We start from the raw sequence: 144,179 nt of genomic DNA on the forward strand, positions 1-144,179 counted from the left end.
ACAAGAACACAAATGGAGGCCATCAGCTTATGGTCTGCCCCCTTCTCTTCTTAGCCCTGACTCCATCTTTGTGCATGTGCATGTGGACACTCCAACCTACAAGTTCAAGCCCCATCCATATTCTGTGAAAAAAGCCACCCCGTGGCTCCCTTTGGGTCTAGACGTACGTAACCTAGTATGGTTACCCTTGAGAGGAGGCCCAAGGGAAGAGGTCTGTGCAGACCTTGGACATGGGTTCAGAGCTGTTTGGTCGAGAAATTACAGGGTCCCAGAGCCTGAATGAAGGCATGGGGTCTCTGGATGATCATGTCCCTGAGCTCTGCCCACCTCCACTCTCTGAGGAGGGATATGGCTGGAAAAGGGCCAGAACAGAGCCTTCTAAAGCACAAGGCCCAGGGCAAGAGATCCTCTTGGCTGGGCCCAAGGATGGTACTGCATTCCAGAAACGAGATCCTGTGTGTCTAGTTTCTGCTGTTTTCCTAACTCATTCAATAACACCACAGTGAAATCTTTGTTCTTTTTTATGTCTGTATAACCTGCCACGATATATACGACAGTTACTTTTATGTGTAAATCTGACTGGGTCATAAGGACCTAGATATATGGTCAAACATTCTTCTGGGTTTGTCTGTGAGGGTGTTTCGGATGAGATTAGCATTTGAATCAGTACTCTCAGTAAAGCAAATGGCTGTCTCCGTGAGAGTAGGCCTCATCCAGTCTGTTGGAGGCCTGAATAGAGCAAAAGGAGTAGTAAGAGAGAATTTGCTCTATCTGCCTTTCTTCAAGCTGGGACATGGATGTTCTCTTGCCCTTGGACTGGGACTTACGCCCTCAGCTCTGCTGATCCTAGGCCTTTACATTTGGATTGGAACTTATCTTCTTGGTTCTCCTGGTTCTCAAGCCTTCAGACTCAGATTGGAACTGCACCACTGTCTTTCTTGGGTCTCCAGCTTGCAGAGAGCAGATCATGGGACTTCTTAACCCTCATAATTGCTTGAGTGAATTCCCTATAGTCTATCTATCTATCCATCCATTCATCCATCCATCTATCCATCCACCCATCTATCTATCTATCTGTAGTAGTCTGTTTTCACACTGCTATAAAGAACTGCCTGAGACTGGGTAATTTATAAACAAGAGGTTTAATTGTCTCACAGTTGCTCATGGATGGGGAGGGTCTCAGGAAACTTACAATCATGGTGGAAGGCAAAGGGGGAGCAGGCACCTTCTTCACAAGGAGGCAGGCGAGAGAGAGAGAAGGGAAACTGCCACTTTAAAACTATCAGATCGTTTGAGAACTCCCGCAATATCACAAGAACAGCATGGGAAAACTACCTTCATGATTCAATCACTTCCCACCAGGTCTCTAGCTTGACATATGGGGATTACAATTCAGGATGAGATTTGAGCGGGGTCACAGAGTGAAACAATATCTCTATCTATCTATCTATCTGTCTATCTTATTGGCTCTGCTTCTCTGGAGAACCCTGTCTAATACAGTATAGGTGTGTCATAATTTAGCCAGCCATTTATCTTAATGAATATTGATTTTGTGTCCAAGTTGTAGCTATGAACAATGCTACTATAAATATGTCTGCACATATCATGATGTTATTTCCATAGGAAGCATTTCCAGGAGTGCAACTGCTACATCAAAAATACGTAATTTAAACTCTAACGGATGCTGCCAAATGGTCAACAAACATATGAAAGGATACTAAATATACCAATCCTCAGGGAGATGCAAATTCAGCTAACAACAAGACATTACACCCTTCAGATGGAAAATTGTAAGGAAGAGCTATAACATCAATGTCACTCTGGGGAAAAGTATAGTCTCATGCATGGCTGATGGAAATATGAAGTGCACCAGTCTTCCTGGAAGGCAGCTTAGAGCTTATTTATAGGATCACAAAAATAAAAGAGAAGTTCCTCTTCTTTTCATGTTTTTTTCCATTTCTGTCAAACTAATCCATACATGATGACACTATGAACTCGCTCCTTCTTAGATTATTCCCTCCCCACACAGGGAGGGGAGCAGGAAGGCTGAAGAATTATGGGCCTTGTGTGTCTTCAGCAAATCTCTTGGCGACTCTTAGAACCTTGTTTCTTGGCTATGACTGAAGCCGCCTATCTTGGACACAGTGTGGTAAAGTGGAAGTGAGGGATTGTTTAGGAATGAATAGAGTCTCACCAGTAAGCTCTGTGGAAAGCCCCCTTTTACTTGGGTTAGCAAGTCTTCTGTTCAGGGACCCCCAGATTAGGCTATCTCTAAAGTCTCTATCTGGAAATGCAGAAACACATGATTCTTGTCCTGAGGACTTTCCCCAGCTAAGAAATTTCTAGCCATAATTTAGTGAAGACCTGTGTTTTCCTCTGGGTCAAACAGGCTGCTGGGAGCCTTGGCACCCGCTCCTGGAAACACTATTGATTTTCAGCATGGTTGATAAAACAGAGAGATAAAAGGCCCAATTTCTCCTTTTATGATGGATATGACCAATTAGCTATAAATGTCAAGTATCCACAACTTAATTAATTCCAGTTCGTTTAACTACTGTAATTAGATTTTTTCCACAAATAAAGCAACAGTATGTTTTCAAAGGTCATAGACTAATACTGTAGTGAACAAGGCTGAAAGACCTGCACTTTGGATGGAAAGTAATTGATGGCTGGCTAGTGCCTGTGGGGAACTAGACCACACAATATAAAAAATAATTGGCAGGCTGATTAATAGAGTTTGTTTGAAATATATACATTATACATCTTTGATTAATAGCACCAATAAGTACCTGAACTTAAACCTTTAAAAATTTTAGACATTTTTTAACTTAATGGAAAGACAAGAAAAAAATCAGACTGGAGTTTGAGTCAGATGGTCCAACGAGAAACCAGAATGCCAATTAGCGAGGAACATCTCTTTTCTTTGAGAAAAGCAACTTAAACAGTCATATTCTATTGTATAAGCCAAGTTCCCCAGGGCATCATATGGGTAGGAAGAGATTTAATCCAGGAAGAGTTAATTTGTTTGCCTTAAAAAATCAAAAGCTTCAGAAAGTTTGAAGAGTTTGGTAATGGACGCTGGGGTTGGGAGAGGTGATTGGTGGATATTTGAAGGAAGGTAAGAGAAAGGGAGACCCAAGCTATGTGGATGGTGGCAGCAAGAATCTGCAGAAGGTGAGAGGACTTCCCCAAGGAGTGAGTGTGGTCGAATAACTTACACGTAGATGTCTGTTACTCAATTTTGTTTTCTGTGCTTCCTTCTGCCACTATTTCCCCAAGAGTCCAGTTAAAGTCTTCCAAATGGAACTGGCTTGTGACAGCGGTGCTTGGAGGAAAGAAAGGAAGCAGGCTTGGACTGAAGTGTCCATCCTGGATTGAAGTCATGTGGCAGGAAGATGGTTGCTTTGGGAGCCAGGAGGAGTTGGGTGGAGTAGCAAGAGTGAAGAAGGAAAAGCACATGGAAGAGAAGAACATTCAGTAAAAAGAATGCCTCTCGAGCACCTTTCAGAGGCAACTGGTCAGGATCTGAATCTCTGTTACTGCATAGAATGGGGCTCAGGATTTTTTCACATCTTTTTAAAGGGACTGATTCACTTTAATTTACCAGTTTTCGAAATGATGCATTGGTGCACTTGCAGCCTCCATTGAAGTCTCAGGAATTATTAAGAACACATGTATTAGTTAATGCTTTTTCAATTATTACGAATGCATATATTCACATGCACTTGTTACATTTCTTTTTTTGTTTTGAGAATCTCGCTTTGTTGCCCAGGCTGGAGTGCAGTTGTGCAGTCTCAGCTCACTGCAACCTCCGCCTCCTGGATTCAAGCAATTCTCCTGCCTCAGCCTCCCAAGTAGTTGGAATTACAGGCATATGCCACCACGCCCAGCTAATTTTTGTACTTTTAGTAGAGATGGGGTTTCGCCATGTTGGCCAGGCTGGTCTTGAACTCCTGGCCTCAGGTGATCTGCCTGCCTCGGCCTCCCAAAGTGCTGACATTACAGGCGTGAGCCACCATGCCCAGCCCACTTGTTACATTTCAAACTTTTGCAGTTATTACTTTCTTTTTTGAGACAAAGTTTCTCCCTATCATGTAGGCTGGAGTGCAGGAGCATAATCAGGGCTCTCAGCAGCCTTAAACTCTCAGGCTCTAGGAATCCTCCTGCCTCAGCCTCCTGAGAAGCTGGGCTTGTAAGCGCATGCTACCATGCCTGGCTAACTATCTTTAGTAGTGCTCAAATTGTCCTGTCTATGGCTCCAAAGGGCCTCTTCAAGTTTCACAAGCCATCTTTTATTAATAACATATAGAAAAAGGGTAACTGTAAAAGCCCAGAAGTCTCAAGGCTTTGGGGCAGCAGACATTTTGGTTGCCTTATTTTTCTGTGAATCGAAATTCTGGCTATTTTTAACCATTATTTTTCTTCATCTCTCTTCTATCAAAACTACACTTGGCCTTCATTCAAACATCTTATCAATTCAAAGGAAATCCATGACTCAGTTTTCTTTATGTGTATTTATGAAGTGCCTACCATGCTCCCAGGCTGTGCTGGGCAATGCTCCCTTCTCTGTGAATTTCGACCTTCATTTTCTGATGTTGTGTTGTTTGTGCAGGCAGCCACAGCAGTGACATTCTCCACATGTAGATTGGAATATCCAGATGAGAGCTGATACATCAGATTAAATTGGGTGAGGCACCAACAGAAAAAGCCACAGTGAAAGGTAATCAGTCTTCAATAGTTTAGGTAAAGCTTTCTTCCTAAAGTGGCTTGCTGTGATTGATTTATAAGGGAACTTCATTCTTGCTGGGAGTTTCCAAGCATGGGTAATTGGGTTCATGGCCCATGACCAGAGTGGACAAATGGAGATGCTACTGTTGATGGCATTGCCGGCCATGGCAAAACAATGATTAAAGTGGTAACAACTGAGTAGAATTTCTTATCCTTAACTAGCCTAGCTTTTTATAAATGCGGCCACCTGAGCTGCATTCTGAGCTCTCAAGGTGAGTCATGTTTTGGATTTTCAGAAAGCTTTTCTCCAAACTCTTCTTGGATTTTCAGGAAGAGTATCTGTCTCCCATGGTACCCACTGTTTCATATGATCAAGGGCCATGCTGTCTTTCGGCAGCAGATTGGAAGAATCAATTCAAAGCAGTCGGAGCATCACGAGGTCTTTAGTGAAGGTAATGGCTTCCTACTCTAATTTTTTTTTTTAATTTCTGTGACTTGTTCACTGTCCACCACAATGTTCTCTTGTCTCCCTGAGTGGAGACAAGAGACTGTTTGAGGCATTCTCTCTCATCATTGATATAGAAAGTATAGAGTGAGAACAATTGAATAGTGGCTCCAGCATTTGCTAATTGTATGAACTGGGACATTATCTTATGTTGGGTTCTTACTGAAGTAGACTTGGAGAAAAAGTTTTGAAGGCAAGTCATTTACTTGGGATGTAATTCTAAGCAGCACTGGTATGGGGGTGTGGAAGTGAGACAGGAAAGGGAAGGAAGCCTATAGAGATGTGTTAATGAGCAGCTCACTCCTGTGGCAACTGGGGCTCACGCCTGCTGGAGAACTCTGGGAGGCCCTGCCTCAGTGTTATCCCACATAGCAGGAGAGAAAGCTGGGGTGTTCATTCACTGACACCCATCCATGGGGGTGCCGAGCACCCACCAAGGTGCTTTAACTTTCCAACTTCTCTGTTCTGCTCTGTGTGTGGTCTAGACTTGTTTTTGAAACCAGAAAAAGCCCCAGGCAGAGGGTAACTGGTGCTTGTCATAGAAAGCCCCTGGCTTGTAGGAAAATGGGAACATGTGAATGGTGAGTCCGTTACAAACATGTCTAAGCCTTGGTTTCCTCAAGTGAAAAATGGAGATAATATGAGCGACTTCTGGGGTTTTTAGGAAGGTTGAAAAGCTAATGTGAAGGGAAGATGCCTGGCATATAGCACTCCAAGTAGGTGCTTCACATGTATTTCTTTCTTTCTTTCATTTTTCCATGTGGATACTCCATAGTTAATCATGGCAGATAATCATACAAACAGGTTCTGTGTTTTACAGGATTGGGTGGCAGGAGGAAGTGAGGAGGGAGCAGTGGGTGGACACTGGGTGAAGCAATGTGGAAGAATAGTAGTAAAAGCATCGGGCACAGTATGCCCAACCATGAGGACCCCTTCATGTATTCACACACAAAGATAAGATTTCTGCAGTGTCTTCCCAAAGTTTTCCCAGTGGCACCCCTTTAGTATAATATTCTAAGTGTTTCAAAAGTGAAATTGCTACCTGGGGTTTTAAAATAGAATCTTTGCTTTGGGATTAGACAGCAGAACATGAGTAATTTGTACCAATATATCTCCTTTCATTCTTCAAAAATGAAGTACTTTCTGTCATTAACTCACCAAACCCCGTGCTTCCTTTCGGGAGGGGAAACCTTCCATCGGCGTGTGAGATGGCTCTCGCTCTCCTTGATTGCTCCATTTCACAGTTGGAGAGACAAATACCAGAGGTACGTTTTGGAGAGAAGTGTTTGAATCTCTTTCTGGAAAATCCAGGTTCCAGTTACAGCAACTCTAGTCCTGAAGAAATTGTACTATTCAGGGTCTCATAGAAGAAAATGAGAATGTTGTACTCTATTCTAAAATTGGGCGGTGATAAATGAATTACACATGGCTTTGAATCTCCTCTTGGCAAGGAAGTGAGGCAGAACAGCTTGAATGCATTTGTGGGAAGGTGGGGCTGTGCTGTATCTTTTTTGTTCTGTTCTATTTTTACTACATGTACATGTGGGTCTGTGGGTCTGTGTGTGTGTGTGTGTGTGTGTGTGTGTGTATGTGTGTGTGTGTCTGGTGAATGGCCACAGCTAGAGAATAAGTAGGATTAGAGACTTAGCTAATCATGTCTCTTTTTGTTCTTACCTCAAGATTTATGAGTCAGGATTGGCTAGCCTAGGCCAAAATAACAGATAGCCCCTAAATTTCTATGGCTTCCACCAACAAAAGTTAATTGTTGCTCCTTCTACGTGTCCATCAAGGGTCAGCTGGGAACTAAACTGTGCTTCTGTGTAGTTCTCCCTGGAGAACTCACGCTGATCAACAGCCTTTATCTGGGATGCTTCCAGTCATGACAGAAGAATAAAGACTTGGAGGGATTCCCAGCAATGATTAAGTGCTCAACATGCAGGTAACATACATCACTTGTGCTCAGAGCTCATTGTCCAGAATTGGCTGTGTGTTTCCAGCCAACCAGAAGAGCTTCAAGAAGTGCAGTGCTAACAGGTGCCCAGGAGAGAAAGAATTAGAATACGTGGTGAGCAGCAGTAACGACTACCACGATTTGAGTTAAGGTTAGACAGTTTAGAGTCCTAATGAGTTTTCTGCTTTTATATAGAAATACCCCCACTTCGAAGACATATTATCACCATATTCAAGATAAAAATTGTCAATCACTTATTTCTAGACCACACTGCCTACTGAAACTTTCTGTGGTAGTGGAAATATTCTTTGTATTGTCCACTACAGAAGCCACTAGCCACGTGTGGTTATCGAGCTCTTGAATGTGGTTAGGGTAAGGGAGAAATTAACTTTCAAAATTTTTATTCAACTTTAATTAATTTAGATTTAAATAGCCATTATTGGTCAACGCAGTTCCATATCACTGAAGTCACACTGTGGATTTATTTTTGTCCATCAGCAATAATGATGATGTCACCTACGCCCTTATATTTGTACTGCATTCTGTCATTTTCTTTTTTTTTTTTTTTTTTTGAGACAGAGTTTCACTCATGTTACCCAGGCTGGAGTGCAATGGCGCGATCTCGGCTCACCGCAACCTCCGCCTCCTGGGTTCAGGCAATTCTTCTGCCTCAGCCTCCTGAGTAGCTGGGATTACAGGCACACGCCACCATGCCCAGCTAATTTTTTGTATTTTTAGTAGAGACGGGGTTTCACCATGTTGACCAGGATGGTCTCGATCTCTTGACCTCGTGATCCGCCCGCCTCGGCCTCCCAAAGTGCTGGGATTACAGGCTTGAGCCACCGCGCCCAGCCTGCATTCTGTCATTTTCAAAATGCTTTTATATATACTTCTCATCTCATTTGATTCTCCCAATATCCCTAGAGAGTACACAAGGCAGGCAACATTGTAATGCCCATTTTATAGGTATGAAAACAAAGATGCAAAAGGATTAAGTGATTTGCTCATGATATTGGGACAATTAGTGGTAGGACTAGAAACTGAAGTCTAAGCAGAGTTAAGCCTTGTTTGACATTATTCACCCTGCTTAGCACCATGCCTGTCTCACAATAAATATGTGACCCAACACTTGAAAGCTTCCACAAACGTTAACACAAACTTATGTTTCTTTCCTTTGAAGCACTTTTTTCCATAAGCACTTGTATAGCACTTATTGTTAATATTACTCCATATTAAACATAGATGACACTTATGTTAATCATATTCTTTCTTGAATATAAACTGTCAGTATCTGACAGTTTAATATGGGAATTTCCTTTTCTCCAATTAAATTGTGAGCTCCATAAGTTTTGGAAATTTTCCTTCTTTGGTAACTTCTTCAGTGTCCAGTAGGGTCACCAGCTTTCCCAGTTTGCCTGTGACTGAGGAATTTCCTGGGATACAGATGTCCAATACCAATACCAGGACAGTTGCAGGCAAACTGGGACAGTTGGTGACCCGGGTGCCCAGCACAAAGCTGTATTCCTGGTTTGAACTGAACTGAATGTTGAAGTAGCAAAGATGTGTTTTAATCACAGCCCTTACCATAGTCACCTGAGGACTGCAGGTACTCCATAAATAATTTTGTGACAAAAATGAAGAGTAGTAAATTCTGGATATGCTTTCTTATGTCCAAATAGAAAACTAAGCAAGTGAATTTTTTTAAGGAACTGTGTGATGTCAGCACATCTCTTTTCTTATATTTTCTTATATTTGAAGAAGTTGAGAAAATCAACTTCTTCAAACAACTAGTTTGAATGATATTTCTGTTAAGAGTACAGAAAAATCATGTATTGCTGATCTTGGATAGAGCATGCCTTGTTAATAGCAGGTGTTTACCGATGCATGCCTGGGCAAGCACATACAAACACACTATCAAATGACGGACCATTCTCAAAAGCTTCCATTGACTTAAGATAGCTATTCTAAAGTTCAAATGCCTATTTTTAAATTTTCTGATGCTCTCTTTCATTCCTTGAAATAACCACAACCTTCTGTGTCTCGGGAACATGGCCAAGCTCTTGCTGTGTGGATTTTCCAAGCCTCCACTCTTATAAGCAGGGCCAGGGCTTTGATTTTGGTCTGTGGATTTGGGGCGGAGGACTCATTCTCTATTGTGCCTTGAGACTTTGAATGCTTCCGTCACTACAGCATATTGATTTTCTCAACTTCTTCAAGTGAGAAAGTGCCTTTTGAATAGCAATAAGGTAGCTCTTTACACACCTCCTGAATAACAATCTCCTTCTGTATCTGTGTGTAGAATAGTGATGCCTTGATTGTTTCTCATCACAACAGGCAGCTTTGTTGTAGTTCATGTCACTGTCACCTGGCAAACTTCATGATGCCCTCAGGTTGCCCACACTTTACCCAATAGACGTGCTTTTGAAAAGCTGGGGGTTAAACTAATTTATGCAAATCAAATGCTTATGGTCATATAACTGTGTGGATGTCGTAAAAGAGAACTTGTGCAAAGTGGAAAGGGATTCATCCAAGTGATTTCACCCCTTCTCCCCAAAGTCTGAGATCCTGTGACTATAGGTTCCTTTAATTCTATATTTTATTGATAATTTTAGATATTTTTCATTTTCACCCCTGAGTGACCTTCAATTCTCAATGGTTCCTAAAATTTTATTTTTAATTTAGATTTATTCCTAGGGCAGTGCCTAGAAAAGGGCCACAGTTCGAAATGGTATCAGTCACACACACAGATGGAAATAACTTGAATGTATTGCCTGCCATGAAGTTGGTAGAAGCAGAAGCATCTTTCCTGAATATTCTTGACCCATCCCCACTGTCCATAAACACCAGGGAATGGGAAGATAATCAGGGCACCTGTGGCCCAGGCCATGAACAAGGTACAATCAGAGTGGAATTTTCAAGGAAAATGGGTCCAAGGAGTTGAACTGAGGAATAAAATCAAGACCCATTAAAGAGGCCACAGGTTTTCAGTTGGCATTTAAACATTTGTAATCATGATGCCAACCTTCCTTTGAGGTCAGTGGATGCCCAGGGTATACCCCAAACTAAATAAGCCAGAATCACTAGGGTGGAACCCAGATTCACCCAGGTATGCAGGCAAATCTGAGAATCATTTCTGAGTAAAAGGTGGTAAAATACTCTGAGTTTCTGGAGAAAAGGCCGGCGTACTCTATGGTATGGTGGAAAGACTATGGGAAAGATTGTAGAGCTAGCTGCCAGTAATGGGATTTTCTTCTGGGCTTGGTGCTTTATTTCTAATTTTCACAACAATGGCATGAGAGAGAGATTCACATTAGGTCCAACTTATTCACCTTTTCACATCTCCTCAGTTTCAGATTTCTCCCCATGGAGACTCTTGCTGCCATCATCATTAAGTTATCTCTTGCTAATGCATGAATGTGTTCTTGCCAACTTATCAACCCTGGGAGTGTGAGGATAATGTGTTTCAGCCACGGACTTGGCATTGTGACCTCAACTCTTTGCCGCTGCTATGCATCCTCCGTCATTCAATGACTGGCTGTGTCCTTTGTGGTCTGCTCATTAACTTGCCCCTTTGTATTTGCTCTTCTTCTATGCTTCCCTCACTTTTCTTTCTTCCTCACTCTTACTGCCCTGGGATTGAACCCCAGAGTAAAATGTTAAAAGGAATATTTGCCAGATGTTTTTTATTTTTGTTTTTTTGAAAGGGTCCAAGCTAATACAGTAATGTTATCCCAACAAATGCTGATCTGTCAATCTCCAAAGTCCATGTCCTTTTTATTCTCTTCCTTCTTCGCTTCCTTCTAGGAAAGAGAACTGGATCCTGACTTCTGCTTTGCCACTAACTTGTCATATAATCTCATGCAAGTCATTGTCTTCCCTAAACCTCAGTGTTCTCATCTACAGGATGAGAGGGTTAGACTGTCAGATAGTCTTAAATTTTTTTATTCTATGGACCCATTGAACAGTTGAAAGAAAACTATGGATACTTTTTCACAATCATTTTTTAATATGCATTGAAATATACTTGTTAAGATATATATGTATGTGTCTACCATAAAACGTTTCCTATTTGAAGCTAGACAACACCTAGCATGAAGTATTTTTGATACAGTAATCTATGTGCTCCTTACTCATGTATTAAATAGCCACTTATTCAATAGCTATGATAATCGTTAAGTAATGATGAGAATAAATGATATTTCAAGATGATTATGAGAAAGCAGCCCTGAAAGCAGTTGGCTATCATGATCCAGTTGAAATAAACAAGACTCACAAAATATGAATGATGATTAGATAAGTTCACTGTGTGACCATAATTTACATAAGATCAAGACAAGGACACTTTCTAGAGCCACAAAACACCTTCCTCTTACAACTGACACAAGTGACTACAGCTTCTTGATCACTTACAGCCCTCCCCTTGCTTTAATAAAAATTACCTAAATACCCAATCACTGAATGACTCCTGTTTACAGTACCCAGTTCAAAACCTATCCCTGTCCCGTTCCTTAAGATCTCCTAGAAGCACTCACGAAAATCAAAGTCCCACAATAATCTCCCTCTAACTCCTTCTTGCCCTGACATCCCATGGCTCCCCTGGCTTGGTCTGTCCTTCAGTGCAGCAACCTAAATACACCTAAACATTTGGATCATGGTTGTGTTCCTGGTGGGCTTTGGTGGTGGGCTTTAATTTCTGCGACAATCATAATGTGATGTGAAAACACCCATGATTGATTTTTACCGGGGGCAATAAATTGTGGAGGTGAGATGAAAATCCAAGCACTCAGGCTTTAGAGATAGAACTCTTAACCTCTCTTCTCCCCAGCCTCTAGGCATAGCAAAACTTTAAAAATGCACAAAACATAAACAATCACAACTAGTGATGAACTGTTCCCTACATGACATCTGTAAAGGCGTGCTTGAGTTAGGAAGAGATCTGAAATGCTACCAAAATAACCGCCACAAGGACCAGTCATGGTAGGAAAGGAATTAATACAGCAGTATCAATAACAACAATAATGTCTTCCATTTGTATAGTTGTTTCTACGTTACTGAACCCTCTGTATGTGAGTCCCAGCATAGTGAGGCAGACCCTCCCTCCAGGTTTTCCTGGGCATAGCCTAGGTCATTCTTTTACCTGTAGGATCTAACATAATAATTCCCATGAATAGAGGCTGGCTTCGTCTCAGCTCATTGTTAAAGCTTCACTACTATGATTTATATTCAGCCAATATTTACTAAATGCTATTATGGACTAAATTGTGTCCCCCCCACATACACTTGGCAACAAATTTATATGTTGAAGCCCTAACCCCTGATGTGCATTTGGGGGAAGGGACACCAAGGATGCACACATAGAGAAAAGGCCATGTGAGGACACAGCAAGAAGGTGGCCATCTGCAAGCCAAGGAGAGAGGCCTCAGGTGAATCAACCTGCCAGCACCTTAATGCTGGACTTGATGTGGAACTATTAGGAATAAATTTCTGTTAAGTCATCCGGTCTGGTATTTTGTTATGGTAGCCGAAGCAAACTAATACAAATGATTAATGGAAGTGCTAATAATGGTTTTACGGGTTATTTCTTTAAACTATTGAAACTGACCCAATTTTCCCACAGTTTTTTATTTTTTTTTAATAAATAAACATAGAAATTGACCCGACTAGTCTTAAAGCTTGAACCTTACGTTTGTCTTATCTGAACTTCTTCCTCCAGAAGCCAACCCTCATGCCTCCCAGATGGTTTCGAGGAAACGACACTCCTTTTCCTTACCTCTCCCTAATTCCTGTTTGTCCATACATAGCTGCATTCCTTCCCTGGTATATGAATCCCCAGTTTTAGTTGGTTAGGGAGATGGATTTGAGAATTATCTCCCATCTCCTCAACTGCAGCACTGGAATAAAAAGCCTTCTTCTCTGATAATACTCATGATCTCAGTGATTAGCTTTCTGTGTGGCAAGCAACCAAACCTAGACTGAACCCTTGGCAATTATGTAACACCATCACAGCCAGAGTATGGTCAAGCCAGTTTCTACTGGCTTGTGAGTGCCAATTTTTAAATTTTTAGAAATTAAAGGCCGGGCGCGGTGGCTCAAGCCTGTAATCCCAGCACTTTGGGAGGCCGAGGCGGGTGGGTCACGAGGTCAAGAGATCGAGACCATCCTGGTCAACATGGTGAAACCCCGTCTCTACTAAAAATACAAAAAATTAGCTGGGCATGGTGGCATGTGCCTGTAATCCCCGCTACTCAGGAGGCTGAGGCAGGAGAATTGCCTGAACCCAGGAGGCGGAGGTTGCGGTGAGCCGAGATCACGCCATTGCGCTCCAGCCTGGGTAACAAGAGCGAAACTCCGTCTCAAAAAAAAAAAAAAAAAAAAGAAATTAAAAAAAAAATAGATATAGGGGCTCACTATATTGCCCAGGCAGGTCTTGAACTCCTGGGTTCAAGCAATCCTTTCTCCTCAGTTTCCCAAAATACTAGGATTATAGGTGTGGGCCACCATACCCAGCCTTTTTAGGAGACTTGTGAGCTGGTTTTTAAAGCAGCCATTAGGAAAAAACTACCTAACTTTACAATCAAGTATGTTATATTAAAAACAAAACTAATAAATACTCAAAACTCACCACTTCCCAATTATTTTACTACATTTTGTATTTTACATATTAGTATTTTTATATATGTTTATATTTTACCATATTTTACATTTTTTATTCTCTATGTGCTTCAAGTTATTTATGTCTATTGTGTCTGAAATACTATGTGGCGATGAGCTCCTGTGCATCTCTTTCCAGCTCTGTGTTCAATAATGTCAGGTGCATGGTTTGAAGCAGGCCGTGGTGGGAGTATTTACACCAAGGAAATGGACCAACAGTACAAATCAGGATTTGTTTTGTATCGTTTTTCCCCAGAGAGCCATTATTAAACACTGACAGCATGTTCTTGACCCTAACAGTTTCACAAGAGAGACAGTGCAATTCCAGATTTACAAATGAGGAAATTCCAGTACTAAAACTCAAAACTCAAGCACAAACTGGGGTCTCTTGGCTCTTGGACTAGGGCCTTTGCATGATGCCACACTGCCTCTCCATGCATGCACGAGGTAATGCTGCTGCTCTTTTTATAGCTCAGCCTGGCTGCCCAGAAGAATCAGATTAAAAGGGGCCTATGCATTTGATGATGGTCTTGCCCAGCACAGGCATTGTGTAATTCTAATACCCAATAGGATGAACACCATCTCATCTTTCAGCACTTAGGGCAGGCCTAGTGTGGTTTTGCCTCTTCCATTGAACTCTTGGCCTTCAGGTTGGTCTTGCAGCCTCTCTGGGTTAAGTGTTATCATCATATCCAGAAGTTATGTCCTGGTACTACCTGTAGGCAGACCATCATGCTAGGTGGTACCAGTGCAGATGGGTAAGAGGAGGCAGGAACAGGATTGATAACAGCAATAGTTTAGGGCTTTGTAAGTGCCAAGCACAATTCTAAGTGTTTTACTCATGATTTGGCAGGGAGCAAGGCTGACACGATGCTTGTTCCCATGGACCTATGTTGTTCTAGAGCTATGTGATGAAATTATAAACGAATATATCAACAGAAGAAATTCCGAAGAAAATTAAAACAGGGAGAAAACAAAACAGGAGGTTGTGACTGGGCTGGGGTGCAGGTACTTTAGCTAGCATGATCAGGGAAAGCCTCTGAGGAGGTGACATTTGAACTGAGACCCAAATGCCAAGAAAAGAACCATCATAATTCTTTCAAGCCTAAGAAAATAGGTTTGAAGCAGAAATATCAGCAAGTTCATAGGCCTTGAGATGATACTCAAGGCACAGAAAGGTTAGTCTCACTGGAACAGGCTAAACAGATGTCAGAAACAGACACTGATAAGGATGACATGTTTACCGCACCATTGTTTAAATGTTAAGTGGTGAGAAATGGGCAGTTGATTTTATCATTTCAACTTAGAATTCTTTGAAGACTATGACGTTTTCAAAAAGAAATGATTATGTTTGACAATGAAGGTCTTTAAATTTTCATTTGTGAGCAGAATAAAATGGAGAGTCATTTTTCAAGTAGACTTTCCCCCTTCATTCTTTTTTTTTGAGACAGAGTCTCGCAATTTCACCTAGGCTGGAGTCCAGTGGTGTAATCTTGGCTCACTACAACCTCTGCCTCCCAGGTTGAAGCGATTCTTCTGCCTCAGCTTCCCGAGTAGCTGGGACTATAAATGCACCTACCACGTCCGGCTAATTTTTGTGTTTTTAGTAGAGACAGCGTTTCAACATATTGGCTAGGCTGGTCTCAAACTCCTGACCTTGTGATCCACCCACCTTGGCCTCCCAAAGGGCTAGGATTACAGACATGAGCCACCGTTCCCAGCCTCCCCCTTCACTCTTTAGAGAAATTAATGCTCCTCAGTGATATTGCCATGGTCAAAAAATAAATAGTGAGGTCAGTGTGAGGTGATCTGCACTGAGATTGAGTTGCTTTCTATAAAGACTCTGCAAATAGTCAGGCACATTGTCAATACAGTGACCTCCCATATAAGCATGCATTCTCTCTTGAGGCCTGCTTTGTGTCTAATTTTGTATGATTTGGCTATTATACTTCTTGAATTCAAAAAACAGGATTAATATGGTTTGGCTCCGTGTCCCCACCCAAATCTCATCTGGAATTCCCATGTATTGTGGGAGGGACCTGGTGCGAGGTAATTGTATCAGGGGGCAGGTCTTTTTGTGCTGTTCTCATGATAGCGAATAAGTCTTACAAGATCTGATGGCTTTATAAGATGGAGTTTCCCTGCACAAGCTCATTCTCTCTTTGCTTGCTGCCATTCATTTAAGACGGGACTTACTCCTCCTTGCTTTCCGCCATGATTGTGAGGCTTCCCACAATCCAATTAAACCTCTTTCTTTTTAAATTGCCCAGCCTCAGGTACATCTTTATCAGGAGCATGAAAATGGACTAATACAGTAAGTTGGTACCAGTAGAGTGGGGTGTTGCTGAAAAGACACCTGAAAATGTGAGAGTGACTTCTGAACTGCGTAATAGGAGAGGATGGAACAGTCTGGAGAGCTCAGAAGAAGATAGAAAAATGTAGGAAAGTTTGGAACTTCCTAGAGACTTGTTGAATGACTGCCCAAAATGCTCATAGTGATATGGACAATATGGTCCAAGCTGAGGCGATCTCAGATATAGATGAGAAACTTGTTGAGAACTGGAGCAAAGGTGACTCTTGCTATGTTTTAGCAAGGCAACTGGCAAGATTTTATGCCTGCCCTAGAAATCTGTGGAACTTTGAACTTGAGAGAGATGATTTAGTGTATCTAGCGGAAGAAATTTGTAAGCTGCAAGCATTCAAGATGTAACTTGGCTGCTGTTAAAAGCTTTCAGTTTTAAAAGGGAAACAGAGCATAAAAGTTTGAAAAACTTGCAGCCTGACAATGCCGTAGAAAAGAAAATCCCATTTTTGAGGAGAAATTCAAGCTGGCTATAGAAATTTGCATAAGTAAGCCTGTGTCTCTCACCAGAAGCAGATGCTGGCACCATGCTTCTTGTAAGCTAAATAAACCTCTTTTCTTTATAAATTACCTGCCTCAGATCTTCCTTTATAGCAACACAAAATGGACTAACAGCTACCAAAAACACCTTTTCTTCTTTTCTAACTTAATTACATATTTGTTTCCAAATAAATATATCTCTTGCAATGTCTGAGGTTTTGGGAGAAAGAGAAGTTACAGAATATTCTCAGGAGTCTATCTCTTCAGAATAGAGTTGCAAAGTGTTTTCTTTTAAGCTTTCTTGCCCCAAAGTACAGGAAATAGTGTTGAATCTATTTATCACAAGGAGTTATCTTTATATTCTATTAAGGTTATACTTCAGCTCTTTGAAAGCTATTGCCTTATAGAGTTGCTCTTGTTAAAAGAGAAATCTTTGAAGGATGCCAAAGGTAATCTAGGCAGGAATCCACAGTAAACAGAGTTCTGGCTCTAAGAGATCACAGTATGCAGCCTCCTGGGTAGATGGCCCTGTAAGAGGAGGCAAAATTCTGCATCTGGTAGCATAGTGTGCATATGTGTGTGGGGCTTTTATTTGTAATTTTATGTTAATTAGTGAATAGTTATTGGCCAAGATTTTGAATTAAATTGGGAATAAGTATAATGAGAACCTGTATCCATCACATGAGGAAGATTCTCCTAGGTAGGAACAGATAAAATATAATTTCTGCCTTTATTCAAAAAAAAAAAAAAAAACCCAGCATTAAAGTTCTGCTCTATGATATACAAAGTTTAGGTGTCAAAGAAGCCACAAGGCATTTCCTGTGGCTAGCAATAGAGCACTCTCTTCTCTTGAACTCACTTGTTCTATGCTCATCATTCATTCTTATATTCATTGGATTAGCTAACTTTTGCTTTGCAATGAACTACTCCAACTATCAAAGACTTAAAAGAATGCCATTGATTTAGCCTGAGAGTGGCTGGGCAGTTTGCTGTCTGGGCTGGGGCTGGCTGATCTCAGCTGGGCCCATTCATGCATCTGCAGTCTGTTGGTGAGTTGGCCAAGGCTAATGGCTGAAGTGGCAGGGGCAGCTACTCCAACTGGCCCACCTGTCTCTCACTAGCCTAGACTCCAAGTGGGGGCTGGGCTCCAATGGCAGCAAGAAAGTAGTGTTGAATCTATTTATTATATATTAGTAGATATGACGTTTCTCCATGTTGGTCAGGCTGATCTTGAACTCCTGACCTCAAGTGATCCACCTAACTCAGCCTCCCAAAGTGCTGGGATTACAGGTATGAGCCATGACACCCAGCTGAACTATTGAGTTAAAGCTGAAATGAGCTAAGACTTTGTGGGACTGTTGGGAAGGCATGACTGGTTTTGAAATGTGACGACATGAGATTTGGGAGGGGCCAAATCTCCCAAATACGGCCCCTCCCAAATCTCATGTCCTCACATTTCAAAACCAATGTGGAAGCCTAAGCACCACGGAGGCCTTAGCTAGCTTCATCTTGTTAATGTCCCCTTGGTCAAAGCAAGTCAGAACGTGAAGAATATGTTCAAACAGTGAGGAAGGAAAAGAATTTGTGACCATTTTGCAATCTACCAAACCACATTTTAGTTAATTCTTTTTTTTTTTTTTTTAGAGATGGAGTCTCACTTTGTAACCCAGGCTGGAGTGCACTGGCACCATCTTGGCTCACTGCAACCTCTGCCTCCTGGGTTTAAGTGATCCTCCCACCTCAGGCTACCAAGAGCTAGGATTACAAGCGTGCATCACCATGCCCAGCTAATTGTTGTATTTTTAGTAGAGATGGGGTTTCACCACATAGGCCAGGCTAGTCTCCAACTCCTGACCTCAAGTGATCTGCCCACCTCAGCCTCCCAAAGTGCTGGGATACAGGTGTGAACCACGATGCCCCACCTAGTTAATTCTATTAACATGATTTATCTATCTAACTGAATAGATTTCTCCACAAAGTTAAAAGTATTAAAGAAAATGGATCATGGGAAAATTACATAAATTACATACTAATTTCTTATTACGAAGTAGCATGAGATTAGCTAGAAACTGAGTTCTAGCCACAGTCCATTTTGTAGCAATGTGACTTTGAGCATATAGTTTAGCTGGTGAGTTAGTGCTTTTCACCTTTAGAGTGAGGAAGTTGGGTTATCTCTGAGGTTTCTCTTAGAATACCAAGATGTTGGATTATCTCTGAGGCTCCTCTTATCATTCCATTATTAGTAGAAAGAAATTTGACATGAGATGAATAAAAGCAAGCTGCTTTATCCTGAAGAATTTTCCAACAAAATTTGTTTAAATCCAACAAAAAGACAGGAATTTCTAGCTCAAGAATGTGAGCTCTAAGTATTCCCAGATTTGGACTTTGGGTATTTAATCTCCAGGGAACTTTCATCTTCTCTAAAAACTTCTATTTGTCCACTCAGTCTTCGACCAGACATCCAGGTTTACTGCGAAGTGCTGATACCTGTGGACTGGAGCTTTACTTCCTTGCCTTGCCATGTTGTTCTCCTGACTGCCCCCATTAACTTTGACCTCACTGAGGCAGACCGTCTTCTTGTTCCTAGTAGTTAGGAGAGTGTCACATATCAGTAATCAATAAACATTAGTTGAATGAATGGAATACAATTGAGCCGATTTTCCATTAACAGCAGAGAACTATGTTTCTTTGAGGACTATCACAGTGTATTTTCAGGACGCTGGAAAACAGTGGAGGTGGTACCTAGAGCCAGAGTTAGCGGTTTTCTACCTTAAGCAGAGTGGTTTGATTTGCTTTGGCTGCGGAGAGGGGAGGCAGGTGCTCTGTATGCTTCACCTCCTCTAAAAGGCAAATCAGAGATCTTGTGCTGCTTGGAATAGAAGAAGGCAGCGAGGAAGTGCAAGTTCAGCCACCCTCAGGGCAACAGTGATCTGGAGGGCTCAAGGTGCTTCAATGGGGGGCGCTCTGATGTTAAACTTAGAAATGGTGCCAGCTTTCCCAGCAGCAGGGAGGCCACTCCATTAATGCAGCCTGTAGGTCTCCATATCCTTCTATAGCCCATCTCTCATGAACAGAGTGAGCTCCCGGAGGGAAACAGGGAGGAAAACACCTCCATCATGTGCACCCGAGAAAACCGTCACTTGGATAATCAGATCAGCTGCTGATGACTGACTGTTTTAATCACTGACTTTGCATTGAGGGCCTGACATTATATGGTCCTGGGTTTTGGCTGAGATTGCTTCTGAAGAAAAGAGATTAAAAGGAGCAAATCCATATTGGACCATGGAATTTCTTCCATTTACCGTAAATAAGCAACAATAACAACAACAAGAAAGCATATTAAATAGCAAAGAAAAAAGTCCTTTTCATTTTCATGGATTCACAATAGAACTACTAAATTTAGTACAAGATATGTTATTGATTAACTCAGTGATGTGATACTAGAAATCAGTCTTGCAGGGAAAAAAACTGATTTAGAAAAATTATGTTAGAGATTCATGTTCATTTTAAACCTCAAAGTGTGACTGGTAATGAAAAGTTGAGGCCCTATGCTTCTGATTAAAATTGATTTAGAGGTAGTCTTTCCCAAAACCAAGAAAATTCAGTAGAAATCTCTAGTATCTCTCTAATGTGGTTTTTCCCAATTAATTAATTAATTTACCCTTAATTATTCCACATAATGCTCCTGTGATGGAGGAAAGTGGTGAAGTTACTGCCGTCTTAATGAGAAGGAACATGAGGCAATGGGATGTGAAATGATCTCTTGAGTCACGGAGGGAGCCCACACTGAACTCAGGAGGGAACGCACAAAGTGGGGAATCTTCCTCTTCTGTGCAAAGATGGGTTTCTCACAAATAAGCAGATTGCTACTTTTCATTTTCCATCAAAGTCAGCCTCCTTAACTTAAAGCAGGAGGAAGTTACGCTCTGCACAGAGTTATCTGCAGGCTTTCAGGACACGCAGCTACCACGCAATATAGAACCTGCATTTCCAAATCTTGAATATTTACAAAGAGTTTCCGAAAAAGAGAAAAACGTGGTTATATATAAACATACAATAAACTTTATCTTATGACTGGCTGCATCTGAACTGTTTATTTTTCTGTCTTCCAAAAGGATCCAGAAATGTTTAAGTTGGGAACATATTTTCAAAGCATGGTACAGGCAATGCATTGTGATTGCTCACAAATATTCCTTTTTAAATGTTTAAAACTGTTTCTTCTGAACAGTCTTGAGGGATCGAACCAAATGAATGTTTTGGTGGCTATAACACACTTCTGGGTCCTAAAGCGCTTTATTTCAAGAATAAGAAGACAGAGAAAATATAATCAGAATAAATTCGGAAAATGAAGGAGTAGGTGCTCTTAATAAATTGGCAGATAGACTGTGAAATCCCATCCGAAGAGCAGCCACCACGGCATTCTGCAGCGTGGTCCTCATTCAAATTCATGGAAGAATGAATCATCAGTGTTTGAAGTGCCTCAGAGCAAGGATGAACGTGACAGAGAAGGGCTCGCTGGAGGCATGAATTCGGCTTTGTGTGGCAGGGTTGCTGACATCCAGTTTATTTACTTTGGAACTATTCAGAAGGAACCATTAAGAGGAAGAAAAAAGGAAGAAAAACAGAGTATAAGCAGATGTCTCCTTTTCAGTTTTTTTTAACACGCACTCTGGGTGACTGGACACAGTTGCTTCCGTTGGTCAGTAAAAGCCTTCATTGTACTGTAGCTGGTGGCTTGCTGGATGACAAACAGGAGCAGACTGCATCGGTGGAGCTCCTCCCCTGCACGCTGTGATAGTCAGGGTTTAGGCCTTGAGAGCTTCTCCTTTTCATGAACATTGCTTGGGAAAAAAAGCCTTTCAGCCCCAGCTTAGAGGGATGAGGTTCAAGTCCATGATATTGGTAGAGAAATCAAATTGTCTTCCCAGCTGTTAGGGACTGAATTGCATCCCTTTCAGATTCCTCTGTGGAAGTCCCCAGTACTTCCGAATGTGACTGTGTTTGGAGATGGGGGTCTTTAAATGTGTAATTAAGTTAAAACAAGTCCATTAGCCTGGGCCCTGATCCAACCAGGCTGCTGTCCATATAAGAACAGGAGATTAAGACACTCCTGGAGAGACCAGGGGTGCACTCGGAGGGAAGGCTCCATGAGGACGCAGTGAGATGGCAGCTGTCTGAAAGCCCAGGAGGAGGCTTCAGAAGGAAACCAAACCTGCCGACAGCTGGATCCTGGCCATCCAGTCTCCAAGGCTGTGAGAAAATAAATTTTTGTTGCGTAAGCCACCCAGTCTATGGTATTTTGTTAAGGCAGCCCTGGTGAACTAGCAGATCAGTTTTGGACCATGTGCCGTTCATCGCTCATTGGGAATTCATCAGACTTTCTATGTCCGGATATACAACGGCAGTTCAGTGATATGTGTTGAGTGAATGAATGGACGTTCTTCCTTTTTGCAGTTTCTTTATTTTCTGAAACAGGCCAGCTTGTTATTATGTCCATCATAGGGTTGGAGTTGGAAGTACCTGTGAAATGCTTAGCACATCCACTGGCACATGGTAAACACCAAACAGTATTTGTTCCAATGATTTTTACTATTAAGCTTTCTATTCATTTTTATCATTTGGTGGTGTTATAGAAAACAACTCTTAAGCTAGTCAGTGAGACACATTCATGAGCACCATGAATATTTTACTCCTGCAGTTTCAATAGAACATGGGCTATTTTTCTCTAATGGACTGACTTTGCTTTGTGGACCAGAAAATCATAGAAATTAGAAATGGATGAGATGGGCCCCATCACATCAGGTTTATCCTTTAATGGCTGGATTAGGTGGTTTTATCACTGTTTGGTGTATTATATAAGGGGTGGGGATGGAGGATGGGAGGAACAAACCGATGTTCTTCCCTTTTCTCAATTTCCCACTTCTGAAGTCCCAGCAAACACATCGGACTCAAAGCAGGCAGAACTTGGGCCTAACTGTGCATTAGGGTGGAGGGAGGGAAGAAGGCTACATTCCTCAAGTATAATCAGTGACAGAACTTTCACAATTTGTGTCTGAACAAGTCTTCCACTATGGATTAGATTTTACTTCTCTGCTCGACAACTTTCTTAGCTTTATTCAATTACCTTCAGCCAGTCCCCTTTTCTCAATCTTCCACGGTAAAAGCCCCCAAATAAAGTCCACAGAGCTAACTTTTGTGCTTTCTATATTTCATGATTATAGAGCCAGTCTGCTGCATGCTCCATTAATCTCTCAAACCAGCCTCAGACTTGGGCTGCTATGAAAAGTGTTTCCAATTTTAACCTGTCTGCATTCCATGAGGCTTTGTTTATGAAACTGACACTGTCCCAGAGGGCCCGACGGCCCTTCAGCTTCCCTTGTGTCATTTCCATTTCATCACTGGGTTATTATTAATCGGAGGCTTCTCATTGTTGATTACATATGCATTTGGATCTTGCAGCCCCTGTAGGCAGGGAGCTGTGGACAGCCCGCCTGCTGTCCTTTGTGCTTCCCGTAACCCCTACTCCCACATGAGTGGAACATGCCGCATAATGAGCTGATGGGATGGCAGCAGCTGGCCACACGTCCATTTTCACCTTCCATCAGTCCATTCATCCGTATCGCCTCTTTTTTATTTTCTCTCCTTGATTATGTTTTCTTCTGAGCAGTGTAGTGTAGCATTTCAAGATTGACGAGTATGCCATCAGGAAGGCAGGCAGAGAGGGAGAATGTCTTAAATTTTTAATTCTGAAATGCTCTACGCCACCAGAAACAGCAAACAGGGCAGGTTCAGCAAGTTGGGGGTGGGAAACACAGCACACAGAGGATGCGTGAGCTCACAGCAGTGACTGTGATAAGGAGGGTTAAGACAGATGCCAATGAGGGAAGAGAAATGCAGGCACTATTCCCAGCCAGCTTCAGCCCTGAAAGCAAATGGTGCCAGCCCGGAAGGCTGCTGACAAGGGAAGAGAGAGAGAAAAAGGGGTCATGGAAGAGAAGATGAGAAAGAAATCTAGAAAATGTGGTTGTAACACCAGCCTTCCAGTCTCTCATTCTTCTGTAAAGGATGCTCTGCCCTTTACAGAAGAATGGGGGATGGTCAGCTCCAGCACAGCGGGGGAGTTCGCCCCAGAATCTCCTCCCTGGCAATTGAAATTTCCTGCAGTGGCCTAAAGCGAAAGAATTTTTGTCTAGTGTTTTTTCAATGGGATTTTAATAGAAGCTTGGAACCACATTAGGGTGACAAGCATGTTGGGGATTTTACAGCGTGCAGTAGCATGGGGAGACCTGAGGATGGGGATTGCCTACTGCGTCCCACAGCTTGCCACTTTTTGTCTTTGTTTTCCAGTGAGCTTTTTATTAAGTATAATATACTCAAATAAAATGCACAAATCATAAATATATAGATCAGCGTCTTTTCCGCAGAGTGAACACATCATACCCCTGTAACCGGCAGCCAGATTAAGAACTCCATACTCCCAATGGCCCAGAAGCCCTCATTGAATACTGCTCCTTTTCCTCCCCAGCAAGTGTAACCACTGTCCTATTTCCAATAGGATAGATTAGTTTCACCAGTTTTTGAAATGTATACAAATGAAACAGTAAGGCCAATTTTGTGTTTGGCTTCTTTTATTCAACATTATCCTTGTGAGAGTCATCCAGGCTGTTTGTGGGTACAAATAGTCTGTTCATTTTTGTTGTTGTCTTATACTCTACTGTATGAACAGTCTACATTTAATGTTTACCCATTGTACTGTTCATGGACCTACGGGTAATTTCCAGTTTGGGGCCATTATGAATATTGCTCAGAACATTCTAGTGCTTGTGTTTGTTGTTTTTGGATGTGCATACGCATTTTTGATGAGTATTTAACTTGAAGTGAAGTTTCTGAGTCATAAAACATATCTATGTTTAGCTTTCTTTCTTTCTTTCTTTTTTTTTTTTTGAGGTAGAATTTCACTCTTGCCACCCAGCAGAAGTGCAATGGTGTGATCTCGGCTCACTGCAACCTCTGCCTCCTGGGTTCAAACAATTTTCCTGCCTCAGCCTCCCAAGTAGCTGGGATTACAGGCAACCTCCACCATGTTCAGCTAATTTTTGTATTTCTAGTAGAGATGGGGTTTCACCATGTTGGCCAGGCTGATCTCAAACCCCTGACCGCAAATCATCCATCCACCTTGGCCTCCCAAAGTGCTGAGATTACAGGCATGAGCCACCACACCCAGTCATATGTTCAGCTTTCATAGATAAATGTAAATAGCTTTACACAGTGGTTGTAAAAATTTGCACTTCCATCAATTGTCTTCTTCATTTTAGTCATTCCGAAAGATGTGATACAATTTGCCTTTGAGATTCAAAGAACTGAGTAATTTTTTTCCTTAGTGGAAACATCATTGAGCTGGTTGATATATGCTCTTTTTGTTCTGCTGCCAGGGCAGCTTGTAGGACTCTATCTGCCTGGAAACATGTAATGCCTAAAACGGAATGATATGAAAACAATATGAAGCAAGGACTCTGACCTCAAAGAGCTCACGCTCAACTTGGAAAGATAGTAACTCTACACATGACACTAGCAAGCCACAGTGAAGTACTGAAGTGTTTGGGAGTAATGGTAAATGTTTGCTTAATGTTTCTTAAATGTTGGTACTAAAGGTCAAATGCAAACAGTGAAATCAGTCCCTGCGTAAAAAGAAATGAGAGATGGCAGAACATTGGTGCTGGGAAAAGTCTCAGGAAAGAAATGGAACTTTGCTTAGCCGTTTGAATGTAAAATGTATGCAGATGAAGAAAACTGGAATATTTCAAAACTTTTTTTTTGGCAGGCACATTGTATGTTTATGACAATAAGCAAATATCTTACTATTGATAGTGACCTAAATTGCTGGCTTTGTCACTTAGCATCAGAAACACAAGTTACATGGACCATCTCATTGAACATTTCAGAACTCTTTGAAGTTTCTAATTAGCTGTAACTTTAGTGCATTAGCTTTTAGTTCATTTAACTTTTTTAGTTAGGGCATTTTTTTAGCTAGTGCATTTAACTTTTAGTGCATTTTTAGTTAGCACATTTGCTTTTTTTTTTAGTGCATTTAACTTTTCTTGTATTAGCTGTAACTTTAGTGATTTGATCAAGAGAGTAATTGCGCTTTGAAATTAGGGGATGTTGAAAACATGGTTTGTATGCCATCAGCTGTTTGCGGTGAGGAAATGGATTCTACAAAATCTGCCTCCCATTCCTGATTTCAAAACATTGAAGTAAATTTTACTTTTCTTGTAGGTACTTAAGAAGGAGAACTGTTGCAATTATATATCACTAGAAAGGTCTTTATGACCCATATAACTTAGCGGGTAAATTTTTTTTTTTTTGAGACGGAGTTTCGCTCCTTACCCAGGCTGGAGTGCAATGGCATGTTCTTGGCTCACTGCAACCTCCACCTCCTGGGTTTAGGCAATTCTTCTGCCTCAGCCTCCTGAGTAGCTGGGACTACAGGCGTGCGCCACCATGCCCAGCTAATTTTTTGTATTTTTAGTAGAGACGGGGTTTCACCATGTTGACCAGGATGGTCTCGATCTCTTGACCTTGTGATCCACCCGCCTCGGCCTCCCAAAGTGCTGGGATTACAGGCGTGAGCCACCATGCCCAGCACTTAGCAGGCAAATCTTTTAAAAAATCTCTTAGTAGGAAATTTGACAGAGAGGGCTTCTTGCTTCTAAATATTAATTTTTACTCTGTGCCTTCAGATAGCAAAATCTTGGGCAACATCTCCTACCAAGAAACGACATTTCCCAGCCTTTTTGGTAACTTGGTGAGCCCATGTAACTGAGTTCTGCCCAAAGTAATACAGACAGAAGTATAGTGTTGAAGCCTACCTAAAAGCCAGTGGGGGCTGGGCACAGTGGCTCACACCTGTAATCTCAGCATTTTGGGAGACTGAGGTGAAAGGACTGCTTGAGATCGAGAGTTTGGAACTAGCCTGTGCAACAGAAGGAGACCTCGTTTTTACAAAAAAGAAGAAGAAATACAAAAATAAGATGGATATGGCGGCATACACCTGTATTCCTAGCTATATGGAAGGCTGAGGAGGATCACTTGAGCCCAGGAATTCGAGGCTACAGTGAGCTATGATTGCAGCTTGGGTGACAAGCAAGATCCTATTTCTAGAAAAAAGAAAAGCAAAGAAAAGAAAGAAAAGAAAAGAGTCAGTGGGCAAAGCCATTCTCCTTCCGTCCTGCCTGGAACTTCAATAGCCATTTGGGACTGTGAAGTCACCTTTTGAAAGACAGCAGAAAAATAGTTCTGTGTCTAGGAACATGGGTGTTTCTAACTCTGTAAGAAGCCAGCTACCATAAAGTCACCATGCTAGAAAGACCACACGGAAGTAAAGATGCCCATGAAATGCTCCAATCTGTTTAAATATTGATGGCTCAGATACCAAACACAGGAGTGAGGAAGTCAAGAGGATCCTAACCCCAGCCACTATCTGACAGGAGAGACCCTGAGCACGAACCACCTAGCTGAGCCCAGACAACCCTCATTACTATGGCCAGGTGTGGTGGCTCATGCCTATAAATCCAGCACTGCAGGAGGCTGGTGGGGAGGATGCTTGAGCCCAGGAGTTGAAGACCAGCCTGGGTGGCATGATGAGACCCCATCTCCACAAAAAAATTAATAAAATTAGCGAGGTGTGACAGTGTGTGCCTGTGGTCCCAGCTACTCAGGAAGTTAAAGTTGGAGATTCATTTGATCCCAGGAGATCAAGGTTACAGTGAACCATGATTATGCCACTGCACTCTAGCCTAGGTGACAGAGTGAGACCCTGTCTCAAAAAAAAAAAAAAAAAAAAAGGAAAAGGAAAAACCAAAACTCTCAGAACAGTGAAAGATAATATAAAATGACTGTTGTAGTTTTAAGTCACTGAATTTTAAGATGATGTGTTCACAGTAGTATAAAACTAGATCAGCCTAACAAGCTGAATGTCAGGGCTCTGAGATGCCATTTCTTCCTGCCCCACATCTATGCTTAGATACCTGCAGAGATGCCTCTGGTAGGTGGTCCTTCCCAGTTCACCTGAACACTTCCAGGAACAGAGATTCACTGGCCTTGGGAAGCCTGGATAGTTTTTCATCTGCTCTGAAAGCTGAAATTCTGCCTCCCTGTGACATTCACCTCTTGATCTTAGCTCAGGTGTGTGGGCCCATTCAGAGCAAGCCAGAGTCCTCCTCCACAAACAACCTTGAAATTACCTAAAGACATCTTTCTTGCTTCTGGTGGGTTTTTGCTTCTCTAAATGCTAAGTATTGCTTTCTTATGTCATTAATCCCTTCCTGAGCACCCCTGAAGAGCTAAGAGTGAGAGAAAATTGTATAAAATGAAAAACGTTTTGTGCAGAGAAATCTTCATATTTCTAGATGTAATAGAAGGTGAAAAGGCAAGATGTGACATTATGTATTCACTAGAATTATAATTATATAAAATAAACCTATGAAATAGGCTTCAAGGAAATATTCCCAATAGCAATATTTCACTAAAAGAGTGATTTTCTACCTGATTTTCAAAACTTTGTATACCATTGTTAAATCCTTACTTGCGTATGATGCATTTGAGCTCTTCTAAAGAGGGAAAGGATGCTTTTCAGCCTAGGGAAGGTGCAGACACTAATGAAGGAGACATCCAGGCTTTTCAGAGATGTGGCTTGCCACAAGTGTGCCACACTTACTCTCAAGGGCTTGTTTACCACGTCTACAAAGAAACAAAATGAGTGTATTTAGTGCCCTTGCCCAAGGTCAGACAGTCAAGCTGACCTCTCAGGTGGCTGCCCACAAGTCAGTTTATCTCAAACAAGTAAACCAAATTCACTGTTTCCAGACCACCTGATTTTTCTCTCCCTTTTCTCCTTTCTCTTATGAATCCTGTATTTGCCTTGGTTCATTGGCAGTCTATGGATTATCTTACTTGTAAGAATAAATTTTGCAAGCGAAAAACTAAAAATCTCTTTTTTAAAAAATATATATAAAGAAAAGCAAATCTTCAATGACTCCCCATTTCTTTCTTTTTTTCATTTCAAGTTCTGGAATACATGTGCAGAACATGCAGTTTGTTACATAGGTATACATGTGCCATGGTGGTTTGCTGCACCCATCAGCCCATCATCTAGGTTTTAAGTCCCGCATGCATTAGGTATTTGTTCTAATGCTCTGCCTCCCCTAGCCCCCCACCCCCCTAATAGGCCCTGGTGTGTGATGTTGCCCTCCCTATGTCCATGTGTTCTCATCATTCAATTCCCACTTATGAGTGAGAACATGTGTTTGGTTTTCTGTTTCTGTATTTGTTTGCTGAGAATGATGGCTTCCATCTTCATCCCTGCAAAGGACATGAACTCATCCTTTTTAAAATGGCTGCAACAACTCCCCATTTCACAACATCAAAAATAGAAGCTGCTCACCACCATTTATTCAAGTTCATTTCATGTTTCTTTCTAACATTCTGGCAAAGTTTATTCATTTGTCCCCTGAATATGACCAACAAATGCTTATTTGTTTCTATCCATCCTCAACACGTCTGTGTGGGTTTCTTTAAGGATCCAAGCTCAAATTCCTCCTGTATGTGTGTGTATACAGTTATAAGCCAAGACCTGGTAGTTCATGAACAGTAATGTCACAACCATTCAACTGTTTGATAGTAAAATATCACATACTCTATTCAAAGGGCCCCATTGCTATCAGGATAGAACCAAAACTTTGCTATTGGGATTTATGTTATGTGAGAACAGGAAGGAACATTGAAGAGACATTCAGAGCAGCCATTCATTTTATAAATAGAGGCACCAAGGCCCAGAGAGAGTAGGTTACTGTTCAGCTCACACAATTAGTAGCATGAAACAGGACCTTGAGTTCAGGGCTGTGCTGGGCCAGCTTGTTACAGCTTGAGACCCAGTTTTCAACTTTTCAGAAATTTTTTCAGCCAGTTGGGGTATTTACACCATCGGAATCAACAGACTGCAAATCAGGGCATTCTTCTCTTCTCCAGTCCCTGGAGAGCTGGTTGTCAAGCATTTATCAGAACATCATTGACCTTGATTTTCTCTCCATTTTTTTGAGAGTTTGAATAGAGGTCCCTTAGGTTTCTCTTTTTTCTCTGTCATAGTAGCCAGCACTTGCTTGTCACTCAGCAGGGTACAGTTTCCACAACATCTAGACTTGCCTATCCATCTGTCTGCTTCCCATCTCCACCTGGAATTCTTGCAGTCAACTGAAAATTGACTGCAAAATCAAACAGTTGATTCCCCACCAGCCACTTCCAGCCTGCCACTGTCCCAATACCATCCATTACTATTTCTCCAGGTATTTGCTCTGGAAAGCTGGAAATTGCCTCTTGATTATTCCTCCTTTTTCCTTATCTTTTGGATTGAATTGTGCCCCTGCACCCCTCCTAAAATAGATACCTGTGACTGTGACCTTATTAGGAAATAGGGTCTTTGCAGATGCAATTAAGATGTAAATTGAGTTAATTTTATAGGATGATGAGCCTTTAATCCAATATGACTGGTGTCCTTATGAGAAGAGACACAGAAAGAGATGTGCATGTAATGACAGAAGCAGAGATCAGAATGAAGTATCTATAAGCCAAGGGATGCCAAAGATTGCCAGCAATCATCGGAAGCCAAAAGAAAGGCACCAAACAGATTCTCCCTAGAGCTTTCAGACAGATCATGATCCTGCTGACACTTTGATTTCAGACTTCTGGCCTCCAGAACTGTGAGGAATAAATTTCTCTTATTTTAAGCCACCCAATCTGTAGTCGTTAGTTATAACAGCCCCAGGAAATAATACACCCCCCAACCCTCACTCCCTCCATGTTCGATGCATCAGCAAGGCTTTGAATCATGTCTCTAAATAGAACTGGGATCTACTTCTCTGCCACCACTTTAATTCAGGCTACCTTCATCTCTACCTTGGCCACTGCCACCTTTTCTTCACTAGCCTAGACTTGACCCCTCCATTCCATTCAGAAGGATCCACACATATAGCATATCTTCTCCTGCTTGGAAGTCTGATTTCTATTGCTGTTAGCATAACCCTCAAATGACTTAACATGGCTTACAAGATGCTAGCTGATCCTGGAAAGGGCATCTCAGTAAACATTCTCACCTCCTGTGTTCCAGCTGTAACTGTCTGCTGCTTTTTTTTCCTTCAGTTCCTCAAATTTGACAAATTCCTTTCCATCTCAGGTCTTTGCAAGAAGTATTTACTCTGCCTAGGGAACTCTCTATTGCTTTTCTCCTACTTACTACTTTTCTAACTACCAGTTCCTTCTTTTAAAGTTTGGAGAGTCTGTCCCTCCACCAGAATAGTCTCTTCCTTCCCAGAAGTGGCCTACAACGTAAATTTTCCATTCTCATACCAAGTCATGGAATCCAATTCCCTTCCCCTTGAACGTAAGCTGGCTGGCCTCCTAGCTCACTGGCAGCCAACAGCAATTGTTAAAAGTTTTGTTGTGTGACTTTCCTGCCTAGGTCCAAAGCATCATGAAGCTCCAACCTAATTTTCTTGGAATGCTTGGTCTGGGGGAAGCTGGCACCTTTGTAAGAAATCCAACAACCCTGAGACCATCAGGCTGAAAACAACCTGTTAGCTGCTCCAGTTGACAGTCCCATCTGAGCTTAGCCTTTTAGCCACTGCTACCACCAAACATGGGAGTGAAACTCTTTGGATCCTGTAGACCAGGCCACTCCCCTGCCACAGTCTGACTGAATTCCTGATTTACTGGGTCCATGAGGCATAATCTAACAGTTGTTTTAAATCATTACTTTTAGTTTGTCATGAAAAAATGGTAATGGGAGCCACCTCCATAGTAGTTATTCACAACTCCCAAAGGTTGACATGTTGGTCTGCCATCGGTGACATGGGAAGCTCTGTGACAGCAGGGACCATGCCTGTCTTCCTCACTACTGTATCTCCAACAGCTAACGTAGGATTTGCTATGCTGCAGGTGCCCAATAAAGGTAAAAGAGTAAAGGTACTTAATAAAGGTAAGACATAGGATTTGCTATGCTGTAGGTGCCCGTTAAAGGTAAGACAGTCCCAAAGTCTTAGTATGGTTTTAGGGTACTTAAAAGTGTTTAAAGCTTGACACTGCACAAAGACTTCTGGGATCCCCTATGTTAACCAAAGGAAGGAATGAGCTCTTCCCATCTCAGCCTCTTATAATGGAATCTGACATTTGCAATTTCAGTCACAAGGAAATAACTTAGAACTAATTTCTTTCAGGCTTCTAAACTGACCAGTCTTATTCATAATCTTCTACTGAGATGACAAAATGTATTATAAGTTATAGCAATATCTTTGGAAAGCTGCAGTAATTTGGTAACATTAAATGTCAGGAAGTAGCTTCATATTAAAACTGATCAAAGACTATGATTAAAGAGAGACCATCCAATATCAATAAGAGACAAACACAATTTCTTATTTTTTCACCACCAATTTTAATAAACTCATTAACCCTTGTGATGATGTTTCTGCCAGTGGATCTTAGAGAAATTTACAATACTTGAACTGACCCACATTCACCTTAAAATAGAATAGGAAGTATCAGCCTCATTTACATAATTGTTTTAGATTCTCGAGACAGAAATAATTTTCAGGGTTGTCTTGTCTGTGCATAATCTGCAATTCAAACTAGAGGCTTCAGAATTTTTTTCTTTCAACTTCCTTGTGATAAGAATCCAACCTGTCTCCTGAGGTTAAATCTTGCCTGATATGTTTTATCAAAATCTGATCTTTTGTTGCAAGATGATTCTGACCAACCTAAAATTAGACTGTGAGCATGATATCTCTTTACGTCTTCAGAATCCTTCTCTAAAGGTTTGTGAGAATGTTACCAACCACCAATTTTTCTCTAAAGCTTGGCCCTATCATATGTTCTCACATATAGTCATCTTACATAGGTGCTTAATAAATGTGTGATTAAATTACTAATAAAAGTCACTCAGAAGATGAATCATATAGGTATACATTGATTACTTTGGTTTTTTTTGGAATGTCAGTTATGCAGAACATTGATTACTTTGACTTCCCCTTTAAAAGGTATGAGTCACTTCTGATATATAATCTCTTATGTACTAAAAACAGTTTGTAGTTGGGAAATAGTTCAAACTTCATTTGAACTTTCTAGGAATCCTTCCCTCCCTTCCCACCCCTCCCTCCCTGTTTCTTTTCTTTTCTTTTCTCTTTTTTCTCCTTCCTTCCTTCCTTCCTTCCTTCCTTCCTTACTTTTCTTCCTTCCTTCCTTCCATCCTTCCCTCCTTCCTTCTTTCTTTCTTTCTTCTTTTTGAAACAAATTCTCGCTCTGTCACCCAGGCTGGAGTGCAGTGGCACAATCTTGGCTCACTGCAACCTCCACCTTCTGGGTTAAAGCGATTCTCTTGCCTCAGTCTCCCGAGTAGCTTGGATTACAGGTGCATACAACCATGCCTGGCTAATTTTTGTATTTTCAGTAGAGACAGGGTTTCACCATGTTGGCCAGGCTGGTCTTGAACTCCTGACCTCAAGGGATCCACCTGCCTCGGCCTCCCAAAGTGCTGGGATTACAGGCATGAACCATGATGCCTGGCCAAAAATTATTTCTCAGAGGTGATATTGATCAATGGATAAAGTCAGGAGGGGCTAGGCTATGTTGTATTAACAAATATCCCCTAAATACCATTTAATTATTTCTTGCCTGTATTACATGACCAATTTGAACTTGTGTGGGGTGTGTGTGTGTGTGTGTGTGTGTGTGTGTGTGTGTGTGTGTTGGGCAGAAGGAGGCAGTCCTTTAATCATTAGGAGCCTACACTTGACAGACATTCCGTCTTGGGATGTTTTCAAGACCACAAGGACAGGAAAAAGGGCACCTGGCAAAATGTGCAGTGGCTTGTGATGCTCCTACCTGGAAGTGATGCATGTCTCATGTTCTCACAATTCATTAGCCAAAGAAGTGACGTGGCCATGACAATTTTCAAAGGATGTAGAGTACTGCAAGCCCTCCGTGAGCCTGGAAGGAGCAAGAATCAGAATATTTGTGAACAGCTGAAATGACTACCACAAATTAGAAAGTGACCCAGGGCTTCCCAAACAATCAAGCAATCACCCGTTAGAAGGAATAAATATTCCAGACTTCCTTTCTCTTACTTTATGTTTATTTCCAAATGCCCAGCAGAAGGCAGTTAAAGTTTCAAATAAACATGAACTCCTTGGAAACAGTTGATTTGTGTTTACATGGGAAGGTAGTATTCTGTATCTGATAGCATCTCTGTGGCTCTAGAGAAAACTATAGTTTGATATTAGAATAAACTACCAATCCTTTTTTTTTTTCAGATGGAGCCTTGCTTTGTCACCCAGCCTGGAGTGCAGTGGTGTGATCCTGGGTCATTGTAACCTTCGTTACCTGAGTTCAAGCAATTCCCCCACCTCAGCCTCCTGAGTAGCTGGGATTGCAGGTGTGCACCACCAAACCCAGCTAGTTTTTTTTTCTAGAAACGGGGTTTCACCATGTTAGCCAGGCTGGTCTCAAGCTCCTGGCCTCAAGTGATCCACCCACCTTGGCCTCCCAAAGCTCTGAACTGTAGGCAAGAGCCAACACGTCTGACCTACTACTCATTCTTTTTTTTTCTGAGATGGAGTCTAGCCTCTAGCTCTGTCACCCAGGTTGGAGTGCGCAGTGGTGTGATCTCAGATCACTGCAACCTCTGCCTCCCGGGTTCAAGGGATTCTCCTGCCTCAGCCTCCTGAGTAGCTGGGGTTATAGGCACCTGCCACCATGCCCAGCTACTTTTGTATTTTTAGTAGAGATGGGGTTTCACTGTGTTGGCCAGGCTGGTCTCAGACTCCTGACCTTGTAATCCGCCCTTCTGGGCCTCTCAAAGTGCTGGGGTTACAATCATGAGCCACCATGCCAGGCCCCAAGCATTCTTTAAGAAGAAATGCTTAGGTTCTTGCTATCCAAAATTGTAGTATGGGACCAGCAGCATCAGTATCATCTGGGAGTTTGCTATAAATGCAGCTTCTCAGCACCGGATTAAAATATCTGGGAAATGACCATGAAATCAATGATATATCACGTTTAAAATTATATAATCAGAGTCTGACAGGTTTTTTTTTTTAACTGATCTTTTTAAAATTTAGATTTTCAAACTGTTATAAAGCTTACAACTAAAAAAATGTACAGTGATTAATCATAGGAGAAGCAAAACGCACTATATTTAAAAGTTGTGTGTGCATAATATTTTGTTTCATGAAGGCATCTCATGGGGCTGACATCTTAATTTTGTAGTTTCAAAGAGAATGACAGTTGTAAGATGCTGGCTTTAGGGAAGGGCAGATGATACAATATTGAGCACAACCTACATGTCTCACAACACTGAAAACCAAAACGTTCAGGTTTTCTCCACACTTCTTTGGATTAATGATCAGGTCCTCAAAGACAAACTTCCATTTCCAAACTTTATGGAATGCACACATTCTCACAGTCTATCTGAGACACCACCCATTCTGGGGAGAGGGTATTCTGGTGCATGTAAAAGACACACTATTCTTAACTTTAGCACAGTAGTACACATCAGAGGCAACAGTCATATTTGGTTTTTTTTTCATCCCTAAAAACAAGAATGTATCCACAAAAAAAAGTAGTCAGAATGAAGTAAAATTAAAGAAAATTAATTGGACAAAATTATTTCCTCCCTGAATTTGGGGAGGAAGAGTGGTACTTTTCAGGAAGTTTCAGCCAACATTATCCCAACCTCCCAGGAAAACAGAAACCTGATTTGGTGCTCAACAATAATGCCTAGATTTGTTTAATGCTTGTTGTGAAAATAATTTCACTCTAGATAAATTTTTAAGGTAATCACCACCTGGGGAGAGAAAGAAGACACAAACAAATTGCCATACATTTTGTGGCTCTATCTAATATAAATAAGACAATCTATCCACCAGTTTTATGATGCATTTTCCTTTATACATGGCTCCTTCTCAAAACTACGGCAGCAAGATACCAAAATCATTTAATGAGAAACATAAAACACATGCAGATAAGATAGGGAAATGTATGTGTATTCAGAATCACTAAGAGACACCTCAGTTATCATCCTTATAATTTAGACGTCTTGACACAGTTTTATTCCTTACTGTTTGTAGTAATTTTTCTGCTACTCCCAAAATAAGCGAGTTTTATCATCTGCAGATACATGATACTTGGATAGGGTGGTTATAGCCCTGCCTCCTCGCTTTTCTCAATCTAAAGAAAACCTGTTTCACAGGAAAGTAAATCATGATGCTTAACCAAAATACGAAAGATCAGACTGAGCAGAACTAAAAAAACTCTTTTGCTCTTCTAGTTTTCAAAAATGTGTTTTTGACATCTGCTTCCTGATCTGACCCTCAAGAAGTGGATCTGGTTATAAACAGATGATGTTTTACAGTACATGTGACCAAAGTTTAGCTGCTATAATATTCTTAACCAGGCTATGCAAGGTTTCTCACAAAACCAGAAAAGCTTCTCTCTCCCTATCATTCCCTTCCTGTACTGTTTTCAATTACTGGCTTCTCAATCATTCAGGAAACCACTGAGAACCATTAACAGGTTATTGGAATGCCCAGAGTGACTGCCCAAGGACAGGAAAAAGCACTGGCTCTTTTTAGAAGAACCTGGAAAAGCACAGGCAGACCACTGCTGCTGAGTTGGCAATGGATGATTTCCTTCTCACAGTGTACTGTACAATAGCTGTAATTTAATGGTTAATAGAACACAACATGCAGTCTGTCTTCAGGCCTCTGTGTTTCCTGTGGTATTTTCTTCCCAGGTTGGAATGTCTTTGCATAATCACATCTTATTCTCTTTTAACAGTTACCAACTCTTGGCTAGATACACTTACATAATACAGTCAGAATATTGTTTATTCACAGCAGTTTAGCCATTCTCACTATCATCAAACAGAACTAATTGCTGAGATGCTCATTCTAATGCACAGAACAGCTTGTCCTTTGTTATTTAGAAATTGTTTATATTGTTTATATTCTCTTTTAATTTGTTCAAGATATACTCATAATTCTTTAACTGAGATAGGACATTTCTTCTCATTTATTTATTTATTTTAGAGATGAGATCTCACTATGTTGCCCAAGCTGATTTTGAACTTCTGGCCTCAACCAGTCCTCCTGTCTCAGCCTCCCAAAGTGCTGGGATTACAGGTGTGAGCTATTGTACTCAGATATTTCTTCTAGTTTTAGGTCTCTATAATAAAATGATGCTTTTCTGTGATCCCTTAACATTGTCTACATGTATGTGCATGTTCATATTTGTTTTACTGTTGCCTAGTTTTCCAATTCATTCATTCTTTTATCCAATACATGTTAATTATCACTTTTCTAATTGCTAAGGGTACCTGAGTAAGCAGAGCAGACAAAACCCCCACCCTTAAGAAATTTGTATTGTTTTCAAGTTGTTGTAACTTTAGGGTTTTTTTTAAAAAATAAAAATTCCAAGTTGAGAAAACCAATCTGACAGCTACCTCCTTCACCAATATATGCATGTTATAGCCAGAATTCAGAAATAACATTTATGATCATTTATTTTGTCTGGCAATGTGGCAATCATTTTACATTTATTTTAGCTTATTTAATGCTCACAACTAGAAGGAGGCACTATTAGGATACCTATTTTACAGATGAAGAAAGTGAAAGTCAGAGAGAATAGTTAAGAGAAGGGTACAAGATTAAGTTCCCCTCGACCCTTAACCATTTCATATTCCAGGTGATGCTTTGCAGACATCTGAGGAATGGATAAATGAACGAATGCACGCACTTCTTGGAATTCCCATTCAGCTTGGCATAAACACTAACTGCTTAGATTACCCTAGAAAAATCTAGACATTTTGTGGGAAGAGAAGAGTGGGAAGGGTGGTAGGGAATTATTTTTTCGAGTGAGTTGAGGCAGATGATCTTACAGATGACTGGGTTCTATCCGGGCATGGTTGCCACATCTCAAAGACGAGAATAGGGCAGACACCGAGTTCTGTCCGCCCTGGGTAGCCTCTGAGATTCGAGCTCAACAGCAGAGTGCTGGAGGACAGTTCCTGCAGTCCCAGGAATCAGACTTGGAGGCAGGAGGAACTGGCTATCCTAAAGGCGATGTTCAACCGGGCAGCCGGAGCCCCAAGAAGGGCGAACCCAGGACTAATTGCCCCACAGCATGAGGGGAAGCGCCTGTAAAATTACATAGGATTTGGAAAGGTGTTAGGCACTCTTGTGCGGGTAAAGCTTCGCAAGGTCGTGGCAGGGGAAATTATTCATTTCCCTTCCCTATTCCCCTGCAGCATGGTCCCCGCAACCCCCCTCTCCTTCCCCATTCGCGTCTCCGAACTCTTCGCCTGCCCCACAGGCGTACGCACGCGCAGAGAGACTCCCAGACGTGGCCGCCAGAGAGCCGGAAGCATCGATCGACTCCGTGCTCGGCTTCTAGACTTGTCGATGCTCGATTGAGGAGCCTGGTAACGTCACTTCCGGGGCCTGGTTCGGTTTCCTGCTTTTCGTTCTTGCGAGGGACGGCGTACGCCTTAGGTGGGTTGGTGCGCTTTTTACCTCCTTGTTCTTTCGGTTCTCCTGACTCCTCCGCCCATTTCTCCCCTGTTGCAGCTGGGAGCGGACGAAGCTTGAAGCTGGGGTGGGGACGCGTTTGCTCCGGGGTTCTCGGAGGTGTAGTCTTAGGGGCGAGAAGAGATGGAGACTGGCGCGCGCGACTGGCTGGGGCCGGGCATCGCGTGTTTGCTCCCTCGGACTTCTTGCCGGGGCCGTGGGCGAGCGTGCTTGTGTCTAGAGGGGTGGGAGGCTTGCGCGTACCAAGGAAAGGATACTTAATGTCCGTCTGTTTGTGCGAGGCCTGGGCCATTCACTGGGCTTTCAAGGTGTCTTCCAGCGGCTCCCTTTTGGTAGTGGCGGGTAATTCAGGGTGGCCCTGTAGCAATCAAAGCTGTCATCAGACTTCGCAGGAGACCCTGCAGGAGCCTCCCCTTTGCTCCCCTACCTTCGGTTTGACCTCTGCCTCAATCACTTCCCTTTCGTCGTCTCCTTTGCAACTCCTGCTCCTTCTCCAGATTTCGATTTAGAGGGTCGCAAGCCTTTGAGGAGCGTTACGCAGCAGCCCGGCTTGTAGGCTCTTCCCTTGTCAGTCGTCCAGTGCTGCTCACATACAGTGGATGCTCTGTAAATACTTGTGACATAAAGAAACTTACGGAGCACACAAGGAAATCAAGCAAGTTCACAATTTGCAAGTAAAAACAATGTAGAAAATGCAATTGTGTGGTAGATGAGAAAGAAAAATGTAGAGAAAGCGAGGGCTGAATTTCCAGGCCTAATGCTTATTAGTTGTGTGACCTTAGGCAAGTTCCTTAGCTGGTAATAGCTGTTAATAATTACTCCTAAGTGCTTACCGCTGATGCAGAACGTGCTAGAACTCGCTCAGTCTTCTGAGTTCTATTGGGTAGGTTCTGTTACTATTCTCGTTTTACCAATGAGGACCTGAGAGATTAAGGAACTTCCCTCAGGCAAACAGCTAGTAAGAAGCATAGACATGATTTGAATTCACATCTGGCTGGCACTAGAATCCGAGTTTAACAATCATGCCACACTGCTCTCATTGAGCTCCGTTCTTTCAGGTCGGTTAGAGGTAACCTTCGAATCCAGATAGCTCGGTGACACTGTATACAGATTAAGCGGTAGGTATGGAAGGACTTATAAGTGCGCCCATGAACTCGTTGGCAAACTTCATTAATGTCTAATCTTATGATTTTTACTGGATGTACATTTGCTACTTTGTCATTTTTCTTCAAATCTGTATTTTTAAATTATTTCATCGAGCAGGTGGAAAGACAATATCACTTGTCATAAATGAAAAGTAAGTGTAAAAATAAATGTGTTGAATTACATATTGTTACAAAAATCTGGCTAGGTATTGGTGCCCCAAGTTTTGAGCGTGAGACACTGTTCTCCTTTTGTATGAAAGGGAGGGCTAGTAGGTGCTGGAGATGCAATAAAGACTACAGCCAAACTGACGTTTTCTGACAATTGGGAATTGAAAGAGAAGTGAAAAGCTAATAATTTTTGTGTCGTGTCCTTATGCTACAGTCCAGTATAATTTCATTTTCCTTTTCGTAACAGATTATTTACTGTCTGTTTTTGAAGAATTTAACGCAAACATGGATATCAGACCAAATCATACAATTTATATCAACAATATGAATGACAAAATTAAAAAGGAAGGTAAGTGCTTTTTAAAATACTTGTTCACAACTAAAATGTGTTTACTACTGTCTTAAAAATTGTACTGCCTCAAAACCTCTCACCTTGTCATCTTAGTGCTTGAAATAATGGTTTATCCCATTTCCTGTAAAGATGGGAAGGCTTTTAAAAAACAAAAATAAGTAGGAACTGACAGTGTGTTCAGTCTGTTGCTACTCAAAGATATAATGGTTTCATATAACTTTTAAAATTACATATAGTCAATGGGAATAGTATATGTTTTTTATAAATGTTAATATAACTGTATACATAAGTGAATGGTGTTGGTAACTCAATACAGTATAAATTGAAGACTTTTATCATTATTTTATTCACCAGTGACTTGTTTCTTTTCTAATTTGGACAGAATTGAAGAGATCTCTCTATGCCCTGTTTTCTCAGTTTGGTCATGTGGTGGACATTGTGGCTTTAAAGACAATGAAAATGAGGGGGCAGGCCTTTGTCATATTTAAGGAACTGGGCTCATCCACGAATGCTTTGAGACAGTTACAAGGATTTCCATTTTATGGTAAACCAATGGTAAGCTAATCCTGTTATTTTCACTTTAATCAAGAAACTAATGATATTAATGGTAGAGTAGATATGCAAATATGCTTGAAACTGTGGCTGTTGCTTTCTGCTTTTATTATGTATGTCTAGATTTATGTATTTTTATAGAAAAACAGTAGCAGTAGAGTTTAATTTATGACACTTCAGATGGGCAAAAACAAAATACACTGAGATGTAGGATGTTTTTAAAAATGGCAGTCTAGGCGATATTCTTATCTCAAAAAGTTACAAATTAATAATAACCTGGAAGACTTGAAACCTGTTTATAAACTTGTAAAACATTACAAAAGCCATGAATCAAAGAAGAAATTCAGTCTGAAGTTTTAGAAAATGCTAATAGTGAAATACTATATGTCAGAAGCTATACAGTCGAGATGAAACAATGATCGAAGGAAAAATTATAGGTTTCAACTCATAGGATTAAGGAATAACAATGGAAATGAACTGGTTATTCATAGAAAGTTTTAAACTCAGGAATGACATAATGAGTTTCACATCTAGCTGCGGGATGAAGATCATGTTGGGGGAGGGACAGAAAGGAAGTGAGAAACTCAATTAGGAGGTCCTTGGTGTAAGTCAGAGATAGTAGAGGGTCAGATAAGGCTGATCACAGAGTGAAGCAAGTGAGTGAATACCCAGCACCTTGGGTGTAGATTTGGAGCGTTGGACAAAGAGCCAAGGCCCAGGGTTTAGAGGAACTGGGTCTTCATTCTCATACTCTTAACTGGCTCAGTTTCTGTGGTCAGCTTTACCACCTATGAAATGTAAACAAATTGGTTGTTCTTTGGTCTAATGCGGGCATCAACAAAAACTGTAAAGAAGTACATAATACTTTAGGCTTTGTAGGCCATATAAGGCTTCTGTTACCTATTCTTTTATGTGCTTAATGTTTTTTAACAACCCTTTAACATTATCTAAAAAATAAAATTCATGTAGGCCATGCTGACGCCGGCTGTGGGCAGGGTTTGGCTCACAGAGTGTGGTACAGACCACTGATCTAATCCGTTCATTCTACAGATGAAGAAGCAGGCACGGAAAGTTTAATTGTTCATCCAGGTTATAGTAATATGGCCGCGTCAGGAGTTGTCAACTAATCTTAACAGCTAGTATTGTGATTTTTTTTTTTTTTTTTTAATATGCTGCAAGTCAGCAAACTTTCTGTAAAGACCCAGGTAATAAATATGTTAGACTTTGCCAGCCAGATAATCTGTGTTGCAACTACTGAGTCAACTCCACTTTTATAGCAGGAAGAGCAGTCACAGATAAGGACAGGCAGTGTTGGCTACAGACAGTAGTTTGAGGACCCCTGTTTTATACCATGATGTTTAATTCAAGACCGAGCACCTTTTTTTTCTGTTTCTAGAGCAAGTTCTTCTCATCCTCTATCCAGCTCTCCTTTTCCCATCACTTCCCAGCTGACTGGCCACCATTTTTGTGGAAAGGCCTATCCAAGGAAACTGGGATGGTTCCTATGTTATCTAATTTTTAGTAAATTGGTGTTTCCTGAAACCAGCCAGTTGCCTGTAGTAGTATGAAGAAACACCATAATTGAGATCTCACTTGGCAGCAGCATAGGGACTGGGTTTTAGTTTACCTCTAAAATCACATTAACTTGAGGTACAATTTCTTCCCATAGAGGGCTTAGAGCTCTTTTGCTGAGTTGAGATGACAAGTTTGCACATGTCCGTTACTCAGATACAGGAAAGGAAAGTGTTGGCTGTGTTGGGCACCACCCTCACCTTGCCAACTAATTATTTTTTTTTAAATTAGTGGGAAAAGTGTATTAGATTGTTATTAAAGCATTTTGGGAGGTCCATTCTTTCCCTTCAGAAAGGTAAATTTCCAGAGTAGAGTGGGAGTGGTGGGCTGTCTTGTTTATGTCTTATTGTGGTTTTAGTTGCTCTTCTGTTTTCACTCCAACATACCAGATCAGAAATGAACAAAATTTGCTAGAATTTGGAACTCAGAACAAAATTACTCTTTCCGATTCAAGGGCATTTAGTTAATGCGAAAAGTGCCCTAGTAAAGTAGAACCGTCTTCCTAAGGGCTTCGTCATTGAAGCTGTGGCATAAGTGTAAATCTGGCCTTTCTCTAAGTTGTGGGTGGACTTTTATCTCTACTAGGTATTTAGTCCAGACCAGGGTTTCTCAACCCTGTCACTTTGGACATTTTGAGGTGAATGATTCTTTGTTGCAGGGGGCTGTCTTTTTCATTACAGGGTGTTTAACAGCATCCCTGGCCTCTACCCACTAGATGCCAGTAGTATAACCACCAGTAATGTCTCCAGCTGGTGCCAGCTGTGTCCTGGCAGACCAAATCACCTCTGGTTGAGAACCACTGGTTTAAATTAGCCAGCTAAGAGTTATTGCTGAGATCAGATATTTTCACAGGTGACTGGGTCGTGGTCATAAGGACAGATAAATCCGGTCACCCAAGATCTATTCAGGTCAGGTACAAGGTTGAAGAGCCAAGGGAGTTGTGAGGAAGCCTTAGGACCAAGTCAGAAGTTAGTGTAAGCCTTCAGCCTGTCTCCTTTTGGTTAGGTGATGATGGCAAGACTATCAGAGTTGCTTGCAGGGATCAGCACACTTAGAGCCACTGTGGTACAGCAGCCCAGACCAACCAGAAAGAGCCTGGGATTCTGAGGTATGGCTTTAGGCCTGCTCCCTCCCCTTTTGTTTTCCCAGTATAGTCATCTCTAGCTGAAGTAAAGGAAGAGGAAGAATTCATCCTGCTTTTGACTAATTCTCTGCTTTGTTAATCCACACTACTTTAAAATATTTCTTGTTCTCTTCAAGACCAAATTCTTGGTGTACAGGGCAATAAAATTTTGCATACCTATTTTATACGAGGGAATTTGTACAGTTTACTACAAAGCAACTGCTTTGTAGGTCTGTTGCATTTTGATCAGAGAATCAGTAATTCTTTCAGCTCCATGGAAAAAAAGTTTGCTTGAAATGGAGGTTGGAGATTGCAGATAGTCATACCTAGGTAACTGTTTAACTCATGCTAGAAATATTCAGACAGTTCATTGGTACTGAGTCTAGCCATGTGATAATGCTTTAGGCCAGGGCTACTCAAAGTGTGGTCCCCATGCCAATAACATTAGCATCTTTGTGCTTGTTACAAGTGGAGAATCCCACGTTTGCCCAGGCCTACTACATCAGAGCTTTTACCTGCTTTCCAGGCATTTGGAATGTAAAGTATAATTAATGAAATGCTATCCTGGACAAGTTTTTGAACCCTTCCCAGTTTTTTTTTTTTGAGACGGAGTTTCACTCTTGTTACCCAGGCTGGAGTGCAATGGCGCGATCTCGGCTCACCGCAACCTCCGCCTCCCGGGTTCAGGCAATTCTCCTGCCTCAACCTCCTGAGTAGCTGGGATTACAGGCACGCACCACCATGCCCAGCTAATTTTTTGTAGTTTTAGTAGAGACGGGGTTTCACCGTGTTGACCAGGATGGTCTCGATCTCTTGACCTTGTGATCCACCCGCCTCGGCCTCCCAAAGTGCTGGGATTACAGGCTTGAGCCACTGCGCCCGGCCGAACCCTTCCCAGTTCTAACAGGTGCCTCTTGGTGCCAGCATAGAAGGAATATGCAAGGGGTCCAGTCATATTATCTGTGATTCCATTCTTTTTTTTTTTTTTTTTAACATTTTAAAATTTAGTAAGTTGATGTCACTGCTAAAGTCATTTCCTGTAAAGGTGATGTATTCAAAGGAAAGTGATTCGCAGTCATCTGCTGTACTTTAACTATTGGAAGTAACATTCCATATGACACATTCCACAGCTGATTGACACATGTTGATGCTTCTATTAAGAGTCACTGGTAAGGGGAAGTCAACTCTCCAATGCATTTTTTGTTGTTGTTTTTATTCTGTGTGTGTGTTTTTTAAACACACCTGTTTATAGCAAGTTTATTCATAATCGTCAAAAACTGTAAACAACCCAAATATCCTTCATTGGGTGATATAAAACAAACTGGTACAGCAATACCATGAAATTCTACTCTCTGTTAAAAGCAGTGACATAGATGAATCTCAAAGGCGATTATGCCAAATGAAGGCAGCCTCCGGGTTACATCATGCATGATCCTATTTGTGTGACGTTCTGGAAAAGTCAGCAGGGACAGAGAACAGATGACTGTTTGCAAGAGGAGGGATGGGGCAACAAAGGGGAAGCATGAGGGGATTTTTAGGTGATAGAATTGCTGTACAGCTGTTTTAGGTGTTAAAACTCAGAGCTGTACATCCAAAAAGTTATGCAAAAAAGTTAAATGCAAAAATTTATGTTTAGAATTTTTTAAAATGAAAAAGAAATCCAAATGATCTTCTTTTTAAAAATGCTTTAAAATAAATTTTCTGTCTAGTTTTCTTGCCAGAAAAGTTTTTCTGTGGGGGCTCTGCCGTATCAGCCCTAGTGTTCTGTGAGCCTATTCTTCTGTCTGTAAAACAGGGTTAGTCTAGAACAGTGATTTTCTTTCTTTTTCCCAGGCTGCCCCAGATTGCATCCCTGGGTGCTTGCTCTGTGACTGTGGGGTTGTGGGCATTGGGGAGGAAAGGGCTTTTGGTCTCCACTGGGCTCTGGAGCCATAATTCTGTGTTCGGTTGGGCAGTTTTACTTTTGTTTGTTTGTTTTTTTGAAGTTTTCAAATTGTTTATTATTGTCACAAAATCTAGCATAAAAGTAAATCGGATTCAACTAAATTGTGTGCTTTAGGAGCACATGCATTTGCTCATTCTTTTTGGACTATAACCTTGAATTCAACTGGTAATTTTTCCTAGATTATCTGTCTTTTGTTTGTTTTATATGTTGTTTGTTGAAAACCTCTGGATTAAAATAGCTGGCCTTGAGCCAGATCCTTAGGCACTGAGGAGATTTGTACAGTTTGGATTCCGAAGCCCGCTGGCAGGGCCCATTCATTTGTCCATTTAACATTTCAACGCAACTTTCTCTATTCTTTGATTAAATGGAGAGAAACCGTGGTACGTATATTTAAAGTCCTGTTTTTCTCACATGAAAATGAATGGTTTTTTATCTCATAAATACAGTTAAATCTAACTTTGCCTACATGTTGAATTACAGCCCAGTTTACTTCCATTTGGCACTCAGTATATTTTGTCAGATTTCCTTAGGGATATGTTTAAAATTAGCTTGTAGTGTATTTGCTTAATGAAATTTGAAATATTAATGACTAAACATCCTTCAGTATAAGGAGAAGTAACCTGTTTTCAAATAATTAAAACAGCGAATACAGTATGCAAAGACAGATTCGGATATAATATCTAAAATGCGTGGCACCTTTGCTGACAAAGAAAAGAAAAAGGAAAAGAAAAAAGCCAAAACTGTGGAACAGACGGCAACAACCACAAACAAAAAGCCTGGCCAGGTAAGGTAGACCGCAGAAGTTCCTGTTTGTATTGGTGTTAAAAACCTGATAGATGCTTGTCTTACACGTTAGGAATACTCTTAGGCTTGTCTGTATGTGTGCACAAATGTGTGTTTAAAAGATGGTTTTAAGAAGCTAGAATGATTGACTTCCAAAATTCAGTGTTAAGAAACAAAATATCAACTTAACATATGCAGATTTATATTTAGCAGTTTAAATTTGCATGGCATTTAATTCCATTCCCTAAAATATGTTAATACCTTTTGGCTTATTTCTCAAGTTTTGCTGCCTATAAATAATACTATAGTTATTATCTTTAATCATGAGTACTTCACTCAAAGTGTCTTTCTTTGAACAACTCAGTAATACAAAATATAATTTGAAATACTAGATAAAAGCGAAATTAACTGCCAGGAATGGTGGCTCATACCTGTAATCCCAGCACTTTGGGAGGCTGAGGTGGGTAGATTACTTGAGATCTGGAGTTTGAGACCAGCCTGGCCAACGTCGTGAAACCCTGTATCTACTAAAAATACAAAAAATTAGCCAGGCGTGGTGGCAGATACCTGTAGCCTCTACTCTGGAGGCTGAGACAGGAGAATCACTGAGACCTAGGAGGGGGAGGTTGCAGTGAGAGGTGGAGGTTGCAGTGAGGCCAGCTTGTGTCATTGCACTCCAGCCTGGGTGACAAGGGCAAGGCTCCCTCTGAAAAAAAAAAAAAAAGTGAAATTAACCAAAAAGTAATTACTTCTGGATTGAAAGTGATTAAAAGTCAATTTTACTAAATCTAATTGACTTATGTCCAGTTGTGTTTTAAAAGTAAGACTAGACCTTGGTTTTCTCTTTTGTATTTCTCCATAATTTTAAATCTAAGAGGTTAAATTTTATAATATACTGTTTAAAGTTTAGGGCTAGCCTTAACAAAAATGACCAACAAATTAAAAGCATGAATGTTTGAGTCAGTGTTAATATATAAATTCTTAAAGTAAAATTAAATGGAGTAAGAAGGATATCTATTGGAATTAATGTTATTTTTACACAAAAATTATAAATACCTGCTGCCTTTCTCAAGGAATTGGATATTTAAACTCTCCCTATTTCTTTTGCTTAGGGAACTCCAAATTCAGCCAATACCCAAGGAAATTCAACACCAAATCCTCAGGTAATTTTTTTTCCATGTCTCCCTTAAAATAAGATTATAAAAATGATAACAGTAGTATAAAACAACTTGCATGTCTCTAAAAACAAAATGTTTTCATCTCCAAGACACAGTGTGTTAAATTGTGTGCCACTGTAATTTAGAAACTCTCCCCTGAAGAACATTTTAATTCTTTTTCAGAGGGAGAAAACAACACCTGACTTTATTTCTTGCTTCTGTAATGAATCAGTGACAGAATCAAAATGACAGACTTTAAACCCTGTGAGGGCTGGGAGCAAACAGTTTTTGTTTTCTCTGCTGTACCTAAAGCTTTACAAACGCAATTGCTTGGGTGAGGGTAACTGGCAGGGTCAGGGACACTCTTCATTCCGATTGGTTGAAACACTACAGTGTTTTCTGGAGACACACATTATTCGGGCACATAGTTTTATTGTTACCTTTGCTCTCACTTCCTCAACACAAATATATTTCAGTATTTTTTTTTAAAGCCTTCTTGTACAAATGTTTTAGAAACTCCGTATTAAATCTCCCCACGAAATACCTCAAAGAGAAAGCCTCAGTATTGTGCTGATGGTTTCATACTTGTTTTTTCAGATGGCCTTGAGTTGTTCACTAATTGTTTTTTACACTTGCTCTTTTATCTTAAATGAAACTAGCCTGAAGACAGAGCTCATTTTTTATATACAAGACCCTTTTTCTGTTTTCCCATAACCTCTGGGTGGGATATCAAATGACTAATATCTAATAAACTAAGGGAGTGTTACTGCTTGTTTGTATGTAAACTACATGTTGTGGATATCTCATTTACTTGCCAAAAATTAGTAGACAAAGTCCCTAAGGAGTGGTTCTCAGTGGAATCTTTCTAGTTCCAATTTTTTTAATATATATGCTAGGAAGTAGTAATAGTACAGAGGAAATGAGTATCTGAGTGATACCGAGTATGGTAACCAGCTACGGAGGGGTGACATTGCTGGCCTTCTCAAATTTTGTTAATATCTTTGATTATGTTATCCAGGTGACAAAATTCTCTGCTTACGACTCATCTCCAGATGCTTAAAACATAATTGTTTCACATACTGCTAAACATATAAGAGATCTGTAATTTTCCAAACTTTTAATGTCTTGACTTGAATGTCTGCCTTACTTAGTTACTGTAATGTTTTTATTTCTGCAGTGTCATTGTTCTTGTTTGATATAGTAAGATTTCACATGCCTAGCTTACAATGCTGTTTAAACTTGCAAGCTAACTTTGCCTTTTTACTTTTTAATAGGTCCCTGATTACCCTCCAAACTATATTTTATTCCTTAATAACTTACCAGAAGAGACTAATGAGATGATGTTATCCATGCTGTTTAATCAGTAAGTTTTTTCATAAATAATTCTGTTTCCGAGAGCTTCCTGTCAAGACAGGTAGCACTTCCATAGGTTGAATCCATTTATCACCCTTACAGGTTCATTGATTTGTTCTGGGATGAATCATGAATTGGAGCCAGTTTGCTGATTTAGCAAATAAAAAGCTAATTTCCTCTAATGTTTTGAATTCTTAATTCTGAATTGATATAACAAAGCTTTGATATAATATAAAAATAGAATTAGTTTACTTTATTCCTGCAGTTCTTCCATGGTATTAATTATATTTTAGGCTCTTCTATCTACTCCGTATTCTTGATTATTTTTCTTTGACCAGTATTAGTAAGTTGCTTAATAAATTTTAACACAAAGCAAACATTTATGTACTTGCATGTATACAATAATTGTTTTTCTTCTTCATAGGTTCCCTGGCTTCAAGGAAGTACGTCTAGTACCAGGGAGGCATGACATTGCTTTTGTTGAATTTGAAAATGATGGGCAGGCTGGAGCTGCCAGGGATGCTTTACAGGGATTTAAGATCACACCATCCCATGCTATGAAGATCACCTATGCTAAGAAATAACATTTGGGATAGTCGTCTTTAAAGGACTTGGTATTTTGTGTTTGTTTTGATAACATTTAGTTGGGTCATTTTAATAGTTAGAGATTAGGGGGAGTGAAAGTACAATTTCTGTGAAGGACTTAAACTAGTGTTTCTTTAGCCTTGGTGAACTATGAAATATGAAGGCCTTAATTTTGTACAATAAACTTTTATTTGTATTCTGTGTATATAATGGTTTCTTTATTGACCCACTGCCCTATCAAATGACTATTCTAGTCTAAAACACATCTTAAGGTTTATAAAAGGATGCTTTTCTAGTGTTATTTTGGAGGAGCTAATGATATAACATCATTGAACTGTTTTGATAAAAGTTAAGTAGAATTAGATCACAGAAGCCAGTAGGTGATTTGTATTAATGGTAACAGTGATTGTTCTGGGTATTAGAAGAAAATGAGACCCGGGCAGTGTCTAAATTTGATCTTTGTATCCTTTAAAGAAATGAACATATTTTGCTGGTAGTAGGGATTCCACAAGTCTTTTTCATTCAGTATTAAAGGCTGTGCTTACTGTTTACTGAGAAAACAGAGAATACCATCTTCAGACTTTGCATTTAATGTCTTTCATGAAGCACAACTGTTCCTAAGGTTAATACCCAGGCTTTTTATTGAACGACCTCCAGGGGAAAAATTTTATAATCTATAGTAATTTTTTTTCCTTTAAGACAAATAGGTTGATTAATAAAGAGTTGCCAGTGCTAAAAACTTGCTGCTACTTTGTAATTTTTAAACACCAATGTTCAAATAGTTCCAAAGCCCATTTTCTTTAGCTTTTGAATTACAATCAGATTACTGATTATTAATGTTTCTAGGCTTCTGGGCTGCTGGAGGTTATGGTTACATTGACCTGATTCTCCATTGTTCCATAATACGTCAGTGTGTGTTTCTTAAGTGCAAGACCCCCCTCTCACATAACCACAATATGACCATCAAAACCAGGAAATATGACTGGGTGTGATGGCTGATGTCTGTAATCCCAGCACTTTGGGAGGCTGAGGCAGGAGGATCACTTAACACCAGCTAGGGCAACAGTGAGATCTTGTCTATACAAAAAGTAAAAAATAAGCTGGATGTGGTGGTGTGTGCCTGTAGTCCCAACTACTGGGGAGGCTAAGGCAGGAGGATTGCTCGAGCCCAGGAGGTTGAGGTTACAATTACCTATGTTGATGCCACTGTACTCCAGCCTGGGCAACAGAATGAGAACCTGTCTCAAAACGAAACAGGAAGTAATCCCATATTATCATCCAAGTTTTGCTTATTTTCCAATAATAGCTCAAGAATCCAATGGGGATTGTGTTGCACGTAGTTGTCATGTTTAGCCTCCTGCTGATTCCTCAACCTGTCCTTGTCTTTCATGATGTGAATTTTATATAGAGATTGTCTGTCTACCTTTGGATATAGCTACACAGTTATGTTAAAAACTAGGACTATAAGAATGTCTCTGGTGGCAGTCTAACAGCACTGAGTTCATCCTGGCCTTCACCATTCCCCTGTGTATAACTCTCTTCACCATTCCTATTAACTTCATTACATTGTATTACTTTCTCATATCTTTTCTGTGCAATCACACTCTATATAAAGTAAGGCTTCAATAGGTAGCAGGGGAAGGGAAAAAGGAGAAGTCAATGCTTTAAAGAAGCTTTGATCAAACTAGGATCTTTTGACCTTCCCTATGTTGCCCATCTTTGGGAGTGTGAGTTTTGAGGAATGATTGAAGGGAGTAGTTGTTATTTAATATGTGGTTCTCAACTTTGGCTGCATATTAGAATCATCTGGGAGACATTTTCAAATACCTATGCTCAATCTACACCCCAGATCAATTAAATCCATCTCCAGGAATGAAACCCAGTCTTCAATATTTTTATAATCCCTGAGGTGATTCCACTGCCACCCAAGGTTAAGAACTAACAAAGCAGATTTCTACTTTTGTGAAGTAGGATATAATGGACCATTGGCTCAAACGGTGTTCTTCAAAAGTAGTATATTGATAAATAGAGGACAGTGTAAGTCTGGAAATGGTTGTGATGCAGAGCAGACAAACTTCAAACTTGAGGCTTAACCCAGGAGGGTTCTTGGGTTCACCCAGGAAAGAATTCAAGAGTGAGGCTGGGTGCGGTGGCTCACGCCTGTAATCCCAGCACTTTGGGAGGCTGAGGTGGGCGGATCAAGAGGTCAAGAGATGGAGACCATCCTGGCCAACATGTTGAAACCCCATCTCTACTAAAAATACAAAAATTAGCTGGGTGTAGCGGCGCACGTCTGTAGTCCCAGCTACTCGGGAGGCTGAGGCAGGAGAATTGCTTGAACCCAGGAGGCGGAAGTTGCAGTGAGTCGAGATCACGCCACTGCACTCCAGCCTGGCGCCTGGCCACGGAGCAAGACTCTGTCTAAAAAAAAAAAAAAAAAAAAAAAACAAGAGGGAGCTGGTGGTGATAAACAGCAGTCTTTTGGTAAATAGTACTGCCCCTTGCCAAGCAGGGCTAATTCATAGATAGTCTGCCCAGAGTTCGCAAAGCCTTGTCTCTTGGCAACTGCATTTAAACGCAGCTAAACCTACTTTCAGTTACATGCCAATTAAGAGAAGGCTCAATGCAAATTGAGGGATAGATTATTTAGAACTTTCTAGCAAAGGGGTGGTAACTTCTGGGTCATTGCCATGGAAAGGGGCAGTATCTTCCAGGCGTTGCCATGGCATTTGTGACTGTCATGGCACTGTAGGAGTGGCTTATGCTAATGAAAGACGAGGACAGCTGAGGATCGCTTTCCTTGACATCTTCTTGTCTCTGCCGGTTTCTTCACTTTATCCTGCCTGGACCAGATCTTGTTCTGGACAGCAGGGTTGTGACCAGAAAACGGGTCCTGCTGGTCTTCTGCCTTAGTTGCCAGAGACTCAAAACTCCATTTTAGACTTTAAGCCTTATAGTATCTTCTGTTTGAGGATTTAACAGGCATTGTTTCCCCTTGAAAATGTATCCAGCCAAGACCTAATGAAGAATGTGAGGCTCTAGCTAAAATTACGGTATTTTACTTGCCTGGGAGCAGTACTTCTCAAACGTTAATGTGCATACAAGTCACTTGAGTATCTCATTAAAACGTAGATTTAGATTGTGTCTTGGGGAGTGAGGTCTGAGAAACTTCATTTCTATAAAGCGATGTCAAAGTTACTGGTCTGGGAACCATGTTTTGGTGACAAGTGGCAAGACCCCAGAGTCTCTACCCTAATTATTTATTCAATGACTCTTACAAGTGTTGTCAATCTCTTTTTAAAGCGAGGGACTTTGTCTAAGCATACAATTTCAGAGCAATCATGCATTCATTCAGTGAATACCTATTTAATGCATACCAAGTTTCTTTCCGGGTGCTAATGATAGCGAGGAACAAGAAGAAAAGATCCCTGCCTCGCGGAGGTTTTATTGTAGTGCTGGAAGACAAAGCATCACCAAGTAAATAAAGTAGGCCCATCAGCTATGGTATGTGCCTTAAGACAGTGTATGACAGCCGCAGATGCAGGGACTGGGTGGAGGAGGGATTGGAGTGGCTCTTTCAAATTGTTCTGTCTGTGGAGGCATCTTGGCCAGGAACCTAATGCTTAGTATCTAGGGAAAAGCATACTAGGCAATTAAGTTCAGAGCACCTGAAGCAGAAATGAGTTTAGTGTTTTCAAAAGACAGAACTGGGATGGGGAACAGAGTGAGTGAAGGAGAGAGCAAGAGGTGAAATCCCAGAGCTACAGGGGCCTGATCCTACAGGAGCTTGTAGGCCACAGAAAGAAGGCTGCCTGAACTTGACCGAGCCCAAACTTAGATCCTAAAGGAGCCACGGCCTCAATTTAAGAACTCCAGACAGAGAATCTAATTTAGGAACTCTAGCAGGAGAAAAATGTTATTTAGGGATTAAATGTTTGGAGAATACATCTGAAAGTCTAGAGGAATGAGGTATGCAAACTGGGGACAGAACCCTTACTGAACCCCCAGTGACCCCAGTGTCTTCGCCATAACTGCTAGACACAACTACTTGCTGAATTACTGCAAGTTCAAATTCCTATTTGCATGCAGTTTTACCAAGAAGCCTCTAGCCTCTGTCCTGTCTCTGCCCACTTTAGAATGCTAGAACATCACAAGCTTTCCCAGGCCGCATTCAGAAGGCTTGGTATCTCATCACTTTATTTCTTCATCTTCAAATGCCCAATAATGGCTTCATGTTAGCATTCGCCTGATTTGCTAAGTTGTGATAGTTTGAATGTCACATTTTGTTTTTTGATTTTAATCATTTCACTCTGCTTTGGGGGTTCTGTGTATGCTTCCCAATGGGGAGTTTTTGCAGTCTCCATTTCTTCAAGTGCCTCTTAAATGACAATTGTCTTTTAACTCTCCCATGCTGAGGGCTGGTTTGAGACTGGAACAGTCCATAAAACAGCTGCCCCATCAGGATTCAGAAGATTTAATCAATGCTTTAGTTTTCTCAGAAATTTAGGCTCTTAGATATGATTACAGGGGAAAAAATGCAAAGGCATTCTGCTTTCAAAAATAATTTTGAATTCAATCTTTCCTTGATGTGCAACAGGAAATAAAGGATTTGTTCTAATTTGTCAATTCTAAGTTGACAGTGATAAATTGAAATAGCACCGAACCATGATCTCCCTGGGTAACCGTTAGATAGGATGGTTCAAAAAGACCACTCCAGACCAGGTACGGTGGCTCATGCCTGTAATCCCAGCATTTTGGGAGGCCAAGGAGGGCAGATCAATTGAGGTCAGGAGTTTGAGACCAGCCTGGCCAACATGGCAATAACCCCATCCCTACTGAAATACAAAAATTAGCTGGACATGGTGGTGCACACCTGTAGTCCCAGCTACACAAGAGGCTGAGGCAGGAAAATTGCTTGAACCCCAGAGACAGAGGGTGCAGTGAGCCAAAATAGTGCAGGTGTATACTCCACCCTGGGTGACAGAGCAAGACTCTATCTAAAAAAAAAAAAAAGGCAAAAAACAGAAAGACCACTGTGGCCTTTGCTGTGTCTCAGTATTCTTGTCTATAATGAAAGTATTGAATAAAACAAACTTTCCAATCAGGACCAGCTATATAAAAGATCCTCCCCTGACAGTCACACAAATACACACACACACACATAGCCACACACAAACAGCTACACACACACAAAGCCACACACACACACACACACACACACAGCCACACCCACCCACACCCATACTCACGCCAAAACTCTTTTACATACGCACACACAGATGTATTTAAACAAAGCATTACCACTATCACACACATACATACACCCAAAAAAAAAACCTTTTTATTATATTTTGCTTTTCCAATTTATTCCTGGAAAATTGGTTTGCACAAAATTACTCAGTAAGTTAACTTCTTTTCCCTCATTTTATGAGGTTACCAGTTTGGGGTTAGGGGAGAAGGCACTGCTCTGAAGTCATATCATCCACTGAGGTGGGGAGGGTGTCCTGACAGGGATCTCTATTCCAGAAGCAATGGATAGGAACAGGGGAAGGGTCACCTTGTGGGAGAAATGCCAGCCTAAACACCCTATAAAAAGCAGTAACTCACTGTCTGTCTCTTCCAATAGAAAGCAACCCTTAGGGCCAAAATCTTTTTTCAATTTACTCCCGCCCCCATGTTCAGCCAGCCAGGTCCCAGGGGATGCTGAGCAGAGGCCCCGGGAGGGGTTTTTTTTGTTTCTTTTTAAAGAGTCATGGTCTCGCTCTGTCACCCAGCCTGGAGTGCAGTGGCGTGATCACAGCTCATGGCTCACAGCCTCAAACCGCTGGTTTCCAGGCTCAAGCAATCCTCCCATCTCAGCCTCCTGAGTCACTGGATTATGGGTGAGAGTCACCATGTCCAGCTAATTGTTTTAAAATGTTTTTAGAAACAAGATCTTGCCGAGTGCAGTGGCTCACACCTGTCATTCCAGCATTTTGGGAAAAGCCAAGGCAGGCAGATCAGTTGAGGTCGGGAGTTTGAGACCAGCCTGGCCAACATGGCAAAACCTGGTTTCTACTAAAAAGACAAAAAAAAAAAAAAATTAGCCAGGCATGGTGGCCTGTGCCTGTAATCCCAGCTACTTGGGAGGCCGAGACAGAATTGCTTGAACTTGGGAGGTCGACGCTGCAGTGAGCCAAGATTGTGCCACTGCACCCCAGCCTGGGTGACAGAGTCAGACTCTGTCTCAGGAAAAAAACAAAGGTCTTTCCCTTTTCCAGATGGGTCTCGAACTCCTGGTCTCCAGCAATCCTCCCGCCTCAGCCTCCCCGAATTGTGTGAGCCACCACAAGTAGCCTCATAGCATCTTTAACCTGAACTCCTGTTTACCACCCTCCCCATCACACCCAGAATGCCATATCCTTGTCCCTTCAGCCCTCCCCACCCCTGGGGCCTACCTGTCCTTGTCTGTTCCTGTCCAGCCACCTCTTAGGACCCAAGAAGGCTGAGCCTGGGGCAAGCGCATGAACAAACCTCCCTTCTGACCCAGTCTACTGCTGGGACCTTGGGATGGGAGCTGCTTCCCTTACCTCAGGGCTCCCTAACCTTGCCAGGCACGGTCCCTGCCATGTGTCCTGTCTGGAGATGCCCCATAAATTAGTCCAGCCTAGATAGTGCCTCTCACTCTGTATGTAAAAAAAAACCTGTATCTTTAGTGCCCAGCAAGTGCTCAGTAAATGTTTGCTGAATAGATGGAGATAGGTGCTGGCAGTTCCACTTTGGTGCCTTTAGAAGTGACCCTCTGGCCATGGGAAATATGGCCAGAAGCAAGAAGTTCTGGCTAACATAAACTTGTAACTTCACTCTCTTCTCTATGACCTGTGAGCCTTGAGCTTTGAGACTGAATTTCAAAAGTCTTAGAGAGAGGAGGTAGGGGAAAGATTATTGCCCTATTTTTCCCAACCCACCTGTCTCTTAACCCCACTGGTAAGGTCTGAATGTGGCCTCAACTAGTTTGTTAGAATTCATCTCTGGCCTGGGACAGAAATGCCTTCTAAGAATCCTATCATGAAAGATTTGTAAACATAAGAAGCAACAATTTTGCATGTTCTTCACATGTACCCCCAAACCTAAAATGCAATAAAATAAATAAATGGGAAAAAAAAAGACAAAATATATTTTTCCCATTACTTTAAAAAAAAAAAAGAATTCTTTATCTATTACATAAATCTATATTTATTAATTGAATTTGTTTAAATCAAAATTATTTGTTCTATAGATCTTCTGTTTTCAACAGATTCCTACAGTTAGTATGTCTTTGCTTATAAGCTGAAAGAAAATTAGGGGTGAATTAAAACTAAAAATGGTTTGAAATTCTCGTAGTCCTCTCAACAGTGCCCTGCTGATTGATACAATAAACCACTGCTAAAGAGGCTTTAACAAGAATAGACCATTTTGGATATTATCTGTGTATACAAAAGACACAGAATTTGACTCTGTTTGGAAAATCAGATGCTAAGTAGCCCCTGAAGCCCAGCAGCCTGTTAGGAAAACGGAGGGGTGGCAGGCCCTTCTAATTGGCGGAGGTATTTACCCAGAGGTCTGGCTTTCACATAAAAGGCAGGAACCACTGAAGTCAGTCCCCGCTTCCAGAGTTCAAGTTAAAACAGAAAAAAAGGAAGATGGCAAGAATACTGTTGCTTTTCCTCCCGGGTCTTGTGGCTGTGCATGGAATATTTATGGACCGACTGGCTTCCAAGAAGCTCTGTGCAGATGATGAGTGTGTCTGTAAGGAGTTTTTTTATGCTGTTTACAATCTTTCTATTACATAATTGAAAATATATCCACTAATAGCATAAAATCGAATTGTACTTTGAAGTGAATCTTCTCTAATGTGTACGTCTTCAGCTTTGTTTCTCCTGGTCTGTGTGTTTGGTGTCTTACTAGGGAGAATTCACTTGGCTGAGATTTTGTTGCAGCTTTAATATCTTGGCTATCTTCTTCTTCTTGGATAGACACTAGCTATAAACTGGGAATTATCCGTCACTCTGATTTCCTAGTTTTTCTTTCTTTTTTTTTTTTTTTTTTTTGGAGACGGAGTTTCGCTCTTGTTACCCAGGCTGGAGTGCAATGGCACGATCTTGGCTCACCGCAACCTCCGCCTCCTGGGTTCAGGCAATTCTCCTGCCTCAGCCTCCTGAGTAGCTGGGGTTACAGGCACGCACCACCATGCCCAGCTGATTTTTTGTATTTTTAGTAGAGACGGGGTTTCACCGTGTTGACCAGGATGGTCTCGATCTCTTGACCTCGTGATCCACCCGCCTCGGCCTCCCATAGTGCTGGGATTACAGGCATGAGCCACTGTGCCCGGCCTCCTAGTTTTTCTAATATACTTTGCCTTTTACTGTTATAAAATTCAGGAGCCTAAAATGTAATCATTCAATTTTTTTTTTTCTTCCAGATACTATTTCTCTGGCTAGAGCTCAAGAAGATTATAATGCCCCGGACTGTAGATTCATTAATGTTAAAAAAGGACAGCAGATCTATGTGTACTCAAAGCTGGTAAAAGAAAATGAAGCTGGAGAATTTTGGGCTGGCAGTGTAAGATGAGATAGTTTATCATAAACGTCTATTGACACATATTGCTCTTAACTTTTCCTTCATTACCTATCTTCAACCTATTTTAATGCTTAATGCTAGTTGTTAAGAACCATGTAGCAATTGTAGATGGAAATGAACAAATTTGGGGATATTTGCATCGTTGAATTTTAAAGAAAGATAAATTTCATAAGAAAATTAAATGTAGGTTAATGTGATATTTTGGAAAAAAAAAGAAGAGTCAAATACATGGGGGCTTAAATATCCCAAAGAGTTTGAATGTTATCCAAAAACGTCTGAGAAGATTTGCCAAGTAGAAGACATGTGTGTTGAGTCAAAGTATCAATTTTCTTTTAGGAAACTTTGTACCCTCATTAATTCTAAAGAGTCAGTGTTCTTCCGTTAAAATATACAGGGGTGGTCCCTGGGGAGGGATGAAGCTGGGTTGATTTTCTGTCCTCATCTGAAGCCCCAAAGATGAGTTTTAAATTAATGAAGGCTTAAATTTAAATCCATTTAAATCTGTTCATTTGAATTTTTGAAAACTGAGAAATTTGCATCATTTAAAGTAAGTGCCTACAGTACTTAAAAAAAATGTACTGTCTATATATTTATTTATGGCTTGAAAAAAGAGTTCAGGCAGCTCACAAGACTGCATAAAATAAAGTCATGCTAAAGTAGTGAAATAAAACTGGACTACTAAAGAATAGATGCACAATCCCTGCGGGTTAACTTAGTGCTGCAAGTAAACTTTGGATTTGCCCCTGAGCCCCCTGGACTCCAGAGTGAAAGGGAGGTATTGGCAGCTATGATTCTCACCATCAGCAAAGAGGATGCCTGTGGGTTTCTCACAAGACACTCAGCATCAGCTTTCTTCTGATTGCTGCTGTTCTGGACACTTAGGTTTATGGTGAAGGCCAGGACGAGATGGGAATCGTGGGTTATTTCCCCAGCAACTTGGTCAAGGAGCAGCGTGTGTACCAGGAAGCTATCAAGGAAGTTCCCACCACGGTAAGCATCTCAAAGGTGACTCGACGAGGACTTGGATATTGGAGCAATATAGGCTGGTGTTAAAAATGCATCATGCAACTTACAAGATGTATAGAACAAAGCCCCCAACTTTGAATGGTGACTTTTCTGAGATAGTGAGATTTGGGGGACCATTTATAACTACTGTCAACATTGAAAGACAAGTAAACTTTCTCTACACCACCCCCCTTTGTTTTATTTCAGTCTATTTTTTGGTCTCATCTGTTTTCTTTATTTTTTCGGCTTTATTGGGTTATAATTGACTCACAAAAATTGCATGTATTTAATGCGTACATTATGTTTTGATATACATTGTGAAATGATCATCACAATCAAGCTAGTTAACATATACATTGTCTCACAGTTACCTTTGTGTTTATGTGTGTGTGTGTGTGTGTGTGTGAGTGAGTGAAAACATTAAGATCTACCCTCTTAGCAAATTTAAAGTATACAATACAGTACCTCTTTTGTTTTAGATGCAAGTTACCTTGCAAAGCAGTCTATGTAACAAAGAAAGAAACCAAAGTCAGTATTAACTGACTCTTACTGATGGCTTTCACTAAAGATAGGCTCAGAACAAAATCAGCAATGTTTTTGATGAAATCAAAATATTCTCGAACAACCTTTGAGTGCCTTATTTTTGTGGTAAATAGATTCTCTTTATGTATGAATAAAATTATACTCTTTCTAATGCCCTGGGGTCCTGTAAACTCAGGACAGAAATAAAAGATGCTTTCTGAGCTACTTTGCAAGGTGCTTGTTTTGAAGTGATTCTCCTGAAGCTAATCGCTGTGCTTTAAACACTGCCCATCCTACACAAATGGGACTCACTTGTCATCACTTCTTAGTATTAAGCCGAAATCTGTCGGATAACCATAAATTAAAGGTTTATTGGAGGACCTTCATTGTAAGTAGGTTTTGACTTAAAGTGGTAATTATTTCATATTCTTTGGGGGTCAACCTTTACTGACTTTAAATCCAAACTTCGCTGATTAGATATGATTTTAAAAACAGAATCTACATCTGTTTTGTAGCGTAGCCTAGTCAGTTGAATCTTTTTTTTGTTTCTGTTTTTTTCCAGGATATTGACTTCTTCTGCGAGTAATAAATTAGTTAAAGCTGCAAATGGAAAGAAAACACCAAAAATAAAGAAAAGAGCAAAAGTGATTAAAAAATGCATGTCTTTAACTTCTGACTGACGTTGTAAGAATTTGTTAGCTTACAGAAGAGCGAGGGCTTAGGGTTTGGAGGTGGCAGATGCAAGAGGATTTTCAACTCCAGTCTTGTTTCCTGCTGGCCTGGTCTTCGCACGAGCTAGAGCGGGGAGATGTTGAGCTCAAATGGGTAAATCAAAACCAGAGAATTGTTTTTCCAACTTTTTTCCAACCTAGAGAATCTCCTTGGGGGACGCATATAAAAGATCATTTATTTGTAGTTATTGCTGAGCAGTAATTCTTCCCAGCGCTCTGACTTCCTGTATATAAAATAGGCGGGTCATAGGTCTTCCTTTTAGTCATGGTGTTTTCTACTTATTTTTGTCTCTGGCCAACTGGAGTGTTAATAGTGTGTCTGAAGGGGCTGTATTATTAAGGAGTATTCTAGTATTTTTGTCACCTTTAATATTTGATGCCTTTTGGAGGTAAAGCTGTTGGGGGAAAGAAGAGTTTTTGGACCCATAGGTGTTTGGAAGATGTCTCTAATTTGTCGTTTAGAAAAATCTCAAAAATGATTTCAGTTGAAAAATTTGCCTTCCAAATGATCAACTTACTTCTCCCTCAATTTTAAAGAAATATGTGTATATATAACAGGAGAAGGTAGTTTATGGGAATAGTTTTAATGGAATGTTTTCCCTTAATGTGCATCCTTGCCGGATATTATTCAAGCTTCAAGTCATCAAAAGACCCAGAAAAAAAAAAATCTGTGGGTTATTTTCTCTACTTCTATTTCAACTTTGAATTTCCTCTTCCTGTGCAAATTTCTGTAGTCAAGTGTGATATGTCAAGAAATCTGAGGGGAATGCAGGTTTTGTGGTCCTGATGGGCCCACAAGTTTTTCTATATTTAACTGGAAATACGCTTTGATTTTGTGTTATTAATATCATTCTTTTGATGTAGTCATGAGTCTTTCTTTGTTTGCATATAATTAAAATGCCTGTACTCTACTTAATGTCACAATTTCTGAGTTTTTTCTTAAATATTTTCATCTTAGGGTATAAAAGTGTGGGGGACTTGGGAGTGGGGCTTGTTTCTCAGTTCTTTGTGATCCAGACATCCCCTAAGCATGAAGAAGAAAGCAGAACAGGGCATTTAGACTCAGCCACAGACTTGGCCCAGGGTCATTTTTTAGCTCTGTCAACTGTGATTTTGGGTGAATATCTTTTTACCAAATTCTTATGTAGGTCAGTCAAGTAAAGTGGTACCAAAATGCAAAACACAATGAAACAAAGTACCAGGGTTTATTTGTTTCTATTTTACTTTATTCCATAAGAGGTTTCAAGTAGCATCTAGGGCGCCTGATACAATTTTAACGTAAGAAGTGTTTATCCTACTTCTGTTTCTATTTGCCTCTCACTTCCTGGCCTTTCCATTCCAGAAACACCCAGAACCCCTCAGACACCCAGGACCCCCATTTCTCAGCTGGCCTTAGGCACCCAACTTCACTCCCCATGCATGTGGCTTCCAGGACAGAACTCCCTCCTTAGCTCCCACCCGTCAAAACTGAGCACATCCAGGAGTTGGAAGGTCATTGACTGATTTATCTCTCCTGGAGCATATCTGCATTAAAAGAAAGCAAGTACTTGCAGGACTGTGAACACCACCTGTCCTCTGAATGCAAAGGGCCACCCCTGGACCAGCAGCAGCAGCAGCAGCTTGGCCTCACCAGGGAGCTGGTTAGGAGGCAGAATCTCTGCCCACTGCATGCCTTCTGTGTCAAAATATGCATTCTTAACAAGAGCTCAGGGGATTCCTGTGTACATTAAAGACTGCAAAACACTGATCTTAGTTCCCTCTACTCATCTTGCAGAAAAAGAAATAAATAAAAGGCTAGAGCACCTAGGAGACAGAGCAACTCTCTCAAAGTTCAACACGATTGCGACATTCCTGTTGGTACTTTCCCAACCATATCACAGCACTATGTTGGTTCTCCACTGATGTCTACCCAGAGAACAGGGGCTGAGTGGTGCCAGGGAGAGAGTTTGTGGGCAATGAGGCCTTTTGGGACCCCTTTCCTGCTGCATTGTTCTTCTCCCTTTCCCACTGAGAGAAAGGGCATCTTAGCACCTCTAAAAGGTTGTCAACTGTTAACATAAAAATAATTGTAGTCTAATGATCATTGAGGGAACCCTAACTTGTAGGCTTCCTGGATACCCCAAGCTAAATGATATATATCTATATATATCTTTATGTATCTATATTAAATATGTATATATTTTAAGCAGTCCAAGTTCTTTGCTGTAGCTTATTTATCATGTACCAGGTATTTGGGCCTGGCCACCTGAGTACTTGTGACCCAGCTCCATTCTGGAGAGTCCCCGGCTACCCAAACTCACTCTGTTTTAGCCAAGATTAAACAGAGCAAGGGAGCTGCTACCCTTTGTCTTTTGGTCTAAAGATAGTTAATTTTGTTTAGTAAGGGCTTAGGTTTTACTATGGAGCTTGTGCTTTCTCCTTGTGGGAGAAAGAAGACATTTAATTCTCCACCTCTGACCTCACAGAGTATGGGGAGTAAGACTTCTACCTTTGGAAGAATAAGGAACCAATGCAGGGCAGTGGATGTGGGGAGGGAAGGCAGGAAGGTTTCTTGAGCCAGCTTAGCGGTGGACTTTGCCTAGAGTAAGGCCTTGCAAGGCATTACCAGGGCAGGGTGAGGCAAGTAAGGAAACTGACCAGAAGCGACAGGAGCTAGGGCCTGGCACATGGTAGTTGGCAACAAAATGAAATCATGTTGAAAGGAAATGTGTTCAGTGGCATCGGTGGCTTAGAAAAGTTAGGTGATGATAAAAGATCCCAGGGCATCTTGGAGCTTTGAAATAACTGGGCTGCCATTTTCTAGCTGTGTATATTTAGAGAAGCTTCTGACTATAATTGCAGGACCAGTCCAAACTGGACCTATGCTGTCAGTAACAATGCTGAGTTGGGTTTTAAGTATAACAGAGCCCCAAACTGCTAGTCGCATTGCCTAGGCATGCACAAGACAAAAAGCTTTGACCTCTAACAATACCCAAAACCGACGAATCCCACCTTTGGAACCAAGAAGACCAGGACAGGACTGGAACCTGAATGCCAGAACACTTTCAGAAGTGAGGGGTCTGTTGGCCCTAAAGATCTGGGGCTAAAATCCTCTTTAACATACCTTTCTGTAAATGGTAAATTTAATGCCCTCCAATCAGATCCTGCCAAGCCAACGTTCCCAAATCCTTTCTCTTGCCCACCGTGATGGGATGGCTAATACTGAGCGTCAACTTGATTGGATCGAAAGGTACAAAGTATTGTTGCTGGGTGTGCCTGTGAGGGGGTTGCCAAAGGAGACTAACATTTGAGTCAGTGGACTGGGAGAGGCAGACCCGCCTTCAATGTGGGTGGGCACCATCTAATCAGCTGCCAGCATGGCTAGGATAAAAGCAGGCAGAGCAACATGGAAAGACTAGACTGGCTGAGTCTTCTGGCCTCCATCTTTCTCCTGTGCTGGATGCTTCCTGCCCTCGAATGTTGGACTCCAAGATCCAACATTTGAACTCTTGGACTTACACCAGTGGCTGCTTAGCAACATCTTCTGCCAGGTACACCCTAGGTCATCATTCTTAAGTTCAATCTTCCACAAATACCCTGGACATGGACACAATGCAGTCAACCTCTTTGCTGGGATGTTCCATAGATGACCTTTGCTCCAGATCCCAATAAGTTCTTAATTTCCATCTGTGACCTTGTCAGTTCAACCGTCACTGTCTATATTTCTATCAGCATTTTGGTCACAACTATTTAATCAGTATCTAAGAAGTTCTAAACTTTCTCTCATCTTCCTGTCTTCATCTGAGCCTTCCAAACTCTACCAATCTCTGCCTATTTGTTACCCAGTTCCAAAGCCACTTCCACATTTTCCAGTATCTTTATAGCAATGCCAGACCCCCTGGTACCAACCTTCTGTGTTAGCCCATTTTGCATTCCTATAAAGAAAGATCTGAGACTGGATAATTTATAAAGAAAAGAGGTTGATTAGGCTGCTGCTCTGCGGGCTGTACAGGAAGCATGGCACTGGCATCTGCTTGGCTTCTGGTGAGGCCCCAAGAAGCTTGTACTTGTGGTGGAAAGTGAAAGGAGGGCAAGCATGTCGTACAGCCAGAGAGGGAGCAAGAGAGAGAGGGGGGAGGAGGTGCCAGGCTTTTCAAAACAATCAACTCTCATGCAAGAGAATAGAGCCAGAACACACTCATTACCTCGGGGAGGGCACCAAGCTGTTCATGAAGAATTCACCCCCATGACCCAGACACCTCTCACCAGGCCCCACCTCCAACATTGTGGTTGATATTTAAACATGAGATTTAGAGGGGACAAGCATGCAAACCATATCACCATCTTAGTAAGGATCACCATCTTGGCCAGGATCACCATCGTAGCCAGGATGGTGATAGGTTTTGGATGTTTGTCCTCTCCAAATCTCACACAACAACACTTCTGGGGGAACCAATCTCAAAAGGAAAGTTTCTCACTGCAGTGTAAGCACCTTGAGTTTCCATAGCTCGATGACAGTTGCTATGAGGACAGAAGTGTATTCTGACCTTCTGCTTTCTTGATGCTAGAAGTCTAAGTCTCTGGTTAGAAGTTTTGGACCTCACTTTGATAAGAGCCTTGTGCAAGATCCAAAGCACAGTGATAGCCTAGGGAACCACTAGGAGGAGAGAATGCCTCCGTAGACCACAGCAGGTGCCCATCTGGAGATTGAGGTACTATGACTTTTACTCCTCTGTGTTAGTCTATTCTCACACTGCTAATAAAGGCATACCTGAGACTGGTAATATATAAAGAAAAGAGGTTTAATTGACTCAGTTTCACATGGCTGGGGAGGCCTCAGGAAATTTACAATCATGGTGGAAGGGGAAGCAAACACATCCTTTTTCACATGGCAGCAGAAGAATGAGAGCTGACCAAAGGGGGAAGTCCCTTATAAAACTCTTAAAAAACCATCAAATCTCATGCAGTAGTGAGAACTCACTTTCATGAGAAACTGCCTCTGTAATTCAATTATCTCCACCTAGTTCCACCCTTGATACATGGGGGTAATGACAATTCAAGATGAGATTTCGGGTGGGGATACAGCCAAACCATATCATCCTCCAAAAAAGTATACATGGGTAATGGGATACATACCAATGAGAAGTTTATTCTGGATAGATTATGAGATTGCATGATTTTATATTGGATACACCTTTGTTAAGTAATCCTATAATAAATGAATGATTTGAACAGGGTATGTTTGACTTGTTTCCTCATACTATGTAAATGTAGTGGAATACATGAAGTGGGGGTTATTATAGGTCTCAGAACCTTGGGAATTATTCCACATTGTGAGGCATGATGGCTTAGGCTTCCTTTGTTTGTGGTACCATGTTCATCCACCCACTTGCTTCCAAACTCACATCTAAAAAATGGGTATTGCCTTTGAGGATTATCATAACTGATTTTGGGATCGTTAAGATGATTAAATTATGTTGGAAACAGATGCTTGGTGCCGCAAAGAAAAATCAGCAGTGAGACAAAGGATCTATCAGCAAGACAATCTTTACTTTCTGCAGACTGGGTGCTCTTGTTAGCCATCTTGCTACGAACGTATATCGAACAAAGGAAAACCAGACATATTTATCCCTTAGGCATTGGGGGTTGTCCTTACTGCTGTGTCTGATCTCTGCTGGCTGGCCCTAGACCTCACAATCTAAACCTAAAACTCGATTGGCTAACAACTTAAAGCTTTTCTAAACAGGTAAAAGAAATGGTGAACAAAAGGAAAAGAGGAAGTCAAAATAAGGAAGGTACAAGAAGTTGCTTGTGAAAGGACTTAGAAAAGTAATAACATAAATATCTTGGTTAAATTACAAGGACATAGAATGCACTACAACCCTGTGAGCACGTCTAACAGCTACACAGAATAGGGCTTAACAAACAGTTATTAGCAAAAAGTAAGAGCTTTGAAGAAAGTGTTTAAAACACACTATTATTTCTAACACTTATGGTTTATTCTTTAACAGGAAAGGTAACTTTGAATAGGAACTTTGCTACTTCCTACAAATTTGCTGCTGTATGTAAAATCACCCAGCACACTACAAAATACACAGATGTATGTGTAAGGGTTATTGCCGAGTTTAGAATGAGGAAACTGAGACCAGCATAAGAAAATTAAACCCCAATTTATTCAACTCCCAGGCGAGGTTCCACCCTCCTGGGGGAAAGGGGCCGGAGAAGTCCCACTTCTCTTCTCAGGGCCTGGGGTTTTATAGGGAGGGGAGGTAGTTGATTGGCTGCTGGGGAAACAAAGCGGAGGTAGTCTCATTGGTTATGGAGGGACGGGCACGGACGGGACGAGCCGCCATTGGTAGCCAGGCGGGGCTTTCGGTAAGTGGGCTGGTTGAGGACCCAAGGGGCAAGCTGCCATAGGGCAGGTCTTGGCGGGATTTTTAAATTTTGGCGGGGCCGAGTGCATAGTTGGCTGATGAGTGTAGGACCGAGATCGGAATGCAGAGATGGGTGCGGGGAGCCCGCATGGAGAGGCCAGATGCTGAGTAATGCGCTTGGAATGGTGACCTAGTTTTCAGCCACGGAGAGGAATGGGTGTGTCCATTTGGCCACCGGTGAGGCAACCGGCCTTACAGTATGTACTAAATTAAAATTTTAAAATGAGAGGGTTTTAAAACATTTTGAAATGTTTGAAGAACTACATTTCTTTCTAGTGAATTAAAAGTGTATCTTGAGCATCTTTTCTTTCTAGAACACTCTTGTTTTTCTCCACAGTTTTCTCTGAAATTGTTTGCAAGGCATGTTGTTGACACTTTGCAGAATGATGAAAACTCTCTTTCTCTCTCTGTCCCTTGACAAATGTTATTCTTAATGTCTGGGTGGGCACTAGGCAAAAGAGAACAAATCAGGAAGGTATTGTTCCCGTATAAGCTCCCATGTTCCTACCTAAGTCTTTCTGTCCCTCAGTCTCTTGGATACTGGAATGAATAACACTGCAAATGGCAGGAGGCCATTCTATTCTCCCTGCTGTCCGATGCCCAGCCAATTGTGACTTCACTCAACTTCAGCCAATTCTGTGAGCACTTGTCCTCAGGATGACTGATACGTAAGTGGCCAGGGATCCTTTTGAATAAAACATTTATAGTGCTGTAGAAACTATCAATAATGCTCTAATTAATGGATCTTTACAGCTGCAGGACATCTCATTTTCAGTGTATGGGCTTTTGAATTCCCTTTCTTGGAATTCCCTACTTTATGGGAAGAAACATTCAGGAAATAGCAAGAAAGAAATTTAAGGCAGGGCTTCGATTATCTGCTGAAAGCACCATGAGCTCCTCCCTGAAGACTGGGCAGCATATTCCTGCTGTAATATGCTCCTTTTGTTAAAAGTTATGCCTCTTTTTCAAGGGGAATGTGGTTGAAACTGCTACTTTTGCTTTCTGCAAAACGAAGAGGTAAGTCAGAAACCAGAATTCCCATCAGATATTAAGATGAGAAACTAATCCTTTAAATGCCTGGCCAGGAATTCACAAGACCCTTTCTGAACCGGGCCTAGCAAGGGTTGTTTGGTCTGTTCGCCCGTTTGTTTGTTCTTTTTCAGAATCGCTCTGTGAAATGGCAATGTGAAATGGAATAACTGAAGTAATCGTCAGAATTGTCAGTACAGTTTTGCCAGAAACATCTGGGTCATTGCAGTCACTATCCCCCACAATCCCTCCTTCCCACTCCTGAACCGTTTTTGTGAAGACACAGTCTGTGTGAAAAAATATTTGAGTCACAGATGACTCAGTTCATCGTTCACAATGAACATTGTGACTGGATTCAGCACCAGTTTTTGTTCAGTGAAGCTTTAGAAAACCGTGGCATATTTTCTAAGCGGAGCAGAAGATGAGAGTGTCATTCTCTCTAGCGTCACCCACTTCTGACCTCCGGTGAATGGGGCCCATCCCTGCATCTCATGTTTACTGGCTGAGGGGATGTGGGCACCCTCAGGGATCAGGTTTAGTACAGGGAAATATTTAGCCCATTCATGTAGTATTTAAACAAATTTCTGGTGGGGGTAGGTATTTCTGCTATGAGTGGAGAGAAGAAATAGAATCAAATGCACTAGGAAGACAATCTCTTTTCTTCAACAATCAGCCTCATCTATCTGAAAATGATTTAAAAAAAAAAGGAAAAAAGCTAATAATATTCCTTGTTCTACCACTGAAACACAATTTCACCACATAAAGGTCTTCTTGGCTGCATCTCCTGCAAATACCATAGTATATCAGTAACGTAATCAGAAGGATGATATATTGATCCATACTCTTTATATAATCTACCATCTATGTAATTCTAGCCCATTCTTAACATAGAGCAAGCTTCCCATCTTTTGATTTAAATATTTTTCTAAATGGAAATTACTTTTCTGTCACACATGAGCAATTGTTTTAATCATTTTTCTCAAGTGCAAGCGATGCTAAAGTCAGCGTGTTGTGGGGGTAAAAAATTATATGGTGCTGCTAATCTCTCACCCCTTTCTCCCCGCTGTCTCTTCTGACTCTCCCTCCCTTTTCTCTGTTCACTTCAGCTTGTGAATTTATTCTGGCCAGATGTATCAGTTGAGAGGAGAATGCTGATTTGTGTGAACAATGCTATGTTGAACTGGGGGAAAAAAACCCGCCAATGCTGGTATTTAGATTTCTACAAACAAAAGGCAAAAATCCTGAGTCACAGCCAGGTTTTTACCCAGGTGAAACACCCACCCAGGTGCCCACCTCACCCTCTCGCTGGACCCACCCATGGCTTGTCACCTCCCTTGCCCCTCATGACTCTGAAATAATTTAAGGATCTTTTTTTATCTGCTCCTAAATCTTTTCTTGGGCTTAAAATTACTACTCTTAGTGCTGCCGCAAATGGATTACTAGACAAAGCTCAAGCCTGGATTCCCAGGAACTGCAAGCAGACACATTAGTTCCTTGGAACCAGTTCAGCCAATGCTGCAATGGACAGTAAACACGGAGGGGTCAGCTCAGCCTGCTGAGGCCCAGGAATAGACTTGCAATGCTGGTCTGTCCTGCAGGAACAGGCCAAGGGGCACAGAGGCCACCCTAGGTAATATGTGTTCCCAAATCCCACTGTGACCTGAAGCAGCCAGGTAGATGATCATGGGGGAAAAACATCAAACGTTTTGAGCATCAAGTACTAAACAGGCATCTTGGGTCACATTCCCTAGAAACAGACCCTGAAATGAGGATTTACATACAATGATTTATCAAATAATGACTCCCAGGGAAAACAGATAAGGTGGAGAGGGATTGCCGGACGTGGATGGGGAGGAATCTCAGACAAGCGGCAATCTCAGGCAAGGTCCTACAGCAGGTGGCTTTTGCCTGATCTTACAGGGGCCTCTGGGATCTGGAAAGTTACATCTCAGAGTTGCCTGGACCTAAGGAGAGGAAGCTGAGCTTTCTTGTGGCCTGTCAGTCATGGATTCAGGGTTTTGGTGAGAAAACATAATTTTTAGGCAGTTTTGCATACAAGGAAAGAGGTCTAGGCAGCTGGAAGTTCTGGCATCGGATATAAAAAACACCGAAGCCAGGATGTGTGTGAAAACACCTACAACGGCATTCAAGGGCATCTGGGTGTTGCATTGACTTTACTGGCTCTGCACAAGGTGGCTTTTCATTTCATTTCATCCTTTCACAATCTAGTCCCTGCCACATCCTCTGTGGGTCGGGTCACTAATAGAGCCTCGCATTTCCTCCTTGATTTGCTTCTGCTGAAACTTTCTGCTGTGCAAGTTAGCCTTAAGTGAGTAGCTTTGGTGAGACAAGGATGCCCTCCAGTGGTTAGTTTGAGATCTGGCATCCAGAGAGACATTTCTGGACTAGAATCATCAACCCAGGGTGTGAGCAGTTCTCACCAGCGTTTGGGATTGTCACCGTCAGGCCTGTCTTCTCAGAAGTACTCTCCATACTCCCCCTCCCTCCCAGCACACGAATTTAAAATCTTCTTGACACATGGTGTAGATATGGATATTCATATGACTTTATTGCTAACCTTATAGTAAATTTGATTGATTTTGAAAAGTCACATATTAGGGGAAGCTGACATTTCAGTTTCAAGCCTATTTGCATTTTGTTTTGATATGGAGCCCTGCAGAGTTCGTAGATAGTTTTAGTCGATTTAATCCATTTATTGAAAAGCAGCAATAGCACCTTGAGCTCAGAGAGTAGAAACTTCCTAGAAAACAATTGACACAGCCTGTAGTTCCCTCCAGGGGCACCACAGGGTGGCTGGAAGGCACAGAACCTGGTGTCTCAAGTCATTCACTCTGGGAACAGGGATTTGAAGCCAGATAACGCGGCGGTCCACAACACCCTGCCAGAGTGTGATGAAACAAACAAATCTGGGTTTCTACCTCATCTAACACGCGGTTCTCTACTCAGGGCTATTTCGACCCCTCATTCCTCCCCTCTACCCCTTCCCCTAGCGACATTTGGTGATGTCCAGAGACATTTTTGCTGGTTCCGACTGAAGGAGGTCACTACTGGCATCTAGTGGGTAAAGGCCAGGGTTGCTGCTAGCACAATGCGGCTCCTCACAAAGAATAATCAAGACCCAAATGACAATGTGCCAAGGTTGAGAAACTCTACTCAAGAGATGATATTAATCAATAGGTGATTTTTGAAAGAATGATGAATGCTGGAAGGCTAAGCAATTATCTGGGTGTGCATTTGTTTTCTAGGTCCATTCTGGGGCATATTTGCTCAGCAGCAAGCCATTGGGTAGAGCTGGTACCTGAAAAATAGGTTTCTGCAGGCTTCTCCTTGCACACAACTCATCACACTGGCCAGAGCTGTCAATACAGATGGAAGCTTCATACTGCTTGTTGCAAATGAACACAGGCGATTCCCTTTCTCTGTGATTTTAAACACGTTCCTTTTGCTTCATGCTCGGGTTGTGCACATGCCGGCTCCTGATTTGACATTTCACCAAATGCCCTTCATGTGCTCCAGCAAGGCTCCTGGTGTGAAGGGCTGACATACGATGGGGTCTGAAGGCTTATTTGCATTTCTTCTTGGGTCTGTTTTCCGTCTCCTCTAGGAAATTGCTTAATTGCTTTTCAAACAGCTATCATGTCCTCCTAGCTTTATAGCTTCTTTCCAAAGATGATTGCAACATCTTATTGTTTTTCAAATAAAAATAGTGCTTCCTTACTCCTCTGTAATGTATACACTGTCAGTTTCAATAGCACCAGCTGTCTCTCCCCAACATGGATCTCTTTTTTCCTTTATTTCCCCTCCTTTGCTATTGTCATCCTGTTTAACCTTTCTCAGAAGAGCTTCCTAGGCACACAATTATATTTATAGAGTCTCTGTGCATTTGTAGATATAATTAAAATTTAAACACTGCACATTTAGCCTAATGTTGACACTATTCATTTTGTGGAGAAAAATTTATTTAAACATTAATAACTAGATGCGTGAAGTACTTTTCAGTGCATCAATTCTAAGACAGGGAGAAAGATATCATGCAGCTCTCATCTATTAGAATTGTGAGTTTGTTTGCAATACATATCTAATTGTAGACCTAAAGCCTCATTTGAAATGTGTTACTCGATCTCATATTCCTAGCATCTGTGAACATGGATTTTGAATGAAACCTAAACTTAATCCCTGTTCTAGGCCAGCTCGTCATTGTTTTTGAGTTTGAATAGGGCTTGCATGACATTTTTTTGGTGTTGCTATCAAATTTAAGTTTGCAATAAAGAAAATATTCCCCACCTTTCTCCCAAAAACCTCCCTCCTGCATATGACATATTACTGGATATTTCAAAATAGACGATCTGAATTAGGAAAGTAAAAGATGGCGAAAATACATACCAGGGGCTGGAAGTCACGTTTGATCTCCCCAAACCCTGTACTCTGTGCCTTCCCTGCTTCTGAGACCTGTCTAGGAAAGGAAATTCACAAGGTGAAAGAACCCAGTGGGCTGCAAACTATCACCTTAATTAACCCTTAGGTAAGAACCCAAAGATGCCAGCATCTCCCAAAAAAGGGCTTCTGTGGCATAGGCTGGACTTGATGATGGGGCTCAGCCTGGGAAGTAGACGTGAGATTTTCTACTTACTGCTTTCCTAACTCTAAGTCATCTGGTCTGTAAAACAGTATTCAAGTAGCCATTTAGATCAATGGCTGATGCTGTCAACTACAGATGCAGAAGTTTATGCAATAGAGAGTAAGAAGATTAGGTGCTACTGATACCTGGTCCACACCTCCTGCATCTCTTTGTCGGATGATATTTATGGTAATCGGAGTTTTCTCTACTCTTTCATGGCAGTTTGGAAGTGCAGGTAATTAACACCCCCTGGGACAGCCCTTAAACAATGACTGACAGGGGGTGGTGGATAATAATAGATCAGCTTGCTCCACCCTGTGAGGGGACATCTCTTAGGTGTGCAGTCTCCACTGTCTCTCAGAAGTCTGAAGTGAATTGACCTTCAGGGACCCACAGAGGTGGCTCTCCCGATAACATACCCACCCTTTGTGGCTTTTTTTCTCTTCCGTGCCCCACTTTCCCACTCTCCTACTAGATTTTTGGAATCACCTCCCAAATAAATTCTTTGTACTCAGATCCTTATTTTACGGTCTGCTTCTTGGGGAAGCCTGAACTATGACCGAATACGTGACGAATTCTGTCCTTAATAGGCAGATCCTGTCCAAAGCTGCTGAAAGCGTGGAGCATGGGAAGGGCCTGGGAAGAACACCTGGCACTCAAAGGCACAGGGAGTGAAAGAAAACTTGTCAACATAGCTACATGCCCTCTTGGCCCAGCTGTGTCCGCCTGCTGTGGTTTAGATGTTTGTTCCCACAAAAACCATGTTGAAATGTGATCCCTAGTATGGGGCTTAAAGGGAGGTTTTAGGTCGTAGGGGCAAGTCCTACATGAATAGATTAAGCCCCTCCTTTGGCTGGGAGAGTGAGTGAGTTCTCACTCCATCAGTTTCTGAGAGAGCTGGGTGATGAAAAGAGCCTGGCACCTCCCTCTTCCTCTTTCTTTCTCTCTCACTGTGTGATCTCTCTGCACACAGTGACCCCCATGCACCTTCTGCCATGAGTAGAAGCAGCCTGAGATGCACACACCCAACCTTGAACTTTCCAGTCATCAGATTTATGAGCCAAACAAACCCTTCTCCTTGATAAGCTGCCTCGCCTCAAGTATTCCTTTATAGGAACGCAAACAGAGTGGGACTAATAGAACTTGGCCCACGAGGTTCTCAGATTTTGACCACTGGAATTTCCAATTCCTTCTTCACTGGGGAAGTGACAGTGGAATGCACAATCACCAAAGAATTGAACATTTTTTTTTTCAGGTTCCCATTTCACATGACACACTCGAAATAAAAGAACAAACCTGAAACAAATGTTTCTCCTCCCTCTAGTTCAGGTTATTCCCAGGCTACCTCTACTTCAGAGTAGCAGACACCTTAGGATGCCCTCGGTCAGAACTCTCTGAAAGCTCACATCCCTGCGGGAAGAAGAAATACTATTTGTCTCTATTTCATATTCAACGTTCCTTACCATTCCCAGCCACCCGTCACTTTCACATTCATCAAGCTAGGACTGACTATTCAAACAAGACAGTTCTTTAATGCCTCCACTTTCTGGTAGGAACACGACTCAGAGCTATGAAAACCTTGTAGTACAGCCTTTTGGGTGCATTTTATTAAAAGGTAAGATTATGCTTAAAGCAAAGGTTAGGCAAACATTTGCTTAATGCCTTAGAACTCAACAGAGAGGGAACATTTTCTCAAGTCAGGAAGCTGAATAAAATGCCTGCTAGGTTAAGAAAGGTCTTTACTTAAAGGTCAAGCCAAACTATAATGAGAAAGAAAAATAGTTTAAAACAGGTTTCTTTTTTTTTTTTTAAGGGAGACTGGTGGTTCTAAGTGGAGATTTGCTTCTTCTTTCAAAGTTTCAAAAATTTATATGTCAGTTTTGAAACACAATTATTCTTAAAAACAAATGTATAATTGAAGAAGTGCCACTAAACTGGCCCTCAGTGCAGCCTCCAATTTAAACAGGAGGCAAGTTCTCAAGCATCTGGAGGCACCAGCTGCCCTCCTTCCCAGCAAGACCTAACCAGCTCCTTCGCAGCACCTGGCTTCTCCAGGCAGCTCCATGTTCCAGATGGCCAGGCTGTGCCCTCTTTGCTGCCATTTCACCCTTTCCATCAGATCCCATTTCCCAAGGGCACAACTGGGTTGGGAAATGCAGCGGCAACTCTTCAACTTGTTCCAGGGCCTGAAATGCTACATTTCACAGATGCAGCTGCGGAAGGAGACCCTTAATCCTCTTCAGCCTTCTGCACTGCATCTCAAGAGGAGAAGTTAGAAAGAGGAAGGACCGGTTGGTGCCCCCGGCCAGGTTAAGGATAAGACCCCTACCGCTAACCACAATCCCATCTGTAGATCATGGACATGGTATAGAGGAATCTTTCCGGAAGGCATTGTTTTTACTTAAACACGATCACAGCCCCACCTAAGTCATGTACCCCATGCCTACTTAATGAATCAAGACCCTTTCACATGTAATTTCTAGAGTTGTAAACCTTTAAAAGGGCAAGGATTTTCTTTGTTGGGGAGCTTGGTTGTTAGGCATCTACAGCACCACAGCTCCCAGCCAAATAAATCACCACTTCTTTCCCAGTTTGGTGTTTGATAGGTTTGTTTGCGGCCTTTCCTGCTTTTCTGGAAAGCTAGCACAGTGGCTTTCTGCCAGAGAGGGGAATTGTGGGGCTGGCAGGGAGCTGGGTACAACACCCAGGTCTGGGAACTTCTCAATTTTCGGGAAGCCCCACATGTAGGACGCCACCAAGGTTTCAAGCAGGTACCAGGTAATACATAGCTGTTTCATGGCCAGATGAATGAAGAGTTGGGGATGCTCTGTTTTTTTTTTTTTTTTTTTTTTTCCCATGCTCTTAACCATGCTCTCTAAATTCCAGCACATTTTCTCTTCCAAATCTGATTTAATCAAACCCTCTCAGAAACTTTTTTGGACTTGTTATATTGTGTAAAAGTGACACTTTGAATACCTGGATTTGATAGATGGTGTTGCCTCTGTGAGATGTATGGAAGGCAGATCAATTGTTCTAGATACAAGGGTACTAGTTGTACCCATATATTTTGAAATATTGCTTCGCTAGTTTCCCTGAAGCCCCCAAGAGTGTTCCTTCCCTTCCACACCTGCCTCATAAGCTCCTTACCTGGTATCACCGGGACCTCAAGCAGTTACAGGGTGAATGCCAGAAGAGTATCTGTCCTCCAGGACTCTGCTCCATTCTGATGGGCTGATGCCTGCTCTCTCTCTGTTGTAATAATTCAGTGAAACTGCACTTCCTTCTCTCTGGGATCTGGTTCTTCAAGACCTCACTGCTTTGGTAGCTTTCTGAAAGTACAAACATATTCATATATTTTGTGCAGCTTTTCTGTTTTCTTCTCAGTGAGAGAGTTGGTAAGTCATAAGCCAGTCTATCACCAGTAGCAGCAGGAACCATCAGTGTATTATGTGAGACAGATGTGTCCCTATGGGTTAAGAGTTTGACGGCTTGCAGCCAAATGAATTCTTAACTGATAAGCTTGTGATGGCCAGGACGGTGCTATGTGGGGATCTATGCTGCACTGATGTGTGTAATGACTTGGGCGTGAGGTCTAAAGGAAGGAGACTGGGGAGGCTGCCTTGATCAGAGAACAGAACTATATCAAGCAGACCCTGGAACAAAGTAAATACATAGGGTAATCAGAGAATGAGAATTTGGATTCTTCATTTTGAAACAAAAGGTGAAGAGATCCATAAAGTGTACTAACAGAGTAAAAGAGTTATTAGAAAAGCTTGGAAAGTGCTCAATGGTAATATTTCTAATTTCATAACTTGCTGAAACCCAAGAGGAAGTCATTTTGTTTTAGCTTTGCCATTAAGCACAAAGCCAAAACTTTTGGCACACGATTTATAGCACTCGGAGCGCTGCAGATTTTATTAAAAAGTACTAAATAAAGCCTGACACCTCTCAAGGTGTCCCACAGCCTGTGATATGGAGAGATCAGGGGCGTTTTCCAAGGTCAGACATTAGGCATGGATATAAGTGGATTAAAGGAGACACACAGTTAAAATGCTCATGCATGCACACATACACACAGGCAGGTTGTGGGAATAACCTGTCGAAATTTCATGCCTTCTGTGACACACTGAATTTTCCAAAGATGACTCCATCAGTATGTCCCATTCCCCATGTTCCTTCCCTTGGCACTGGGTGGCCCTGTGACTACAGAGAACAGGATGCTTTGTGACTTCTAAGGATAAGTCCTAGGAGCCATACAACTTTCAATGGCCCTCTTGGAACTCTTGACCTTGGATCCTGCCACCAGCCACGTGGAAAGGCCACTGTAGGCTGTTCTGGCCCCAGCTCTTATCTGAGGTCCCAGATGACAGCCCACATTGACCACCCATCATCTGCAGTGCCGTGTGAGCGAGTGAGACTTTAGAAGACCCCTGCCCCAGTCTTTGAGCATGTCCTGTGGAGCTGAGATGAGCAGTCGCCATTGAGAAATTCCATTTTCAGATTCATAGGGAAAATAAATGTTTTAAACCACTGAGCTTAGAAGTGGTTTTTCATGCAGCAACAGCTAACTCCTTTTCCCTGTATCTGAGTGTAATGCTTACAAGAGTTGCTCAGATATTGCTTAAGACAGAGAAAGAACCTAGAGAGACTTACGGTATACCAGAAACATTAGCTGATCCAACAGACATGAGAGGCAAAGCTCTGGCTTAATAAAGCCTCTATCTAGATCTGGCACGAGGTCTTTCCTTGTGGAGATGATTGGCAGAAATATAAAGGCAGTTCTAGCCCCAATCTTTAAATGGTACTGGTTTTAAGCCCTGTTGGCGGCTTTTTTGAGAAAAACAATTAAAAGTCAAAAGGTATTTTACAGACCACCAATTGAATCCCCAAATTTGTTTTCTTCTTCTTCCTTTAGTAGTAGTAAGTTCCTGAATTTTAGCAGTGCACAGACCACTCAGAATCAAGACTCCCATTTCAGGTGCTTGTGATGCTTCATGCTGCTGCCCTGCGGTCTGTGTAACCTCATGGCAGCCCTTGACGACAGGTTCAGCCATCAAGCACACATAGAGTCTCTCTATCCTTTCTTCTCTGAAGCTGTGGAAGGACAAGTGTGGGCATGATCTGGACATGCAGGGACAACTGCCCTCGGCCAATGGGGGATGGAAGTGGGTGGACAGAGGCTGCCACCTCCCCTTCCTTGGATGAGCTAATTCTGAGATGTGTTCTGTAAGGTTCCCCAAAGGCCTCCTGTGGGATTGACCCCAGATATATACATATATATGAATATAGTATACTTGTTGTATACTATCAATATATATGAACATAGCAATCTTGTTGTGGGTGCTAAGTGAGGAAACATATGTAAAGCAATGAGAAAAATGCCCGATAGATTGTAATAGTCTGTTTTGTGTTATTATAATAGAATACTTAAGTCTGAGTAATTTATAAGGATAGGAGATTTATTTAGTTTATGATTCTGTAGGCTGGGAAGTTCAAGATTGGGCAGCTGCCTCTGCTGAGGGCCTCAGGATGCTTCTACTCATGGCAGAAAGTGGAAGGGCAGTGGGCATGTGCAAAGAGATCACACAGTGAGAGAGAAAGCAGGAGAGACAAACCAAGGAAGCCAGACTCTTTTTTAACAATCTCCTCTTTCAGGAACAAACTAATTCTTATGAGAACCAGAACCCACTTACCCCTGCAGAAGGGCATTACTCCATTGATGAGGGATCCACCTCCCACTAGGTCCCACCTTTCAACACTGCCACTTTGGGATCAAATTTCAACATGAGTTTTGTTAGGGACGAGCCACATCCAAACCATAGCATAATGTTAAATCATAAAAATGCTATTTTATATATATTCTTAAATACGGTTGACTCCCACACTTGAGCCTAGGTGCGCCAAAGTGTGAATGATGTGAGACCAAGGCAAGAACTCCAGCTCTGGAATCAAATCAGGAGAATGCCTTAATTGCAACTGTGATGCTAACGTCAAGAAGACAACTTGACAACTCACTTCTGGTGAAGTGACTTTCTGAAGACTTGAACCTCATGCAGTTCCTCCAGAAACAGGCACAGGTGGAGGGCCCAGGGTTAAAGAGCAGGAGCACGTGATGATAGGGCCACGCGGCACCTCAGGGAATTGCTAATCCGTCATGAGATTTGGAGCCTCTCGCTTGGCTCTGCTTGCTCTGATGTTTGTGTGGTTTGTAAGGTCTGTGTAGTGTGAGAAGAGAGAAGCCAAATAGAAAATAAAGATGGTTCCTTGCCTCTCATGAGGTGCTTATCCCTTGTCCACAGGCACAGAGACACACTCTTTCAGCTTAATTTCAAGAAGCCTTATTTTGTCTCTGTATTAAATCCTCAAGAATCTCAGCTTAGGATCCCTAAACTGAAAGTGAAACTGTCATTGGTTAGATCTTTTAATCTTGAAAACAAGTTTGGGGGAAAAAAAGCCTTTCCCCATCCCCTCCCCCGCCCCCACCATCACATAGTCATGGGGATGAGTTTATCAAAGGAAAGCCTTTTTTTTGAAAAGGTGGAATATGTTTTGAAAATGTTGCAGACAAGGTCACAAGACATGAACCAAAACTTACGTATCAAAAGATGATATTCACTCTGTGTTCCTAGATTGGACCACTCAGAAATTTCCATCTCAAGAGTGGTTCATTTTCAATAAGGAGTTGGAAAAAGCTAATTATTCAGGTGAATGGGGGTTGTATTGTTTTTGCCATGTGAAAATAATGGATTCATTTCAAGGCTTCTTTCATGCCTTGTCTCATTTAATCTCAAATTGATCTAATGAGATGAGATGAGCAATTTTATTATTCCCATTTTACAGATGAGAGTGTTGAGGCATAGAGAGAGGTTAAGTAACTTAACACCAAACTAGGATTTGGCTTTGGATAATCTGGCTAGAAGCTCACGATCATAACAACTATATTATAATGAGACAATTGTGGCTCAAAGTTTAAATTCTTTTATTATATTTTCTAAAAAATCTAAAATTTAGAATTTGGAACTTTTAAAAACTTTTATTCCTAAGAGACACTGATGGTCTTCTAATTGTTTTCTCCTCTATGTTGTATTTATTTTTACTCTCTCTTTTTCTAATTGAAATTAGAAATAAAATTCTTGTAATTGAAAAATTCACCATTTTAATCATTTTAAGAGTATAACTCAATGGTTATACTCTTAAAATTTGTAATATTATGCAATCACTGCTAACTTCGAATTCCAAAGAATATCACCCAAAAGAAAACCTGTGTCCATTAAATGGTAACTCCTCATTCTACCTTCCCCTTAGTGCACTTTACGTTTCTATGGATTTGCCTATTCTATACATTTTCTGAAAATGAAATTATATAATATGTGGCTTTTTTAGCCTGACTTTTTTTAACTTAGCATATTTTAAAGTTTATGTTGTAGCATATGTTAATACTTTGTTTCTCTTATGGCTTTATAATATTCCATTGTATGTATGGATATGGTAGATTTTATTTATCCATTGATAAGTTATGGGCATTGGCTGTTTCTATTTTTTGGCTATTATGAGTAATGCTTATGTAAACATTTATGTACAATTTTTTATGTAGACATATGTTTTTACTTCTCTTAGACATATACATAGTAGTGAAATTGCTGGGTCATATGGTAATACTATGTTTAACTTTTTTGTTTTTTTGAGATGGAGTCTCACTCTGTCACCCAGGCTGGAGTGCAATGACGCAACCTCGGCTCACTGCAACCTCCGCCTCCTAGGTTCAAGCCATTCTTCTGCCTCAGCCTCCTGAATAGCTGGGATTATAGGAGCCCGCCACCGCACCTGGCTAATTTTTGCATTTTTAGTAGAGACAGGGTTTTACTATGTTGGCCAGACTGGTCTTGAACTCCTGACCTCAAGTGATCCACCCACCTTGGCCTCCCAAAGGGCTTGGATTACAGGTATGAGCCACCATGCTCAGCCTATGTTTAACCTTTTGAGAAACTGCCAGAATATTTTCCAGTGGCTGTACCATTTTACACCCTCTTCAGCAATGTATAAGTGTTCCAATTTCTCCAGATCTTTTCCAACACTTTTTATTTGTATTATAGCCATTCTGGTGGATGTAAGCGGTATTTCATTGTGATTTTGATTCACATTTCCCTGTTCTTTTACACGTGGACATTCAGTTGTCCTAGGACCATTTGTTGAAAAGAATAGTCTTTCCTCATGAAATGAGGTGTATGGGTTTATTTCTGGATTTTCAATTTTATACCATTGATACATATGTTTATCCTTATGCCAGTAACACATTTTTATTTACCGTACCTTTGTAGTAAGTTTTGAGCCAGGAAGTATGAGTCTTCTAACTTTATTCTTATTTTGAAAGATTAAAGATTATGTTAGCTATTTGGATTGCCCTATAATTTTATATAATATTTAGGATTCCTGTACAAAAGGAACCTGGAATTTTAATAGGAATTTAACTGAATATAAAGGTAAGTTTGAGAAGTATCGCCATTTTAAGAATATTAAGTCTTTAATCCGTGATTATGAGGTCCTCTTTCATTTCTTTGGACAATTTCTTTTGCTTTGATCTAAAGTTTTGCAATTACTTTGTTACATTTATTCATAAATCCTTTATTTCTTTTGATGATATTGCAAATAGAATTTTTAAATTTTTTTTGTTTGTTCACTGCCAATGTATAGAAATAAATATTTGTCTCTTGATCTCATATCTTGCAACTTTGCCAAACTCATTGATATGGTTTGGATATTTGTTCCCTCTGCATCTCAGGTTAAAATGTAATTTTCAGTGTTAGAAGTTGGGCCTGGTGGGAGGTAATTGGATCATTGAGGCAGATCCCTCATGAATTCTTTAGCACCCTCCCCTTGGTGATAAGTTAGTTCTTGCTCAGTTAGTTCAGGTGAGATCTGATTGTTAAAACGTGTGTGGCACCTCCCCCATCACTCCCTCTTTTTCCTGCCCTCACCATATGATAAGCCTCTTTCTACTTCCCCTTCCGCCATGATCGTAAGCTTCTTCAGGCCCTCAGTAGAAGCAGATGCTGGCACCATGCTTCCTGCACACTCTGCAGAACTGTGAGCTAACTACACCTCTTTTCTTTATAAATTACCTAGTTTCGGGTATTCCTTTACAGTAAAGTCAATGGCCTAATACAGAAAACTAGTACTGAGGAGTGGGACATTGCTATGCAGATACCTGAAAATGTGAAAGCAGGCTTGGAACTGGGTAATTCACAGAGGCTGGTAGAGTTTGGAGGGCTCAGAAGAAGACAGAAAGATGAGAGAAAGTTTGGAGCTTCTTGGAGACTTGTTAGGTAGTTGTGACTGACATGCTGATAGGAATATGAACCGAGAAGCCAAGGCTGATGATAAGTCAGACAAAGATGGGAAACTTACTGGGAATCGTCGTAAATATCATCTGTGTTATGCCTTAGCAAAGAGCTTGGATGCATTGTGTTTATGTCCTAGGGATTTTCAGAAGTTTGAAGTTAACAGTGATAATTTAGGACATATGGTGGAAGAAATTTCTAAACAGCAAAGCATTCAAAGGCATTCAAGGTTTGGACTGGCTGCTTCTAAAGTGCTACACTCATATGGGAGCAAAGAAATGATTTAAAGTTGGAACTTACATTTAAAAGGGAAGCAGAGCGTTAAAGTTTGGAAAATTTGAAGCCTAGTTATGTGATATAAAATAAAAGCTTATTTTCAGGAGAAAAGTCTGAGTGCGCTGTGGAGTATTCACCTCCTAGAGAGATAAGCTTGACTGAAAGGCAGCCAGGTGCTGATAGTTAAGACGATTGGAAAAAAGCCTAGGAGACTTTTCAGAGATCAATGAGGCAGCTCCTTTCATCAGAGGCCAATAGGACTAGAAAGAAAAGAATAATTTCAGGGGCCAGACCTAGGATCCTACCACCCTGTGCGGCGTCAGGACACTGCTCCCTGTATTTAGGCGGCTCCAGCTCCAGCCTCAGATCAAAAGTCCCCAGATGCAGCTTGGGATACTGCTTCAGAGGGCATAAGCCATAAGCCCTGGTGGTTTACATGTGGTGGTGGGCCTGTGGGCACACAGAATACAGGAGTGATGAAAGCTTGGTGGCTTCCACCTAGATTTTAGAGAATGTATCAGAGCCTGGGCCAGGCACAGTGGCTCACACCTGTAATCCCAGCACTTTGGCCGAGGTGGGCGGATCATTTGTGGTCAGGAGTTTGATATCAGCCTGACCAACGTGGTGAAACCTCATCTCTACTAAAAATACAAAAAAAAATTTAGCAGGGCATGGTGGTGCATGCCTGTAGTCACAGTTATTTGGGAGGCTAAGGCAGAAGAATTGCTTGAACTCAGGAGCCAGAGGTTGCAGTGAGTCAAGATCACGTCATTGCACTCCAGTCTGGGTAGCAGAGTGAGACTCTGTCTCAAAAAAAGAGAGAAAGGAAGAAAGAAAAATAGAAAGCTTGTTGCTGAGGCAGAAGACTGCCATGGGTAAAGGCCCCAAAAAGAAACTCAATTAAGGCAACAATAATGGAAAATATGGGGTTGGAGGTCCCACACAGAGTCTCAATCAGAGCACTACCTTTAGGAGCAGTGGGAAGAAGGCCACTGCCCTCCAGACTCCAGAATGGTAGCTTCATTGGTAGCTTGCATCTGGAGCCTGGAAAGGCCTCAAGCATTCAATTCCAACTGTAAGAGTGGCTACATGGGCTGCACCCTGCAAAACCACAGGAGTGGGGTTGTTCTTGGCCTTGGGAACCCTCTCTTCATACCAGAATGTGGGATATGGAGTCAAGATTATGTTGGAACTTTAAGATTTAATGCCTGCTCTGATGGGTTTCAGACTTGTGTGGGGCCTATTATTCCTTTCTTTTGGTTAATTTCTCCTTTTTGGAACAGGAATGTTTACCCAATGCCTGTACCATCATTGTACCTTGGAAGTAAAGAACTTGTTTTGATTTTATATGTTCATAGGTGGAAGGAGATGAATCTCAGATGAGACTTAGGACTTTGGATTTGATGCTGGGATGAGTTAAGACTTTGGGGGATCGTTTGGAAGAGATGATTGTATTTTGCAATATGAGAAGGACATGAGATTTAGGGGACCAGGAGCAGAATGATATGGTTTGGTTATTTGTCCCCTCCAAATATCATACTGAAATGTAATCCCCAGTGATGGAGGTGGGGCCTTGTGAGAGTTAATTGGATTATGGGAGTGGGTCCCTCATGAATGGTTTAGCGTCATCCCCTTGGTAATATGTTAGTTCTTACTCATGCGAGATCTAGTCGTTTAAAAGTGTGGGGCACCTCCCCCATCACTCTCTCTTGCTTCTGCTCTTGCCATGTGAAATGCCTGCTCCCCCTTCATCTTCCACCATGATTGTAAGCTCCCTTAGGCTCTCAGCAGAAGCAGATGCTGCCACCATGCTTCCTGTACAACCTGCAGAACTGAGAGCTCATCAAATCTCTTTTATTTATTAATTACCAAGTCTCAGGTGTTCCTTTACAGTAATGCAAGTGAACTAATGCACTTACTTATTAGCTCTAATAGTTTTTTCATGATTTTTTAAAGAAGCGTTACTACTACATAAGATGATGTCATCTTATATGTAGAAAAGACATAGTTTTACTTCTTTCTTCCCAATCTGTATGTGTCTTTCATTTCTTTTTCTTGCCCAATGGCCCTGGCTAGACCTTCAAAGACAATGTTGAATAGAAGTAGGGGGAGTAGGCTTTATCTTTTTCCTGATCTTAGGGGATCTTGCTGAGTTTTGACATCAGCAAGGGTGGGAGTATTTGCATTATGAAAATAGACAAATGCTACAAATCAGGGCTTGTTTTTTCTCTTGAAGAGCTTGTTGAAGCATTCGATTTTTTCACCATTAAGTATGACATTAGCTCTGGGTTTTTCAAGATGTTCTTTATTAAATTGAAGAGGGCTCCTTCTATTCCTAATTTTTTGGGTATTTTTATAGTAAAAGAATGTTGTATAGTAAAAGGGTGTGGTACCTTTTCTGCTTTTGTTTTTTTTTAACATACCCATCAAGTGCTTCTGTTAAAATATAAAGCAGACCATGCAACACTTGTGTAGTGATGTCCAATTTTTCTTAGATTAAAACCAACATTCTCATCATTGCTTACAAGGCACTAAAAGTTTGGTCTTCTTACCCCTCTGATATACTCTCAGCCTTCTCTTGTCAATGCTCTCTTCTTTCCATTTACAATGGCCTTCTCATTGTTTTTCAAACATTCTGGGCAGGTGTCTTTCTCTGGGCTGTGTTGTTTTTGCCTGAAGCCTTCATCCCCAGATATCCTGTTGACTAAGTCCTTCTCCTTCCTGAAGTCTTTGCCCAGTTTTCACCTTCTCATTGAAGCCTTCTTTGATCTCTTTATGTAAGTTTGATCATATTTTCACAACATTTGTAAACCCTCATATTCTATCCGGCTTTGTTGATAATTGTTATAATCTATGTGTTGCACAATTAATTTGCTTATTGTGCTTATTGTCTACTCTCTATTTCCTCCAATAGAATTTAAGCTCCACCAAGGCAGGGATTTCTACCTGTTTTGCTCACTGCATGTAACCTTAATACTTAGAAGAAGGTCTGAGACATAATAAGTACTCATTTTTTGGGTGAATGTTCTAGGCAATAGCGTGTTGGTAAATGTTTAACAACAAGCTCTTCAAGAGAAAAAACACGTCCTGATTTGTAGCATTTGTCAGTTTTCATGGGTGCAAATACTCTCGCCCTTGCTGATTTCAAGCTACAAACTAGATGTTACTGAGTGAAGAGTTAGGAAGATGTGAACACAGCTGAAGTGCCCAGCACACCACTGGTCCTGTGCCAAGGATAACATATGACATTTATCTCATGTGAAAACTCTGATCAACTGGCAGAGTCTGTATAGACACATTGTTGAAAAGGATAATGAAACTTCCCCAAGGCTCTCCAGGAAAATGTGTTTCAATAATTGGGAATGCTGCATAGACATAGGAAGGGCATTTGTCATTCCATTTTAGAAAATTTATTTAGGAAAGAGATAGTGGGGATCCTGAAATGTCTGTTTTTCCAGTTTGCTTTTTGCCCCTTTTAAAATGTTTTATCTTTTTCTTGAGAGCCCCACATTTTCAGCTGCACCACAGGTGAGAATTTTTTCCTAATGGGAGAAGCATTTATTCATACAAAAATTAGTTTTAAAATACTTTCAATTTCCAGGCCAGTGAAAGACGCTGAGTATCACGGTTATTGTGGCAGTATTTGTTGCACAGGAACTCTTGTAAAAGTCAAGTGTTTGTGTCAAGCAACTGTCAAGTAACCATCTCCATCTGTTTCGTGAGTTAGAAACGTCTTCAAAAGTGCACGATCCTTCTTTTTTCTTTCCTTTTTCTGTTTTGATGAGTAGTTGCCTGAAGAGCTAAGGAAAGCATTTATTTGGGATCTCAGTGTACATGAGAAACCTTCAAAATGACGTAATGAAGTCCTACTATTTTGGTAAATTGACTGCCCAGGCAGAAGAGAAAGCAGGTGAGACATACAAGAGATGGGCAGCCCTTTAGGATGGCACTGCCACTGGCGTCAGCCAGCAAGTGGTAAAGGTGCTGCCCCCTGGGTCTCCAGACAGCAAATAGTTGGTTAGGAAACTGATTAGTGATCCTCCTGAAAAGACGAAGGAGAATGGAAAGAGAAAGGAGGTGATGACAGTTTTTGATGTTACAGTTTTCATCCCCAAAAGCAGAATAAATATTAATTTACAGTTCTTTTAAAAATATGCTTCTATTTTCTTTTATCTTACTATTAGGGACTGGGTATAATATGTTTGACTCTGAGATCAGAGAGGGCTCTGCATAGAAAATGATAGTGGTTGAACTCAAGTAGCTCCAACATTTTTTTCAGCAAGTACTTATTCAAAAAATATTGAATGAGCACGTACGCTGTGTGCCATGTACTCTTCTAGGCCCCAAAAATACCATGGTAGAAAACAGTCCAAGCTGTTAAAGAGCAAACTTATTGAAGGTAAAATTATGACTCTCTAAGAAATATAAAATGAGACTGGGTCTAAGATTTTATTTAACTGCTTTATTAATGAGAGAACCAATAAGATACTACAACTGGTTCAAAAGAGAATTACAAGAACCATATGTATATAAGCAGTAAGGAATGCTGAAATGAATTTTCAGATGGATGCAAAACTGATCTCTCTATTTTAGGGAATTGCTAATTGCATTCCACGGAATATAAATCATTTCCATTTCTATGGACAAAAATCATTTGTTTTGTTATCAGTTTTCTACAACTTACAGTTATAAACTACCTCAAAGTCAATATAAGGCAGAAATTCCAGAAGCAGACTCTGAAAGGACACTCAGGAATCTGTTTTTCTCCCATTTCAAAGTATGACATGATTTCTCAAGTAACACTCAGTACATATTTGGTCAATAAATAAATAGTGAACCAGAAACAAAGGAAGAGCATATTTCAAGAAGAAAAGCGTGATCCACTCGGTCAAATGCTGCTGAAAGGGCAAGAAAGATGAGAATTAAGAATTGATCACTGATTTGGTAACACGGAGGCTTCGGTGGAATTCTGGGGGCAAAAACTCAGCTAGAGTGGGCTCAAGGGCAAGTGGAAAATGAGGAAGCAGAGAGAACTGGGCCTAGAAAAGGGAACAGAGGAATACGGGTTTAGCCACGGAGAACATGAGTTCATGGGAAGACACTTTAAAAGATGAAAGATAATTCAGCGTGTAGTATGCTAGAGACAACTTGTTAGAGTAACAGCAGTAGGGAGGGAATGACGGTGAGAGGGAAGGTCATGAGTAGGTGAGAGGGAAGAATTGCCTGATGTCAAAGGAATGGAAAATTCTTATGTTCTCTGGAAGTCTTCTTGTCTCTGAATTTAAAAACCACAAACAGTAACAACAAATCTAAATTTGAAGATGATTCAAAAAGTCACCAGACATACCCCACAGAATTTACTAAAAGCTGGCTAAACCTACTCTACATGGTGGCTGTCTCACCGCTACCTGGGGACTGTGCTGTCCAATATGGTGGCTACCAGCCAGATACAACTATTTAAATAAAACTTGATTCAAATTAAATACAGCTGAAATTTTCAGTTCCTCTGTGACTCTAACTACATTTCAAGTGCTCAATAGCCACACCATGTTAGTGCTATTGCATTGGACAGTTCAAACGCAGCATTATTTTCAGCATCACATGAAGTTCTGTTGGAAAGAACAGAAGATTAATCTCCTGTTACTAGCTTCTCTAATAATGTCAGCTTTTCTCTTTCACGGCACAGGTTTTCTTCCAGTGTCTGTCTACCTTTGGATTTCATTAGCATTTTAAAACAAAAAAATGGAAAAATGGCAACTAGATGAATATGGATGAGACATTGTCTACTGAACTTTGGAATGAAAATAATATATAATTATGCTATTTTTCTATGGGCTAGAAGCATTGGTGGAGAATTGCATGGTAGGCGGTCCCTCATCTATTTGCAAAGTGCCATCACAAGCTCCTACTCTGCTGTATCAGTTTTTCCCCCCCGACTGTATATTTAGGCATGCTTTCTTTTTAGATTTCTTTCTCTGTCCTGGGCTGATCTGAGCAGAAAGAGAAGCTAGGGAGATGGTAGGTGGTGAGAGAACAACGAAGTGGCAGCAAGACTACAATGGAGAGTTCTTCGCTTCCAATCACCCTCAAATATGGATTAGTGCAAACTTCATCGACGTGTTGGTATGTGCAATTCTCTTTTGGCTTTTAGTATCTTGAATTACCTTTTTATTGCACGAGTGAACACATTTTTAAAAATCAAATTTTAAAGTTTTTCTTATTTCTTATATTTATTGTCATTTATCTTACACAAAAAACTAAATGGAGCATCATCTTGGCATCAGAGATGAAAGTTATGGGAAAGAATGGAATCTTCTAGAAGAGAGAAAACTTTGCAGCCACCACCTATCTCCAGCTGCAAAAGGTGCATATCAGACCCTCTGCCACCCTGTGCTTGGGTGCTCCTAGCCACTTGGCTGATATTTTGCTAACATATTACATACAACAACAAATATTCAAGAAAAAAAGCATAGCTATATATATTATTGTCATTCCAAACTTGAGTAGACAATGTCTCATCTATATTCATCGAGTTGCCATTTTCTCATTTTTAATTTTGAAATACTAATGAAATCCAAGCATAGACAAAGGAAGAAAACCTGTAGCACGAAAGGGAATAACTGACATTGTTAGAGAAGCTGTTCACAGGAGGAAAGAGGAAATTCTAGAAACTGAAGAGCTGATAAAACCAACTCCATTATTTTCAGGGAAATTTGAAGGACATTTCATCCGTACAACAGAAACAGGATGCTAGATGAAAACTTAACATAAAACAATAAACTGCTCTCATAAATAAACGTCTGTTTGTTAATATTACAAAAAATATTTGGAAGAATAAGTTCAGGGCATCACTTAGAACAGAAAGTATGAGAGGAAAAGTAAGAGATGCAGAGGTCTAATCCACGAAGGACAGAAAAAGAAACTTTCCCTAATGATCAAAGACATTCTTCAAACTGAAGTGTTCCCCTGAACACTGAGCAGAGTAAATAAAGTCCCAATTCTATTCACATTGCTATGAAATTCCAGAACATAAGAGATAAAGATAAAAGCTGGAAAGGGGGGCCACAATAAAGGAATCAGACCTGGCCTACCTCATGTGCAGCAAAAGATGCCAAAGCAGCATGATGAAAACCCACTCAATTTCTGAGCCGTCTAGAGTTCTACTCCTACCTGAACTATTACCAAATGTAGGTCAAGTGAAATTTATTTCCATATGTATAAAGTCTTAAAAAGCTCTGAGAAAGTTATCTGAGTATTTACCTCAAAGAGAGGGGAAATACCAAGAAATAGGAAGCTGTGGTATATATAAATCAGAGGTCATGTAAAAAATCAAAAGAAAATATCTCTCAAGAAGACAGCTGTATGACTTAGAATAAAATTGGTCTGCATAACAGAATGGTGGAGCCTAATAAAACTTGCTTCACACAAATGAAATTGATCAAGCGATAGCTAAAATGAGTGAGCTAACGAGAATACTTGTGCTACAGTGAAACGTACGATTCTTTCCTCAGGTTGTGGAATAAGACATTACCAACTCAACGTGACCCAAACTGAACTTCTCTTATACCCAACCTGAAACCCCCTCCACCCTTTCTTTCCTCATCTCAGTTATTGAAAACACCATCTTTCCAGTCTCAGGTTGAAAACCCTGGAAATTTCCTTGTGTCTTTCATTTCTTATCCCACAACGAATCTGTCAGGAACTCTCATCAGCTCTGCTTGTAAAACACATCCAGAGTGAGAGCAATTCTCACCACCTCCACTATTTCTGCCCTGGTCTGAGTCGCCATCATCTCTAGCTTGGGCCACTGGGGCACTTTCTAACAGGCTGGTTTCTACGTCTGTCTCCCCTTACGGTCTAGACTCAGTGTTTGGCATGCGCTCTCTCTCCTCTGCTCACAGCCCACCGAAACTCTATTTCATTTGAAACAAAAGCCAAAAAGATCTTACGATGGCTTAGAAGGTCCTACTTGATCTGGTCCCCTGCTACCTATCTCCTGCTTGTTTCCCCCTCATTCTAACAGCTCCTATGACGTTGGCCTTTTAACTCTTCCTCAAAAGAACATCAGACATATACCTCACTCGATGGCTTTGGCTGCCTTGAATGCATTTTTTTAGATAACCATGTTTTTAACTCTCATGTCCCTTTTAAGCTTTTGTTCAAATGTCATACACTAAGTAAGGCCTATCCTGACAATTATATTCAAAATTGCAATTTTCCTCGGGCCTCATCTTTCTGAATCCCCCTTTTTCTGTTGTGCTAACATTTTATATTATTTACGTATTTATTATTTCCAACTTCTATTTTAGGTTCACAGGATACATGTACAGGTTTGTTACATGAGTTAATTGCGTGTTGCTGGGGTTTGGTGTATGAATGATTTTGTCACCCAGCTAGTGAGTACAGTACTTGATAGGCAGTTTTTTGGCCTTTACCCACCCACCTCCTTCAAGTAAGCCCTGGTGTCTATGGTTCCCTTTTTTGTGTCTATGTGTACTCAATGTTTACCTCCCACTTAAAAGCATGCAGTATTTGGTTTTCTGTTGCTGCATAAATTTTCTAAGATAATGGCTTCCAGCTGCATCTATGTTGCTGCAAAGGGCATGACGTTATTCTTTTTATGGCTGTGGAGTATTCTGTGGTATATATGTACCACATTTTATTTTAATGCAGTCCACCACTGATGGGCCTGTAGGCTGATTCCACGTCTTTGCTATTGTGAAAAGTGCTATGATGAATATAGGCATGTGTGTGTCTTTATGGTAGAACAATTTGTATTCTTTTGGGTATACACCCAGTACTGGGATTGCTGGGTTGAATGATAGCTCCGTGTTAAGCTCTTTGAGAAATTGCCAAACTGGTTTCCACAGCTGTTGAACTAATTTACACTCTCACCAGTAGTATAAGTACTCCCTTTGCTCCGGAACCTTGCTGACATATGTTATTTTTTGACTTTTTAAAAATACCCATTCTGGCTGGGTGTGGTGGCTTATGCCTGTAATTCTAGCACTTTGGGAAGCCGAGGTGGGCAGATTGCCTGAAGTCAGGAGTTGTAGATCAGTCTGGCCAACATGGTATTTTCTACTAAAAATACAAAAATACATTTAGTATTTTCTACTAAAATATAAAAATACATTTAGTATTTTCTACTAAAAATACAAAAATTAGCCAGGCATGGTAGCACACACCTGTAGTCCCAGCTGCTCGGGGGGCTGAGGCAGGAGAATCGCTTGAACCCAGGAAGTGGAGGTTGAAGTTAACGGAGATCATGCTACTGCACTTCAGCCTGGGTGACAGAGCAAGACTTCATCTCAAATAAATAAATAAATATAAAAATAAAAATAAAAAAATAAATACAAATACTCATTCTGACTGGTGTGAGACAGTATCTCATTGTAGTTTGATTTGTATTTTTGCTGACATTAAGCAGTTTTTCATACGCTGTTGGCTGCATTTGTGACTACTTTTGAGAGGTATCCGTTCATGTCTTTTGCCTTGTTTTTAATGAAGTTGTTTGGTTTTTGCTTGTTGATTTGTTTAAGTTTCTTTTGTTTGAGGTTTTCTTTTTTTTTTGAGAACTGGTCTTTGAACTCAAGAGATTCTTTTTTCCTCGGCTTGGTTTATTTTGCTATTAATACTTCCAATTGTATTATAAAATTCTTGTAATAATTTTTTTAAGCTGTAGAGGATGTTTTGTTCTTTCTTAAAATGGCTATTTTGCCTTTCAGCTCTTGTATTGTTTTATTGGATTCCTTAGATTCCTTGGATTTGTTTCAACTTTCTCCTGAAAGTGCACGATATAATTTCAATTTTCTTAAATTTATTGAGGCTTGTCTTGTGGCCTATCATTTGGTCTATCCTGGAGAGAGTTCTAAGCGCTGTTGAATAGAATGCATATTCTGCAGTTGTTGGCTAGAATGTTCTACACATATCTGCTAACTTCATTTGTTTCAGGGTATAGTTTTAATTCATTGTTTCTTTGTTAACTTTCTGTCTTGATGACTTGTCTAGTGCTGTGAGTGGAGTATTAAAGTATTCAAGTCCCCCACTATTATTTTGTTCCTATCTATGTTAGTTTGGTGAAAATGATAAATTCTAGCTTCATCCATGTCCCTGCAAAGAACATGAACATATCCTTTTTTATGGCTGCATAGTATTCCATGGTGTATATGTGACACATTTTCTTTATCTAGTCTTATCATTGATGGGCATTTGGATTGGTTCCAAGTCTTTGCTATTGTGAATAGTGCTGCAATAAACAAACGTGTGCATGTGTCTTTATAGTAGAATGATTTATAATCCTTTGAGTATATACCCAGTAATGGTATTTCTGATTCTAGATCCTTGAGGAATTGCCACACTGTCTTTTACAATGGTTGAACTAATTTACACCAACAGTGTAAAAGTGTTCCTATTTCTCCACATCATTTCCAGCATCTGTTGTTTCCTGATTTTTTAATGATTGCCATTCTAACTGGCATGAGATGATATCTCATTGTGGTTTTAATTTGCATTTCTGTAATGACCAGTGATGATGAGAGCTCTTTTCCATGTTTGTTGGCCACATAAATGTCTTATTTTGAAATTTGTCTGTTCATATCCTTCACCCACTTTTTGATGGGGTTGTTTGATTCTTTTCTTGTAAATTTATTTTGGTCTTTTTAGATTCTGAATATTAGCCTTTTGTCAGATGGGTAGCTTGCAAAATTTTTTTCCCATTCTGTTGGTTGCCAGTTCATTCTAATGATTGTTTCTTTTGTTGTGAAGAAGCTCTTAAGTGTAATTAGATCCCATTTGATTATTTTGGCTTTTGTTGCCGTTGCTTTTGGTGTTTTAGTCATAAAGTCCTTGCCTATACCTATGTCCTGAATGGTATTGCCTAAGTTTTCTTCTAGGCTTTTTATGGTGTTAGGTCTTATGTTTAAATCTTTAATCTATCGGGAGTTAATTTTTGTATAAAATGTAATAAAGGGATCCACTTTCAGCTTTCTGCTTATGGCAAGCCAATTTTCTTAACACCATTTATTAAATAGGAAATCATTTCCCCATTGCTTGTTTTTGTCAGGTTTGTCAAAGATTAGATGATTGTATAGGTCTGTGATGTTACTTCTGAGGCCTCTCTTCTGTTCCATTGGTCTAGATCTCTGTTTTGGTACCAGTACTATGCTGTTTTGATTACTATAGCTTTGTAGTATAGTTTGAAGTCAGGTAGCATGATGCCTCCAGCTTTGTTCTTTTTGCTTAGGATTGTCTTGGCTATGCAGGCTCTCTTTTGGTTCCATATGAAGTTTAAGGTGTGTGTGTGTGTTTTTTTCCCCCCAATTCTGTGAAGAGAGTCAATGGTAGCTTGATGGGGATAGCACTGAATCTATAAATTACTTTGGGCAGTATGGTCGCTTTCACTATATTGATTCTTTCTAACCATGAGCATGAAACGCTTTTCCATCTGTTTGTGCCCTGTTATTTCCTTGAGCAGTGGTTTGTAGTTCTCCTTAAAGAGGTCCTTCACATCCCTTGTTAGTCATATTCCTAAGTATTTTATTCTCTTTGCAGCAATTTTGAGTTGCTCACTCATGATTTGGCTCTCTGCTTATCTATTATTGGTGTATAGGAATGCTTGTAATTTTTGCACATTGTTTTTGTATCCTGAGACTTGGCTGAAGTTGTTTACCAGCTTAAGGAGATTTTGGGCTGAGACAATGGGGTCTTCTAAATATATAATCCTGTCATCTGCAAATAGAGACAATTTGATTTCCTCTCTTCCAAATTGAATACGCTTTATTTCTTTTTCTTGACTGATTGCCCTGACCAGAACTTCCAATACTATGTTGAATAGGAGTGGTGAGAGAAGGCATCCTTGTCTAGTGCCAGTTTTCAAAGGGAATTTCTCCTGGATAATACCCTGAAGAGTATTTTCCAGCTTGGATTCATTCTCTCCATCACATTCAGGTACACCTATCAAATGTAGATTAGGTCTTTTCACATAATCCCATATTTCTTGCAGGCTTTGTTCATTTCTTTTCATTCTTTTTTTCTCTAATCTTGCCTTCTCATTTTATTTCAATGAGTTGATCTTCAGTCTCTGATATCCTTCCTTCTGCTTGATTGATTTAGTTTTTGAAATTTGCATATGCTTCACAAAGTTCTCGTGCTGTATTTTTCAACTCCATCAAGTCATTTATATTCTTCTCTAAGCTGTTTATTCTAGTTAGCATTTTGTCTAGCCTTTTTTCAAGGTTCTTAGTTTCTTTGCATTGGGTGTTCTTTTAGCTCAGAGAAGTTTGTTATTACCCACATTCTGAAGCCTGTTTCTGCCAATTCATCAGACTCATTCTCCATCCAGCTTTGTTCCCTTGCTGGTGAGGAGTTGCGATCCCTTGGAGTAGGAGAGGCATTCTGGTTTTTGGTGTTTTCATCCTTTTTCCACTGGTTTCTGCCCATCTTTGTGGATTTATCTACCTGTGGTCTTTGTTGGTGGTGACTTTCGGATGGGGTATCTGAGTGGATGTCCTTTTTGTTGATATTGAAACTATTTCTTTCTGTTTTTCAGTTTTCCTTCTAACAGTCAGGCCCCTCTGCTGCAGGACTGCTGGAGGTCCACTCCAGAACCTGCTTGCCTGGGGATCACCTGCAGGGGCTGTAGAACAGTAAGGGCTGCTGTTGGTTTCTTCTTCTGTTATCTTCATCCCAGAAGGGTACCTGCCAGATGTCACCCTGAGCTCTTCTTTATGAGGTGTCTCTTTGGATATATGGGAGTCAGGGAGCTGCTTGAGGAGACAGTCTGTTCCTTATAGGAGTTCAAGTGCTGTGCTAATATCTCCATCGTTCTGTTCAGGGCTGCTGGGCAGGTACATTTAAGTCTGCTGCAGTAGATTTCATAACCACTCTTTTCCCAGGTTCTCTGTCCTGGGAAGGTGGGGCTTTATTTATAAGTTCCTAACATGCTGCTGCCTTTTTTCAGAGATTCCCTGCCCAGCAAGGAGTTAGTCTAGTCACAGTCTGATAGCAGAGGCGTTGCTGAGCTGCTGTGGCCTCTGCCCAGCTGCTGTGTAAACTTCCTTGTGGTTTTGTTTACAGAGGTACAGTTAGAACTGCCTCAGTAATGGGAGTCAGCCTCAGTAATGGTAGACTGCCTTGGTAATGGTAGAGTGCCTCAGTAGTGGCGGATTGTCTCAGTTATGGCGGACTGCCTTGGTAATAGCAGACTTCCTCAGTAATAGCAGACTGCCTCAGTAATGGTGGACTGCCTCACTAGTGGTGGACTGCCTTGGTAATGGCAGACGCCTTTCCCCCCATTGAGCTGGACTGTCTCAGGTCCAGTTGCACTTGCTGTGAAACTCTCAGTTCAGAGTGTTTCAGATTGCTGGTCTTTGTGGGGGTGGAACCCGCAGAGCCAGATCACCTGGCTCCCTGTTTCAGCCTACTCTTTTTCAGTTGAATGGATGGCTCTGTCTCCCAGGTGTTCCAGGAGCCAGTTGAAACAGCTGCCCAGATTTGTGTGAGTTTTTGTGTGGAAACCCACGGTGCCAGCTGAAACAGCCATGCTGGAAACTCATGGAGCTTTTTGGCCAGGAATCTCCTGGTGTGGGCAGTAAAAAGTTATTTGGAAATGTGGTGATCACACCCTCTGTGTTGTTCTCACTGGGAACTGCACTCCAGAGCTGTTCCCATTCGGCCATCTTGATGCGTCAGATCTACTCTGTATCTTTTAAGTAAAACACTTAGGCCATTTACATTTAATGTTGCTATTGAGATATGAAGTATTCATTCATCATACTATTTGTTGTCTGTATATATATATATATTTTTTTTTTTTTTTACATTGCAGTTTTGTTTTATAGGTCCCATGAGGTTTATGCTTTGAAGAGGTTCTGTTTTGTTGTATTTTGGGGATTGGCTTCAAGATTTAGAGCCCTTTTCAGCAGCTTTTGTAGTGTTGGCTTGGTAGTAGCAAATTCTCTTTGCATTTTTATTTTTTTTTGTCTGAAAAAGACTCTATCTCTTCTTCATTTATAAAACTTAGTTTTGCTAGATACAAAATTCTTGGTTGATAATTATTTTGCTTGAGGAGGCTGAAGATAGGACCTCAATCCCTTCCAGCTTGTAGGGTTTCTGCTGGGAAATTTGCTGTTAATCTGATAGATTTTTCTTTATAGTTACCTGGTGCTTTTGCCTCAAAGCTCTTAAAATTCTTTCCTTTGTCTTAACTTTAGATAACCTGATGACAATGTGCCTCAGCTATGATCTCTTTGCGATGAATTTCCCAGGTGTTCTTTAAGCTTCTTGTATTTGGATGTCTAGGTCTCTAGCAAGGCCAGATAAATTTACCATGATTATTTCCCCAAATATATTTTCCAAACTTTTAGATTCCTTTTATTTCTCCCTTTTCCTAGGAATGTGGCTTCCTGAGAGCCAAGGTATAGTGATCATTATCTCTTTTCGGGATCTAGCCACCCAGCAAGTCTACCAGGCTCCAGGCTGGTACTGTGGGTTGCCTGTACAGGGTCCTGTGATGCGTACCATCTGTGGGTCGGCACAGAGTAAATGCCTAGGTTTTTAGTGATAATGCCACTTAATCAAGGAGTATAAATTTAGCCAGAATAAATATTTTAAGTTTGGGGTACATGTGCAGGATGTGCAGGTTTGTTACATAGGTAAATGTGTGTCATAGGGGTTGGTTGTACTGATTATTTCTTCACTCAGATAAGCCTAGTATCCATTAGTTATTTTTCATGATCCCTCTATGTGTCCATGTGTTCTCATCACTCAGCTCCCACTTACAACTGAGAACATGCCCTATCTGGTCTTTTGTTCCTGACTTAGTTTGCCAAGGATAATGGCTTCCAGCTCCATCCATGTCCTTACCAAGGGCAGGATCTCATTCTTTCTTATGGCTACATAGTATGCCATGGTGTATTTGAACCACATTTTCTTAATCCAGTCTAATGAGCATTTGGATTCCATGTCTTTGCTATTGTGAATAGTGCAGCAATGAACATATGAACATATGCGTGTATGTGTCTTTATAATATAACAATTTATATTCCTTTGGGTTTATAAGTAACGGGATTGCTGGGTCGAATGGTATTTCTGTCTTTAGGTTTTTGAGGGATCGCCACGACTGCCTTCCACAATGATTGAATAAATTTACACTCCCTCCACAGTGTATAACCGTTCCTTTTTCTTCACAACCTCACCAGCATGTTATTTTTTGACTTTTTATTAAGAGACATTCTGACTAGTGTGAGATGGTGTCTCACTGTGGTTTTGATTTGCATTTCTCTAATGACCAGTTATGCTGACCTTTTTCTATATGTTTGTTGGCTGCATGTATGTCTTCCTTTGAAAAGTGTCTGTTCATGTCCTTTGCCCACTTTTTAATGGGGTTATTTGTTTTTTCTTTGTAAATTTAAGTTCTTTATAGATGCTGAATATTAGATTGTTGTTAGATGCATAGTTTGCAAAAGTTTTCTCCCATTCCATAGGTTGTCTGTTTACTGATAATTTCTTTTGCTGTGCAAAAACTCTTTAGTTTAATTAGATACCATTTGTCAATTTTTGCTTTGCTTTTTGGTGCCTTTGTTGTGAAATCTTTATCTGTGCCTGTGTCCTAAATGGTATTGCCCAAATCCCATTGTCTCAGCCCAAAAGCTTCTTAAGCTGATAAGCAACTTCAGCAAAGTCTCAGGATACAAAATCAATGTACAAAAATCTCTAGCATTCCTATATATCAAAAGTCAAGTCAAGAGCCAATCACAAATGAGCTCCCATTCACACTTGCCGCAATTCTATATGAGGTATGCTGAATCAATATCTCTATCTTAGACATACAAAATCAAAATAAGCTCAGGACGCTACACGGTTTAACCCACACTTCTAACACAATAGCAAGTTTTGAGAATTATTGGCTAAAAAGAAGCATGGTTATGTGGACTAGGAGAGGGCTTAACAGAGATACTAGAACATAGTGATGGTATCTCTATTGTGCCCTCCTAGGGAGGCCCAGAGAAAGGTCCCTGTTTCTCATCAGGACAAGTCGGGTTCTCTCTGAGTATGATGGACCTGCCACCCCTTGTCTCCCCTGCCATTCTTTCTGAATTTACAACATGCGGTTGGCATGGTTTGCTCGAAACCAATGATTACAGTATAAAATAGAAATTGCTGTATGTATTATCTAGAAACAGTTTCCATCATTTGGATAAAAAGTGGTAATTGGCCATTTGTTAATACTGACTTTTGTGAGCTGAGTACATCTAGAACAATGAAACGACTTGCTCAGTCTTCATTTCATCCTCCTTCTAAGTTTTAAAGGTTTGAAAGTCAAACACTATTTTTTTTTTTTTTCAGATTTCTTTGCTGTTGGAATTCTGGAAGAAACCTAAGCTTTGCTGATTAGATTGACTTACATGATATTTGCATCAGTTGAGTGAGGTGAAAGCATCTTCTTGCATACATGTTGGCTGAATCTGTTAGGAAACAAGGAGATTTTGAAGCATCTTGCCAAAAGACTACTGAGTTTTCTGGCATCACAGACACCCGTGGCTTCTTGAATCTGGGAGAACTCCAGGGGTGGTCTCTGGGCAGGGAGTTTCCCTGGTGAGTCAGTTCTGCAATGTCCCAACAGCTAATGATTCCTGAAGCCCAGCCCAGAGTGTGCTCCTTTAGGTTCAGCAGTGACTACGTAAATGTCTGTATTAAATCCTTTCCTGCTTAAAATAAGCAGAGTGGGTTCTGTTCTTACCCCAAGCTGTAATGAAAACAAAAATAATCAAGGGTATGGAGAGTTCATCACTGAGATGTCTTGATTTGGTTTTAAATTTGTCAGTTTCACTGACACATTTTCTTGAAGAAGTGGTAAAAGCTATGAATTTTATTAAATATTGGCCCTTACGTATGTATCTTTTAAATTATCTGCGTGATGAAATGAGAAATGCGTGGAGAGCACTTCTGCTGTGCACCAAAGTACAACATTCATCCAGAGGAAAAACTGTTTTCTGGTTGTGAGGGTTATAATCTTTTTTTTTTTTTTTTTTTTTTGGTTGAACGCTATTTTTCCTTGAAATAACTGACAGATAAAGTTATTCAGATTTGGGTGTTGGGCATCTAGAAAATAATAGAAAAGAATCTGTCTTTTCAAAGAAAACTACTTGGTACCTGTTGGTGAAAAAAATACACACTTTCAAGCAAAAACTAGAATTGCAGGAAATGTGTATTCACCACAGTGAGTTTGACATTTTCTTGACTTAAAGACTTTCTGATATGATTAGTGGTGAGACTATTAAACGCATTTTTAATTGTGTAATGTAATGTAGTTCATTAACCTCGGGAGGTCTACATAACTCAGTAGCCCATATTTTCCTGAGAGGTAATGTTACAAAATCATGCATTGGGAAATATCTATGCAAAGTGGAAGAGAAACCAATAGATTTAATGTCACTGTGAGGAAAAAGTTGACTGACACATTTGCAGATTTCACAGTGCAACTCAACTTCAAGAAACTATTGCTTGTCAAATTTTGTTGTCGTAGCCAAGAAGAATGAATATTTACAATTACTTGAAAAAGTCTATATATTTGTGTGAGGTTGAAATTTTCTTCATAGACTCAACAGAAACAACAGATTTAATAGATTGAACGTAGAAGCGTATATGAGAACCCAGACGTCTTGTCTTAAGCCCTATGCTATAGATATTCAAAATTTTAAAACAATGCACCTTCTTGTTTGGAAAACAATATAACTTATAATAATATATGTTATTCACAATATGTAACACAAACAGGTTTATTATTGTTATTTTAATACATAAGAGATACTGAAATTTTCTGCTTCCATTTATAATTCTGTAAATACCAATAGATATGACCCATATGTACAGAAATTCTTTAGGGCCCTCAATAATTTTTAACTCTACACAGGGATTTTAGAGACCAAGCAAGTCAATACCACCTTCCACCAGGAGATGCCGCCACCAACACACTCCCTGACGGCTTAAATTTGGGGCTTCAGGCTCTGCAACACACACAGGTGACTTACATCAGTTTAATTTTTCACCTGAGCCAATGGTGAGAAGAAAACAGTGGAGGAAGACCATCTCTAAGTCTTAATAAAACCCGAAATGAACTTCTGATCAGACCTAGGCAGGAAAACAAGAAAAACAAAAGGGAGGGTGATCTCAAAGCTGCAGAGAGGAAACAAGCACCTTTACAGGCACGGCCTGCCCCAGCGAGCGCCGGCCTCCCCACATGGGACCTCCAGGCTGCAGAGCACCCCTGGATTCCAAGCTGTAAATGAGGTCAGGCTTTTCCACTGTTCTGGTTGCTCTTTACTTAAAGAGCAAAATTCCTAACCATGACCTTCAAGTTACCGTGAGACTCGGTCTTGGCCCCAATCATAAAGCCTCCAATGTCCACAAAATGGATCTATTTCACCAAATCTACAGAAGTGGTTCTCTGAGCAATAGTTCTCAACCATGGAGCTGTCTTACACGCAATGTCATTTCCCTAGTACCATGAAATATTATGTGATATTTATGCAGCTTGGGAAATCTGTTCTGAGAAACTGCATCCCCAAAACGTGGTGTCCAACCACCTGAAATAGAATTATGAATATTAAAGACTAAATATTGTGACGTCTCTGTTCACAATTGTCTAGGGCCATTAGCCATGCCTTAGAACGTGTATATTTCCCTTCCATATTAATGTCCCCGCACTTGAAGATGATCAACCCCTTCTAATTTACAGTTGGTGTGAAATATGAAATGTAATGATATCACCACGTATTCTTTTCTGATTTTTCTTTCTTTGTTTCCTGTTCTGCATGTGGATCCCTTTTGCTGTGCTGATTTGGGTTTACTAATTTTCCTCTGGATTTTCATTTCTCTGCCTTCTTTAAGGGAATCCCTGTGCCTTGTGCTGATTTCATATCCCCAGCCTTCCTCAGGCTGACTCACATTCACTCCCCTCCTACCCACTGCCAGCCGAGAAAACGCGGTGACTCTTTCTTCATCTGAAGAAGAGGAATCTCGTGCACGTATGGGAGAAGAAAGGTTAAGGCCCTGGTATGACACATTTATCAAATTGTCACCTATCTTACTTTCCAGAGATCCAGGTACACTAGTTTGACCGTCAATGTCTAAGACCCAATCTGAGAGACTGGCTAAGAGTTTCGGGAGGCTTGCGTTCACAGGACCTTCTCAGTGTCTAGGCTTCTCATATTTCCAGCCTCTGCTTTGCCCTGGGATTTGTGAAACAGCACCTCCTTTGAGCTTTGCCTGAAGTCCACTGGCTGGAAGCATTGATGAGCATTGTGTACTTTGTGGGGGGAATTTTGGGGGAGTTCAGAGGACAGCAGTGGAATCATTTTTGCAATGGAACGGCAAGCAATACTATTTTCCTTTGTCATCCCTGCCCTCACCGGGTCCCAGCCACCTTTTGCCTTGCTGGCTTTTTTAATCCATCCTTCCTTGGCTCTCATCTCCTCTCATCTCCTCATCTTCCTGGATTGGTAAGTCCTTTGCCCTCCCTTCTGCAGCTTGGCACCAGCAGGCAGAAGGCTGCAGAAGGGAGGACAAAGGACTTACTGATCCAGCCCTCAGCAGGCATTTCTTTTAGAAATTGATAAGCTGATTCTAAAATTACATGGAGATGCCAAAGGCCTGGAACAGCCAGAAAAACTGAAAAAAAGAACAACACATTTGGAGGGCCAATGCTCTCTGATTCCAAGAATTATTATAAAGCTGGGTGCTGTTTGGAAAACTCTGATGCCCATGCCACACTGTAGACCCATTACATTTCCATTTGTAAGTGTGCGCCCAGCAGCAGGGATTTTTAAAGCTCCCCAGATTATTTCTCTGTGCAGCCCCAATTAAAAACAGATTCCCGAGCCAGCATATTTCGTTTGTCCTCTAGAGGGCGCCCCAAGCTTGTAACTGACAGAGGAATAGCAATTTGCAACTAAATAGCTGGTCACCAGACATTCTGAAGCTGACTTTATCAATCAGATAATGTGGGGAAAGAAGGAAGAATAGAGACTAGAAACTGAGCTGAGCTCGGTGGCTTCTGCCTGTAGTCCAGCACTTTGGGAGACTGAGGTGAGGGGATCGCTCAAGTTCAGGAATTCAAGACCAGCTTGGGCAACATAGCAAGGCCCTGTATCTACAAAATGTTGGCAAGACCCTGTTTCTACAAAATAAAAAAATATATATCTGTGCATGGTGGCATGCGCCTGTAGTATTAACTGCTAGGAAGGCTGAGGTGGGAGGATTACTTCAGCCCAGGAGGTCGAGGCTGCAGTGAGCTATTTGTGCCACTGCATTCCAGCCTGGGCCACAGAACGAGACTGTCTCTAAAACATATATATGTATGTGTATAGAATATATGTTTGTAAAGATATATTAATATTTTATATTTTTAATATATATAATATATATATGTATGACTGATGATCACTACCACTGGCGGTATTATTATTTTTACTTTATTAAAATACTGAGTTTTATATTTTTCACATGTATATTTTTGTCCCCCACCATTTTCACGTGTAACCACTACTAGTATGCCCTATCATAGCATTCCACATGTACTTAAAACCAAGCAAAGCGTGGAGTTCCATCTTTAAAAACTCCAGGCATTTTGGACAACACATTCTTGGCAATGGAACCTGGACACCATTTATCAAACATGGTAGGAAAGTTCTCACTCTGCATTATAAAAAGGACAGCCAGATATCAACTGCTACAGAAATGAAATAAGACAGAGAATTTTTTAACAAATTATTGAAACTATTTTCTTAAAGAGACTTCCTCCACTGCCAGAGATCTTGAATAGCCTCCTGGTCAGTCATCTGGAAGCAGTTCTTCACATAATTGATGAACTTGGCTTCCACTCTGGGAAGAAAACCACCTTTTCTATACTTGCTTGCATTTTCGCTTTCATGGCTTCTACAGAACTAGGTCCTTTTGGTGTCTGAGGAGTTTTTTTTCCGTTTTTTGAAGGATTCTTGTCCTTTTGATCTTCGTGTTGATGACGGTTTTGAGTCTTTTCCATTCTGATTTGACTTTTGTGCATTTTTGGCTGGAGTATCGCATGTAGATTTCTTCACTGGCGCTTTTTCTTCAGTTTCCTCATCATCATCATCATCTTCATCAGCAGCAAGTTTCTGTGGAAACTTGCTACCACCCGCTTTCTAGACATACTTAAGAGTTTCACACCCTCCTCCTCTTCATCTTCTGACTCTGCATCTTCCTCCACAGCTACTAAGTGCTGTCCACTGACATGCACTGGCCCCGAACCACACTTCAACTGTAAGACCACTGGCGGTGTTATTTCAAAGCCCCCAGGGGAAACCGTTGGCTGTACAGACATTTTCAAAGCTGCCAGTGTTACTTTAATTGGACTGCCTTCATAATTCATTGCCTCTGCTTCAACAATGTGCAATTCCTCCTTTGCACCAGCCCCAAACTGACTGTTCTTAGAGATAACTGGTGCCCATTTTCATCATCATCCACCTTAAAGTGATCATCTTAGTCAGCGTTTAGTTCACAACTGAAAAGACAGTTCTGGGGCCTCAGGGGGCTCATGTCCATGTCCATCGAATCTTCCATCGGGTGGCGGCATGCACTTAGGTGGAAGGGAAGGCGGACGGAGATAAACGACCACTGCTCAAAAGAGCAGCGGCACAGGATGGAATCACAGCAGGCAGCAGTATTGGTTTCTTTAGATACATTAAGTATGTGTCATGCATGGAAATTGGAAGAAGTCCATCCTCTTCTGATTCTGTACTGATGACATCCTGGTACAAAAAGAAACACAAATTCTAGAATAACCTTTGTGGCTAATAGGACTTCAGACTTAGCCCGGCCGTTGGAACTGTATCATCAATTTTGCCTCTGGTTTAATTTTCTAAGCAAGCACGTCCACGCTCCTATGTATTCCTTTTGTTTCAGCTGTGCTGGTCTAATCACCTTTTTTCAAACTTGAGGTCCTACTGTTCCCCCCGCCAGGCTAAGTGGCACCTCCCTAGGCTGCCTTCGACATTCCCCAACCCTGGTCTGGATGCGGATTAGGAACTTGTTAGCATCTTCCTGGCTCATCCACACCCCTTGTAATTCTGAACTGTTTTACACCTTGACTGACTGACGAGAGTGTATGCCTCTGAGTCCCAGGACCTTGCCTTTAATAACCATGAGTGGTACTTGCATGAAGATGGTTGATCCGTATTTGCTTGATGAAAATATTCGTTCTGGTTTGATGAGCTTAAAGTGAGTTTGAGAGAAGGGCTTTGTTTTACCATCTTCTCCCTAGGTCTTAGCATCCTGCCTGGAACAGAGCACGCACTTAACACACCATTGTTGACTGAGATGTATGTGTCCATGTTCAGTACCTACTTGCACAGGAATGTGATTTTCCTGGAGCCCATTCCTTCAGGCTGCATCTTTCCCCCCTCCCTCTCCTCCTGGCCCTCCCACTTCTCATTTTCTTCTGTGCTTGGCTCTCTTAAAGGGCCTACTGTGAGTACACAGTATTTCCTCCCTTTGTACTCTGGGTTGCCTTTTCTCCCTGCTCCTCCCTTCTTTTCCTCCCCTCTTTTCCAAGCAAATATGGATCAACTATCTACGTACAAGCACTACTCATGTTTATTAAAGATGAGGGCCTGGGACTCAGAAAGCATACACTCTTGTCCCTTTAAAAGAGCATTTTTTTAAATGAATACATTAAATAAGATTGAGCTAGTAAGGAGTGTAAGTATTATTTTAGATATTTGCAACAACTCTAATGCATCTGTATGTACCTGTGGTTTTATTGGTGACAAAGTCATGGGAGCAGACAATACCACTGTGGTTTATCAACCTACACTCAAATGGAACAAATGTTACATTGCATTAGAGTTTAGTGAAAATAAAAATGTACTTCTCCCTCATGAATTTTCTTAATTCTGTTCAGAAACCCAGGGTGGCAGAAGACGTTTGTGATTCCGTAGGTTACAAACACCTCTTCTACAAAAATATGACATGCACATGATTTATTCTTAATGGTCAAATGAGTTTCTTTTCTTTCTTTGTTCCCGCCCTTACATCTCCCTCCCTCCCTCCCTTCCTCCCTCCCTTCCTTCCTTCCTTCCTTCCTTCCTTCCTTCCTTCCTTCCTTCCTTTTCTCCTTCCTTCCTTCCTTTTCTCCTTCCTTCCTTCCTTCCTTCTCTCCTTCCTTCCTTCCGTCTGTCCTTCCTCCCTTGCTCCCTCCATCCCTCCCTCCATCCCTCCTTCCTTCCCTCTTTCTATTAAAACCATTTAAATTTTCAGAAAAGCTTCTAAGTTGCTATCTTTAAGCGCCAATTCCTATGGGACACCAGAGACCCCTCTCAGTAGTTCTCAAGCTTAAGTGTGCATCAGAATCACCTGCAGGGCTTGTTCAACTTCAGATGACAGTGCTCCATGCCCAGCGCTTTGATGCAGTTTGGGCCTGGGAATCTGCATGTCTGACAAGTCCCTGGTGATGCTGATGTTGCTGGTGTGGGCTGCCTCTTTGAGAACCACTCCCTTCAAACCTTCAAACTCCCTTGCACAGAGCTTGACATGCCGACCTTCTGGTGATTTGAGTTGGGTAGGTGACCATCTTGGAAGGAGGATTTGCTGCAGTCATGGTGAAGCAAGAAGTACCACTGGTGTTTGATCAGGTGGCAACAGGAGAGAAGCTTGGGGCAGACCCCGCTGGGCACTGGAGGCACGCTGGTGTGGCGGACGACAGGGGTGTTCTACCTCGTACCCCTCGTCCCACTGAAAGCATCCCTATAAGCTTTATAAAATCAATCAAGGAAGAAGGGAACAAAAATAAGCCAAGCTTGCAATATACTCAGCACTAATCAGTAGGCCAGCCTGCCTCTGCCCTGCTTCCTCGTAGTGGCTTGCCTATTGTCCTAGAATCATGTAAACTGTATCACAAGATTTTAGCTTCTCTACACTGCTCTATAGATAACAACGTAAGCATTGTGAAAGGTCAAGTTTTCTATTTGAGATATTCTTCCAGGTCCTGCAAATTCGTGAAACTACTGACGCCAATGAATCTGAAGGACCCCATGAGGAGCTGACTCACCAAAGAATACAGTTTCCACATCCTGATGATTTCACTCCTGTTATTCCAAGCAAACAACAACCACAATTTTCTAGCCCCTTGCCCCCATAATCCTCTTAAAAATCCCAGCCAAGACCTCCGTGGGGAGATGTGTTTGAGGGCCTCCTCCCATCCGCTGGCTTGGCCTCCCTGCGATCATGGAGCTCTTTCTCTGCTGCTACCCCTGCTGTATCAGACTGTTACAGCACAGCAGGCATACATGCCTGTCAATCCTGTAACATCACCTGAGTTTGCTAGTGGCTGTGGCAGTCAGTCCTCAGCATGCTGATATTTTTCAGCATTTGGGGACTTTACCCTGTACCCCAAGAGGGTGAAATGCCCACCCATGGGACTTGTGGTGACATTCCCCAACCTTCCAGCTCTTGGTACAGTCCACATACTTCCACACAGCTGGCTTCAGACCCTGTTGCCCACAGCAGTAATCACTCATTAATCTTGCTTCAGTGGCCATTTCCACCTTCTCCGTCCCATTGTCTCCTCTTTCTCTTCTCTCCTGCTTCCTGGAATTACCTGCCAAATAAACCCACTTGTTTCCAAGTGCTTGCCTCAGGAACTGCCTTTCAGGAAACCCAATGAAAGACATGTGTTCACATCCTAGCCTGTCACTTCCCTTCTGGGTGACCCTAGGCAATGGATTAAACCTTTTGAGCCCCATTTCTTTGCATAGGACAACACTTCCATCTCCCAGAGCTATTATGGAGACAGACTGAGGTAATATTCCAGAAAGACCCTGGGCCTCCTGGCCCTGCAATGTACATGCAACAGGAGATGTTAGTTACCTCTGCCCCTGAGGTTGCTTGCTTTCTGGGAGGAAGAAGGAAGAAGACAGAGGAAAGAATTAATTTGCTAGATCCATGAAACACGCAGGCAAGGGGTTTGCCTCAGGCACAGTGAGATGGATGAGTGGGCAGATCCAGTCTTCATTCCTGAAGAATGCAGCTCTTACTCTTGGCAAGTTCTACTGACTAAGATGTTCCTGGTGGCCATGGAAGCTGTGAGCTCTCCTGCTTCTGTGCTTGCATTTACCAATCTTCATCTGTAACACCTTCCTTCACAAAATTGATTTGATTGTAGCTGTTGGGTTGTGGGTCAAGGGGATCTCCTCCTTGGCTCTGTGACAATATTCACTTGCCCTTTTCCCTCCATCTCATTTCAGGAAGTGGTTTTGTCTTTTTGTTATTTTCACAATTATATAGCAGAAACATTAAAGAGATGGTTGGTGTTCATTGATTTGTTTGAGTGTGGGCCTCAATGTATTTATGGTTTAATTCTGTAAAATAGGAAGAGAAGCAGAAACATCTTTGAACGAATTTCAGAATTCTTTGCTCAGCAAACCTCCTTGTCCTTCACAGCCAGTAATGCAATGTTGCAACAGAATTTGAATCAGAGACACTGACGGGGAGGGGAGATCAATACAGGTTGTCTCTTCCTTCTCGACTCACTTTGTTGAGTTTCATGCAGCCTCTGTCTGTGGAAACAACATTTCTAAGTACATTTGCTGCAGGCAGATATATCTAAGGAGCAGAAATAGAGCAAGACAGAGATAGATATATGAAGAAAAGATGAAATGCAAGAGAAACCAAAGCACATACAAATTTAGAGTGGCAAATCAATTCTTTTGGCACCTAGAAATAATTTTAAAAGTCAGCTTTTAGAAATTCATATTCAAAAGAGAGCATCCTGTGGAGACAATTTTACATGTAATTTGAAGCCGGGAACTGTGTCCTCTGAAGCTGGCCTTCTCTGGTATTCTATCCCACCACTCTGTCTCAGCCCAAAGAGCTGGCACAAAGCTGGGCTGCTCATCTTTCCAGCTCCTGGCAGAGCAGTGGAAGATGACAATGGGTCGGGAAGATCAGGGCCCATTTTAAACAGACAAATAGAATTTGAGATGCAGACCACTAAATGCTCAGGAGCTGAGGTGAATCAATTCTCCCTTTGATTGGTCACGGCAGGCTGCCTTCTTAACCACATACACTACAGGCCACTTGTGTCCAGAATCATATTTGACACATTGTTATTTTTTGCACAGTACCACTGGGGCTTTGAAAAAGTTTTTTTTCTTTCTTTTTTTTTTTGTAAACAGTTTTAACATTCAGATTTTATTGCATGACCCCTTGGTCTTGCGTTGTGTGTAAGCACACATGTGTATGCATGTGTATGTGTGTAAGGTATCATATATCAAATACTTGCATGTGTGTGTGTGCACATACACCACAGTATGGGGGGCAGGGAGAGAGAAATCCTTAAACACAGAGGTCAGACATTTGCATTTAATTCAATAGGTTAAAGGGGTCACTTTCGTTTGTGAACAGAGGACTGATAAAGTCAACATTTCCCTTGAAGAAATTTATACTGGTGAAGTAAGGGTTAATTGTCTAAGAATTGGTAATGGTGGAGGCGGGTGACTAGGAGCAGAAAGAATAGTTTAGAAGTTCTTGAAAATTGGCTGGATAAGAGATAAGAAGAACAAACCCAGCAATACCAGCAATGATAATAGACATGAAGTCTGTGAGAGACGTTTAAAATGTGGCATGTTTATGATGTGGCAATTCCATGTGGAAGAGAACAAAAGAAGGAGCCTCACATGTCTCAGAAATACAATGTATCTGCATCCATCTCTGAGTCAGAACCTCATTAACAGGCAGCCCCATCCAGTTATTTCCAATGATCCATCGAACTCCAGAGGAGATTCTGCTGCCTTTTCTGATGGCTGTGTCTTCCAGCCACTGCTTTCCTAATATTCTTCCAACTGTTTAACCTGAGCATTCTCACATCCAATAGAACTTCTTCCTTATAGGCAATTGGTTTGAGGATTACAAAACTATTTTATAAAGAAGGCAGCCCTTTAATATTGACTATATTCTGTTTAATATGTAATTTGGTGAGCTGAATCATCTGAGAGAGAGGAGATGGCTTCCTCATCTTTAGGATGAAATAAAAGTACTTTAGAGCACACAGAAGAGCTGAAGTCTGGAACCTCAGGCTCTCCTGGGATGGCAGGACCCAAGAAGAGAAGAGGGTTTCAGCCTGGATGTCTTTGATGGCTGGACATTAAGTACTGTGGTCTCTGAAGCAGTGGGTCCCTGGTGGTCCAGCCTGTAGTCAGTGGGGAAGACACTGGTGAGGAACGGCCTCGTGGTTTTCCTGAGCCAGACTCCTTTCTTAGTTTCTTGATGTCATATAAATCAGCTCTGGGTTTTTTTCGGATGTAAAGAGGGGGCAGGGTAGCCTCAATAATGTCTAATGTTGGATATCTTACTGCCTTTGGTGAGCAGAAGCTAGGAGCTCGGTTTACTTTGTTTTAAGGAAATTAAAAAAAAAAATGGAGTGATTCATCTACCCAAATATCGTGAATCACAAATACCTGTTACAATGATTAAAATGTAGGGCTGTGCAGTTTTATTGGGCTAGTTTTTCAGAAGTGTCTTCTAGAGCTGATTTAATTAGATTTACCTTGCAGTGAAGCTCTCTGTGTCAGGGACTTGCTGATGCCGGAGAGGAAATTCACTGCTGTTAGTGTTGTCAGTGGCCTGGAAAATGGAAGACAGGTTGTGAGTTATTTTTTTGGCCCTTGTTAAAGGTGTATGTGCCTTCAGGATAACTTCTTTCTGAGCCTCACCCATGATCATTCCAAGCCAGTTATACCATCCAGAAGATTAAAATTGGGCATCCTTAACAGCTGGTGTATGTCCCATGCTGGAGAAGTTCAAAGTAAGCCAGGTGGGACTAGAAACCACTGGACGTGGAGATCAACCCAAGCATGAATCTGAAGTGTGTTTCTGGCTATTGCCTAAGTGCAGGCAACTGAACCACATGCTATCTAATGAAATCTAAACGGCTAAGCCCAGGACACAACATTCAAAACACTCTCGCCCACCTTCATGCAAGGAAATGTGGCCAGTGCCTACAGGATGAAGTGACTCTAGCCCACCATCAGGCTGTGGGCACTGGCCACATTTTCTTTATTGTGTGTCAGGAAGGCCTTCCACTTGCTGTCTCTAAGAACATCCGGGAGTGCAAGGATCAAACTTGAGTTTGCCCTATGCCTACTGAAAATGACTTTCTTCTGATAATTTCCCTTTTGTATGTCTTCCGTATCTTTAAATTAGCATCCAATATCCAAAATGAAGAAGTGCGTTTTACGCTTTATCATCTTCTATGTAGTGTCTGACATGCTTAGGACATTCCTGTTGAATTGACTGAAACACAAAGAGTTTGTTAAGTGTTTGAGAGGCTGTCTTTGCCATCCTAAACTCACGGCTCCCAATGTATAAAGGGCTACAATTTAAAAAGCTAATTTAAGCTTTGTCATACTCTATGAGGTTAGAATTATCGCCTCTGCAAAATAAGAAAGCCACTTTTGAGCGGAAATGTATAAACAGGAGATTTTTTTTACTGAAAGAAAAAAAGTTTGATAACCCCTGTACCTTTCAACTACCATGTATTAAGATGTAGCTCCGTCCCATAGAAATGCTGTGATAATTCTTAAAAAGAAAAATGTATATATGTGTATGTGTGTGTGCACGTGTGTGTGTATGTGTGTGTGTGTATGCACCTGTATCTATATGGGTGAAATGGTTTGGCTGTGTCCCCCCGCAAATCTCATCTTGAATTCTAGCTCCTGTAATTCCCACGTATTGTGGGAAGGACCCATTGGGAGATAACTGAATCATGGGGCAGTTTCCCCTATACTGTCTCAGGGTAGTGAGCAAATCCCACAAGAGCTGATGGTTTTCTAAGAGGTTTCCTCTTTCACTTGGTTCTCATCCTCTCTCTTGCCTCCTGCCATGTAAAACATGCCTTTCACCTTCTGCCATGATTGTGAGGCCTCCCAGCTATATAGAGCTGTGAGTCCACTAAACCTTTTTTTTTTTTTAAATAAATTACCCAGTCTCAGGTATGTCTTTATCAGCAGCATGAGAACAGACTAATACAATGGTTATGTATCCTATATATGATACACGTAATATGACACATGTTCAAATAAACCCCTAGTCATCAATAGTGAAATGATTTGCTTAGAGTCTTAACCAGGATTTCTGAATAAAACTCTTGAGACTCTTTACCAAGTCTTAGAATTTGTTATGTAGATAAAAAGGTAGATCATTGTTTATCAATCTGGAAGACACCACAGATGAATGAGTAGAAATTACTCCAGAAGGTAGACCTAAATCTGATATGTGAACAATCTCCCCTAAATAGATGGCATAGCTACACATTTATAATATTTTAAAAGTCCCAGTCTTCCAGCAGTCTTTATGACATCAGACAGTTTCTTCCAAAAAGAAAAAAATAATGCATAAAAGCACAGGAAAAATGTTTGGTGAGACTGAGTTTAAAATGACAATAGTGTGTTTTTCTTTCATTTTACATACCTATGCTTTGCAATATTTATCGAGGAGTCTGTTTCTCTTGTGTCATGAAAATAATAACGATTGGAGCTGTTCAAAGGTGTAGTGAATCACAAGCCAATACACCACTTCTCATCAAAGGTAATAAGTAGAAGTTAGACGGTTAATACGTAAGGACTCCATAGATAGAGAGACTTCCATTTAATTGTCAGTGGGAGAAGATGGCCTCTAACTCCCAGCTCAGTCCTAACATTCTATAACTTGGAATTCTCATATTGGCTACGTTTCCCAAACCTAATTATAAAAACTAAGACAATCATGGCTCCTGGTCACTGAAAGTGTTAAGATGCTTTAAACCAAAGTAAAATATAAAATAACTGCAGTATATATTTTTTCCCTATGTGAGCAAAATGAGAAAGGTTCCAAGCTTTGTGTAGGAGCTGGCTGGTGGCATAGTCACTGTCAGCCCCCCAGATAGACCTACCTTTTTCTGGCAGCTGGCTTTCGTTACCTCTGAGGGCAAGCTGAGTTAGCAATATCATAGTGGCAGATTGCTAACCCACTTTCTTTAGAGTAAATAGCTTATTTGGCAAATAAAAGGTAACCTATATTTTCCTTGAAATATCCTTTTATTTCCCTGAAAACATTTTAAATGGTAATAATCATCCTATCCAGCCAGGTTTAAAAAGGAAAAGGAAGATTCCACACCACTGCCTGTCCATGGGGAAGCCATTAAGGCGAAGCGTTGACTTCAGCCACTCTGGCTGGAGCAAACACCTTGCTCTTCTATAGAAAAGAGAGAAGCTATTTGTAGAGGATCAAAGCAGATCAAAGCAATGCATCCTCATTGGGGCAAACACGAGCTGAGGGATCTCTCCGAGGGATTTTAACCAGGTCCTGGGTCACCCAAGCCTTGCATTATGAAATGAAAGAAACCTTCTGAATAGAAACACCAGCTCATAAAGCCCCACAAAGGACAGAAAAGACACAAAATACTGAGCACATTTTCCTGACATTCCTCCTAGTTTTTCCTCTTAGATGATTTGTTAGGTGGCTAAGACCTGAAGGACTGGCTGGCTCCATACCTGCAGGTCCTTTGGAGTTTGAGCTGTTCTCTGCTTATTCTGAGTAATCTATCAAAAGATAATGAGGAGGCTGGCAGGAGCTGCTGTGCAGGACGTGGTCTGCAGAAAGGGGATCTGTCCTTGGGTAACCCCACATAGATTCTGGAAAAATTTCATAAGAAAAAAAAGAGACGAAGTTCAACCAATGAGATTTTTCCTTTTCTGCATCATAGTTACTTTTGCCTTTCTTGTTATGTTTAGGTGTGGAGGGGAATATGGCACAATTTTTTGTTAAATAATTGTTTATAAATAATCTAATTACTTGCATTAGGACATTCCTGTTGAATCAATGGAAACAGGGAGTCTGTAAAAGTCTTGGTTTTACACTGGGCTTTTCAGCTACACAGGTAAGTGAGGCTTAAAAGCATGATTTTAACACAACAATTTTAACTATGTTCATTGATTGCCTCAAATCATAGTTCTGAACTCAACATGCAGACTTTTAGTGTGTTTCAGTCTTTATGCATGGCTAGTTTTCCATTTTTTTCCTTTTGAATACAGCGTGTTACAAAGACATCATAAAAATGCAAAATGGAATTTTTTTTAAACAAAGAAATATGACATCACAGTAACTGTCAATTATTTTTCTATTGTTACACCCTCTCTGGCCCTTAGGTATTTTACATGTGGATCCTATTTATTTGATAGAGATATTTGTAGAATGCAGGATAATCCGATTGTCCAGGGTTTTATAGTCTGCTATTTTGAGTTAACTTTGTGTCGTATACACCTTCTTCCACTTATAATGGTTATTTGTAATTGCTCTGTTACATAATATAATAGGATGTGATGCACCATAATTTCCTAAATCTTCTTTTATTATTGAATTTTTGGGTCATTTTGTCTTCACACCATTATAGATAATGATGTAATAACATGCTCTTTTTACATTTTAATAAAGACCCAACTGTTATTTGGCTCCTAAATAGGTTACTAAAGATAACACTAGCTATGTCGTTGTTCACTAGTGTCCTTTCTACATGATTATAATGCCATTAGCCTGTTACATTCAAGGCATACACTTTCTATGGAGTGGCCTTCAGGGAAAGCAGAATTGAAACACTGTACCTCTCAGATCGGAAAGTTAAGTAGCGCCTCTCAGATCTGAATGAAGTTCATTAAAAAAAGCAATTTAAGAAAGTTCAAAAAGATCTTGATTAATGAGAACATTTGAGTGAAGAATGTTCAACGTAATTGAATTTCCTGATATTTGTCATTGCTGTTATTATTAGGTTATTCTTATATGGAAATTACAGGCTGAAAAACAATTTTCATGATATAACGTTTTACGTCATGTACCTTGGGATTAGTTAAAAGAAATAGCAATGTGTTTTCGTTTCTTCTTTATCCTGGTTCCCAACAACATATGTGAAATATTTCTCTTTGTGCCATGGCAGTGCCATAAGTTATCTCAGAAAGATTTCATCCCACTGAAATTCCATCTCTTTGGAAAAGTACCTTGTGGACTCACCTGGTGTTGCTCTGAACGCTATTATGGTATAACATTGCCCATGCTGTTGGAGTGGAGTGGCTGCAATATGGTGAAATTTAAGAATGATCTACAGAACCTCAGGTACCCCTCTGCAGGTGTAACTATTTTAACAAAATTCCACATCTGAGCATTTGGATCTGCCCATTTGCTCTTCCACATCACGGTAGATTGCCACAAAAATTCCAGTTAACTGAGGACTTCAGCACTTAAGATCCACAGAACTCCAGAACTTGCAGAGACTGATGATTTTGTAGGTGATAAACTCAAAGTCCAGAAGCGTTACGAGTTTCCTTCAGGGATTGGGACTTGACTCAAACCCCTAGTCATGGCTTATGATCTCGTGCTCTTTTTCCTACCTCCTGGTTATATTTAAAATTTTGTTGTACATACTCTTGTGTCTTTCTTTGAAGCACCAGGAACGATTGATGGAGTATCACTCAAAACACTCACAGAACTGACTCTTGGTTTTGCTGTCAACTCACTTAGCAAGATCGCATTACATAATAAAGCAAGAACATTTGGTTTAGTGTCATTCTTCCATTCATTTGCTAACCTTTCATTGTATACCTACATTGTGCTAGATATTGGATATGTGCTAGATGCTCAGAACACAGAGAGGCAATAGTGAGGCAGTCTGGTACAGCACTCAGACATCAGGGCTTGAATCCTAGCTCTGCCATTTACTAGCCATAAACTTGGGAAAATTACTTGACCTCTCTATCCATGTCAAGTAAAAGAAGAAAGCCAGAAGTTCATTTTATTCTCCAGGCTCTACACTCCTCACTTTATGTATTGAGGAATATCTGAGTCCATGAGTCTCTAGAGGAGGTAGATTCAAGTCTGCCCCAGCTGGCTTTAAGAATATGGTAATGCTTGGATGTCTTTGATAATACGAATAGGGAGTGGAATGGCTGTGGACCACCCTAGAGACTGGAGGATTCAGGAACTAATTTGAGTTCCTCTGCTGGGTAGCATTGGCCCCAAAGAGGGAAATTACTTCTGGTGACAATGAAGCGGCTCCTGCAGGTCATTTCCTGTCTACAAAGAACTCTACAGGCCCTTTGGACTCCTCTCGCTCTGTCGCCCAGGCTGGAGTGCAGTGGCGAGATCTTAGCTCACTGCAACCTCTGCCTCCAGGGTTCAAGTGATTCTCCTGCTTCAGCCTCCCAAGTAGTTGGGATGACACAGACACGCGCCACCAGATCCAGCTGATTTTTTGTATTTTCAGTAGAAAGTTGGTTTCACCATGTTAGCCAGGCTGGTCTCAAAGTCTTGACCTCAGGTGATCCTGCTGCCTTGGCCTCCCAAAGTGCTGTGATTACAGGTGTGAGCCACCACGCCCGGCCAGGCTTGTTGGATTTAATTGTTGTCTCACGTGAGTCTAACTCAGAGACACTGCCTCTTAAAGGGCTCTGGGCTCTTGACAGTGAAACAGGAAAATTTCCCTTGCCCCCTTCACAGGGCATGTGCTGGGGGTGTGGCTGGCTCACCTCTTCCGTGCCCAGCTGCTCAGACCCCTAGAGAGCAGGCAGACAGGCAGGCTGTGGGGCTCTGACCCCAAGCCAGTGTCTAGGGGTGAATGCTTGCAGCTCCTGAGGCCCCTGGGGGCATGTGTTACTGAGTGCTCTTTCAATTTAGCCTTCTGTAGGGGGATTGTGTTCGTTTAATTAGACTCTCTGCGTCATCACAAGGACAGAGGTTTTTGGTATGCCCAGGTTTCTTGCCTTGGTGTACCAGAAGAATCGGTACAAATGTAGGCTTGGAGAATGAGTGCGAGGTTTTATTGAGTGAAAGTAGCTCTCAGAAGATGGGGGAGTCAGAAGGGAGTTGGAGTGGGAAAGTGGTTTTCCCCTGGAGTCTGGTCGCTCCTCTGACCACCCGGCCAAACTCCCCATTGTTCTGCCGTAGGTGGTGGCCTGCTTGCCGCATGTCAGTGCCCCTCAGTGTGCGCTCATGTCCTCTCAGCGGCCAGCTGCTTGCGTCTCTGCCCAATAGGGTCTCAGGGTTTTTATAGGCACAGGATGGGGCGTGGTAGGCCAGGGTGGTTTTGGGAAATGCAACATTTGATCAGGAAGGTAGAAATGCCTGTCCTCACCTAGGTCCGTGGGCACAGGACTGGGGGGGTGGAGCCCTAGCTACTGACCCGCCCTTCCCTTCCCAGCACTTCTCTGTCCCCCTTCTACATCATTAGAATTCCATCGCAGCTCTTATCCACTAGAACAGCTGGACGTGCAGATGTATTCTTGACTTTCTAGGATTATTCTCAATGTAGGTAGAGAGGTCAAGTAATTTTTAAGCTTTTTTAAATTAAGGGAGGGTAGAAAGAATCTCATAGTCTTTAGCGAATTTTTATAATTTTTTTTCTTTTATAAATTTGAGAAAAAACTAGCCAAGTTAGTAAACCTTCTCAAAACCCTTTACTGTGCAGAGCTGCCCAGTAGGGTGAAGTTCAAAGCTCACAAAAGGAGTACAGGGTCTCTGGAAATTGAAAGAACTCCTGCTTCCTCAAATTCCAAATTGGAGTACTAGTCCAGGTGAACCACTGTGCCTGGCCAAAATTGTGAACAAGGACATGCAACAGAGACCCAGAAATAAAGGCCGGCACAAGATAGGGCAGATGGGTTGAACCTAGCATTGACCCAAAAGTGATGTGGGGTTGGGGAGTCATTCTGGGTTCTGAAACTGGCACATGTGGTGCCCTGGGGAGCAAGATTTGAAGTTCCAAGGTTATGTAATGCTATGATTTTATAACTGTGTGTGTGAGTGTGTAACAGAAAGGTTCTGTTTCAGGAGTTTCTGCCTAGCCTATATTAAGATATAACTAGCAACTTTCCTCATGAGGGAACCAAAAATAGCCATGAACATTACAGGGTGTAATCTTCGGCAGGGCCTTCCCTGAGAAGGACACCTTGCCCCCGAGATCTTGAGCAGTGGCTTCTCTATGCATTTATCTTGTCACCAAGACGCAACACTTAGAAGCCATCTTACATACTCCATTTTTCTTACCTCACCTTTCAGGTACCGCTCCTTCAGTGATTCCCTTGTATTCCTTTGCCAGGGTCCTGCTGCCCTCTCATCAGGCCCGTTCTAGTTACCCCTGGCTTCTCTTCAAGCCACACTTCCTCCTAATATCTGCTGTAACTTACTCAAATCCAGATATAACATAATATAATATCTTGGTAAGGAATCTGTGGCAAATCTTAACTGCCTACAGAAGAAACTCTAAACTCCTTTGTCTACCATTTTGCTTCCATTTGCTTCTCTAAACTCATAGACTCCTACTTCCCCATGTTTCCTCTAACCATGCTCACAGGCTGCCTGGATTTCTACTGGGTTTTCCTAATGTGTTCCTGTAGTTCTCCACTTCTGGAGTCACCATCCTTATTTGCCTTTTAAATTCCATCTTCAATATTCTGTTTTCCCCCAAAAGACTCTCTTTGATCTACATCTTCCCTCTGATTTGGAAATAATCTCTTCCGCCTTCATACTCTCATTTGAAGTTGCTTGAGCATTCTCTCCTGTAACGACGTGGCTGCAAGAGCCAGGAACTCAGAAAAGAAGCCTATGCTAGGAATATCTTTGAGAGTTGTCAGCCTGTAGGTGGTGTTTATGTCATGGGATTGGATGAGATTATTAATAAGAAGTATGGGTGGGGAGTTGGGGAGAGATAGCAAGGGGAGAGATGCCAGATGTAGGTGATGGGGAGGAAGGCAGAAAATCACACTGCCATGTGTGTACCTATGCAACAATCTTGCATGTTCTTCACATGTACCCCAAAACCTAAAATGCAATAAAATAAATAAATGGAAAAAAAAAAAGAAGTATAGTTAGACAAGAGAAGTGGGCCATGAGAAACAAATAGCATTTAGAAGCCCAGGGAAACCTTCTCAAAACCCAGTGAAAAGGGATGTGGCTCTGACTGTCGTCTTTTTCTGATCATAGAAGTCTAGCACAGATTAAGCATCAATAAGTAACCACTGAATTGAATTAAAAATGGTGCCAGTATTCCCTGAAACTGAAGTCACAAAATGTTTGGGTTTTCCTATATTGGGGACAAGGTATCAATTATAGCCTTTCTGGGATACTGATTCATAAGCCATGTCATTCCCACCAACCACTGTCCTAAGGAACAATGGCTTATTGATAGATTCATGAATTCACTCACAAACATTCAACGATTCCTTCTTTTTAAGCACGTACTGGTGATAAAATACCTAATATAATTTGAACTGATGGGATGTTTACGTGAGTGTGAGGAAAGTAGACATGGAAATAGTCCAAAGTTTACAATACAATGTAATAAATGCTACCACTGGGGCAAGAATGAGCCAGATTGTCTCTCATCCAGTTACCTAGAGGAGAGAGAGATAAGCACTTTGGGTTTTATCTGGAAATTAGTATGGAAACACTATTATCCAACAGACGAGTGAAAAAAATACTCCTTAAATCCTGATGTTCAGTCTTGCTTCAGGGGCTGAGAGACATCATGGTGTAGAGATAAAAGCCTGAGCACTCATCAGAGAGATCTGAGTTTAATACCTGGTCTTGTCACTTACATGTTACCTGGGATGAGTTAGGAAACCTCAAAACTCAGCTGTCATATGGTGATAATAATATCTTTTCCTTTGGGTCTAAGATGGAGATAAATTGCTGTGTAAGAGCATATCTGTTAATTTTGTCATCGTTGTGTTGTTATTTCTATTCTTTTTACTTCTGGTATAGCAAGAAGAGTGGAAAAGAAATTGCAGACCTTCTTAACTTCCAAGGATGTACTTTTGTCTACAAATGGAAAATTACCTAAAATCTGAGAAAGTGAAAAGAAAAAGAGATTTTAACTCTCTCTAGTGGTTGGAGGAGCAAAGAGTCTTGTTTTTTATATGCAAGCACACCCAATGCCAACTAACAGAAAGTTTTATTATATTTATATGTGAAGTTAAATGAGTCACCTCAGGAAGCAATGGGTGAAATGAATGATGGTAAGGCTAGCAAACTGTTTCTGTGTACCTCTTCCTATTTTTCTATAAATGAGTCACAGAAAGGAAATATGAAACTGACTCCTCAAAGGCCAACCTGTTATATAAAAAACCCAACTCAAAGCTTAATAATAGCAAAAAAAGTCCCTTGTATTACCCTCCCAACTGGGAGCTCGATGACATAGTTGGGGCTAATGTTCATTGTTTTTGAAAGCAAGAAAAATTGAACTACAACCTCTTCTTATTCTCAGATAATGAAGAATGAAATTGAAGTTGAAAAGGAAGCTTTCTAAAGTCAGATGATCTAAGTAAATGTGATGGTGCTGTGCAGACTCAAATACTAGAGACGGGCATCCTACCAAATTCATGATTTTGATGATTATGATTATTTATCACTAGGTAAGAATCAATCCCCAGTCTTGATGGCTTAAAACAATGAACTATCCTGCATCATGATTTCCTACATCAGGCATTCAGGAAGAGTTTAGCTGGGTGATTCTCTGTTCATGTGGCAGTGACTGAAGTCTTTTGCTAGTATTCATCTAGCAGAAGGGCTAGTGTGGAATGTCGGAGATGGCTTCACTCATATATCTCACACCCTGGAAAGTTGAGCTCAGATGGGACCCTGGAATGGATTACCTACATATGACATCTTTGAAAAAATGATCTCAGGCTAGTCGTATTTCTCCTGTAGTGGTCCAGGGCTCCCAGAGTGAGCATTCTAACAGGATGGATGAAAGCTGCAAGGCTTCTCATGACTTAGCTCATAAGTCCTAGGACATCAATTCTATCACAACTCTATTGGTCAAGCAAATCATAAGGACAGCCCACAGTCAAAGAGAGGGAAATGAGACTTGACCTATTAATGGTAAGAGTAGAAAATAATTTGTAATTATCTTTATTCTCTTACACAGACTTACACCTGAGTTATAAATGCTAGTGACATTTCAGACTAAGGTGTCTTTTAATATACTGTTGTTTAGCTCTCGATAAACACATTTCTGTGTACTCTCATGTCCTATGGCTTAATCTTATAGTAACCTTATAATAATCAAAAGAATTATTCTCTTGGCTGGGTGCAGTGGCTCACACCTGTAATCCAAGAACTTTGGGAGGCTGAGGTGGGCGGATCATGAGGACAAGAGATCAAGACTATCCTAGCCAATATGGTGAAACCCAATCTCTTCTAAAAATACAAAAATTAGCAGGATGTGGTGGCATGTGCCTGCAGCCCCAGCTACTCGGGAGGCTGAGGCAGGAGAATCACTTGAATCTGGGAGGCGGACATTGCAGTGAGCTGAGATCTTGCCACTGCACTCCAGCCTGGCAACAGAGTGAGACTCCATTTCAAATAAATAAATAAATAATATAATCTAAAAATAAGAATTATTCTCTTGACTTAATCTTTGTTATTTCTAGTTTTAATCCTTAATTTTAAAATAACTAACAATTGAAGGAAGAACACCTGAGAGTTTTTTCTGGCCACAGTATTTTTCTCAGATCACTAAAGATCAGGCTGGACAAGCTAGGTGCTTATGCTTGCCAAAGTGGCTCTCAGCTAATCATGGATAGGAGGTGCCACACTTCCTCGCTCCTAGGGTAGGACAGCTCTAAAATCATCATACATCTCTTTAGGATGAAATTGGATCATTCATAATTTAAAGGGTCATTGACTTGATGTTGAATAAACTGAACCTTGCTTTTTTTGGAGGGACTTGTTCAAGGTCACATGGTCAGTAGGTATAGCAATGTAGTAGGTATCGGACTAGAACTCTGGGTCTTCTGACTCCTGGGTCACTGTTCTTGCCTCTGCAGGTGCTGTAAGGCATTTAGTTGGTTGTTTTAGCCCTTACCCTTGCCTGTGTGTACACAAGCATGACTGGATGACACAATCAAGATGCATACTCACACATACTTGCCACCAATAAGTAATCTACCTTGGTCAATTCACTGATCAAGGCTAGAGAATATCCTAAAAGCCATAAAATGAAAGACTGTCTATCTCACATAATTAGTGTTTTATTTATTTTTCTTTTCTCCTTTTTAAACTTGATTTGTCTAGTCACACTTCTGGGTGCTTGTGGGCTGCTCACTGGATTCTCACTTGGCACTGGTGTTTATGCCTGCCATTGGGGACCTGTAAGCGGACCTGCACAGTCCAGTCCAGCCCATCCCATTTTGCCCCATGACCATGTGGGGCTAAGACAACGGAAAACTCCCAATAAATAAGGATCAAGTATATGCCCAGTGGCACTGGCCATGTCCAGCTCTTACCCAGGAGCACCATCTACAGGCTTGTAGGCTGAACTACACAGCTGATATAAAACATGCTGGAAGAAGTCCATGGGGCCATAGAAGCAAAGCTAAAAGACCTACCCGGTATTCTCTATAGTCACAGACGCTGGTGGTCGGTGGCAAATTAAGGTAAAGGGAAAGAAAAAGAAATTATAGGAAATAAAAGGAAAGGTCTTACCTGCACCAAAATCATTACAAAAATTAGAATACAAGCATCTCCAGATGAGAAGGAACCAGCTCAAGAATTCTAGCACCATGAAAAATCTGAATGAAGTGACACCAGCAAAGGATGGCACTAGCTCTCCAACAATGGTCCCTAACCAAAGTGGAAACTTAGAAATGGCAGGTAAAGAATTCAAAGCATGAATTGCAAGGAAGCTCAATGAGATCTGTGACAATGCTAAAAATCAACACAAAGAAATCTCTAAAGCAATCCAGAAAGTGAGGAAAGAGATAAACACCTTAAAAATAAATCAACCAGAGCTTCTGGAATTAAAAACCTCACTTAAAGAATTTCAAGATACAATTGGAAGCTTTATCAATAGACTAGACTAAGCAGAAAAAAGAATTTCAGAACTGAGTCAGAAAAAAATTTTTTAAAAAAGGAATTTTTAAAAATGAACAAAGACTTTGAGAAATATGGGAGTATGTAAAGTGATCAAACCTATGAATTGTCTCTGAGAGAGAAGGAAAAAAAGTAAACAACCTCGAAACCATATTTGAGAGAATAATACAAGAAAAATTCCCTAATCTTGCTATAGAGAGATAGAAATTTAGATACAAGAAACCCATAGAACACCTGTGAGATACCATGCAAAATGAACATCACCAAAGCCTATGCTTACCAGACTCTCCAAGGTCAATGTTAAAGAAAAAATTTTAAAGGTAGCTAGAGAAAAAGCGCAGATAGAACACAAAGGGAGCTACATTAGGCTAACAGTGGTCTTGTCAGCAGAAACCTTATGAGCAAGGAGAGATTGAGGGCTTATTCTCAGCATTCTTAAAGAAAAAAAATTCCAACCAAGAATTTCATGTTCCACCAAACTAAGCTTCATAAGTGAAGGAGAAACAAAATCTTCTCCAGACAATCAAGTGCTAGGGGAATTTGTTACCACTAGATCAGCCTTATTAGAGATCCTTAAGGGAGCTCCAAGCATGGAAACAAAAGAATGATATGTGTGACCACATAAACACATTTGAGTATATAACTCTCAGACCCTATAAAGCAACCATACAATAGAAACTATAAAGCAGCCATCCAACAATTTCATATTAGGATCAAAACATCATATATCAATATTAAACTTAAATTAAGTGGTTTCAATGCCCACTTAAAAGGCACAGAGTGGCAAGGTAGATAAAAAAACAAGATCCATCTATTTGCTGTGTTCAAGAGACGTATCTCACATGTAATAACACCAGTAGGCTCAAAGTAAAGGATTGGAGAAAGATCTATCATGCAAATGGAAAACAGACAAGAGCAGACATTGCTATTCTTTTTTCAGGTGAAACAACCGTTAAACTAACAACAATAAAAAAGGACAAAAGGTTTTATTACACAAGGATAAAGGATTCAATTCAATAAGATTTAACTATCCTAAATTCATACACAGTCAACATTGGAGCATCCAGATTCATAAAACAAGTGCCTCTAGACTTGTGAAAAGACTTAGAAAGCCATACAATAATAGTGGGAGACTTTGACACCCCACTGGCAGTGTTAGATCATTGATGCAGAAAACTAATAATAAAATTCTGGACTTAAATTCAACCTAATTGAATAATTGAACCTAATAGACGACAGAATACTCTGCTCCTCAACCACAGAATACACATTCTTCTCATGTGCACATGGAACATATTCCAAAATTGACCGTAAAGCAAGTCCCAATACATTAAAAAAAATAGAAATATACCAACCATACTCTCAGACCACAGTGAAATAAAAATAAAAGTCAATATCAAAATCTCTCAAAACCACACAATTACATGGAAATTAAACAAATTGCTCCTGAATGACTTTTAGGTAAATAATAAAGTTAAGGCAGAAATCAAAAATATTTTTAAAATAAGTTAAAATAGAGGCACAGCATGCCAAAACCTCTGGGATGCAGCCAAAACATTGTTAAGAGAAAAGTTACAGTGCTAAATGCCTACCTTAAAAAGTTAGAAAGTTCTCAAATTAACGGTCTTACGTTACACCTAGAGGAACTAGAAAAACAAAAACGAACTAACTCCAATCTTAGCAGAAAAAAGAAATAACTAAAATTAGAGGTGAATTGGATGAAACCGAGGCCCAAACATCCATACAAAGAATCAGCAAAACCAAAAGTTGGTTTTGAAAGGATAAACAAGATTGATAGGCCACCAGCTAGATTGACAAAACAAGGGAGAAGGTTGAAATCAGCATAATCAGAAATGAAGAAATGACAAAGGTGACATTGCAGCCAATTCCACAGAAATATAAAAGATCATCAGAGACTATTATGAACATTTTTTATGCACACAAAATAGAAAATTTAGAGAAAATGAATCAATTCCTGGAATCATGAAGTATCCCAATATTGAATGAGAAAGAAATTGAAACCCTGAATTGACCAATATTTAGCTCTAAAATTGAATCAATAGTAAAAACAAAAAACAAAAAACCTACTAACCAAAAAAAGTCCCATACTGGATAGATTTACGGCTGCGTTATGCCAGACATACAAAGAAGAGCTGGTGCCAATTCTAAAACTATTCCAAAAATCAAGGAGCAAGGACTCCTTCCTAACCCATTTTACAAAGCCTGCATCACCCTGATGCCAAAACCTGGAAAACACACAATGAAAGAAAAAAAAAGAAAACAAAAAACTACAGGCCAATATCCCTGAAAAATATAGTCACAAAAATTCTTAACAAAATACTAGCAAACTAAATCTAGCAGCACCTCACAAAGTTAATTTATTATGATCTTTCTGGGATGCAACGTTGGTTCAATATACACTTATCAATAAGTGTGATTCACCACATAAACAGAATAAAAAACATAAACCATGTGATCACCTCAATATATGTGCAAAAAGCTTTCAGTAAAATCCAACATGTCTTTATGATAAAAACCCTCAACAAACTAGGCATTGAAGGAACATACCTCAAAATAAAAAGATCCATCTGTGACAAAACTATAGCCAACATCACACTGAATAGGCAGATGCTGGAACATTCCCCTTGAGAACTGGAGCAGGACAAGGATGCCTACTCTCACAATACCTATTCAACATAGTGCTGGAAGACCTAGCCAGAGCAATCAGGTGAGAGAAAGAAAAGGCACTCAGATAGGAGAAGTAGTAGTCATGCTATCTCTCTTTGCTGATGATATGATCTTTTTTTTTTTTTTTTTAATTTTACTTTAGGTTCTGGAGCACATGTGCAGGTCATGCAGAGTTTTACACAGGTGCATACATAACCAGGTGGTTTGGTGCCTCTATTACCCCTTCATCTATATCTGGCATTTCTCCCTATGTTATCCCTCCCCACCCCCAACTGTCCCTCCCCTAGTCCTCCCCAACTGCCCCCAGTATGTGATGCTCCTCTCCCTGAGTCCACATGTTCTCATTGTTCAACACCCGCCTATGAGTGAGAACATGTAGTGTTTGGTTTTCTGTTCTTGTGTCAGTTTGCTGAGAATGATGGTTTCCAGATTCCCCCAAGTCCCTACAAAGGACATGAACTCATCATTTTTTATGGCTGCATAGTATTCCATGGTGTATATGTGCCACATTTTCTTTGTCCAGTCTATCATTGATGGGCATTTGGGTTGATTCCAGGTCTTTGCTATTGTACCCAGGGCCACAATGAACATATGTGTGCATGCGTCTTTATAATAGAATGATTTATAGTCCTTTGGGTATATACCCAGTAATGGGATTGCTGGGTCAAATGGAATTTCTATTTCTAGATCCTCAAGGAATCACCACACTGGGACTCCTGAAGTGGGAAGAGAGGTAGGGAAACAAGAGTTGAAAAACTATTGGGTACTATACTCACTACTTGGGTTATGGGATCACTTGTACCTCAAATCTCAGCATCATACAATATACCCATGTAACAAACCTGAATCACAGGTACCCCCTGAATCTAAGATAAAAGCTGAAATTACTAAGGAAAAACACTAGATAATTTTTCAACTTGCTTTATTTTCAAGAGAACCATGGGAACCTTTTTTTTATGTTATAGCCAGTGACATACCCAGAAAATCTGAAGCTGGAGCAAAACATTTTCTTGAATATCTCCCCTCATCTCTATAAAAAATTCATAATAGTAACCATGTAATAATCATTAGTAACCATGTAATAATCATTAAAATAATTATTCCCTTGACTTAGTGCTTATTATTTCTAGATGTAGTCTTTAATTTTAAAACAACTAATAAGAAAAATACGTTTAATTTAAAGAACAGTCCTTAAATCCAGTAAAACATTTCATGTAAAAGCTAAAAGTTGCCCTTGTCAAACAAAATGACTCTACTTTGCAGTTTGTGCGTGGTTTTAAATTTCAACCACAAATAAAACTCCGAGGAGTCACATAAAATGACAGAGCAGAAGTAACTCAAATTGCTTTGTCTTTACCATGATTGTGCTATCCTTGTTTATTTTGACTCTTCTGTTTAACTGAGACTTATGTGGTGCTGTGGGAGTCATATTTGTGGTCTGTGTTCAAAGCAGGCACCCAAAGGAAGCTGCAAAGGAGCAATGTTACGAACTTGCTCTCAAAGCATATGTAACCGAGCCCTTGTGTGTGAGAGCTGAAGGTACAGCTGAAGTTCTTTGAATTAATGTCCATGTAGAATACAATGTTTATTAAAGGATAAGTAATAGACAAATGTGCTTTTTGCAGTTTACATGTGCATTGCCCAAACTCAACAATTACTGCAACAATTGTTTACAACTTAGACCAAAAAAGATTTTTTTTTTTTTTTTTTTTTTTTGCAGAGAAGAGTTTGTATCACTGACGTTGTTTAGCATCCCCTGGCAATGAATGGAAGCAAATGGACTTTTGGTTAGTTTTAGCATTGCTTTCAAATTCTCTATAGGTAATGCACCATTCATTGTCTGCACGTGGGGCAGACCTCACCCACCACCCTGGGTCTGCATTGCTTGCAGCCTGGATGGGCCACTTGTCTTTGCATAGGCTGCAGTCTGAATTTCAGCAGGGAAGTGGGAGGACGGAGAAGGATGGAGTGAGTAGTGGTGGGGGGCAGAGGAGGAGACTAAATCTGTGAGTTCAGTGGGGGGCAGAGGAGGAGACTAAATCTGTGAGTTCAGTATGTTTGTGTGCTCTCATTATCTGTGAGCTAAGAGCTTGAGTAGGCAAGCAGCAGATGAGCCTGTTCCTATCAAATCCTGACACTTGAAGAAAACACTGCAATTGGATACAATGAAAAGGTCTTAGATTTTGCTGAAGCCTTTTGAAGAAATTGCGACACAATCATTGGCGATTTAGTGCAATCTTGGAAATGAACTAGGCGGCAGAAGTGTGGATGAATTCAGGCCCAGGAAGCACTCCTTGGACCGTGGGGTAGTTGCTGATTTCTGCTGTTTGTGGCAAGAAACAAGATTGGGCCAATTAACAAAGAGAAAAAGTTAATTCCATGTTTCTTAATCAGTTTACATGTTATAATTGTTTTTTGGAGATGTGACGATTTGTTACTTGACTGATACTTCCTACACCACTTCCTGAAGTTCAAACTGCAATGTCCCACATCACTTCTGTTGGTCAAGTCTTAGGCACTGCCATATCTTCATATTCTCGTTCCCTCCCTGCTCTTCCTCAGTCTCCCCTATTCCAGTCAGACACCTTCCATTTCACCTTTGTGACCTCTTAACTTCCTGCTGGACACATCCAATTTGTGAGCAACTTTTATTTGCTGCCTGTAGAACATAGCCCTAGATCTGACTTTCCCATCCTCTGCTCTCAGCGATCTTGTACCATCCTTGATGTCTCTAGCCTGGACTCTATCCACACCTTCTCTCTGGTCCTTCTGCTTCCTTCCTTACCTCCCTGTGAATTTACCTTGGCATTCCTTAAGAATAGAATCCCTTGCTCCTTTCTCTGGACTAATTTACACTTACCTGTAATGTACTACTGATTTTTATTCTGCCTTATGAAAATATCTGCTTACCTGTCAGTCTCCCCTCCCAGCGGCATGCTTCAGAGCCAGTCCCCTCCTTTGCCATCTATATGTCTTGCGCAGGCCCTGCTGATGGGTGTGCAGGCTGTATGTTTCAACAAAGGATTTAACTGATATTAAGGGTTTTAAACATTTAAAAAAGTATTTATGTGCTCTGAAAAGATCCTTACACAGGTCAGCATTCTACACAAAGATATTATTTGGCCTTTAATTCTATTCAAATGCCCACTTTTAAACTCTGCCTAAGCAGTATTTTGTGTGTTGTAGCTTGGTGGCCCCATGCTGACCTATTTCATTTCCAGCTGAGAGGATACCGGAAGCTTAGTTTGAAAGTTCAGTTAGAAAGAATTAAATTTAAATATATAATATCAACTAAAACAATATTTTTTCTCATTATTGAAAAGCCCAAGAGAGCATAAATTCCGTATTGATGAAAGATCTCTGCTCCTATTGACAGCCTTCTAGCTGCATATAACAAAGTTTCCTGGAATAATCTCTTATCCACAAGAGAGGAAAGTCATTCCCACACTGCATGTTTTTTGTTTATTTGTTTATTTAGCAAATCCAAAGGTTCATTTGTTATCTTAGGATCTCAAACACTTGAACTTCATTTCAAGTACTGAACTTAAATGCATTTCTTTTGAAAGCAGGACAGAACATTCACAATAGAAGTACACAGCACCAACAAAACACACCTGCCTCACAGAATCTTATATCCAGCACAAGAAAATGATGCATCATTTAGAGCCATTGTGTGTTATGGTCTACATATTTCTGCTGTTCTTGATTCTAAAATGAGACATTTAAGATGTCCCTAGCTCTTTCACCTGGATTTGGAGGGAAGGTAAGCAAAGGAAATATCACCTCTGTATAGTACACACAGACATTTATTTTTAAAATAGCTTTGATTTTTGAACAACCAAAGGGAGTAATAGAAGTACAGGGATTTCTTTTTCTCTTTGATGCTTTCTAATAGGAAATTTCAGAAAAACTATAAAGAAGGAAAGATAATTAACTTTTCAAGCCAGATTTCAATTACTTTAACAATCAACTTGGGTGTCTTTCTTTTTCCCTTGCATCATTCTGCCATCCTGTAAATAGGGCAGATAATTAGGTCACAAAAAAAAAGAGTCAGAGATAAAATCCATTAAATTGCAAATTTCAATATTACTGCAAGTATAAAAAGCAGCAAAACAAATATTTTATGTGTATTTCTTTTAAGCCCATGCTATTTTAGAGATAACAGCCCTATCTATAAAATAATTTGAGACATACGGATATGCCTGAAACTTTTATAATATCATATTTCAATTCATTTAGTTATATTTCTAAAGCCAAATTAGTGCATTTATGCTGAAGTTTAAAAAATGGCATTACCTTATTATAAGACTAATACTGTAATAATGAACACTTATTTGGAGAATTTTACTCCAAAATTGAGATATTTACAAATAATGGGATCTGTATATAACAGAATAAGTACTTACCCTGTGGGTAAAAGCAAGTTTTTCTTTTGATGACAGACAATTTATTCCAGTACTGGTCTCACCATTCACTATGTAAAGTTGGGTGAATTACCCAGCTTTGATTAGGGTTTTTGGTTGTAAGCAGCTAAGACTTTGCTACTTAGAGATAGAAGGAATTAATTAAAAGGATGAGAGATGGGAAAACAGACAGGCGCAGGGAAGCAAGGTAGCAGTGTGCAGCTGGGAACTCGTGCCTGGCACATGTGTTTAAGGGCCGCTGTCACCACGCTCAGACACTGGTTACCTTTACTGCACTAGACACTACCATGGCCACCCTTGGACTTGGGTGCTATGGATGTCATGGGCAATGGGAGCATGGGCAATGGGAGGGAGGCCCGTAGTGCTGGAGAGCCCCAGGATTCAGTCCTTGGTCCTTTTCTCATCACCATCCATGCAATTCCTTTGTAATGTTACTTGGTTTTAAATATTATCTCTTCAATGGTAACTCCCAAATTTAAACCTCTGTTTGGATCTCTTCTCTGAACCCCAGAGTCACATCCATTCAGTTGCTTACTTCAATGTCTCCACTGCGGTGTGCCAGAGAAAACTCAATACAACATGTCCAAAAAGCTTCTTTTCTTCCCTTCCTCCTTTAGCTTGCATCTGTCATCCTCATTTCAGTTGAGTCGCTCCACCCTTCCCATTCTTCACTCTTTTCTTTGCCTCACATCTCACCTCCAGTCCATTAGAAAATTCTCCTGGTTCCAACATTAGAACACATCCAGAATCTGACCTCTTCTCCTTTACTGCTCCTGCGCTGATTGAAGCCACTGTCATCTCATCTAGGCTGTTGCACTAGCCCCTTGTAAAAGGCTTCCTGCATCTGTCTTTGACTCCATCCACCTCTGTCATACTCTACTTTTAGCACAGCAGCCAGAGTGATCATGTTAAAATGCCAATCAGATTTTTGTGTAAAGGTGATTTTCATTGAATGGCTAGAAACGAGATTTCTGGGTTGTATGATAAGTGTACATCTAACATTATAAGAAACTGCCAAATTGTTTTCCGAAAATGGCCATTTCCACATTCTGCATTCCCACCAGCAATGTATGAGAGTTCCAGTTGCTCCAGTTCCTCCCCAGCACTTGGCATTTTCAGGCTTTGCCTTGTTTTGTTTTCCGTCTAATAAGCGCATGGTGGTAGCTCACTGGGGTTGTAAGTTGCACTTCCCTAATGACAAATTATCTTAAGCATCTTTCCTTTATGCTTATTTGCCATTGTGTATCTTCTTTGATCACATATTGAAATCTTTTGTCCATTTAAAATTAGAGTTGCTTTATTAATGTGGAGTTTTGAGGGTTCTTTGTATATGTTATATATATATATCTTTTATTAGATATGTTATTTACAAGTATCTTCTAGTCTGTGGCTTGCCTTTTTATTTTCTTAACAGTGCCTTTCACAAAACAGAAGTTTGTAATTTTGATGAAGTTCAATGTATCAATTTATTCTTGTATGGATTTTTTTTCTGTTATAGCTAGGAATATTCAGTCAACTAAGCTCCTAAGAATTTTTTCTAGAAGTTTTATAGTTTTCAATTTTACATTTAAAACTATAAATGTAAAATTTGAGTTATGCAAATTTTTATATCAGCTTTATTCATAATTTACATAACTAGAAACAACCCAACGTCCTTTAACTAGATGATGGAGAAACAATTCGTGGTATATCCATACAATGTATGTAAAAAAAGAAATAAGTATTGCTACATGCAATGGAAGAAATGAATCTTAAATGTATTATGCAAAGCAAAAGAAATCAGGCTCACGGGGCTGCATACTATGTGACTCCATTTATTTTATATTCTGGAAAAGGTAAAGCCATAAAGATGGGGAAAAGGCCCTTGCCAGGAACTGGAAACAGGGCAGAGGGGTTGAGTGCGAAGAGACAGGAGAATTTTTGGAAATAGTAGAACTGTTCTATATCTTGATGGTGGTGGTGATCACATGACTGTGTGTGTTTGCCAAAACTCACAGAATTGTACACAAAAAAGAATAAACTTTACGCTATGTAAATTGTAGCTTAATGGAAAATAACTGAGTTGTACATTTGTTACAACTGATGAACTCCCAATGATACATCATTATCACCCGAAATCCTTAGTTTACCCATAGTCAAACCCATTAGGGTTTTTCTTGGTGGTGTACAGTCTATGGGTGTAGACAAATGTGTAAGGAAAATAAGTTCATCAGTTGTAACAAACCTACTAGTGAAGGGTGTTGATAATGGGGGATGCCATGCTCGGGGGGAGGCTGAGTTTATATAGGGTATCTATGTACCTTTGTCTCAATTTTTCTGTGAATCTGAAACTGATCTAATAAATAAAGACTTTTAAAAATAACTAAAGTAAATCATTATTTGGTAAATAATATATAGCAAGTCAGATCATTAATACCTTGGCTCAAGACATTTCTTCTGGAAATGAAATTTTAAAAATTAAAAGGAAACACAGGAGCATCTGCTGGACACATCATAAGCTATCAGCTTAAGGTAGTTAATAGTTTTAGCATTAGACTGTGTGACATTACTTTTGCTGACATTACAGTTTTGCAGGAAAAAGTACAGTCTTAGAAATTAACAAGGAAGCGCTGCATGAAAGTTAAAGTAGACTAGGAAATGACAGTGGCAAGGTCCAATATGATTTTAAGAATCAAGAAGTTGTGTGTTGCTCAACAGGGCACCTGTCAACCTTAAATAATGAGCTTCAGAAAATACGATTAAGTTATGGAGTTTATTTGAGCACAAAGGTTGAGAATGGCCTCTGCAGAAACACCACTTCAAATAAATAGGGTCAACACTCCAAAGTGGAGAAGTTAAAGTTTTACTTCTATAGGCAGAGACAGGGAAGTTCCAGCAGGATTACATTTTCTCTCTCTCTCTCTTTTTTTTTTTTTTTTTTTTTTTTTTTTAAGACAGAGTCTTGTTCTGTCACCCGGCCTGGAGTGCAGTGATGCAGTCTCGGTTCCCTGCAACCTCTGTCTCCTGGGTTCAAGTGATTCTTGTCCCTCAGGCTCCCAAGTAGCTGGGACTATAGGCACACATCACCATGGCCGGCTAATTTTTGTATTTTTAGTAGAGATGGAGGTTTACCAAGTTGCCCAGGCTGGTCTCTAACTCCAGACCTCAGGTGATCTACCTGCCTCGGCCACCCAAAATGCTGGGATTACAGGCGTGAGCCATTGCGCCCAGCCAAGATTACATTTTCTGTACAAGGTCAGTGCATATGCCATGGTGATTTGATTGGTTATAGATTGCTACATTCCAAGGAAGATTAGTTTATTACTCCATGAAGAGGGGCAATGATCTAAGGAGGTCTCTTATCTCTAGTATCATTTAATCTTAATTATTTGCAGGAAATAAAAAAGGCAGAGGGTGCAACCATATGCCATGTGACTTAGAAATATATCTAGGTGGTGAAAGACCTCTACAAGGAAAACTACAAAACACTGCTCAAAGAAATTATAGAAGACACAAACAAATGAAAACACATCCCATGCTCATGGATGGGTAGAATCAATATTGTGAAAATGACCATACTGCCAAAAGCAATCTACAGATTCAGTGCAATTCCCATCAAAATACCTCATTCCTCACAGAACTAGAAAACAATTTTCCCCTTTAAATTGAGATCTTTCAAAGAAAAGACTGTAGATTAACTCAAATGATTTTGGCTCCTTTTACGTTCAGGAGCTTAGTCTGTGTCTTCAGGAATGCTCATTCCCAGTGTCACGTTTCAGAGTTGGGGATTGGGAGAGAAGGGGAGTTTTCAGGCTGTAAAGCTGACGAGATGTAGATCAAATTTAAAGTAACAGAAACGAAGTGACTTTGTGATCTGAGTCGGGCTACGTGGCTGCATCTTTCATTAACACAATTCTTTGAGTGACCACTATTTTAGTTTTTTTCATCTGCATGTTGTGTGTTGACTTATGCCACAGCAGCAATAAAGACAAAAACAGGACAAAACACAACACATAACTACAATTCTGAGAATAAGTAACAGCTCGTGCCACCAAGTTTTGCAAGATCCAAATGAACTTTGTAGCCAATCATTTAGAGAAGTTGTTGGATCTGAAAGGTTAGTTATTTGGGCTTCTGTATCAGCCACTGATTTAGTGATGCTATCTGGTTCATCTAGAATATAGATGTAAGACCCAGTCTTTATGACAGTGCAGGCTCCCCAAGGCTGCAGTGAGGATGTCTAGAGTGATACAGTTCTGTAATACCGCCTTTCTCATGAGAACACCTTTATTTTTTGATGATGAGATAATGAGATACCCACGTAGCTATCATTTAAGGTCTTTGTTATGTAATTGGTTAGTCCTTCTTATGCTAGTTGTGTCTAAAAGATCATCTCAATGGAATATATAACAAACCCACTGAAACTGTAAGTCTGGATGATTTGCATGCCTTAAGAGGGTATGAACTATTTGACTTTGTGCTCAGGCAAAACTCAAAAGAATACCTTCCTAACATCCTGGAGTAATCATGGCCAGATTGGTACCACATACCCAAGACATTCCATTTGGTGCAAGCCAGTGAGTACCTGGTTATTGTGTTCATTCAGGGGCATGCCAGTTAGTACTGTGTAATATAATGGTGTGTGAACATACTGTCCCTTGGGTAAACTATTCCACATCTCTAGTGCTTTTGGGCCATGTATTTTTCGTCATAGTTCTTTTGTTTCTACCATTAAAAAAAAGAGCTGACTAAGCTGACCAAAAGACGTGGTAAGCCAGATACAACCATTTGTGTTATCTTACCAATTTGTGTTACACCATCACCAGGTTGACGTGTCTTCTCTCTCAGTTGGGGCGGTGCCAGCGTTAAAGCTAACAAACTGGTCTCTTTTACCAAAAAGCTCTTCCCATGCCATTTGCTTTGTAAAGAGTAATCAATCGGGCAGTGATGCACACCATCCTTAGTCATACTAGTGCTAAGCATTGGTGACTCTTCTTGAGAAACACAGATATATTTCTGATATTTTATCCTATCTTGTCTTTGGAAAAGAGATACGCACATAGCAGGACAGAACCACTGAAAAGGGGCATGAGGTTGAATATTCAAAAAGTGACTTCAAAATTTTTTTGTTTTATTATTATTAGTTTTTTAAGATAGGGTCTTGCTCTGCTGCCCATGCTGGAGTGCGGTGGTATGATCTCAGTTCGCTGCAGCCTCGACCCTCTGGGGTCAAGTGATCCTCCCACTTCAGCCTCCCAAGTAGCTGGGACCACAGACACACATCACCATACCGAGATAATTTATTTTGTATTTTTTTGTAGAGACAGGGTTTTGCCATGTTGCCCATATTAGTCAGGAACTCCCACCTCAGTCTCCCAGAGTTCCGAGACTACAGGCATGAGCCACTGCGCCTGGCCAAAAAAGTGCTTTTCTGTCTGGTAATCTATTAGCACAGCCCTGAGTCCATCGCCAGAAGAGATTTGCTTAATGGGCAACAGCTGGTAATAGCAGCAACAAAATATAAGAACTAGGGATGAAAAGAAAGAAATTTAGCGGGAATTTGCACAGGAAGACTTTCTCCATCTATTAACAAGTATTAATATTAAGCAATAGTTTAGATACTGGTATAATCTGGTGCCTTGGGAAAGCTGACTACTTCAGATGTTTTCTTCTCATCCTTGTTACTTCTGTAGAATTTTAGTTTTAGATCACTTGTTTGAGATGAAGTCCAAATTGGTGAAGTAGCTCTCTTTAAATGGATGATGGGCATACAGGAATTGATTCCTTTAGCTTAACGACAAAAGGGTTGGTTAGGAGCAACTGATAAGGTCCCTTTCACCTTAATTGGATGGAGTCCTTTCAAAGACGTTGTTCCCAAAATATAATATCTCCTGGGTGAAGTCTGTGGCCCTTGAGTTTTTGGTCTCCCAGGAGCTCATGGCGGAAGGAGTCTTTGACTTAATTACAGTTTTGTTGTAATTAAGTAAAAGACTGTACAGTAATAACTACCTTATTAAGCCACTACAATAATACAGTAGTATTAATATCATAGATTCATAACTTCCTAGAGACAGTTTTATAGGTCTGCCTGTTGTAATTTCAAATGGATACAGCTGGTGTTTATCAAAAGGGGCCACTGTTAGGTTAAGCAAAACCAATAAAAGACTCTTTGGCAAAAAACTTGAAAACCTCAGTTAACTTTACCAACTGAATCTTGATTGTTCCATTTTTGTGTTTCACCAACTCAGATGACTGGGGGTGATATGCGCAAAGGAAATGTTAGAGAAGGGGCCAGATTTTGATTGTCTGTCCGGTAAAATGAGTATCTCTATTAGTATGAATACATTATTCATACTTGGGAATAAAAAATTATTCCCAAGTTGGAATCATTTTTTTTTTTTTAGATAATTTTACTTAGTGCTAAGGTTTTCACTATTCTGCATGGATAACTTCTACTCAAAGACAAAACATGCAAGCAATCACTAGACTGTACTTGTATTCTTGTGAAGGTGGTAGCTGGATAATACCTATCATCATACCCCAAAAGGGCCTTCTTATAAAGGAAATGGCCTTGAGAACTATGTAAAAGTTTCCATAAATTATGTTTTGGGCAGATGTGGCATCGATTTGTTGCCTTATGAGCAACAGTTGGAGAAGATTTCCAATAATATTGTTTCAATAAACAATAATATTTCCAATCAACAATATTATAATCATCTTATAGGGGCTCCTATGAATTAATCAACGCACATAAGTTAGGATAGATGACTGTAATTTGGCTGAGAGTATGGATATACCATTTGGTCTTTACCATAGCCCAGTCTCAGAGGAGTATATTTGCCCTATTTTCTTTTTCTCTTTTTGGAGCTTTGCATTGAGCTAATTGTTTATTAAAAAATCAAGTGCTTCCTTGAAGCTAAAATGGGTTGATTTTCTTATTCAGATATATTTAGAGCAGCCCTTTCTGTTATATTATCTGCCAATTGATTTTCTTTGCCTTTTGTCTTTCTGGGATGTTTTACTTTGAATGGACTGGAAGTTGACAATGACTGATGATTTTGGCAACAGTATGGCTTCCAATAATTCTGAAACAAGGTGTCCATTCTTAATGAACTGATTGGAAAATGCTAAAATGCTCCTTGTTTTCATAGCATTCCGAAGTCACAAGCATATCCAAAAGCATGCCTGCTGTCTGTATAAATATCAGCAGTTATTTCTTTCGCCAGTCAACAGGCTCTAATTATATTGATCCTGCTTGTTGAATCAAGTTTGTTCCTGAAAGATAAGCACTTTCTATTTCTTCAGTCAAAAATTCCATAGCATGACCTGCATGAAAAAATCCAGATTCATCCTTTAAGTAAGAGCCATCTGTAAACCCAATAACATCAGCATTAGTAAGGGAGAATTCTTGCAGATTAGTCCTAGAAGAGAAAAGCTGGTTGGTTAAGATTACGCAATCATGTAACATTTCATCCGAAAGCAGGAGTAGAAGTGTGGCGAGATTTAGATTATTACATCTGGAGGCTGTAATATGGAGAGCAGAAAGAAGAACAGCATGAGAAGCCAGTATACTAAGTGAGTAGTGTGAAGTGTGGTATAAATTTAGAAGCGCTTCCATAGAGTATGGAGCAAAAACAGTAAGGGGAGATCTTATCACTATTTCTTTAGTTGCTTTCATTCATAACCTAATAATTATTGCTTTTATGCAAAGTGGCAATCCTTTAGCCACAGTTTCAGTTGTTGAGTATAGCTACAGTTCTATTTTGATCTCATGTTTTTGAGTCAAAATGCCTAAGGTATTTCCCTGAGTTTTCATGAACAAACAATGAAAATGAAATATAATTTGAATGTCCAAGGCTGGGGCATCTATAAGACTTTTTAAAAATTTCTTTTGATGACAACTGATTTTTCTCTGCCCATTCCAGGGGTTCTGGCTGTCTCGTTTTAAAAGATTAAGTTTTTAAGGAGAAGTTTAGAATCCAATTTCTGCCGTAGTTGGCCAACACCAAAAATTTTCTCAGTTGCTTCTTAGTTTTTGGGGTAGAGAAGACCAATATTCCTTTTAATCTACCCATATTAATGAAAAGGGCTTTTTCTGGTATTGGATGGCATAAATATTTTACTTGTTTTTGATAGAACTTCAGTTTTTCCTTTAAATCTTGCATCACTTGAAAGCTAATTGTTGTACTTCCATCCTCTATGGAGGCTTTCTTATCCCCTGAGCAGAGAAGTAAATTGTCTACATACTGTATCAAGGTGGATTTCTTAGGAAATTGACATATGATAGGTCTGCTTTTAATATTTGTAAAAAATAAGTTAGGCTGTCAGTATATCACTGAGGCATAACATCCATGTGTATTGTCTATCTTTCCAAGTGAAAGCAAAGAGAAAATGACCATCTTTAACCACAGGAATGCTGAAGAACGCCCTATATAGGTCTATCACAATAAATGATTCACCTTCAGCTGGATGGTAGTCAACAACATATAAAGGTTTGGTACCACTGGATATTGAGGAATGGCTACGTTATTACTTTCTCTCAGGTTCTGTACAAATATCCACTTTCTACTACTTGGCTTTCTTATGGGGAGAATTGAAGTGTTACATGGGCTTGTGCAATGAATAATCAAGCCTCTTTTTATGTAATTCAAAATTAAATGTTTTTTCCCTTCCAAGACCTCTGAGAGGGTATTGTTTAAGGTTTGAAAGAGGCTCTGATGAATTTATTTACATTTTAATTGGTACTATTTTTATTTTTTGTAGAAATAGGAGCTTGCTCTGTTTGCCCAGGCTGGTCTTAAGCTCTTGGCCTCAAGCAATTCTCCCACCTAAGCCTCCCAAAATGCTGGGATTACAGGTATGAGCCGTCACACCTGGTCTATCAGATTCTATTTTTAAGAGCTTTTGACATTCTTCATTATTTAACAGTTTAATGTCCTCCATGACAATGTGAATTGCAATTTGTGCATTAGAAGAATCAAATTTCAAAAATATTTTTGAAGCTAATAATTCTATTTTATCTTCTAATTCTGAATACATTTTCTCCCTTTTGAAAGAAATAGATGTGGATATTTATTCATAAAATTCTAAAAAGTCTTCACCTATCAAATGGATGGGGTCTGAGGAAACCAAGAGGGAAATATATGTTTAGGAGACCTAACTGAAAAACTATAGTTTGAGATTTTTATACAAATATAGGGGTATTTATTAAACCTACCACTTGTATTGTTTTTTTACTCCAAGGAATGGGACCTTGTAATAAGGTGGGATTTATCATTGATAATGTAACCTCAGTATTAATAAGAGCTGTTGTTAAGTTCCTCGCTTAAATTAATTTCAATTTTCCCAAGGTATTACTGAGGGTAAAAGAGGAAGCCCCTTTGATTTCCTTGGACCATTCCTATTCTTCCCTTCCTTTGATCTTCTGCTGTTCTATTTTAATTTTCTATAATCATTTTGAAATGTTCAGACCTTTTTTCAGTATTTACAAAGTGAGGGATTAGGTTAGCTTTGGAACATACTAGGCTGTTTAGGGGTTGAAAATTTGTTGGACAATTGTTTTAGACATAAACTCATTATCTTATTTGCTTCTCCTTTCTGTTTGACCTCCCCTTCCTTTCCTTCCTTGGTTAGGGTACACAGTATTTGATCAACAAAATTAACTAGATCACGAATTTGAACAGTAGCCCAATGAATGACTGGCTGTTTATTATAGTGGCCAATTCTTCATGTAATTCATTTATGACGGTATCATTTTGATGGTTAACATAAATTTCTTCTGATAGACCTGAATATTGTTTAAATGTTGTTCTCAAATATTTTATAGTATGATATCACCAACTCATCAAGATTTTGTCAACATCGTTGCATTTTGTTCCAATCAACTACTCTTTGGAAAATTAACCCATTATGCGGGAGGTTGCAATTTTTTGAATCTTTACATGAGAGAAAAATCAGACCTTGGCAATGACCTTGAGTAGCAGGATTTTAAAAACTCCCACATGCTTAATGTTCAAATAATGGAACACTAGGTACAAGTGGGTTAAGGGGATAATGTGTAGTGATGTTTTGGCAGTCTTGCAGGTCCATTCACAATCTGCTTCAGAAAATTCACGTAAGTCCTCTTTAGGATTTCTCCAATTTTTCTTTGTTATCCAACCCTTGGCTTTACTTAAGGCACTAATATGTGAACTAATTGATATAAATCAGAGAATCTGAGGCCATAAATTTAAGTGTTTCATTCACATTCTCCAGAAAATTCCTTAGAGTCTGTAAGAGAATCTGAGAATTCTTTAATTATTCCTTTAACAACAACAACAAACCATTAAAAAGTGGGCAAAGAACATCTACAGACATTTCTCAAAAGAAGGCATACACATGGCCAATAAACATATTTAAAAAAACACAGCATCACTTATCAGAGAGATGCAATTCAAAACTACAATAATATACCATTTCACATTGGTCAGAATGGCTATTATTAACAAGTCAAAAAACAACAGATGTTGGCAAGGTTGCGGAGAAAAGGGAACATATTTACTCCTGGTGGGAATGTAAATTAGTTCAGCCACTGTGGAAAGCAGTTTAGAGATTTCTTAAGTACCATTTGATGAAGAAATCCCATTGCTGAGTATATGTCCAAAGAAAAATAAATCATTCAACCAAAAAGACAACTGTGCTCTTATGCTTAACGCAGCACTATTCACAACAGCAAAGTCATGGAATCAACCTGGGTGCTCATTATCCATAGGAAAATTTAGTATATATACACAGTGGAATACTATGCAGCAATGAAAAAGAACAAAATTATGTCCTTTTGCAGCGACATGGATGCAGCTGGAGGCCATTATCCCAAGTGAATTTATTGGTTAACGCAGAAACAGAAAACCAAATACCTAATGTTCTACTTTTAAGTAGGAGTTAAACATTGGATACACACATACATAAAGATGGGAACAGTAGACACCCGGGACACCAAAAGTGGGAAGGGAAGGAGGGGGTAAGAGCTAAAAAAAACTACCCATTGAGTACTATGCTCACTATTTGGGTGATGGAATCAATAGAAGCCCAAGCCTCAGCATCATGCAACATACCTGTGCAACAAATCTGCGCATGTACCCTTGAGTCTAATACAACAACAAAATGCCTTTAAGTTCTACTTTTGACAGTAGTTGGTAAACCAAGGCAGATTCTCCCTACTAGACATAGAGTATTCCTAAAATACAGCCAGAACAGCAGAAGGAAGAAAAGGAGGAGGGGAAGGTAAGTCTGGATAAAGAAGTTCTGACAAAACTTCTGAGGAGTCTAAATAGCCACAATTACTTTTTAACAGAATGGTTATGTAAAATTAAATAGTTCAAACTTAAAGCTGCGGGAACCTCAAGGTTTGCACTAGAATATGCTCTATAATGAACCACATTTTCTGAATCTTGTTATTTAAGGCCAGCCAGAAACACAGACTCCAAATGAATGGAGCCAGTATTCCTAAGTGGAGAAGTCACAGCTTCATATTTATAGGGAGAGACAGAAATTTTCGCAGGGTTACATCCTCCATAAAAGACCAGCACATATGCCATGGTGATTTAATTGGTTACAGATTGCTACATTCCAAGGTAGATTACTTTATTACTCTGTGAGAAGAGAAAAATATTCTGAAGGAGTCCTGTCTCTGGTGCCATTTAGTCTTACTTATTTACAGAAAAAAAAAAAGGCAGAAGTAGCAGCTGCATGCCACATGACTCAGGTCACATAGCCATATTCCTCTCAAGGCTTAGAATAATTTAAAGTTGAACTATTTAATTTTACATACCCATTCTGTTAAAAAGTAACTGTGCCTATTTAGGCTCTTCAGTCTTTTGTAACTAAGGAGTGACAGTGGCATGACTAAGGAGCATTATTAGGGTCAACTCATCATTTTAATTCATACAACAGGGACTGTCCTAAACTTAGGAAGTGGGAAGCCAGAATAAAAGAACAAATGTTCACATTATGATGTAAGCTCTGCAAATTTCAGTTTACTCTTAAAGTGGAACTACCAAAGCACCTACCTTTCAAGGGTATTTTGAAAATGAAATGGTCTAAAGCCTAGAAAGCAGTTAGCTGAGTGCCACATACTCACATACTCAAAGTGCTCAAGATAATCTAAATAGGTATCTATTTTTAAGACAAAAATAAACCAACTGAAATGTACAGGAGCTGTAGATTGTTGAATTCATCAAGAAAAATTCTAATTTTTTAATAATTAAAATTATATTCAAGAAAGCTTAGATCTCATACACACCTCCGCTACCTTCAGAGGTTAAATTTTCATAAAGTCCTTAACAAATTAGAGTTGAATTATTTGTTGAGTATTCCCTTAAAATGGAGAATAAGATCATCCCTCTCATTGAACCTCTTATAATCCCAAAGGGGTGATAATTGATACAGAAAGTAGAATCTGATTGAGTGTTCATGCATGCAAAGTACAGAAGAATAAGAAATCAGCTTGGTCTGGGAGGGTGGAAAAGGTGTCAGTGACAAGCTCATTCTTAAGCTGACTTCTGTATCTAACACTGCGGGAATTTGGGGATACCGATTTTTAAGGTGAAGGGGAATTTATAATTTAGCAGTGTGTGTGTAAGTTGTGTCATAATTTAAGATGTGTATAGGAATTTATAACTTAGAAGTTGAAAGGGAAGCCTGAGAATGTCAGCAGTTCACCTGTTTGTCTTCTGTATACCTTCTGATTAATCCTGGACTACACTTCCCTTTTTTTCCCCCCTGAGATGGAGTCTCGTTCTTGTAGTCCAGGCTACAGTGCGAATGGTACAATCTCGGCTCACTGCAACCTCTGCCTCCAGGTTCAAGTGATTCTTATGCCTCAGCCCCCCAAGTAGTTGGGATTACAGGCATGTGCCACCATGCCAGGCTAATTTTGTGTTTTTAGTAAGTATAGGGTTTCATTGCGTTAGTCAGGCTGGTCTCGAACTCCCAACCTCAGGTGATCCATCCGCCTCAGCCTCCCAAGGTGCTGGGATTACAGGTTTGAGCCACTGAACCCAGCCTGATTTCCTTTTTTTTTTTTTTTTTTAAAAAAAAAACAGTACCATCACTTTCCTGGTGCACAAAATGTCACAACATAATGTTTAATTTGATTGCTATGACTTCAGGGCTACTATTCGTCTCATTTATTTTTCCTTGCTCTTCAAAAGGTTCTTTTTTGTGTGTGTAATATTTAGAAATGTGATGAATTTTCTCTTGCTCTATCTAATATTCTACTTACTTCTGTTCTTATTTTACCCCCATGTTCCTTGAAGGCAAGAATACCCATGAACCTGCTGAAATACGTGGTCACTGTCTTGTCTGTGTTTGATGCCCAATAAGAATTTTTTGGTTATAGGAGAATAATTTGTTACAGCCTTTTTTTGTTAGCTGATTTCTCTCCTTTGTGCTATTTTCAGAATTTGCACCTCTACTTATTTTGCTGTTGTATCCTATCACTTCCTAATCCAGAGCTTTGCTAACAAGATTCCCAGCTTCTTTAAAAAATGTTTTGAGTAAATGCCAGAAGGTACAAGTGGCATTTACTCAGAAAATATTTTTAGAGCAGCTGATGGTGTTTACAGTTATAGCGATAATTGAAGGCATCATTTTCAATTCAGAAGCAAGTAAACAAAAGGGTCTTCTCAGCTTGAAATGTGTTGTCTTTTTAAAAACATTTGTCTAGCCTGGAGGAGAACAGCAGTATTAACGTGTTCTCACCCTCCACCTTCTACTTGACATCATGAGCCACATTCTTACTTAGAAGAAAAGCACATAGTCAAACAGTTTGAATTTAATTTGCTTTTTAATTGATTTTTTAAATTAAAAAATGTTCTTAGTAGGTAACATAGGAGCATGGAACAAATAAAAAAAAAGTGAAAGATACCATACAGGGAATAATAAAGCTGTTTTCCACCCTGTCTTCTATCAATCTAGTTTCTTTCCCCTGAGATAACCACTATTAGTGGATTCTTATATATTCTTGCAGCTAAATTTTAAATATACACACATATGCATAGAGTGCATATTTTACCCAGATGGCACACACCACCATGCATCTTGCTTCTCGTCAATTAACAATATATCTTGGAGAGCCTACTGCATCTTTATGTGTAGACCTGGTTTATTTTTGCAATGCTGGTGCTATCTTTTATCATGCAGATAAATTCTCATTTATTGGATCTATCTTTACTAATAAACATTTATGTTGTTTTACAATTACAAACAATGTTGCAATTCACAGCCTTGTACACATGTCATTCTGCATATCTATAAAATATTTAAAGATGCGTTTTAGCATCGATTTCTGAGTCAATGTCATGTGCCTTTTTAGTTTTAATAGGCAGAGTCAACACACATCCAGTAGGTACTGTACTCCTTTGCATGCCCATTAGCAGACCTGTTTCTCTACACCTCCCACAGACGTGTTATCAAACTTGTTACTTTACCGATCTGATAAATGAAAAAAATGGAATTTTATTGTAGGCTAATTTGTATTTTTGTTATTGTGAATGAGACTGAACATTATTCATATGCTTAAGACTTCCTCCCGTTTTTGCTCACATTCTTTCTCCATTTTTATGTGGGCTATTATTCCTTTATCAACTTGGTATGTAGTAATTAAGAAAATGTGCTGCCATTTTTTTTGTCATAGATCATCATTTGCATTTTGACTTATTTTTCTTTTTCTTTGTTTTTAAATAGGGCCTTGCTCTGTTACCCAGGCTGGAGTGCGGTGGCACCATCTTGGCTCACAGCAAGCTCAACCTCCTGGGCTCAAGTGATCCTCTCACCTCAGCCTCCCAGGTAGCTGGGACTACAGGCACACACCACCATGCCTGGCTAATTTCTGTGTATATATATTTTTTTGTAGAGATGGGGTTTTGCCACATTGCCCAAGCTGGTCTCGGACTCCTGGGCTCAAGCAATCCATCTCCCTCAGCCTCCCTACGTGCTGGGATTACAGGCATGAGCCACTTAGCCCGGTCTCATTTGGACATTTTAAAGAATATTTTTATGTTGCTGAAATTATGATTTTTTGTAATCTTCCCTCTTCCTCCTCTCTTTTTCCTCTCTCCATTCTTCTCTTCTTACCCTAACACACTCCCTCTCTCTTCCTTCTTTTCTTTATTTCTTTGTGCTTAAAAAGACTTCCCTTATTTCAAGATTATGAAAAATCATGTTTTAGTTTAGTGCTTCGGGGGCTCTGTTTCTATATTTGTATTTTTTATTTTCCCAAAATTTATTTAGCACAGGAAGAGATGCAGATACATATCTTTCCTCAGAAGCTGCTTAGTTGTTTCTGCATCACTCAATGGATAATTTATCTTCCCTGCTGATATGCAGAATCGTCTTTGTCATATGCCAGCTGCCAGTAAAATTTGGGTTTACTTTGTAACTTTTTCTGTTTCACTGGGTTCTTGTATTTGAGGGCTTTATTATCCCTACGAAACATATTGTAGTGTCTGGTTTAAATAGTTCTTCATTCATATACTATTTTTGCTTATTAATTTTTTCATATAAACTTTAGAATAAATTTTAAATATTTAGAC

At 40.4% G+C, this 144,179-nt stretch overlaps 2 protein-coding genes and 1 pseudogene across 4 annotated transcripts; 2 read left to right on the forward strand and 1 right to left on the reverse strand.

Moving 5' to 3' along the window:
* The first annotated feature begins 38,160 nt into the window (after positions 1–38,160).
* Positions 38,161–60,814, forward strand: SNRPB2 (small nuclear ribonucleoprotein polypeptide B2). Of its 3 annotated transcripts, XR_004259833.1 has the most exons (10): positions 38,170–38,267; positions 39,864–39,965; positions 40,351–40,523; positions 45,804–45,944; positions 47,056–47,106; positions 48,375–48,463; positions 48,878–49,067; positions 57,479–57,618; positions 58,519–58,626; positions 59,726–60,814. XR_004259833.1 is itself a non-coding variant. In XM_032248039.1 (7 exons), exons 2-7 carry the CDS (start codon positions 39,902–39,904, stop codon positions 49,035–49,037), a joined length of 678 nt encoding a protein of 225 aa, XP_032103930.1. In that variant the 5' UTR covers positions 38,161–38,267; positions 39,864–39,901; the 3' UTR covers positions 49,038–49,777. The 3 variants fall into 3 exon arrangements, 2 of the variants coding, with proteins under 2 accessions (XP_032103930.1, XP_032103931.1); XM_032248039.1 differs by lacking the exons at positions 57,479–57,618; positions 58,519–58,626; positions 59,726–60,814 and having other exon boundaries at positions 38,161–38,267; positions 48,878–49,777; XM_032248040.1 differs by lacking the exons at positions 57,479–57,618; positions 58,519–58,626; positions 59,726–60,814 and having other exon boundaries at positions 38,190–38,370; positions 48,878–49,777.
* Positions 56,230–60,814, forward strand: OTOR (otoraplin). The gene is made up of 4 exons (XM_032248041.1): positions 56,230–56,805; positions 57,479–57,618; positions 58,519–58,626; positions 59,726–60,814. Exons 1-4 carry the CDS (start codon positions 56,700–56,702, stop codon positions 59,747–59,749), a joined length of 378 nt encoding a protein of 125 aa, XP_032103932.1. The 5' UTR covers positions 56,230–56,699; the 3' UTR covers positions 59,750–60,814.
* Positions 60,815–102,174: 41,360 nt separating this feature from the next.
* Positions 102,175–103,269, reverse strand: LOC116530216 (annotated as a pseudogene).
* Between the last annotated feature and the right edge of the window lie 40,910 nt (positions 103,270–144,179).

This window comes from Sapajus apella, unplaced genomic scaffold (assembly GCF_009761245.1).
Source record: "Sapajus apella isolate SASKATOON/1434 unplaced genomic scaffold, GSC_monkey_1.0 scaffold65, whole genome shotgun sequence".
Classification (NCBI taxonomy): Eukaryota; Metazoa; Chordata; class Mammalia; order Primates; family Cebidae; genus Sapajus; species Sapajus apella.

Bases quoted from the DNA above. Each gene is read 5' to 3' on its own strand.
- SNRPB2 (XM_032248039.1), top strand. From the start codon at position 39,902: ATGGATATCAGACCAAATCATACAATTTATATCAACAATATGAATGAC. The intron at 39,966-40,350 runs GTAAGTGCTTTT...TAATTTGGACAG, and splicing joins TGACAAAATTAAAAAGGAAG to AATTGAAGAGATCTCTCTAT. The intron at 48,464-48,877 runs GTAAGTTTTTTC...TCTTCTTCATAG, and splicing joins TTATCCATGCTGTTTAATCA to GTTCCCTGGCTTCAAGGAAG.
- OTOR (XM_032248041.1), top strand. From the start codon at position 56,700: ATGGCAAGAATACTGTTGCTTTTCCTCCCGGGTCTTGTGGCTGTGCAT. The intron at 57,619-58,518 runs GTAAGATGAGAT...CTGGACACTTAG, and splicing joins GAGAATTTTGGGCTGGCAGT to GTTTATGGTGAAGGCCAGGA. The intron at 58,627-59,725 runs GTAAGCATCTCA...GTTTTTTTCCAG, and splicing joins TCAAGGAAGTTCCCACCACG to GATATTGACTTCTTCTGCGA.